This window comes from Salvelinus fontinalis, chromosome 4, assembly GCF_029448725.1.
Source record: "Salvelinus fontinalis isolate EN_2023a chromosome 4, ASM2944872v1, whole genome shotgun sequence".
Lineage (NCBI taxonomy): Eukaryota > Metazoa > Chordata > Actinopteri > Salmoniformes > Salmonidae > Salvelinus > Salvelinus fontinalis.
Window position 1 is genome coordinate 37,341,183 of NC_074668.1, and position 126,550 is coordinate 37,467,732.

Here is a 126,550-nt window from a genome sequence, read left to right on the forward strand (position 1 = left end):
GTTGTCTCTGATTGGGAGCCATATTTAGGCAGCCATAGTCATTAGGTAGTTTGTGGGTGATTGTCTATGTCTATGTTGCATGTTAGCACATTGTTTGTATAGCTTCACGTTCGTCGTTTTGTTAATTTGTAAAAGTGTTCGTTAAAAAGGAAGATGTATTGTTATTACGCTGCGCCTTGGTCCTCCTCTCTTTCTCCTAACGACGATCGTGACAACGTTACAAGTGTTGAACTTCTATTTGCTATTTATGGCCTGTAGGCCTCATTGACCTGAGCTCATACAATTCGCATAATATATGGATTATTTTGACTGTAACAAATACTCAGATGAAACAAATTGAGCTATTTATCACAGACTACTTTGTGTCAAAGTTTAACAAGGACATTTGTTTTGAAACCATTTCAAATGTTTAAAGAGTTGCACAAAATAATGTGTTATGTTCTCGGTCGGTATGTTTTTATTAGTAAAGAAAGGACATAGGCCCAAAACTACACATGAAAACTTTACCATATTACAAAATGAATGTCTGAACACATTAAAGAACAACAGTAACAATAACAGTATTACTAACAATAACAAAAACATTAAAATGTTCACAATCTGGCAATCAATGGTGGTTACATTTTGTGTGTTCTCATGCACATGTTGGACAATACGTGGTGGTTGTTGCATGTGCCTTGCAAATATATGGACTGCATTTATGGCACATAATGCTCATTCTGACATCTCCTGGTGCACACAGATTGCACCTCTTCCTTTTGTCTCTTCTGTCTCTGGCGGCCGTAGATCTTGCTTCTGGCCCTTGTATATCTCTCACCAATCCAGCAGAGGATGGTGTTGCAGGAAGGTGTAGGCGCCTTTGAATGAGGGGTGCCACCATGGCTTTCCCCATTCTTCTAGGAATAGTCTCTTCTTGAAGAATTTCCCATTCTTTTTTAAATTAATGTTTTTATTTCACCTTTATTTAACCAGGTAGGCTAGATGAGAACAAGTTCTCATTTGCAACTGCGACCTGGCCAAGATAAAGCAAAGCAGTTTGACACATACAACAACACAGAGTTACACATGGAATAAACAAACATACAATCAATAATACAGTAGAAAAGTCTATATACAGCATGTGCAAATGAGGTAGGATAAGGGAGGTAAGGCAATAAATAGGCCATGGTGGCGAAGTAATTACAATATAGCAATTAAACACTGGAATGGTAGAATGTGCAGAAGATGAATGTGCAAGAAGATACTGGAGATACTGGGGTGCAAAGGAGCAAGATAAATAAATACAGTATGGGGATGAGGTAGATTGGATGGGCTATTTACAGATGGGCTATGTACAGGTGCAGTGATCTGTGAGCTGCTCTGACAGCTGTTGCTTATAGCTAGTGAGGGAGGTAAGAGTCTCCAGCTTTAGTGGTTTATGCAGTTTGTGGCGGCCAAAGGAAGAATTGGCTTTGGGGATGACCAGTGAGATATACCTGCTGGAGTGCGTACTACGGGTGGGTGCTGCTATGGTGACCAGTGAGCTGAGGTAAGGCGGGGCTTTACCTAGCAGAGACTTGTAGATGACCTGGAGCCAGTGGGTTTGGCGACGAGTATGAAGCGAGGGCCAGCCAACGAGAGCTTACAGGTCGCAGTGGTGGAAGTATATGGGGCTTTGGTGACAAAACGGATGGCACTGTGATAGACTGCATCCAATTTGTTGAGTAGAGTGTTTCCAGCCTGGATTCACCTCCATCCACACCACAAACGTGTTGTAGGTCGACACATCTAGGATGTTGAAGAACACCACCATGGGCCAACGTGCCATCATCCTCTTACAAGAGTATGTGCCAGTAACCTGCAAAAGTGCAACAATCAGTAAATTAAATAATGAGTATATACAAGTGATACTTCATGTCTTGCATAGTAATGTGAAAAATTGCATCAAAGCGTATATTTACATGTTAAAATGAATAGAATTGACTCCATATTGTTCACAAATTCAATGAGCATTTCACCAAATAACAACGTCTTATTTTTATGGTGCAGATAAAACAATCTGGTAATAGAAAAAAAGTACATGAGACTTGAAAGATAAAAAGTAATATACCTTATCAAGGTTGTCAACTCCCCCTTTGTTCCTGTTGTAATGCAGGACAGCGTTGGACTTCCTGTCCTCCCTGGTACTCCCTCTTCGTTCCTGTTGTAATCCAGGACAGCGTTGGGCTTCCTGTCCTCCCTGGTACTCACAGCGGCATCCCTGTGCAGAGTTGTCATCAGGAGCACATTCTTCTTTTTCTTCTGGAAGTAGGACACAAGAGTGTGTGTATCGGTGAAGACAAATTTAAAGGGAAAATGATCTCTGTCCTTGGTAGTGAGTAAAGCAGGAGGAAACTCAGGCTTGTTCCTTCTGACCGTCCCCACCGTGGTCATTTCTTTTAGAGCAGCTCCTGACCAAGAGCATATGAGGTGAAGAAATTGTCACATGTTATGTTGTGCCCCTGGAGACCTGCAGTCATTTCCAGGACCACCCGCTTCCCCTGGTTCCTTTCGGGAACACCGTCAGCAGTTTCCGGTGTAAACCTGCATGTTCCAGGCATAACTTGTCCTGGCATCACATGCTGCCCATATCTTTATTCCATATTTAGACGGTTTGCTTGGCATGTACTGTTCGAATGGGCAGCGTCCCCTAAAAGCGACCAGACGCTCATCCACTGTGATGTTTGGACTTGGGTTATACATGAGTGGCAGGCGTTCCACCCACTTGTGCCGAACCTCTTTGATCGCTGCCAGCTTGTCTTGTTGACGGCGGCCTGGTCTTGTATCACGGTTGTCAAAGCGAATCACTCGTGACAACACGTGAAATGTCTGGAGTGACATAGTGGCACGAAAAATTGCCCGACCAGACTCTGCATCCCACCAGCCAAAATCAATAGACCCACATTTGCTTGGACTTCAGTCCGGTCTACCTCCTTCCAGTTGTCTTTGTAAACGCGACTCCCCTCCAAATTGGTCATGTTTATCACTATAGTTTCGATTGACTCTGTCAGGAACAGTTCGAAGCAGGATTTTATGTCATCAACCCGGGATATGGCATATCTCGTTGGCCCTGGTGTCATCCTGATAACATTTTCAGCCGACAGCTGACCTCTCCTCTCAGGTGGGGATGAAGACCAGGACAAATTCCCATTCTTTGACTGGAATGTAACAACAACCTCAGCAGGTCCCTCTTCCTCATCACTTGATTGTTCCACATCGATTGTCTCTTGGTCTGGATCATAATCTGTGTTGTCTTCAACTTCAGACACTTCCTCCTCTAATGCATCTTCACTGTCAGTTTCCTGGCCTCTCTCCTCCTCACCAGTGTCAGGATCAAAGAGATGATCAAGAGCCTCACATACAGTATTTCGTTTGGTCATTGTGCTGCCACAGAATGAATAGTGAGCAAGGCCTCAAAAAAGCTTTAAATACCAGAGCTGCGAGAAAAGTTCTACATATTATTGAAACAATGTTGTGAATGTTTGTGAGAATGCCAACAGGTGTGGTTCCCATAGGGGAAAGATTCTATTGGCGAAAGGTTCCTGTGTGGGTTGCCGTGGAAGCAAATAAGGGGAGTGAGGTGTGTGTGTGTGTGTGTGTGTGTGTGTGTGTGTGTGTGTGTGTGTGTGTGTGTGTGTGTGTGTGTGTGCGTGTGTGTGTGTGTGTGCTCAAACACACATGCATGTGGGGGTCTGGAATAGGAAGTGTGTCCATCTGATAAGTGGGCATGTGCCTGAACTCAATTTTAAACACTAATTGTTGTCTCACCCATTCATTTCTAATGAGCGGTCATTTTTGACCGGGAACACCACAGGTGTACAAAAGATAACTAAAACACCCAACATTTAATGAAAATCATCAAAATGTATTTTGTGTGTCCAGATGCCCTGTGTGGACAAAGTCATGGAACCTTATGACAATCAGATTAAATTAACTACATTTTTCAGAGAGAAAACTTGTAAATCGGTCCAATTCAACCGGACCACAACAGGAGGGTTAACGAATCAAATATATTTTATATTTGAGATTCTTCAAAGCAGCCATCCTTTGCCTTGATGACAGCTTTGCACACTATTGGCATTCTCTCAACCAGATTCATGAGGTAGTCACCTGGAATGCATTTCAATTAACAAGTGTGCCTTCTTAAAAGTTCATTTGTTTGATGCGTTTGAGCTAATCACTTGTGATGTGACAAGGTAGGGGTGGTATGCAGAAGATAGCCCTATTTGATAAAAGACCAAGTCCATATTATGGCAAGAACAGCTCAAATAAGCAAAGAGAAACGACAGTCCATCATTACTTTAAGACATGAAGGTCAGTCAATGCGGAAAATTTCAAGAACTTTAAAAAAGAATTCAAGTGCAGTCGCAAAAACCATCAAGCGCTATGATGAAACTGTCTCTCATGAGGACCGCCAGAGGAAAGGAAGACCCAGAGTTACCTCTGCTGCAGAGGATAAGTTCATTACATTTACCAGCCTCAGAAAATGCAGCCCAAATAAATCACAGAGTTCAAGTAACAGACACATCTCAACATCAACTGTTCAGAGGAGACTGCGTGAATCAAGCCTTCATGATCGAATAGCTGTAAAGAAACCACTATTAAAGGACATCAATAAGAAGAAGAGACTTGCTTGGGCCAAGAAACACGAGCAATGGACATCAGACTGGTGGAAATTTGTCCTTTGGTCTGATGAGTCCAAATGTGAGATTTTTGGTTCCAACCGCCGTGTGTTTGTGAGACGCAGAGTAAGTGAACGGATAATCTCTGTATGTGTGGTTCCCACCATGAAGCATGGAGGAGGGGTGATGGTGTGGGGGTGATTTAAAGGTGACACTGTGATTTATTTAGATTTCAAGGCACACTTAACGAATATGGCTAACGCAGCGATACGCCATCCCATCTGGTTTGCGTTTAGTGGGACTATCATTTGCTTTTCTACAGGACAATGATCCAACACACCGCCAGGCTGTGTAAGGGCTATTTGACCAAGAAAGAGAGTGATGGAGTGCTGCATCAGATGACCTGGCCTCCACAATCACCTGACCTCAACCCAATTGAAATGGTTTGGGATGAGTTGGACCGCAGAGTGATTGAAAAGCAGCCAACAAGTGCTCAGCATATGTGGGAACTCATTCAAGACCGTTGGAAAAGTATTCCAGCTGAAGCTGGTTGAGAGTATACCAAGAGTGTGCAAAGCTGTCGTCAAGGAAAAGGGTGGCTACTTTGAAGAATGACTGGGAATACAGATATGTATCTGTTGGTCACAGATACCCTAAAAAAAGAAGGTAGGGGAGTGGATCAGAAAATCAGTCAGTATCTGGTGTGGCCACCATTTGCCTCATGCAGCGTGACATATCTCCTTCGCATAGAGTTGATCGGGCTGTTGATTGTGGAAGGTTGTCCCACTCCTCTTCATTGGCTGTGCGAAGTTGCTGGATATTGGCGGGAACTGGAACACGCTGTCGTACACGTCGACCCAGAGCATCCTAAACATGCTCAATGGGTGTCATGTCTGGTGAGTTTGCAGGCCATGGAAGAACAAGACATGTTCAGCTTCGAGGAATTGTGTACAGATGAATGCGACATGGGGCCGTGCATTATCATGCTGAAACTTGAGGTGATGGAGGAGGATGAATGACACGACAATGGGCCTCAGAATGTTGTCACAGTATATCTGTGCATTCAAATTGCCAATCGATAAAATGCAATTGTGTTTGTTGTCCAAAGCGTGTGCCTGCCCATTCCATAACCCACCCGCCACCATGGGGCACTCTGTTCACAATGTTAATATCAGCAAAACGCTCACCCACACAACGCCAAACACGCGGTCTGCAGTTGTGAGGCTGGTTAGACGTACTGCCAAATTATCTAAAACGACGTACAGAAATTAACATTCAATTGGTGGACATTCCTGCAGTCACCATGCCAATTGTACGCGCCCTCAAAACTTGAGACATCGGTGGTATTGTGTTATGTGAGAAAACTGCACATTTGAGTGGCCTTTTATTGTCTCCAGCACAAGGTGCACCTGTGTAATGATCATGCTGTTTAATCAGCTTCTTGATATGGCACACCTGTCAGGTGAATGGATTATCTTGGCAGAGAGGGAAATGCTCACTAACAGGGAAGTAAACACAGTTGTGCACATTATTTGATAGAAATAAGCTTTTTGTGCATACGGAACATTTTTGTTATCTTTTATTTCAGCTCATGAAACATGGGACCAATACTCTACATTTTGCATCTAGTACAGTATTTAGAACAGGGTTCCCGAATTTGACTATAAGAACACCAGCAAATCAGCAACAACTGATTAACATTTTTGAGATCGTTTCCAATGTATTTCCACACGTAAGAGATATACTGTATGTGATCATATACAAATGTAAGCAAGGTTTGAAATTATTATGTTTTAGTCAAACTCAATTTACAGTCTACAAATGATTTGTAATTATGTTCCGGCCCCCTGACCATCCGCTCAAGAAAAAATCAGCCTTCAACTGAATCTAGTTGCTGTTCCCTGATTTAGACCATAGTAGACTTTTTCCATGTGGTTGGGCGTGGATAGACCAATGCGTTAATTCATTAACGTGGAAGTGGCATTCCACCATTTCTTGTCATCATGAAACATGTTCTGTTTTAATCATATTCTGTCAAGCTAACCTCTGGTCACCCTCCTAGGCCTCCTGAGCGGCACAGTGGTCTAAGCCACTGCATCGCAGTGCTAGCTGTGCCACTAGAGATTCTGGGTTCGAGTCCAGGCTCTGTCGCAGCTGGCTGCGACCGGGAGACCCATGGGGCGGTGTACAATTGGCCTATCGTTGTCCAGGTTAGGGGAGGGTTTGGCCGGCAGGGATGTCCTTGTTCCATCGCGCACTAGCAACTCTTGTGGCCGACCGGGCGCAGTGCAAACTGACACGGCTGCCAGGTGTACAGTGTTTCCTCTGACACATTAGTCCAGGTTAAGTGGGCATTGTGTCAAGAAGCAGTGCAACTTGGTTGGGTTATGTTTCGGAGGATGCACGACACTCGACCTTTGCCTCTCCCGAGTCCATATGGGAGTTGCAGCGTTGAGAAAAGACTGTAACTACCAATTGGATACCACAATATTTTTATAAGCACACACAGCTCAAAGCTATTTGGGCTTTGGCAATTATTGTTTGTCTAGTAGAAACTAATACAATTTAGCTTGATATCTGGCCAGACAATTACACAGCAAACATAATTATCAGTGGCACGTATCAGTGTTTACAGCTAATGCTAATTCCTTCAACACACGTCCAATAGCCTCCATCTGCCTGAGGGATCAATAGAGAGAAACAACAGGATTACTACTTTCCCTGGCTAGGACGGAGCAGAGCAGCTAGATGGGCAGTACGCTCGGGGAAGGGGGCATTCCAGAGAAACACAGCTAGCTGTGAGTGTGGCTAAAAACAGACTAGTGGTGCATTTTTCACTGAAGTTCCTAGTGAAAGAAGGGTTTAAATACAAGGCTTCGCGTTGAGGTGTGCTTCACAACACATGTGGAGGGAACTCCGGAGGCGGGGGACCAGAGATCTCTCTATCATGACTCACCGGGGCTTTCAAGGTGTGGGACAACCCACACACACACTGCACCTCCCCTTGAGGTATGTTGGGCTCTGCTCTGCTCACAGTCAATGTCCAGAGTAACTCCACAATAACTTCAGACAACTTTTGAAAACAAGCATAATGTACCATTCAGTGTTCAGTAAATCCACTCTAGCTGTCCTCCAGTGTATTGATGTTGGATGTCAGTGTGACTCAAATGCCATGGTAACAGTTCATGTTTCGATGTATAATAGTTATGATGACAGAGTCTGTTTCATGCTCTAGATATGTCCATAGTACATTCACTCTGCAGATTTTGCAACAGCTAACAAGATGATATATCTGTCAATTTTAGCTGCAATGATGATGTTTACAAATATGACTGCAAGGCAACAAATCTCTTTTCACTGTGTGTACAAGGTTTGGGTACATGAAATAATGTGGTGATATTGTTACATTAGATGATAAATGGCCCAGTCTCCATCAATTTCTATTTCTCTCTTTCTCCCCCTCCCTCTCCCTCTCCCTCAGTCACTCCCTCCCTCCCCTTGGAGCTTCAGACATATTATCTACAATGCCACAAGTCGCTAACACATCCCTGTGGTTTTCATCAAGCCATAAAAATCATGTCAACACTCACCTTCCCTACACTAAATAACAGAACATGAGCCGTGGGCAAGTCTATGCCAGTGTAGTTACAATGTGACTTATAGTTAGAATTAGAGACCAGAGTTTTTCCTGAACAGAGTTTTTCCTAGGTTTTTCCTGGTCAAGTTACATGGTCATGAGAAATTCCTGGGCCAACTCAAAGCAGCCAGATGGTTCTACATAATTAAACAATCCAAAAGCAAGGCATATCAAACAAACTGATAGTTAAGTGAAATGTCTCTGGCACAACCAATGTCCCCTAGTATTTCTGCAGACCCGTGGTACAGCCCTAGTAAAGGGAAATGCCATGTGAAATGTTATCAGTGTTTCTCCCTCCAGGGTCGACACAGACGCACGGCCAGAGCTCTGCCCCACATGGTGACGTCTATCTGGGGAGAGAGAGGTCCCCTCAGGCTTTCTCCAAAACCCTGGTGAGGACTGACAGACATGATATTTCAGAGCTAGACACACAGACAGGCACACGCACACACAGAAGCAGAGAAGCCTTTAGAACAGGAAGGACATTCAACAAGAGAAGTTCAATTCTCAACAAGGGCAATCAAGAATCCCAGGAAACGGAAATAAAATAAAAATAGAGCATAGATGGAGTTATCCATTCATTCACTTCTCTGAATTGTTTTATTGGGATAGGCTACTCTAGCATGTAGTCCTCTCCTGTAGACTGGTTTTGGGGTAAAGAAGATATTTGAAGAGGAAACACAGCTTTACTGGGATACTCAAGAACTGTCATCTAACCATCCTTTCTTTAAAAATACTGTGCGGCCTGCTGATGTCATTGCTATACAAAAATACACAACTTTTACATAACCCTAATTATAACACATTGCTCTGAATGGATCGCCTCTAGACCGGGCGGTCAGTTACAATGCTGAGTTTCTCCTCCTAGAACTTCATGACATCCATTGTGCATTTGGCCACTCTCAGTGCTGGACTGAAAAGCTTTGGTTGCTCCCTGTGTGGAGTGGACTGACATAAGGCTAGAGCAGAGAGCAGTGGAAATGAGTGAGACATGTGAAGGGTAGCCGGGAGGGAAATGGGGTTAGAACTGTCAAGGGCACTGCCTTTGAGTCACTCTGACAACTCAGTTGATGCAAATCAATCAATAAATAGTTTCCGATAATAGACCGGCTGACTCCACTTAGCCTGCAATTGAGCTGAGAGGAGGAAGCACAGCTGTTTCCATGGCAACTCTCCCACCCAGCCCCAGCAAAGCACAAGTATACATCCGGAGGTTCTGTTAGTCACTCTACTTTACTGGCTCATCAAACATGGCCAAATCAATTGATGAACACAGATAGATTATTCCCCTTTCCTTTCAGTATGTGTTTACCAGAACAGGCTGAATTGAAATAGGATTGACACCTGCTATTGACAAATCTACACACATATTTCTCTTGCCAAATATGATCCACCCTGAATAAGAAGAGGACTGGACCTTTACTGTTGACCATGTGAGCAGACAATGCTTGGTTTAAATGTTTGTCTGTGTTAAACGTTTAGGCCAAGCTACACATGGATATCCGCTGTTTGACTATCCAGGCGGAGGACATGGGAACAATGCTCCCAAAGAAGGTTTAGGCACAAGGGGGTGGGGGGTACTATCCAGAGGGACAGGAAGAGTTAGTTGGTGATTGGTCAACAGTACTGCTATTAATAGGAGTGGGAATTATTAACAGGATTCTTCAATGAAGTGTTTGTTGTCGTTCAACGAGAGATAACTAGTTATCATGCAGATTTTTCCACTTGAGAAATACCGCACCAAACATCTTAGTTAGATGTCAAATTGCGCAACTACGACCACGTTGGCAAAAACATCAAAAGGAATGACAGATTTCTTGATTAACTTTAAATTAATTCAGACTATTTTGAGGAAGTATACTGGCTATATTTTTACGCCATCTAAAGAGAGACAAGCATTACTATTGCTGTTTTTAAGGGAGTATACGAGGCACAGATGTTCACTTCGCCTAGCCGAGTTCTGCCGGGAGTATACCAAACCTAGTATGCAGGCGCCTTTATAAAGACTTTTCTCCTCTTGGATGAGTCTACCTTGTTGTTGTCACACACTGACGTTCTCACTGCTCACCTGCGTAAATATTTGGCTGTTACTCCCCAGTCTGAACCTCTAATCCATGCTGACAGATTGATGCTCAGAGGAAGGTAACTCTGAGACAAACAGGGTTACTCAACAGACAGCGGTTTGTCAGGATGACTCCCTATCTGTATGCGTGTCTGTGTATAGAATGACCTTGTTGTTTAACTCACGGTTTGGATAGATCAGTGCCGTCACGTGTGTGAGTAGTTATTTGCGTGTGAGTGCATGTGTTCAGCATGTGCATTCATCTCTGGATTAGATATATGCCTGTGAACACTGTAATGACGAGATATACAGTGCCTTTAGAAAGTATTCACACCCCTTGATTTATCCCACATTTTGTTGTGTTACAGCCGGAATTAAAAATGGATTAAATCGATTTTTTTTCTCACCCACCTACACACAATACCCATAATTATGAAGTGAAAACCTGTTTTTAGAACTTTTGCTAATTTATTAAAAATGAATACAGAAAAATTATTTGACTTCGTCTTGGGCCTAACAACAACCGTGCCAATATATCCTCCAAACACCGGTTTCTTGGGCCTTATCACCTAATTATACAATGGGTGGGTCTAATCTTGGATGCTGATTGGTTAAAACCTAAGTCTATGACGTTAAAATGCCTATTTACTCTGTTCCATCTGACTGTGCAATCCACTGTCTCATCAGCCCAGCCTGGCAAGTGATAATCTTGATCTCCACTATAAAAAGCATTTAGACATATATTTTAGACTAACATTACCTTTTCAACAGCGGAGATTTGTTTAAACCTTGTTGTCTGTCTCCCCCGACATTTGCAACATTATTTAAATGATCAAATTCGATCTCCTGCTGTCCCATAGTAATGAACGTGTCGAGAGTCGAGACTGACAGCGTTTCTCAGCCAGTCGAAATCATGAATCAGCTGGCATCATTTTATGGATATATACAACAACAAAAAAACATGAAATCAACGTAAAACGAAACGCAGCTAATTTGCAGTCTTTCCAGCTCCAGTTTGAAGTGATTGTGCTACTGTAGCTGTGTTGTTGGCTAGAACAAGTGTCCTGACGAGGGAGGACATTTTCTATGCCAGGCGAAATCGCTCCTCATTGGCTCATGTTATGGATGTATCCAAATAAATCTCACTAGAAAACAGTTTAAGCAAATGGAAATGCAGCAACTTTGCTGTTATTCTGGCTGACTGTAAGTTAGCCGTAGTTGGCTAGCTAGCAAGAGATAAGAACGTTGCCTGCCAGTATGGCAATGGAACATTTAGAACAAACGACTGGGTCACATCCATAGATACAGAACAAAATGAATGAACAATATAGTATGAATTAATTACTCAAAATAACTTTTTTAATGAAAATATGTCAATCATTATTTGAATATGTTGGTAACTCGTCCGGGCCTAACAACACCCATACCAATATATCCTCCAAACACCGGCTTCTCGGGCATTATCACTTAATTAGAGTAACCTTTGGCAGCAATGCTGGAGTCTGCTGTGAGTCTGCACACCTGGATTGTAAGATATTTGCACATTATTCTTAAAAAAAATCTTAAAGCGCTGTCAAGTTGGTTGTTGATCATTGCTAGAAAACATAGATTTTCAAGCCAATCTAAGTCAAAACTGTAACTAGGCCACTCAGGAACACTTAAAGTCATCTTGGTAAGCAACTCCAGTGTATATTTGGCCTTGTGTTTTAGGTTATTGTCCTGTTGAAAGGTGAAATTGTCTCCCAATGTCTGTTGGAAAGCAGACTGAACCAGGTTTTCCTCTGGGATTTTTCCTGTGCTTAACTCTATACCATTTCTTTTTATCCTAAAAAACTCCCTAGTCCTTGCCGATGACAAGCATACCCATAACATGATGCAACCACCACCACATTTGAAAATTCTTCTTTTCACTCTGTCAATTAGGATAGTATTGTGGAGTAACTGCACCGTTGTTGATCTATTCTCAAGTTTTCTCCATTAAACTGTAACCGTTTTAAAAGTTATCATTGGCCTCAAGGTGAAATCCATCTTCGGCAACTGAGTTAGGAAGGGCAACTGTATCTTTGTAATGACTGGGTGTATTTGTGCAACATCCATAGTGTAATTAATAACTTCACGATGCTCGAAGGGATATTCAATGTCTATATTTGTATTTTTACCCACATACCAATAGGTGCCCTTGTTTGCGAACCCTTGGAAAACCTCCCTGGCTTTCGTGGTTGAATTTCTGCTTGAAATTCAAATCAAATCAACTTTTCTTTGTCGCATATTTAGCAGATGTTATTGCGGGTGTATCGAAATGCTTGTGTTCCTAGCTCCAAACGTGCAGTAATATCTAACAATACACACAAATCTAAAAGTAAAATAATGGAATTAAGAAATATAAATATTACGACGAGCAATGTCGGATATAATGTGTGTATATAGTGTATATAATATGCATATTGTAAATATATACTGTATGTGATAGACATTATGGACATTATGTGGATAGAATATGTAGTATATCTGAAGAATACATGGATAGAATAGTATATGTACAGTAAAAGTTTAATAAGATGGCCTTGACTAGAATACAGTGTATACATATGAAATGGTAAAAAACGTTATACAAACATTATTAAAGTGACCAGTGTTCCATGTTTATGTACGTAGGGCAGCAGGGATGAGTAACCGGGTGGTAGCCTGCTAGTGACAGTGACTAAGTTCAGGGCAGGGTAGGGTACTGGGTGGAGGCTGTCTAGTGAAGGCTATTTAACAGTCTGATGGCCTTGAAATAGAAGCTGTTTTTCAGTTTCTTGGTCCCAGCTTTGATGCACCTGAAGTGGCCTCGCCTTCTGGATGATAGCGGGGTGAACAGACTGTGGCTTGGGTGTCAGAGGTCCTTGATGATCTTCTTGGCCTTCCTGTGACACCGGGTGCTGTAGATGTCTTGAAGGGCGGGCAGTGTGCTCCTGGTGATGCGTTGGGCTGACCGCACCACACTCTGGAGAGTCCTGTGGTTGTAGACTGTGCAGTTGTCGTACCAGGCGGTGATACAGCCGGACAGGATGTTCTCAATGGTGCATCTGTAAAAGTTTGTGAGTGTCTTAGGGGCCAAGCCAAATTTCTTCAGCCTCCTGAGGTTGAAGAGGTGCTGTTGCGCTGCAAACTCGATGATTAAGTTGGAGGCGTGTGTGGCCACGCAGTTATGGGTAAACATGGAGTACAGGAGGGGGCTAGGCACGCACCCTTGTGGGGCCCCTGTGTTAAGGAGCAGCTTAGTGGAGGTGTTGTTGCCTATCTTCACCACCTGGGGACGACCTGTCCGGAAGTCCAGGACCCAGTTGCACAGTGTGGGGTTCAGACGCAGGGCCCCAAGCTTAATGATGAGCTTGGAGGGTACTATGGTGTTGAAGGCTGAGCTGTAGTCAATGAACAGCATTCTAATATACACGACATGACCAAAAGTATGTGAACACCTGCTCGTCGAACATCTCATTCCAAAACCATTGGCATTAATATGGAGTTGGTCCCCCCTTTGAGGCTATAACGGCCTCCACTCTTCTGGGAAGGCTTTCCACTAGATGCGGGGACTTGTTTCCATTAAGTATGAGTGAGGTCAGGCACTGATGTTGCGCGATTAGGCATGGATCACAGTCAGCGTCCCAATTCATCCCAAAGGTGTTTGATGGGGTTGAGGTTAGGGCTCTGTGCAGGCCAGTTAAGTTCTTCCCCGCCGATCTCGACAAACCATTTCTGTATGGACCTCACTTTGTGCACAGGACATTGTCATGCTGAAACAGGAAAGGGCCTTCCCAAAACCGTTGCCACAAAGTTGGAAGCACAGAATTGTCTAGAATGTCATTGTATTGTATGCTGTAGCATTAAGATTTCCCTTCACTGGAACTAAGGGGCCTAGCCCGAACCATGAGAAACAGCCCCAGACCATTATTCCTTCTCCACTAAACTTTTCAGTGGGCACTATGTATTCGGGCAGGTAGCGTTCTCCTGGCACCCGCCAAACCCAAATTCGTCTGTTGGACTGCCGATGGGGAAGGGTGAGTCATCACTCCAGAGAACGCGTTTCCACTGCTCCAGAGTCAAATGCCGGCGAGCTTTACACCACTCCAGCCGACACTTGGCATTGCACATGGTGATCTTAGGCTTGTGAGCGGCTGCTCGGCCATGTAAACCCATTTCATGTAGCACCTGACAAACAGTTTTTGTGCTGCATTGCTTCCAGAGGCAGTTTGAAACTAGGTAGTGAGTGTTGAAACCGAAGGTAGACGATTTTTATGCGCTTTAGCACACATCAATCCGTTCTTGTGTGGCCTACCACTTCGCGGCTGAGCCATTGTTGCTCCTAAACATTTCCACTTCACAATAACAGCCCTTACAGATGATCCGGGCATGTGTAGCAGGGAAGAAATTTGACGAACTGACTTGTTGGAAAGCTGGAATACTATGACGGCGCCACATTGAAAGTCACTAAGCTCTTCAGTAAGGCCATTCTACTGCCAATGCTGGTCTATGGTGATTGCATGGCTGTGTGCTCGATTTTATAGACCTGTCAGCAGCAGGTGTGGCTGAATCCACTAATTTGAAGGGGTGTCCATATACTTTTGTATATAAACTCTAGCTATTCCTCCTGTCCAGGTGGGATAGGGCAGCGCACAGTGTGATTGCTACATCTGTGGATCTATTGGTTTGGTATGTGAATTGTAGTTGGTCTAAGGTTTTGGGTAAGGTGAAGGTGATATGATCCTTAACTAGCCTCTCAAAGCATGATGATGACAGAAGTTAGTGCTATGGAACGATAGTCATTTAGTTCAGTTACCTTTATTTTCTTGGGTACAGGAACAATGGTGGACATCTAGAAGCAAGTGGGGACAGCAGACTGCTCGACTGACATTATGGTGTATTGTGTGTAGAACAGTGACACAATCTTAATTTAATCAATTTTAAATTCAGGCTGTAACACAACAAAATGTAGAACAATTCAAGGTGTGTGAATACTTTCTGAATGCACTATATAGCGTTTTGGAAATTATCTTGTCATACAGTGCATTCGAAAAGTATTCAGTATTCAGTTTTCTTCCTTCATCAATCTGTCACAATACTCCATAATAACAAAGCAAAAACAGGTTTTTAGACATTTTTGCAAATATATAAACATTTAAAACTGAAATATTGCATTTACATAAGTATTTAGACCCTTACTCAGTACTTTATTGAACACCTTTGGCAGAGATTACAGCCTCGAGTCTTCTTGGGTATGACGCTACAAGCTTAGCACATCTGTATTTGGGGAGTTTCTCCCATTCTTCTCTGCAGATCCTCTCAAGTTCTGTTAGGTTGGATTTTCAGGTCTCTCCAGAGATGCTCGATCAGGTTCAAGTCCGGGTTCTGGCTCGGCCACTTGCCCCGAAGCCACTCCTGCGTTGTCTTGTGCTTAGGGTTGTTGTCCTGTTGGAAGGTGAACCTTCGCCCCCGTCTGAGGTCCTGCTCAGTTTGGCCGAGCGGCCAGCTCTAGAAAGAGTCTTGGTTGTTCCAAACTTATTCCATTTAATAATGATGGAGGCCACTGTGTTTTTGGGGACCTTCAATGCTGCAGAATTTTTTTTGTACCCTTCCCCAGATCTGTGCCTCAACACAATCTTGTCTCGGACCTCTATGGACAATTCCTTCAACCTCATGGGCTTGGTTTTTGCTCCCAACTGTGGGACCTTATATAGACATTTCGAAATCATGTCCAATCAATTGAATTTACCACATATGGACTCCAATCAAGTTGTAGAAACATCTCAAGGATGATCAACGGAAACAGGATGCACCTGAGCTCAATGTACAGTCTCATAGCAAAAAGTCTAAATACTTAAGTAAATCAAATATTTCATTTTTGTATTTATTTTTTTATCTATTTGCAAAAATGTCTAAAAACCTGTTTTCTCTTTGTCATTTTGGGGTATTGTGTATAGATTGATGGCGATTTAAAAAAAATCCATTTTAGAATAAAGGTGTAATGTAACAAAATATGGAAAAAGGGAAGGGGTCTGAATACTTTCCGAATGCACTGTATGTTGTCATGCCGCCATATTCCCAATCAACCAGAGTCCAACATCATCCACTCCTTACAAACTGATAGAGTGGATCTTACTCTACAGTGAAAGACACAAAGCCAAAGAGAGAACATGACTTGGGAATTCAACATTCAGCCCCTGGCCTTGAACATGTTTAGACATGAATCGCTTCAACACCCTGAATCTCACATACTGTACACCACCATTCCCTATCATGATATGCAAGTGCCGCACATTCTTGACGATGTGCTCACCACTCACATTGATGATGCAAATAAAATAAATAAATAAAATAAATAAGATTTGTTCATTGTCTTTTGTGCATAAGAGTGTGTACATCCATTGTCCAACGGAGGACAACAACTTAGAGATAGAGCTCTCTCTCTGTCTGAAGTTGGAGGGTGGTGGGCGCCATGTACTGTATCTTGTCCTAGAGATAGAGGATAAGATGTCTATCAGCTTAATGTAGCCTACCTGTCTCAAGGTATAGTTATCTCTAGAAGGAACACGTGCAAACAGACACACACTTTAGGAAAGCTTTTTTTGGAAGTCCATGAAGGTATTTTTAGAGGCTCCAGAAGGTATTTTTGTACTTTTAACCGCAGTCAATTCAGGCAGTCAGCATTCAGTGATGTTATCTCTTATTCAAAGCCCAGGCATTGAAGGCTGTCACAGTGCTGACTTGTGTTCTGTTCCACTAAAGGATTCTTTTAGCGCTATCATGTTTTTTTATCATCCTTGCCTGGTTTATGAATTTCCCTCTTGCAGACATTTTCGGGAAGTTGGATTGTGAGATAAAGGTGACAGACATAATGATGTCTCTCTCTCTCTCTCCTGCCAGGCAAAGACATGAGGTCATTGTTGAATCTGTATGCAATCACCACAACTGGAACCCGAGCTCAGAAAACTCCGGGGCTACAGATGTTGGAGCATTAATCTAACATTGTCTTACAAAAAAAGGCATTACAGCCAAAACATTAAAAATAAAGTCTCCAATCTATATCCTTGCATTAGCTTTTCTATAACTGTACAAACACACCAAGCTCCAGGAGTGTGTTTAATAGAACGATGTTGTAGGAGCTGTGTGTTAAAGGAAGTACTATTTTATACTTTTTTTGTACGATTTTATGCAATTTTCCTCAGAAAATAGACAAAGACAATATACAACTCAACAATTCACAGACATGGATCGACTAAACTCGACATGACATTGGCTGGGAATTAACGCCCGACCTTCAACATAAAATAAAGGAAGTAATCTTAATATTCTCTCCTAAAGCTCTTATTTCATTTCTCCCCACATCACCCGGAGGCAGATAGTGGGAGTCAGAAGAAGACCACAGTGACACCAACACACATCCCAGAAGAGACTGAAAGGCCAACCATTGGTCTGGGAGATGATGTGTGTGTCATGCCCGCTGTCAGACACACTTACTGCCACAGGCCCAGAGGCAGGTGTCTTTAGAAAGGCATTACCCACATACCCCTCTATATCGGTTTATGTAATAGCTAGTCGTGCTCTGCATGTTCGTCCTACTGTATATGCCTATGCCTCACAGGCAGTAATACTATGCCATTTTTGGACTGCTCTGCCAGAAACAAGTAGTTACATCACCATGGAGTAATTACAATAGCCAACATGATTGATTATGTGACAGTCTCCTTTCATAGACCACTTAATAAACCTGAGCATGAGTTCTACACAGACAGAAGCCCAATCTTTTTTGCAAAGGAATAGTGTCTAAAAACTCAGAGTAGGTATTTCTTGTATTGCTAACATCCCACCTACAACATTGACCCAGGCCAACAATGTTAAGGCACTGCAGGTTTCAGAGCTAGACAAAATGATATACTGTACTACATACCAGAGCCATGCCATATACAATATTTCTAATTCTAAATACATGGCTCAGCTGTATACGTTCTTTAGCTGCCCACTAGCTGGCAATGTGTGAACCCACAGCAGTAGAGAACTACATTATATTTTGTATTCACTGCATTGTTCAATTAGCTGCTGTTGCTAGCTGAGTCTGGAGAATGAGTCACCTCTTAATGTGTGAAGGTCGTGTGTGTGTGTGTGGGGGGGGGGGGGGGGGGGGGGGGGGGGTTAGAGGCAGAGGAGGCAGGGCTATTGCTGTTTCTGTCCACTGTAGGTGGATGGGGGGGGGGGGTAAGCATGTGTGTGGGGCAGGGAATGGGGCAGGAAATCAGAGTCCGTGATGACGCAGGGACCTTGCTGAGAGAGCTTCCGATACTTATGGGCTATCAGCACTCAATAGCTCAAACACTGTGGCACACGGTAGAATAATAGAAGGGAGCTATAGAACACAAACACAGCAGTGTGTCACAGGAGGTTGGTGGCACCTTAATTGGGCAGGACAGGCTCGTGGTAATGGCTGGAGCGGAATGTGTGGAATCGTATCAAATACATCAAACACATGGTTTCTATTCCATAAGCTCCTTTCCAGACATTATTATGAGCCATCCTCTCCTCAGCAGTGTGTGTGTGTGTGTGTCTGACCCACTGGAATTGTGATACAGTGAATTATAAGTTAATAAATCTGTCTATAAACAATTGTTGGGAAAATGACTTGTGTCATGCACACAGTAGATGTCCTAACTGACTTTCCAAAACTATAGTTTATTAACAAGACATTTGTGGAGTGGTTGAAAAACGAGTTTTAATGACTCCAACCTAAGTGTATGTAAACTTCTGACTTCAATTTATGTGTCAATTAATCCCATAAGGGATGGGTTGCCACTTGGAGATTTGACACGAAAATACAATTCCATTCATTCAATTTTTTTTAACTCATTCATTCATCTCCGGCCCTCTGTGTGTCCTTAACACATTTAAAATAATCTGATTTAAAAATATAAAAAACTGAATGATTAAGTTCTGAAACATTAAAATGAGGGTTTCAGCATGAAATATATTTATATATTCTTTTACACACTTGACTATTGTCAATATAGCTTTTTTGCAAATGTTTTAGTGCCAAACAAGTGGCATTTCTGAAAAAAGTCAATAGTTGGAAGAGTTGCAGTCTTTGTTACTGCTTATTTTAATGTAGGATGACCAACTATGGTTATCTACAGTGTCACTGACCTCAGAGAGAGTTGAGTGTCATCACCCCCTTGACCCAGTCTGGATGGCCATGAGCATCAAAAGCAGTGACATCACAAAGACACTAATGCTGCATTCAAATGCCATTCGGGACTAGTAAGCATTGAAATTTCAGACTTGCTAACTGGTTGCAGTGAATAATAATACTAAAATGTAATATTTAATATTAACAGTAACAAGCACTACAAATAACATGATTAAGGTTTAGTGAACCTACCGGTTCCAAATGGAATAAGCATCTACTTTATTTTTCCCTGCACTGTAATTTACAACATGATAAGAGCTATTGATAAGAGCTAGGTAGACAGTAGCAGTGCGTAGGTAAAATCACTGGGGAAGCCAAGTCAGGAAAAAATAGCCATTTTACAACCTACAGTGCCTTTAGAAAGTATTCATACCCCGTGACTTATTCCACATTTTGTTATGTTAGAGCCTGAATTAAAAATGGATTAAGTAGATTTTTTTCCCCCATCTGCACACAATACCCCATAATCACAATCACATGTTTTTAGACATTTTTGCACATTCATTGAAAATAAAATACAGAAATATCTAATTTACATAAGTATTCACATCCCTAGGTCAATACTTTGTAGAATCACCTTTGGCATCAATTACATCTGAGTCTTACCTGGATTGTAAGTCTCTTAGAGCTTTACACATTTGGATTGTGCAACATTTGCTCATTATTATGCTATAAGTTCTTCAAGCTCTGTCAAATTGGTTGTTGATCATTGCTAGACAACAATGTTTAGGTCTTCAGAGTTTAATGGCTGGGATAGGAGAAAACTAAAGATGGATCAGCAACATTGTAGTTACTCCACAATACTAACCTAGAGTAGAGTAAAAAATAAGGAATCCTGTACATAAAAAAAATATTACAAAACCTGCATCCTGTTTGCAACAAGGAACTAAAGTAATACTGCAAAAAATGTGGCCAAAGCAATTCACTTTTTGTCCTGAATGCAAAGTGTTACGTTTGGGGCGAATCCAATACAACACATTACTGAGTACCACTCTCCATATTTTCAAGCATAGTGGTGGCTGCATCATGTTGTGGGTATGCTTGTAATTGTTAAGGACTGGGGAGTTTTTCAGAATAGAAAACGAATGGAGCATAACACAAGTAAAATCCTAGAGGAAAACCTGGTTCAGTCTGCTTTCCACCAGACACTGGGAGATGAATGTACCATTCAGCAAGACAATCACCTTAAACACAAGGCCAAATCTACACTGGAGTTGCTTACCAAGAAGACAATGAATGTTCCTGAGTGGCCAAGTTACAGTTTTGACTTTAATCTGCCTGAAAATCTATGGCAAGACCTGAAAATGGTTGTCAAGCAATGATCAACAACCAATTTATTTGAAAAGAATAATGTGCAAATGTTGAACAATCCAGGTGTGGAAAGCTCTTAGAGACTTACCCAGAAAGGCTCACAGCTGTAATTGCTGCCAAATGTGATTTATAACAGGTATTGGCTCAGGGGTGTGAATACTATCTAATCAAGATATACAGTCGTGGCCAACATTTTTGAGAATGACACAAATATTAATTTCCACAAAGTTTGCTGCATATAAACGAGTTTTAATGACTCCAACCTAAGTGTATGTAAACTTCTGACTTCAATTTATGTGTCAATTAATCCCATAAGGGATGGGTTGCCACTTGGAGATTTGACACGAAAATACAATTCCATTCATTCAATTTTTTTAAACTCATCATTAATCTCCGGCCCTCTGTGTGTCCTTAACACATTTAAAATAAGCTGATTTTAATAATGTCAGATGTTGCTATGGAATACTGAAGTATAATTACAAGCATTTCATAAGTGTCAAAGGCTTTTATTGACAATTACATGAAGTTGATGCAAAGAGTCAATATTTGCAGTGTTGACCCTTCTTTTTCAAGACCTCTGCAATTCTCCCTGGCATGCTGTCAATTAACTTCTGGGCCAAGTCCTGACTGATGTCAGCCCATTCTTTCATAATCAATGCTTGGAGTTTGTCAGAATTTGTGGGTTTTTGTTTGTCCACCCGCCTCTTGAGGATTGACCACAAGTTCTCAATGGGATTAAGGTCTGAGGAGTTTCCTGGCCAAGGACCCAAAATATCGATGTTTTGTTCCCCGAGCCACTTAGTTATCACTTTTGCCTTATGGCAAGGTGCTCCATCATGCTGGAAAATACATTGTTCAATTGTGAGTGAGCCCACTCTCTTGGCTGAGAAGCAACCCCACACATGAATGGTCTCAGGATGCTTTACTGTTGGCATGACACAGGACTGATGGTAGCGCTCACCTTGTCTTCTCCGGACAAGCTTTTTTCCGGATGCCCCAAACAATCGGAAAGTAGATTCATCAGAGAAAATTACTTTACCCAGTCCTCGGCAGTCCAAACCCTGTACCTTTTTGCAGAATATCAGTCTGTCCCTGATGTTTTTTCTGGAGAGAAGTGGCTTCTTTGCTGCCCTTCTTGACACCGGGCCATCCTCCAAAAGTCTTCACCTCACTGTGCGTGCAGATGCACTCACACCTGCCTGCTGCCATTCCTGAGCAAGCTCTGTACTGGTGGTGCCCCGATCCCGCAGCTGAATCAACTTTAGGAGACGGTCCTGGCACTTAATGGACTTTCTTGGGCGCCCTGAAGCCTTCTTCACAACAATTGAACCGCTCTCCTTGAAGTTCTTGATGATCCAATAAATGGTTGATTTAGGTGCAATCTTACTGGCAGCAATATCCTTGCCTGTGAAGCCCTTTTTGTGCAAAGCAATGATGACGGCACGTGTTTCCTTGCAGGTAATCTTGGTTGACAGAGGAAGAACAATGATTCCAAGCACCACCCTCCTTTTGAAGCTTCCAGTCTGTTATTCAAACTCAATCAGCATGACAGAGTGATCTCCAGCCTTGTCCTCGTCAACACTCACACCTGTGTTAACGAGAGAATCACTGACATGATGTCAATTGGTCCTTTTGTGGCAGGGCTGAAATGCAGTGGAAATGTTTTTCGGGGATTCAGTTCTTTTGCATGGCAAAGAGGGACTTTGCAATTAATTGCCGTTCATCTGATCACTCTTCATAACATTCTGGAGTATATGCAAATTGCCATCATACAAACAGAGGCAGCAGGACTTTGAAAATGAATATTTGTGTCATTCTCAACTTTTGGCCACAACTGTATACTACGTGACCAAAAGTATGTGGACACCTGGTCGTCGAACATCTCATTCCAAAATCATGGACATTAATATGGAGTTGGTGTTTTATTTTTATATGGTGATTTCCCTATGGTTATTTTGCATTCAACCTTCCCACAACTCTCTGGGAATGACGCATGATAGTTGCTTGGCTTTGGAACATTATCAGCATATTTAAGGAACTAGACAAAATAACGTTATTTTCTTGGTATTTCATTACTTCAACAGAACGTTTCCTAAAAGTTCCAACATGGTTACAGTTAATAACATTTTTGGTAGTGTTCAAGGAACATTCTCCAACTGGTTTGACATTGGGAATTTTCTCAAATAGTTCAGAGAACGTTCAGAAACAACATTCTTGTGTGGGAATTTCAGTGCTTCAGCATAACATTTTCAGCAGGTTTCCTCATGGTTCCATTTAAAGAAATGTTCTCAGAACATTCAGAGAATGTTAAAAAACAACGTTCTTCTTTGGGAATTTCAGTACTTCAGCATAACGTTTTCTGAATGTTTCCTCATTGTTCTATTTAAAGTCAACATTCACATTCGAAGAATGTTCTAAGAATGTTTTTTAAAACGTATACATTTCGTTCTCAGCATCAACAAAACTCTCTCTATACTCTATCTAGTTACGTGTGTGTTCAGACCACTAATTGGCCACACCTGATCCTAATGTGCTTGTTTCCTGAAATGGGGTCTGTTTTAAAATCCTAAAATGATTAGCTTTCTATAAATAAATAAAACACGTCATGCTAGCCCCTTCCTGGTGGCGCAGTGGACTAAATCCATGTATGAAGGTCAGAAGATCATAGCTTAAAATCTCACTGGTGCTGTGCCACAATAAAAAAGACATAACCTATAATTTAATAAAACGTTCAGGGAACCATAGTATGTTCTTAGAACAGGCTACATTTTCACTCCGTTCTCAAAACGTTTAAAAATGTTCCGTTTTCCCGGTCAGGAAACATATGGCTTCGTTCCTAGAACCAATGGGAAACCACAAGCGTACGTTCCCACAACTTCCAAGGAACCACATTTTATGTGCTTGCTGGGTAGAGAGGTCTGGTCATGTCTGGGACCACACACAAGAACGTGTGCACACACACATAGTGTCTTTACTGTTTGTCCCATCAAACCCTGATTCGTAGCTCAAGGCTAGATATCAGATATTTACAGGACTGCACCTTTTTACACTCAGTACCTCTGTGATCTCAGCATAGCTCTGCAGTTAGTTACACTACACACTATACTCACTCCTCAGATACCAGGTCTCAGTTGTAGCCTTCAGACTCAAACTCAATGTTCACAAATACTGCAACAAATGGCCTTGAAAACAATCCATTGTCACATCTTACATTTTGTCTCCAGCCTAATTTCCATGTTGTAGTTATGCAAGACAGGTTTCGTCTATTCAGTACACCAGGGAGACTCAGACAATAATTATGTGCGGTCTTCTTTCCCTCTGTTTCATCACTGCCATTGATCTCCTGCATTCTCTCAAACACACACTGTATGCATAACGATTGCTGTGTGAAATGGGCAGAACAACACACAAAACAAGCGCATGCACACACTTACTGTGCCTGTTTACAGTAATGGACAGAACAAGTGCCACACTGGGAAGTACAGTATGAACGGGATTGAAAGAATCAGTGTGTGTGTTTGTATGTGATTATGCTGTGATGAAATAATCTGTTTGAACAAATGCATTCCTGTAAGCCACACTGTGGCATTCAAAACATGTAGCTTTCTCTCAAGCCCTCTCTGTATTGTTCTCCCTCCTTCTGTTTGCTCTGTTTGCTATCGCCTCCTGACCTTCCTGTGTGTGTGTGTGTGTGTGTGTGTGTGTGTGTGTGTGTGTGTGTGTGTGTGTGTGTGTGTGTGTGTGTGTGTGTGTGTGTGTGTGTGTGTGTGTGTGTGTGTGAGTTGAAAAGGGAGAGAAATAGTCATCTGTATGTGTGTGATAGCACAGGAGAGAAGACAGCAGGAGAGAGAGGCAACTGAGAGACTGCATTAGCGCTTTATGGTTAGTTTTACAAGTAATACACTGTGGAGAGGCTGGGAGAGTGAAGCACCATGTCTGTCTGTCCGTCCACTCGATGTATCAGTGCATCTGTCTGTCTGTAAACAGCCCAGCCATCTGGGAGAACAGACTTTTAGCGCTATTCCCACAATGGGGCCATGGTCTGTTTCTGAGACAAGTGGTTGTCTATGTGCTGCTTCTGGCTATAAACTAACCAGAAACAACTACATTAGAAAACGCAGTTTCTAAGAGGGCACATCAACCCATACCTCATATCTCTCTGATCGATCAATGACCTATATTCTCTCTCTCTGTCTCCCCCTCCATAAGATCAGTTTCTGGATCTTCTTCTCTTTCCCCCATATTCTCTCTCTCTCTGTCTCCCCCTCCATAAGATCTGTGTCTGGATCGTCTTCTCTTTCCCCCATATTCTCTCTCTCTCTGTCTCCCCCTCCATAAGATCTGTGTCTGGATTTTCTCTTTCCCCCATATTCTCTCTCTCTCTGTCTCCCCCTCCATAAGATCTGTGTCTGGATCTTCTTCTCTTTCCCCCATATTCTCTCTCTCTCTGTCTCCCCCTCCATAAGATCTGTGTCTGGATCTTCTCTTTCCCCCATATTCTCTCTGTTTCAGGGAAACTGCTACATAGTGTAGTCTTTTGAGGAGCCCTATCAACATGGTATAATTTCCATGTCCTACAACACACATCTCATTTCAAATCAAATCAAATCAAATGTTATTTGTTACATGCCCTGAATACAACAGGTGTAGACCTTATAGTGAAATGCTTACTTACAAGCCCTTAACCAACAATGAAGTTTTAAGAAAATCCACCCCTCCAAAAAAAGAGATAAGAATAACAAATAATTAAAGAGCAGCAGTAAATAACAATAGTGGGGCTATATACAGTGTGGACCAGTACAGAGTTAATGTGCGGGGGCACCGGTGTCGAGGTAATTGAGGTAATACGTACATGTAGGTAAAGTGACTATGCATAGATAATAACAGAGAGTAGCAGTAGCGTAGAAGAGGGGGGGGGGGGGGCAATGCAAATAGTCTGGGCAGCCATTTGATTAGCTGTTCAGGAGTCTTATGGCTTGGGGGTAGAAGCTGTTTAGAAGCTTCTTGGACCTAGACTTGGCACTCCGGTACAGCTTGCCATGCGGTACCAGACGGTACCCCAGTCATTAAAAATGTTCTGGTGAATGTGTGGAGCTGCGGGCTGGGGTTGTATGTTGTAGTAGGGCATTTCCATGTACTGTAAAAGGGCCGATGAGCACCAAAGTAAAGTTCATAGGAACATGTCAAATTGGGTGTCAAATGAAGGCTAAGAGACATTATAAACTGTGTGGTTCGAGCTCTGAATGCTTATTGGCTGAAAGCCGTGGTGTAGCAGACCGATTACCATGGGTATGACAAAACAGTTATTTTCCCTACTCTAATTATGTTGTTAACCAGTTTATAATAGCAATAAGGCACCTCGGGGGTGCAACAATTTCAACGATTTTACTGAGCTACAGTTCATATAAAGAAATCAGTCAATTTAAATTCACTAGGCCTTAATCTATGGATTTCACGTGACTGGACAGGGGCGCAGTCATGTGGGCCCGGCTCCCAAGTGGGTGTAAGAGTGCTACCCATTTGGGAGCCAGGCCCACCCACTGGGGAGCCAGGCCCAGCCAATCAGAATGAGTTTTTCACCACAAAAGAGCTTTACTTCAGACTGAAATATTCCTCAGTTTCATCAGCTGTCCTGGTGGCTGGTATCAGACGATCCCACAGGTGAAGAAGCCAGATGTGGAGGTCCTGGACTGGCGTGGTTACACATGGTCTGTGGTTATGAGGCAGGTTTTATGTACTGCCAAATTCTCTAAAACGACATTGGAGGTGGCTTATGGTAGAGAAATTAACATTCAATTCTCTGGCAACAGCTCTGGTGGACATTCCTGCAGTGAGCATGCCAATTGCACACTCCCTCAAAACTTGAGACATCTGTGGCATTGTGTTGTGTGACAAAACTGCACATTTTAGAGTGGCTTTATATTGTCTCCAGCACAAGGTGCACCTGTGTAATAATCAGGTTCTTGATATTCCACACTAGTCAGGTGGGTGGATTATCTTGGCAAAGGAGAAACGCTTACTAACAGGGATGTAAACAAATTTGTGCACAAAATTTGAGAGAAATAAGCTTTTTGTGCATATGGAAAATTTCTGGTGTCTTTTATTTCAGCTCATGAAATATGGAAGCAAACACTTTACATGTTGTGTTTATATTTTTATTCGCAATAATATCAACACTTGTTTTTAGTTTTGGATAAATTATTTGCCATCTGCTTTGTAATTCCGTTACCAAAAACCCACATAACTTTTCAAGATATTTTCTAATTTCTCAACCTCATGAGGGAGAATAATGAAAGTTCACAGAAATAACAAGTAAAGGTAGACCTACCAATTAGCTATAGTGTTTTTACTCATATTATTTTGTGTATTAAGTTAATCGGTAACAGAATTACCCAAAAATCTGGACTGGCCACAATGGGAATTCATAGTAGTGACAAACCACAATTGCTACTGCTGCTGTCCTCCCTTCCACTGGCATACTATTATGTTCAGCTCATAACACTTTAATTTCTCTTTCTGTAGTCTGTTGGTCCAAGCAAGTGTGAAACCAGTCTGAACAACTCTCCCTCTGTCTCTCCTTGTCTCTCTTCTCTCTCTCTCTCTCTCTCTCTCTCTCTCTCTCTCTCTCTCTCTCTCTCTCTCTCTCTCTCTCCAGTTAATGTCACCTCTCCCAGCTCTTACTGACACATACCCATGAGGCCCCTCTCTTTCCATTTACTGTAACCAGCATCCTCACCCACTGAGCACCGACAACACCCTCATTCCAAAAGCTTTCAAGGAACCAAATGTGCTAGTTGGGATCTTTTTTAGATACATTTTTATAGCTTGTTAAAAAGTAAATAATTATCGGAGCAATTAAAACATTTTTTTTGCATAGAATATATTTCAGTATTTATATTTACTTTAAAAGGTAAATGACCTTTTAATGGCGTCAGACCGAGGCTCTGCATCTGTCCTCGTGCTACTAGACCTTAGTGCTGCCTTTGACACCATCGATCACCACATTCTTTTGGAGAGACTGGAAACCCAAATTGGTCTACACGGACAAGTTCTGGCCTGGTTTAGATCTTACCTGTCGGAAAGATATCAGTTTGTCTCTGTGAATGGTCTGTCCTCTGACAAATCAACTGTACATTTCGGTGTTCCTCAAGGTTCCGTTTTAGGACCACTATTGTTTTCACTATATATTTTACCTCTTGGGTATGTTATTCGAAAACATAATGTTAACTTTCACTGCTATGCGGATGACACACAGCTGTACATTTCAATGAAACATGGTGAAGCCCCAAAATTGCCCTCGCTAGAAGCCTGTGTTTCAGACATAAGGAAGTGGATGGCTGAAAACGTTCTACTTTTAAACTCGGACAAAACAGAGATGCTTGTTCTAGGTCCCAAGAAACAAAGAGATCTTCTGTTAAATCTGACAATTAATCTTGATGGTTGTAAAGTCGTCTCAAATAAAACTGTGAAGGACCTCGGCGTTACTCTTGACCCTGATCTCTCTTTTGACGAACATATCAAGACTGTTTCAAGGACAGCTTTTTTCCATCTACGTAACATTGCAAAAATCTGAAATTTTCTGTCCAAAAATTATGCAGAAAAATTAATCCATGCATTTGTTACTTCTAGGTTAGACTACTGCAATGCTCTACTTTCCGGCTACCCGGATAAAGCACTAAATAAACTTCAGTTAGTGCTAAATACGGCTGCTAGAATCCTGACTAGAACCAAGAAATTTGATCATATTACTCCAGTGCTAGCTTCCCTACACTGGCTTCCTGTTAAGGCAAGGGCTGATTTCAAGGTTTTACTGTTAACCTATAAAGCGTTACATGGGCTTGCTCCTACCTATCTTTCCGAGTTGGTCCTGCCGTACATACCAATACGTACGCTACGGTCACAAGACGCAGGCCTCCTAATTGTCCCTAGAATTTCTAAGCAAACAGCGGGAGGCAGGGCTTTCTCCTATAGATCTCCATTTTTATGGAACAGTCTGCCTACCCATGTGAGAGACGCAGACTCGGTCTCAACCTTTAAGTCTTTACTGAAGACTTATCTCTTCAGTAGGTCATATGATTGAGTGTAGTCTGGCCCAGGAGTGTGAAGGTGAACGGAAAGGCTCTGGAGCAACGAACCGCCCTTGCTGTCTCTGCCGGGCCGGTTCCCCTCTCTCCACTGGGATTCTCTGCCTCTAACCCTGTTACTGGGGCTGAGTCACTGGCTTGCTGGTGCTCTTTCATGCCGTCCCTAGGAGGGGTGCGTCACTTGAGTGGGTTGAGTTACTGACGTGATCTTCCTGTCTGGGTTGGCGCCCCCCCTTGGTTTGTGCTGTGGTGGAGACCTTTGTGGGCTATACTCGGCCTTGTCTCAGGATTGTAAGTTGGTGGTTGAGGATATCCCTCTAGTGGTGTGGGGGCTGTGCTTTGGTAGAGTGGGTGGGGTTATATCCTTCCTGTTTGGCCCTGTCCGGGGGTTTCTTCGGATGGGGCCATAGTGTCTCCTGACCGCTCCTGTCTCAGCCTCCAGTATTTATGCTGCAGTAGTTTATGTGTCGGGGGGCTAGGGTCAGTTGGTTATACCTGGAGTACTTCTCCTGTCTTATCCAGTGTCCTGTGTGAATTTAAGTATGCTCTCTCTAATTCTCTCGTTCTCTCTTTCTCTCTGAGAACCTGAGCCCTAGGACCATACGTCAGGACTACCGGGCATGCTGACACCTTGCTGGCCCCAGTCCGCCCGGCCTTGCTGCTATTCCAGTTTCAATTGTTCTGCCTGCGGTTATGGAACCCCTACCTGTTCCAGACCTGCTGTTTTCAACTCTTAATGATCGGCTATGAAAAGCCAACTGAGATTTATTCCTGATTATTATTTGACCATGCTTGTCATTTATGAACATTTTGAAAATCTTGGCTCTCTCTAATTTTCTCCTTCTCTCTTTCTTTCTCTCGGAGGACCTGGGCCCTAGGACCATGCGTCGGGACTGCCGCCCGTGGTGACTCCTTGCTGTCCCCAGTCCGCCTGGCCTTGCTGCTATTCCAGTTTCAGCTGTTCTGCCTGCGGTTATGGAACCGCCACCTGTCCCAGACCTGTTGTTTTTCAACTCTTAATGATCAGCTATGAAAAGCCAACTGAAAATTATTCATGATTATTATTTGACCATGCTTGTCACTTATGAACATTTTTGAACATCTTGGCATAGTTCTGTTATAATCTCCACCCGGCACAGCCAGAACAGGACTGGCCACCCCTCATAGCCTGGTTCCTCTCTAGGTTTCTTCCTAGGTTTTGGCCTTTCTAGGGAGTTTTTCCTAGCCACCGTGCTTCTACACCTGCATTACTAGCTGTTTGGGGTTTTAGGCTGGGTTTCTGTACAGCACTTCGAGATATTAGCTGATGTACGAAGGGCTATATAAAATAAAATTGATTGATTGATTGATTGATATTATTTATTTTATACAGTCTTTTTTCTGAAGGGCTCTCTGCAAGTCTGACTCAAACATGCATTCATTATGGTTCCTAATGACTGGGACATGATATTAGGTTGCACACATAATTACCGGTCTCAGGTAGGCCACTGTACAGCACCAATTACATTTGCTTGAGTATAAGGTATTTGCAATGTACTCGGATGACTATGAGTATGACAGTGTCCAACACTAAGGCCACACACATTAAAAACCTCATGATAACCTTTAGATAGAGTAGACTGTGTCGGAATGTGTTCCTACCCATGCTCTACATGAAATAAATGCCTGACGATGTTGTGGAGGAGTCAATGGAACAATGAACTCACGCAACACAACTATCACATTTCTACAGAGGAAAGAACACGGACAGAGGACTGTACAGCAATTAGAGGGAACTATCATGTTACAGACAAACAAACAACACCCAACGTGCTTCTGAACAACATTGGAAATGAATACAGTGCCTTCAGAAAGTATTCACACACCTCAACTTTTTCAACATTTTGTTGTGTTATAGCCTGTATTTAAAAAGGATTACATTGAGATGTTGTGTCACTGTCCTACACACAATACCCCATAATGTCAGTGTTATTATGTCTTTACAGATTTTTACAAATTAACAAAAAATGAAAAGCTGAAATGTCTTGAGTCAATAAGTATTCAACCCCTTTGTTATGACAAGTCTAAATACGTTCTGGAGTAATAACATAATAAGTTGCATGGACTCACTCTGTGAGCACTAATAGTGTTTATTAACATGATTTTTAAATGAGTACCTCATCTCTGTACCCCACACATACAATTATGTGTAAGGTTCCTCAGTTGAGCAGTGAATTTCAAACGCAGATTCAACCACAAAGAGCAGGGAGGTTTCACCTACTAAAAAAAAAAGAGTTGACATTGAATATCCCTTTGAGCATGGTATTACCAAGGTGGCTTAGCAGTTCAGACGTATTTTTCCGTGTTGTCGTGTCGTGTCCTGTATATATATATATATTTACACCTTTTCTTCACATATCTTTTATTTATTTTATTATCCAAGAACTCAACTACAAAAGCTTTCCTGCAAAAGCTTTCCTGCAACCCGCTTCACCAATTACAATAAGTATTATTTACCTCAATCTGAAAATCCATCGTGGAAGATAGCCAGGGGCTAATTCAGAAGCTAGCCTGAAAGCTAACCAGAAGCTACTCCGATAGCTAGCCAGAAGCTAATCTGTAGCTGCCCCGAAATTAGCCGGTTTGCTGGCTAGCGTTGGTGTTTCAGCTGCCCACGTTTTGCGGTCATCAGCTATTCCTTTAGCTCGATAATCTACCGGCACTTTTGTGCAACGCGACTCGGACCGGAGCATTCCGGGACTTTTTTTCTCTCAGTTTCCCCGGATTCCAACCGCAGCCTCTGGACACTTGCACCTTGATTTCGCAGCTAGCTAGCTGCATACCGTGTGACTATTGGCTTGCGTCGACCCCGGAGCTAACTCAAATCATGCTGGAGCTAGCCAGCTGAGGAGTTCCATCACCATCCGGACCCGTTTCTTTGTTGCTGCTGCAGATACGGAACCCCACCGGGCCTTCACGACTGACTGCCGACGTTATCTGCCCGAGGGATTTATCCAACCGGCACCTCCGTCCCGGCGTTACCTGAACGCTCATCTGAGGCCCGCTAATTGTTAGCTGTCTTATCGGCTGCTATCTGAACAAAACCCCACTACACGGAACCTACCGACGGAAAAGCACGAGGTATCTACAAACAGACCTCCATCCTATGCTGCTACCGATAGCCATATACCCGGCCAGCTGTCTGGATCGCCACGACCCCAACCAACCTCTACTCACTGGACCCTTATTTATCACTCGATTAAGCTTGCCTCTCCTTAATGTAAATATGCCTTGTCCATTGCTGTTCTGGTTAGTGTTTATTGGCTTATTTCACTGTAGAGATTCTAGCCCTGCTCTCTATACCATATCCAACCCTGCAGTTCCACCACCCACATATGCGATGACATCACCTGGTTTCAATGATGTTTCTAGAGACAAGATCTCTCTCATCATCACTCAATACCTAGGTTTACCTCCACTGTATTCACATCCTACCATACCTTTGTCTGTACATTATTCCTTTAAACTATTTTATCGCCCCCAGAAACTTCCTTTTACTCTCTGCTCTAGTAGCTCTAGGCGACCAATTCTCATAGCTTTTAGCCGTACCATTATCCTACTTCTCCTCTGTTCCTCTGGTGATGTAGAGGTGAATCCAGGCCCTGCAGTACCTGGCTCCACTCCTATTCCCCAGGCGCTCTCTTTTGATGACTTCTGTAACCGTAATAGCCTTGGCTTCATGCATGTTAACATTAGGAGCCTCCTCCCTAAGTTTGTTTTGTTCACTGCTTTAGCACACTCTACCAACCCGGATGTTTTAGCCGTGTCTGAATCCTGGCTTAGAAAGACCACCAAAAATTCAGACATTTTTATCCCCAATTACAATATTTTCAGACAAGATAGAACGGCCAAAGGGGGCGGTGTTGCAATCTACTGCAAAGACTGCCTGCAGAGTTCTGTTATACTATCCAGGTCTGTTCCCAAACAATTTGAACTTCTACTTTTAAAAATCCACCTCTCTAAAAACAAGTCTCTCACCGTTGCCGCCTGCTATAGACCACCCTCTGCCCCCAGCTGTGCTCTGGACACTATATGTGAACTGATTGCCCCCCATCTATCTTCAGAGCTCGTGCTGCTAGGCGACCTAAATTTGAACATGCTCAACACCCCAGCCACCCTACAATCTAAGCTTGATGCCCTCAATCTCACACAAATTATCAATGAACCTACCAGGTACCACCCCAATTTTGTAAACACGAGTACCCTCATAGATATCATCCTAACAAACTTGCCCTCCAAATACACCTCTGCTGTTTTCAACCAAGATCTCAGCGATCACTGCCTCATTGCCTGTATCCGTAATGGGTCAGCGGTCAAACGACCTCCACTCATCACTGTCAAACGCTCCCTGAAACACTTCAGCGAGCAGGCCTTCCTAATTGACCTGGCCGGGGTATCCTGGAAGGATATTGATCTCATCCCGTCAGTAGAGGATGCCTGGTCATTTTTTAAAAATGCCTTCCTCACCATCTTGAATAAGCATGCCCCATTCAAGAAATTTAGAACCAGGAACAGATATAGCCCTTGGTTCTCTCCTGACCTGACTGCCCTTAACCAACAGAAAAACATCCTATGGCGTTCTGCATTAGCATCGAACAGCCCCCGTGATATGCAACTTTTCAGGGAAGCCAGAAACCAATATACACAGGCAGTTAGAACAGCCAAGGCTAGCTTTTTCAAGCAGAAATTTGCTTCCTGCAACACAAATTCAAAAAAGTTCTGGGACACCGTAAAGTCCATGGAGAATAAGAACACCTCCTCCCAGCTTCCAACCGCCCTGAAGATAGGAAACACTGTCACCACGGACAAATCCACTATAATTGAGAATTTCAATAAGCATTTTTCTACGGCTGGCCATGCTTTCCACCTGGCTACCCCTACCCCGGACAACAGCACTGCCCTCCCCTCTGCTACTCGCCCAAGCCTTCCCCATTTCTCTTTCTCCCAAATACAGTCAGCTGATGTTCTTAATGAGCTGCAAAATCTGGACCCTTACAAATCAGCCGAGCTAGATAATCTGGACCCTTTCTTTCTAAAACTATCTGCTGAAATTGTTGCCACCCCTATTACTAGCCTCTTCAACCTCTCTTTCGTGTCGTCTGAGATCCCCAAAGATTGGAAAGCAGCTGCGGTTATCCCCCTCTTCAAAGGGGGGGACACCCTTGACCCTAACTGCTACAGACCTATATCTATCCTACCCTGCCTTTCTAAGGTCTTCGAAAGCCAAGTCAACAAACAGATTACCGACCATTTCGAATCACACCACACCTTCTCCGCTATGCAATCTGGTTTCAGAGCTGGTCATGGGTGCACCTCAGCCACGCTCAAGGTCATAAACGATATCGTAACCGCCATCGATAGGAAACAATACTGTGCAGCCGTATTCATTGACCTGGCCAAGGCTTTTGACTCTGTCAATCACCACATCCTCATTGGCAGACTCGACAGCCTTGGTTTCTCTAATGATTGCCTCGCCTGGTTCACCAACTATTTCTCTGATAGAGTTCAGTGTGTCAAATCGGAGGGTCTGTTGTCCGGGCCTCTGGCAGTCTCTATGGGGGTGCCACAGGGTTCAATTCTTGGACCGACTCTCTTCTCTGTTTACATCAATGATGTCGCTCTTGCTGCTGGTGATTCTCTGATCCACATCTACGCAGACGACACTATTCTGTATACTTCTGGCCCTTCTTTTGACACTGTGTTAACAACCCTCCAGGCGAGCTTCAATGCCATACAACTCTCCTTCCGTGGCCTCCAACTGCTCTTAAATACAAGTAAAACCAAATGCATGCTCTTCAACCGATCGCTGCCTGCTCCTGCCCGCCTGTCCAACATCACTACTTTGGACGGCTCTGACTTAGAATATGTGGACAACTACAAATACCTAGGTGTCTGGTTAGACTGTAAACTCTCCTTCCAGACCCACATCAAACATCTCCAATCCAAAGTCAAATCTAGAATTGGCTTCCTATTCCGCAACAAAGCATCCTTTACTCATGCTGCCAAACATACCCTTGTAAAACTGACCATCCTACCAATCCTCGACTTCGGTGATGTCATTTACAAAATAGCCTCCAAAACCCTACTCAATAAATTGGATGCAGTCTATCACAGTGCCATCCGTTTTGTCACCAAAGCCCCATATACTACCCACCACTGCGACCTGTACACTCTCGTTGGCTGGCCCTCGCTTCATACTCGTCGCCAAACCCACTGGTTCCAGGTCATCTACAAGACCCTGCTAGGTAAAGTCCCCCCTTATCTCAGCTCGCTGGTCACCATAGCAGCACCTACCCGTAGCACGCGCTCCAGCAGGTATATCTCTCTAGTCACCCCCAAAACCAATTCTTCCTTTGGACGCCTCTCCTTCCAGTTCTCTGCTGCCAATGACTGGAACGAACTACAAAAATCTCTGAAACTGGAAACACCTATCTCCCTCACTAGCTTTAAGCACCAGCTGTCAGAGCAGCTCATAGATTACTGCACCTGTACATAACCCATCTACAATTTAGCCCAAACAACTACCTCTTTACCTACTGTATTTATTTATTAATTTATTTTGCTCCTTTGCACCCCATTATTTCTGTCTCTACTTTGCACTTTCTTCCAATGCAAACCAACCATTCCAGTGTTTTTTTTAGTTTTTATTTTACTTGCTGTGTTGTACTCACTTCGCCTCCATGGCCTTTTTATATTTTTATTTATTTATACATATATCTGTTTGCCTTCACCTCCCTTATCTCACCTCACTTGCTCACATTGTATATAGACTTATTTTTTATTTTTTATTTTTTCACTGTATTATTGACTATATGTTTGTTTTTACTCCATGTGTAACTATGTGTTGTTGTATGTGTCGAACTGCTTTGCTTTATCTTGGCCAGGTCGCAATTGTAAATGAGAACGTGTTCTCAATTTGCCTACCTGGTTAAATAAAGGTTAAATAAAAAAAAATAAAAAAAAATGGTAAAGTTATTAATTACACTGGATGGTGTATCAATACACCCAGTCACTACAAAGATACAGGCATCCTTTCTAACTCAGTTGCCGGAGAGGCTGTGATAGGAGAAAACTGAGGATGGATCAACAACATTGTAGTTACTCCACAATACTAACCTAAATGACACAGTGAAAAGAAGGAAGCCTGTACAGAATAAAAATATTCCAAAACATGCATCTTGTTTGCCATAAGGCACTAAAGTAAAACTACCAAAAACTTTGGCAACAAGTCACTGAGTACCACTGTTCATATTTTCAAGCATGGTGGTGGCTGCATCATGTTATGGGTACATTTTTGCCATCGGCAAGGACTAGGGAAATTTTTAGGATAAAAAGAAACGGAATAGAGCTAAGCGCAGGCAAAATCCTAGAGGAAAACCTAGTTCAGTCTGCTTTCCACAAGACACTGAGAGACAAATTCACCTTTCAGCAGGACATTAACCTAAAACACCATGGCCAAATAGACTAAATTGAATGTTCCTGAGTGGCCTACAGTAGTTACACTTTTGACTTAAATCAGCTTGAAAATCTATCGCAAGACTTGGAAATTGCTATGTTGCAATGATCAACAACCAACTTGATAGAGGTTGAAGAATTTTTAAAATAATAATGTGCAAATATAGAACAATACAGATGTGCAAAGCTCTTAGAGTCTTACCCAGAAAGACTCAGCTATAATCGCTGCCAAAGTATTGACTCAGGGGTGTGAAATGTTATATTTAAAGTTTTTATTTTCAATCAATTTTGCAAAAAATGTCAACATGTTTTCACTTTGTCATTATGGGGTCTAGTGTGTAGATGGGTGAGATTTTGTTTAATTTAATCATTTTTAAATTCAGGCTGTAACACAACAAAATGTGGCATGAGTCAAGGTATTTCTGAAGGTACCTTCCCTGTGTTCTGTGAGCTCACTCAAACAACCTGGAAAGTAGCTTCTGATGTGCCATTGTTGACCTTATATACAGTCACGAAGCCTGGGCTTTGGTTACCTTTTTCTTATTTCAGATCAAGTTTGTGTACTTCCCCTTCCACTCTTTTCTCCATTATCCTCTGAATTCAAAACAGATTATTAATGCCACCTGTATTCACAGCCTTCACAAATATCATTTCCACCTTCTGCTGGATTAGTCACACATGGAGTTACCTTCATTAACATCACCAGACTGAGACACAGCAGTAGCTGCTGCTGCACTCACTCACTCACTCACTCACTCACTCACTCACTCACTCACTCACTCACTCACTCACTCACTCACTCACTCACTCACTCACTCACTCACTCACTCACTCACTCACTCACTCTCTCACTCTCTCACTCACTCACTCACTCACTCACTCACTCACTCACTCACTCACTCACTCACTCAGTCACTCACTCACTCACTCACTCACTCACTCACTCACTCTCTCACTCTCTCACTCTCTCACTCTCTCACTCTCTCACTCAGTTTAATCTCAACACAGATAATATACATTACACACACACTGTTGTTGTTATTCAGTAAGAGGTGCACCTGTCAAGGAAAGCAGACTGTTTTGACCAGGAGAGGAGTAAAGTTCACTCCACCCATTGGTAAACATTGCCCTGGAGTGAGTGAGTGGACACGTGGGCAGCCTCATCACGGCTAACAGCATAGAAATAGGGAAAATAGAGGAGGTATTACTGAGTTGGGCAATGTTTGGTTGTGTGAAACCCAAAGGGTACACTACAGAGGGCCAATATTGTATTGAACGGCCAATTGCTACATATTGCAGTGCTTTATGTTATTTCTCTAACAGGGGTGGCAGGTAGCCTAGTGGTTAGAGTGTTAGGCCAAAAACCGAAAGGTTGATGGATCGAATCCCCGAGCTGACAAGGTAAAAATCTGTTGTTCTGCGCCTGAACAAGGCAGTTAACCCACTGTTCCTAGGTCGTCATTGTAAATAAGAATGTGTTAACTGACTTGCCTAGTTAAACAAACAAATAAAGAATAAATTAAAATTAGGTATACAACAGACTGAGAAAGCACAGATGGTACAGCACTTTGCAGTGTAAACAACATGAGAGAGCTGGAGAGGGAGAAATACTATTGGTGCTCTATGGTTCAGTATTGAGGCAGGAAAAGGGGCTGTGTTAATTTAGCCCACAGGAAGCCCAGTGCTTAGACAGGCATCCCTTTACTGTAGGAAGGAAAGGTGTGATCTCCTGCCCACTCTCACAGCATGGCAGCTGTACATCCCTGTGTGCACCACCACTACAGTCAGGGCTGGTAATGACTTCAAATAAAAAATATGCTTCTGGACAATGAAGCCACTTAACAGAAACGTTATTCGAATTTATAGCACTATTGTCATGGTGAGCTGTATCAGAAAATCACAATAACCCTGTCCTACAGAAGGCTAATGTTAACATTACAGTAGGCCAACCTTACCGTGTCTGATATAAATAGCAATGACCAGGTATTTGTAGGATACCTGGGATAGGCCTACCTGGAATATACCATTAACAACCAATCAAATCATTTTGACATTGAATAAATACATGAAATAATCAATAACCACATTCAAGTAGACTTTAACCATATTCATGAAGTAGTCACCTGGCATGAATTTCAATTAACAAGTGTGCCTTCTTAAAAGTAAATTTGTGTAATTTCTTTCCTTCTTAATGCATTTGAGCCAATCAGTGACAATATAGGGGGGGGGGGGGGGTATACAGAAGACAGCCCTATTTGGTAAAAGACCAAGTCCATATCATGGCTATAACAGCTCAAATAAGCAAAGAGAAACAACAGTCCATCATTACTTTAAGACATGAAAGTAAGTCAGTATGGAATATTTCAAGAACTTTTAAAGTTTCTTCAAGTGCAGTCACAAAAACCATCAAGCACTATGATGAAACGGGCTCTCATGAGGACCGGCACAGGAATGGAAGACCCAGAGTTACCTCTGCTACAGAGGATAAGTTCATTAGAGTTACCAGCCTCAGAAATTACAGCCCAAATAAATGCTTCACTGAGTTCAAGTAACATACATATCTCAACATCAACTGTTCAGAGGAGACTGTGTGAATCAGGCCTTCATGGTCAAATCTGCAAAGAAACCACTACTAAAGGACACAAATAAGAAGAGGAGACTTGCTTGGGCCAAGAAACATGAGCAATGGACATCAGACAGGTGGAAATGTGTCCTTTGGTCTGGAGTCCAAATTGGTTATTTTTGGTTCCAACCACTGTATCTTTGTGAGACGCGGTGTGGGTGAACAGATGATCTCCGCATGTGTATTTCCCACTGTAAAGCACGGAGGAGGAGGTGTGATGGTGTGGGTGTGATTTGCTGGTGATACTGTTAATGATTTATTTAGAAATCATGGCACACTTAACCAGCATGGCTACCACAGCATTTTGCAGCGATAAGCCATCCCATCTGGATTGGGTTTAGTGGGACTATCTACTATTTGTTTTTCAACAGGACAATGACCCAGCACACCTCCAAGCTGTGTAAGTGCTATTTTACCAAGAAGGAGAGTGATGGAGTGCTGCATCCTTCAACACTGTTGGAAAAACATTCCAATTCAAATCAAAGTTTATTTGTCACGGGCGCCAAATACAGTGAAAAACTTACTTACAGGCTCTAACCAATAGTGCAAAAAAGGTATTAGGTGAACAATAGGTAGGTAAAGAAATAAAACAACAGTAAAAAGACAGGCTAAAAACAGTAGCGAGGCTATAAAAGTAGCGAGGCTACATACAGACATCGGTTAGTCAGGCTGATTGAGGTAGTATGTACATGTGCTGTAGATATGGTTAAAGTGACTATGCATATGATGAACAGAGAGTAGCAGTAGCGTAAAAGAGGGGTTGGTAGGTGGGACACAATGCAGATTCCAGGTGAAGCTGGTTGAGAGAATGCCAACAGTGTGCAAAGATGTCATCAAGGCAAAGGTGGCTATTTGAAGAATCTCAAATCTCAAATATATTTTGATTTGTTTAACACTTTTCTGATTACTACATGATTCCATATGTTTTATTTGATAGTTTTGATGTCTTCCCTATTATTCTACAATATAGAAAATAGTATAAATTAAGAAAAAAAACTTGAATAAGTAGGTGTTCTAAAACTTTTGACCAGTAGTGTACCTATTCAAGATATTACACATTTATTTTCCATTAATAAAAAAAGAAAAAAATGTTCTTCCACTTTGACATTACATACTATTTTATGTAGATCGTTGACATTTTGTTTTTTAATTAAATCCATTTTAATCCCACTTTGTAACACAAAATGTTTTGGAAAAAGTCAAGAGGTATGAAAACTTTCTGAAGGCACTGTACTGTATATGTTTTTATGCCTAAATATGGTTATAGCCTACTTGAATATGGTTATTGGTTATTTCATGTATTTATTCATGTCAATAATATTTGATAGTGTAAGTAAGTACCTCCTGAGTCAATAAATGTTAGAATCACCTTTGGAAGAGATTACAGTTGTGAGTCTTTCTGGGTAAGTCTCTAAGAGCTTTGCACATCTGGATTGTACAATATTTGCACATAATTCTTAGAAAAATTATTCAAACTCTGTCAAGTTGGCTGTTGATCATTGCTAGACAGCCATTTCCAAGTCTTGCCATATATTTTCAAGATGATTTAAGTCAAAACTGTAACTAGGCCACTCATGAACAATTAATGTTGTCTTGGTAAGCAACTCCAGTGTATATTTCTTTGGCACAATTTTTTCTGTGTTACTTAGTGTCTTATTGCAAACAGGGTGCATGTTTTGGAATATTTTTATTCTGTACAAGCTTCCTTCTTTTCACTCTGTTATTTATGTTAGCATTGTGGGGTTACTACACTGTTGTTGATCCATCCTCAGTTTTCTCATATCACAACCATTAAACTCTGTAACTGTTTTAAAGTCACAATTGGCCTCATGGTGAAATCCCTGGTTTCCTTCCTCTCCGGCAACTGAGTTAGGAAGGGCACCTGTATCTTTGTAGTGACTGGGTGTATTGATACACCATCCCAAGTGTAATTAATAATTGCACCATGCTTAAAGGGATATTCAATGTCAGCTTCTTTTTTTACCCATATACTAACATGTGCTCTTCTTTGAGAACCACTGGAAAACCTCCCTGCTCTTTGTGGTTGAATCTGTACTTGAAATTCACTGCTTGACTCAGGGACCTTACAGATAATTGTATGTGTGGGGTACAGAGATGGGGTAGTCATTTATAAATCATGTTAAACACTATTATTGAACACAGAGTGAGTCCGTGCAACGTGTTATTTTAAATGTTAAGCACATTCTTTTTCTCCTGAAAATATTTAGGCTTGCCATGACAAAATACTTATTGACTGAAGACATTTCAGCTTTTTAGTTGTAAACATTTAAAAAAAAAAAAGAATAATTCCACTTTGACATTATGGGGTATTGTGTGTAGATCAGTGACACAACATTTATATTTAATAGGCCACGTTTTAAATTCAGGATGTAACACAATAAAATTGGGAATAAGTCAAGGGGAGTGAATACTTTCTGAGGGCACGGATAGATCTGTCCATACTTGTGTTGAACACTGCTGTTGGCAGAAATCAACCGGAGTACCCATTTCTCCTCACCTTTAGAAACATTACATTAGGCCTTCCCAACACCACAGGATAATTAGCACTCCCGAATGCAACTGTACTTGGCAACTCAACCACCTGTTCGAGCAGAACAACCAAACGATTCACCTCTTCAATTACGAGGATATGGGTAAGTTTGCAACATTTTTAGCAATCTATTTACCAAAACACCTGCTATTTGTAATGGTAGACTAACTGGAGTCAATATCAAGCATGATAAGAAAGAGATAAACCATCCAGGCAACAAATAAATGTTTTGAGCACTAAAACCGTTGAATGTCATGTCATATGCTGCGTTTGTAACCAAGTGGGAATTTACCAGATGTGCAGTTGTAAATACCTGTTGGATGCATTCCTATGCTTTGAACTCATTGAGAAACGCAGATTGGCTAATGGACAACAAGCTGTGTAAACAATAAACCAAAAGTGCAGCTATAAACCTTATAATAAATAAATCATGTTTTTTTTGTTGCATTTAACTGCCCAAAATACCATTATCAAGGTAATTGTCTTAGTAGGTGATGTCAGAAGTCATCATGTGGGAGATATTTCTAGTCGTATGTGGTAAATTCCCACTTCCCACTTGGTTACGAACACAGCATAAAGTGCTGTAATAATTGCAAGGGGAGGGTGCACAAACTAGGTTATTGAAAACAGGGGTGCCAATAATTTGGTGTTAATTTGGTATAAAAAAATGGTATTAGTCTTTTTTTTTGCTCATCTTTATCATGGGTGCCAATTATTTTGGAGGTGACTGTATATAGTGCACGATGGGCCCTGGTCAAAACTAGTGCACTACATAGGGAATAGGGTGCCATTTCAGACGTAACCAGTGTGTTCTAGAAGGCTCCATCTCCTCCTAATGAGTTCCAGTCCCAACACTGACGGGCTCCACAACACTAAAGACTGCAGTACTCCAAGCATTTCATTTGACAAGGTTGTATTTATGTAAAGTACCATAATGAGAGTCAGACCTCGATGGTTTGGTGTATAGGCAAAATGTTATGACATTTGCATAATTTCAATTTCTTGGTCAAATGAAATGTGGGCGGACTACGTAAACATAAACGGTACCGTAGATCTGTCTTTATACTAAAAGGTAGGTTAGTTATGATCTTAGGTCAGTTAGGATCACCACTTTGTTTTAAGATTGTGAAATGTCAGAATAGTTGAGAGAATGATTTATTTCAGCTTTTATTTCTTTCATCACATTCCCAGTGGGTCAGAAGTTCACTTACACTCAATTAGTATTTGGTAGCATTGCCTTTAAATTGTTGAACTTGGGTCAAACGTTTCGGGTAGCCTTCCACAAGCTTCCCACAATAAGTTGGGTGAATTTTGGCCCAATCCTCCTGACAGAGCTGGTGTAACTGAGTCAGGTTTGTAGGCCTCCTTGCTCGCACACGCTTTTTCAGTTCTGCCCACACATTTTCTATAGGGTTGAGGTCAGTGATTTGTGATGGCCACTCCAATACCTTGACTTTGTTGTCCTTAAGCCATTTTGCCACAACTTTGGAAGAATGCTTGGTGTCATTGTCCATTTGGAAGACCCATTTGCGACCAAGCTTTAACTTCCTGACTGATGTCTTGAGATGTTGCTTCAATATATACATATAATTTTCCTTCCACATGATGCCATCTATTTTGTGAAGTGCACCATCCCTCCTGCAGCAAAGCACCCCCACAACATGATGCTGCCACCCCCGTGCTTCATGGATGGGATGGTGTTCTTCGGCTTGCAAGCTTCCCCCTTTTCCCTCCAAACATAAGGATGGTCATTATAGCCAAACAGTTCAATTTTTGTTTCATCAGACCAGAGGGCATTTATCCAAAAAGTACAATCTTTGTCCACATGTGCAGTTGCAAAACTGTAGTCTGGCTTTTTTATGGCAGTTTTGGAGCAGTGGCTTCTTCCTTGCTGAGCGGCCTTTCAGGTTCTGTCGATATAGGACTCATTTTACTCTGGATATAGATACTTTTGTACCTGTTTCCTCCAGCATCTTCACAAGGTCCTTTGCTGTTGTTCGGGGATTGATTTGCACTTTTTGCACCAAAGTACGTTAATCTCTAGGAGACAGAACGCGTCTCCTTCCTGAGCGGTATGACGGCTGCGTGGTCCCATGGTGTTTATACCTGAGTACTATTGTTTGTACAGATGGACGTTGAACCTTCAGGCATTTGGAAATTGCTCCCAAGGATGAACCAGACTTGTGAAGGTCTACAATTATTTTTCTTAGGTCTTGGCTGATTTCTTTTGATTTTCCCATGATGTCAATCAAAGAGGCACTGAGTTTGAAGCTAGGCCTTGAAATACATCCACAGGTACACCTCCAATTGACTCAAATTATGTCAATTAGCCTATCAGAATCTTCTAAAGCCATGACATCATTTTCTGGAATTTTCCAAGCTGTTTAAAGGCACAATCAACTTAGTGTATGTAAACTTCTGACCCACTGGAATTGTGATACAGTGAATTATAAGTGAAATAATCTGTCTGTAAACAATTGTTGGAAAAATTACTTGTGTCATGCAGAAAGTAGATGTCCTAACCGACTTGCCAAAACTATAGTTTGTTAACAAGAAATTTGAGGAGAAGGTGAAAACGAGTTTTAATGACTCCAACCTAAGTGTATGTAAACTTCCGACTTCAACTGTAAACAAACAATAGAATAATTCAATGTTAATTCTTCTTCTGGTTTTCTCTCCATTGCGCATCACATAAAGAGTTAAAAAATGTAAGGTACAAATTAATACCTAATAGTAAATAAGGTTATTGTAACGGTAGTTCTCCTCCTCTTCAACCGAAAAGGAGGAGCAGTGATGGAACCAAGGCGCAGCGGGTTGTGAACACATAATTTATTTAAAGACAAGACAAAAAAACACGAACTTCACTATAACTAACAAAACAACAAACGGAGGAGACAGACCTGGACGACGAACTTACATTAAACACGAAGAACGCACGAACAGGGAAAATAGACTACACAAAATGACGATGTACAAAAACAAACCGAAGAGTCCCGTATGGTGCGACAAACACTGACACAGGAGACAACCACCCACAACGAACACTGTGAAACAACCTACCTAAATATGACTCTCAATTAGAGGAACGCCAAACACCTGCCTCTAATTAAGAGCCATACCAGGCAACCCTTAAACCAACATAGAAACAGAAAACATAGAATGCCCACCCAAACTCACGTCCTGACCAACTAACACATACAACAAACTAACAGAAATAGGTCAGGAACGTGACATAACCCCCCCCATAAGGTGCGAACTCCGGGCGCACCAGCACAAAGTCTAGGGGAGGGTCTGGGTGGGCATCTGACCACGGTGGTGGCCCAGGCTCAGGGCGAGGTCCCCACCCCACCATAGTCAATCCCAGCTTACATCTCCGCCTACAAATGACCACCCTCATATTACACCCACTAAAACTTTTGGGTAACATCGACACAAGGGGCAGCACCGGGATAGAGGGATAGCTCAGGACAGAGGGATAGCTCAGGACAGAGGGATAGCTCAGGATAGAGAGGTAGCTCAGGATAGAGAGGTAGCTCAGGATAGAGAGGTAGCTCAGGATAGAGAGGTAGCTCAGGATAGAGGGGCAACTCCGGACTGAAAGGCAGCTCCGGACAGAGAGACAGCTCTGGACTGAGGGGCAGTTCTGGATAAATAGCCGCTCTGGGCTGAGGGACAGCTCATGACTGGCTGACGACTCTGGACGCTCATGGCTGGCTGACGGCTCTGGACGCTCCTGGCTGGCTGACGGCTCTGGACGCTCATGGCTGGCTGACGGCTCTGGACGCTCATGGCTGGCTGACGGCTCTGGACGCTCATGGCTGGCTGACGGCTCTGGACGCTCATGGCTGGCTGACGGCTCTGGACGCTCATGGCTCACTGACGGCTCTGGCAGATCCTGTCTGGTTGGCGGCTCTGGCAGATCCTGTCTGGTTGGCGGCTCTGGCAGATCCTGTCTGGTTGACGGCTCTGGCAGATCCTGACTGACGAATGGCTCTAGCGGCTCCTGACTGACTAACGGCTCTGACGGCTCGGGACAGACGGGCGGCTCTAATGGCTCGGGACAGACGGATGGCTCAGACGGCGCTGGGGAGACGGATGGCTCAGATGGCGCTGGGGAGACAGATGGCTCAGATGGCGCTGCGGAGACGGATGGCTCAGATGGCGCTGCGGAGACGGATGGCTCAGATGGCGCTGCGGAGACGGATGGCTCAGACTGATCCTGTCTGGCGGAAGGCTTTGGCTGCTCCTGTCTGGCGGAAGGCTCTGTAGGCTCATGGCAGACGGGCAGTTCATGCGGCGCTTGGCAGACGGACAGTTCAGACGCCGTTGGGCAGACGGCAGACTCTGGCCGGCTGAGACGCACTGTAGGCCTGGTGCGTGGTGCCGGAACTGGAGGCACCGGACTGGAGACACGCACTTCAAGCCTAGTGCGGGGAGCAGGGACAGGGCACACTGGACTCTCAAAGCGTACTATATGCCTGGTGCGTGATACCGGCACTGGTGGCACCGGGCTGAGTGCACGCACATCAGGACGAGTACGGGGAGAAGGAACAGTGTGTACAGGGCTCTGGAGACGCACAGGTGGCTTAGTGCGTGGTGCCGGAACTGGAGGCACTGGGCTGGAGACACACACCATAGAGAGAGTGCGTGGAGGAGGAACAGGGCTCTGGAAACGCACTGGAAGCCTGGTGCGTGGTGTAGGCACTGGTGGTACTGGGCTGGGGCGGGGAGGTAGCGCCGGAAATACCGGACCGTGCAGGCGTACTGGCTCCCTTGAGCACCGAGCCTGCCCAACCTTACCTGGTTGAATGCTCCCCGTCGCCCGACCAGTGCGGGGAGATGGAATAACCCGCACCGGGCTATGTAGGCGAACCGGGAACACCATGCGTAAGGCTGATGCCATGTAAGCCGGCCCAAGGAGACGTACTGGTGGCCAGATATGTAGAGCCGGCTTCATGGCACTTGGCTCAATGCTCAATCTAGCCCTACCAGTGCGGGGAGGTGGAATAACCCGCACCGGGCTATGCACACGTACAGGAGACACCGTGCGCTCTACTGCGTAACACGGCGTCTGCCCGTACTCCCGCTCTCCACGGTTAGCCTGGGAAGTGGGCGCAGGTCTCCTACCTGCCCTTGGCCCACTACCTCTTAGCCCCCCCCCCCCCCCCCCCAAGACATTTTTGGGTGGTACTCACGGGCTTTTCGGGCTTCCGTGCTAGACTCTTCCCCTCATAACACCGGTTCCCTTCTCCGGTTGGCTCTGCTCTCCTCAGTGCCTCCAGCTGTTCCCATGGGAGGCGATCCCTTCCAGCCAGGATCTCCTCCCATGTGTAGCAACCTTTTCCGTCCAAAACATCGTCCCAAGTTCATTCCTCCTTCTTGCTCTGTCCCTTCCTCCGATTACACCGCTGCTTGATTCTGGATTGGTGGGTGATTCTGTAACGGTAGTTCTCCTCCTCTTCAACCGAAAAGGAGGAGTAGTGATGGAACCAAGGCGCAGCGGGTTGTGAACACATAATTTATTTAAAGACAAGACGAAAAAACACGAACTTCACTATAACTAACAAAACAACAAACGGAGGAGACAGACCTGGACGACTAACTTACATTAAACACGAAGAACGCACGAACAGGGAAAATAGACTACACAAAATATGACTCTCAATTAGAGGAACGCCAAACACCTGCCTCTAATTAAGAGCCATACCAGGCAACCCTTAAACCAACATAGAAACAGAAAACATAGAATGCCCACCAAAACTCACGTCCTGACCAACTAACACATACAACAAACTAACAGAAATAGGTCAGGAACGTGACAGTTATCCAAACAATAATTATATCCCTAGAGCAGTAAAATAATATACATACAGTTGAAGTCAGAAATCAGGTTGGAGTCATTAACACTCTTTTTAATGTCTTACATTCTCCTGCAAAATGTCTTGATAAACTTGGGAATTCATTTTTCTGCCGATGATTGCAAGCTATCCAGACCCTGAGGCAGCAAAGATGCTCCCTCCACCATACTTTACTGTTGGGATGAGGTTTTGATGTTGGTGTGCTGTGTCTTTTTTTCTCCACACATAGTGTTGTGTGTTCCTTCCAAACAACACAACTTTAATTCAATCTGTCCACAGAATACTTTTCCAGTAGCGCTGTCGAACATTCATGTGCTCTTTTGCGAACTTCAGAGGTGCAGCAATGTTTTCTTTGGACAGCAGTGGCTTCTTCCGTGGTGTCCTCCCATGAACACCATTCTTGTTTAGTGTTTTACGTATTGTAGACTCGCCAACAGAGATGTTAGCATCTTCCAGAGATTTCTGTAAGTCTTTAGCTGACACTAGGATTCTTCTTAACCTCTCTGAGCATTCTGCGCTGTGCACTTGCAGTCATCTTTGCAGGACGGCCACTCCTAGAGAGAGTAGCAACAGTGCTGAACTTTCTCCATTTATAGACAATTTGTCTTGCCGTGGACTGACTTTTAGAGATACTTTTGTACCCCTTTCCAGCTTCATGCAGGGCAGCAATTCTTAATCTTAGGTCTCCTGAGATCTATTTTGTTCGAGGCATGGTTCACATCAGGCAGTGCTTCTTGTGAATAGCAAACTCAAATTTTGTCAGTGTTTTTTATGAGACAGGGCAGATATATCCAAAATATCTCATCTCATTGATTCTACTCCAGGTTAGCTGACCCCTGACTCCAATTAGCTTTTGGAGAAGTCATCAGACTAGTGCTTCACATACTTTTTCCAACCTACACTGTGAATGTTGAAATTATGTATTCAATATAGACAATAAGAATACAATAATTTGTGTGTTATTAGGTTAAGCACACTTTGTTTGTCTATTGTTGTGACTTAGATGAAGATCAGATCAAATTTTCTGTCAAATTTATGCAGAAATCCAGGTAATTGCGAAGGGTTCACTTCCTGCCACTGTAGGTGGATCAACAACTTTGGCTACCACACAAAAATATGACATCCTGTCTCCGCTTAGTCTCAAGCTCAATGAATACCAGCCATGCCTCTTTTAAGATGTAAATAGCCTTCTTCTACTACCTGGAAGTTCATAATATTTTCTTCAGTTATTCCAAACATTCAAACTGGCCAGGTAACTTGTGTCTTAAAGGAAGTTCAAGCAAATTCAGCTAATGACAGTGAGCATAATGTTTGCTATCTTACCCTGATTTAACAGCTTATTCCCCACTGTTGACCAGTACATTCAGATTTTAACGTACATAATTATGATATGGTCTGGTGTACAGGACATACCTGCCATGCTTTGCATCATCATGGCCTTTGTCTCTGTCTTACATAACTCCTTCATCCTGAATCAGTGACCAGGTTAAAATGCAATGCGTAACCCAAAGGCACATTGATGTTAAATATTAAGCTCTAATGCATTCATCTAGGGTCGTTTTGTCCTGGACCCTCCGAAGGGTCCCCCACAAGCTGCTTTGAAAGTCTGATTTATGTTAATGAGGCAATCCATTGAACAGCGAGGATTTCAAAAGCTTCAATGATTCATTTCCAAGAGGCGGCAGAGGATGGACGGATGGACAATCTTGTTTTTGTTAGTTGTATTTATATACTATAGCACAGCTGGCACATATTGGCCACGCAGAGGGAAAATGCTATTTTGAAGCTTGAGGAGGTTTAATCGACCTGTTTTGAAGACTAATGTATACAGTACCTCAAGTTCATCCAGGTTGTTGTTTCACTATGAACATCAATGTCCAAGCTCTACATCATGTTAGTATTCTCTATTGTTCTAGAATGCGATGAGTTTAGCTCTTTATCCAACCTTGATGGAGTTAGTATATATCAGATTGAGGGTTAAAATACATTCCGTGTGGTGGTCAAATATACACTTTAACACGCTGACTGAGCAGGTGAATTTTCCAATGTTGAGAGAAAACTATATTTTTCTGGACCTGTGTTCTTTCATGTTGGAAACAGTGCTGAAAACACACCAGGGAGCCACACAACACAACCTAGCCACTATCAGCAGGATAGAGGTTTCCAGAATAATAATAAGGCTGTCAATATGAGAGAAAAATAAAGCATTTAATGGGTTAATATCAGTCTATTTACAAAACCATAAAGGAAATGGAGCGTATCACAAATAAAACATTTTAAGTGAACAGGGACACAATAGCTAACAGACGTTTCATCATCCCAAGGTCTTTAGTATTCAGAATGCCTCGTTCGCTTGTCTCAGCTGCCTCTTCCAATTTACAGCCATATCATTAAAGTTACTGAAGTTTGAATCATATTAGCATCTATTTCTCCCCAAAAATATTTTCTCTAGACATAGAAGAAGAGTACCAAACGTGTTGCCATAACAACTTCCACTAGCTACGTAAGCCGCATCTCCACACATTAGTTTTAATTGATTGTACACCACTTGTTCTGGTTCCTCTGTGGTGTCCATGGTAACGTTGACGGACGTGTTTTTGGAGCAGTGATACTTTAACACGTCTCCCACATATCTCTCTCTATTTCTCTCTCTTTCAGAGCGAGAGCAGCGGCATTTCACTGAAGTTTCAGTAAAAGGAGTGGTGTCCTAAGTCCTATCACAGCTTACTGCACGGACATGAAACAAACTCAGGCCTATGGAACCTCGGCAGATGAGGCATGGGTTCATGTTTATGCCAGGAGCAATATGTTCTGAAAACTGTCTGAAAACTCTAACAGACAGTGCTTTGGTGACCCAGTGACTCCCCTGCTTTCCCCCCCAGGCAGCTGCCTGTCTGCCGCACAGTCGAAAGCTGCTTTTTAGAATCTAGTGAAATAAGATACTGTAGGGGGGTTGAATTGAAAACAGTGAATCTTTGGCTCAATCTAAAGTACTACAACCTTGTCAATCTACCAATTGTCAGCTGTCAGTCTCATGAGGAGGTGGATGAGTGATGTGTGTGATGTACAGTATGATGTGTGTGTGCATGATGTGTGTGACGATGATGACACAGCGCTGGAGCTGACACACACATACACTGTACAAATACACAACCCCATCCCCATGCCCTGGCTGATTCTTCTCTCCTCTACTCCAGGTGGAGTGGCATGTAATTACAGATAAGACTCCCAGAATCTTCTCTCCTGTCTGGCTCTCCTCTGAGGAGGGCATGGAAAGACTCCCCAAGCTCTGTGGAATGTTACTTTAAACTTTTCTCTCTCTCTCTCTCGTATAATTTAGTTATTTATGTATGACTGCAGTACAGTTCCTCAATAGTCATTCTCAGGACGAAGGACTTTTTGCATGGATGAACTTTCATCCCGTCAACAATTCCAATTGAAAACAAGTCAGAGGTTTGCTCACCAGCAGTAGGCTACACTGTGTTTTCAGCAGGGGAAACAGACAGAGCAGGCCCAGGGGACTGGAGACATAGAAGGACATAGGTACCCTGCCCATTGTGTGTGTATGTGTGTGTGTGCGAGTGTGTCGGTGTAAACAGTGACAAGGTTTCAAACAGCTCTACTGTTGGCCATAAGTACACACAAACACCCTTTTCAGTCAGGTAGACTAGAGGATTGGAGATGAGAGGTGGGTGTTTGTGTAGGTTGTATGTATGACACACCCCTTTTGGATGAACAAATTAATGGCCACCAGTTAAAAAACAAACAAATGTTCCAACTAAATCTCACCAGGACTAACAGCAATAGGCTGTATGACTCAGCGTAAGAGGCAGCAGGAAACCAGGCACTGACACATTGTGACAAAGTGAAAATAGCCACATTTCAATGCTGGGTGCCAAGAATAAAGTGCTCCTCTTTCTCTACTAGAACAGTTAATTGGCAACTTACAATTCAACTGTCCCAGATGACTCAATGCAAACAGACAATACTGTCTGTCACCTCTACCTGAATACAGAAGTGTCGTTAATGATCTGCCAAACTCTCTCTTTCTCGTTTCACACTTCTTTCGCACTGGGCACAGATGTGAACTCAACGTTTATTCCACGTTGGTTCAACGTAATTACATTGAAATTACATGGAAACAAAGTTGATTCAACCAGTGTGTGCCCAGTGGGTTGAGTTCCCAAGTGGAAGGTTACTCACAGCGAAGAGCAATAGGGACTGCCAGGCTTGATTCAACTAACCAACCAACCATTGTATTTAATCTAGACTACTATCACCTGAATAATGTGTTATTGCTGGGCTAGAACAAAAGCCTGCACCCACTACAGCCCTCCCAGGACCTGAGTTTCCAACCCCTGCAGTATTAGGTCCAAGTTTATTTTGTTTGTTTATTTTGCCTAAAACAGACCTATGAATGATGTCACTGCCCAGCTTTGGCGTGTTGTTTTGGTCGGAGCAGCTGTTGCTCAGTGGTGCAGTGTGATGTGGTGTGGCTGTGAGTAGGCTCAGTGTTGTGTACAGAAGTGTAACCAGGTAGGGGGGGGGGGTTCCTGTCCTCAGGGAGGGGTCCTGTTTAGGTTGTTTACAGGGGAAGGCCACTGATTGCTTCACATCATTGTTTGCTTTCCCAGCTGTCTAGAGTGAATAGGAAACAAGGCTAGATAGAGCGGTCCCTCTCCCCTCCCTCTTACCCTTTCTTCTTCAAAACATCCCTGGAAGAAAAGCAAGTTGGCCTGGTAAAATGACCTCACCTATTGTCCCCAGGCTAATAACTCTGACAGGCGGTCAAAAATTGGCACAGAGAATGACGGCTGCCTTCAACTTGCGCTTGTCAACAGCAAGGGAGCTGTGTTTGTTTTCGGTGAAGAACACATCTACAATGTCACAATATAACCCATACATTTTCCATGTTAACATGACACTTGCCAAAGGTGCTCTTTGGTTGACAAACATCATGGCAATCTCAGTAGTGTATATAGTATATTACTGATAATGTAGCCATCATGGGAGGGGTCAGTACAATGTGTATAACAGTGCAGATTGAGAATGACTGATTGCTAATCATTGTCATGTGATTTAATTGAGATGATTTTGGATGAGATTTTCTATAATAAAGTCACAGGCTTTTGCTTTTCATGCTTCTCCCACTCTTGGGGTCTTGTTTAAAAAATATATTTGACATACATCCCACTAGGCGCACCATGTCATTTCAACGCTGAGAATTGGGTCATATTTGGTTGAGACGATCAAGTAGACTACATCCTACACCTGTATATTCACACACTCACAAAAAAGACAGCCAAAAGTGTGTTGAATTCTCAATGTGTTATAACTATGCTTTCAACCATCTAAAAGTAGGGATGTTTTTTTGTTTATACAACAACTTTAATGTGTTATCACTGTGCTTCATCGAATAGCGGAACCAAATGACCTGAATTGCAGGTTATTATAGCAATTGTGAAGATCTCCACAGACCTGCGACCTTTTGCATGCTATTTTAAACATGCAGGCTTTCTATTACATAAGAAGACGTTTATAGTTACAGTAACACCAAAATGTGGCCATGGGTGTTTTACTAATTTTAACTTTGAATAAATACTGTTACTTTAGTTTATAAGATAGCCTTCACTTTAGGTTATTTCCTGTGTTACAAAAGTAATAGTGAATTGTGTTTGGTTGTCTACACAACCAAATATCAACATTAAAGGAGATGTCCTGCTTGGATAGCTCCATTCGTGCCACTGGCTTCGTCCCATCCTTAATTTTTGGTTGAGATGGAAACCTGAATCCAACATATCAATTATTAACTTGTTGATAAACTGGAATTACTGTAAATGTGAAATCAACCAAAGCTTAAAACCCTAGGCCTATATTTATTGTCTATTTTTTTATGAATCCGGGGTTAAATTGAAACAATAGTTGTTGATGACTTTTCGTAAAATGCTATATAGACGTAAATAGCATCACTGATGAAATATGATTGCATTGATAAAGTATTGTCTAATTTGCTTTGTTAAACCATCCCTTTGGAATTACATTTAAAAATAGGAACAGTGGGAAGTGGAAACTCTCCAACAATCATTCTCACGATAGCACATTGGTAATAGACAGTGACAAATATCAAAGCTAAGCAGGATGGGACTTGGTTAAAGACCTGAATAGGAGAAAGGGATAGTTGATCTGTCCAGTAGGAGGTCCGGCCGACCTCTTGCTTTTTCTGATAGTGGCTATAACGTTGAAGATCTGACATTCAACATATTTTATACAAGGTTTGTGTTGAAAATTGGTTGACATAATGGCATATTTCTGTGGTTGAAATTTCAACCTCAAAACAGTATTTTTTTAATGACTTATTGTAAATCCAATGCATTTTACACGTAGATTCCACATCACAATACAATGACAAATTACGTTGAAACAACGTTGATTCAAGCAGTTTGTGGCCAATGGGATATGACTAGATGCTAGATAATGTGAAAAAACACTAATCAAACAGCAGTTATACAACTGAACACAAGCTCATCCTGTTTCCTATAGTGAATATGTGACCTGACTTCAGAGAGAGAAGAGAAGCAGTACTTGGAGAGTCTGTGGGAAGAGGAAGCCTCAGAGTGTACACTTGTACTTTGGGCACTGGGCCAATACTCTGCCACGTTGGCTACAACTTCGTACACATCATTTTGTCAGCTATTTTAGATTTAGTTTTAAACTTAGTCTTTGTCGTAATCACATTTTAGTTATTTCATGCTTCTTAGTTTTAGTTATTAAATTGTACCTCTTAGTAACAGCTTGGGTCACCTGGCATTGCAACAACTACAACCTTTCACAGGAAGTAAAGGAGTTCAGAATAATCATTTAGTTAATCCTTGCAGGAAATCAGGAACAGTCCACACCCTCTGTAAGAGCAAGCTTTGCCACATTCCAGAACCATATGAAGGCCAGTGACACAATTCCATCTATTCCATTACACTGAGGTGACAGATGGATAATCTAGCACAAAGGTTGCTATTCCCTTCAACAACTTTTTATCCTCTTCACTAGGTTTGAGTTCAGTGACTTGGATGAGAAAAGGTGATGAGGGGTGACCTCAAACCTGTTACCTCACATGTAGTCACCATTTTCTCCTCACAGATGTCCACCAAAGACGACATCACCCTCCTCTTGGCTTCTGCTCTCTCACCTTAGGAAAAAGCCAGTGATGACACATCGGGTTTGGTGAACGTTGGTTGGGTTGCAGTTAGACACACACACACACGTGTGAGAACTCCAGAAAGGCAGATGGAGAAAAGAAGAGCAGAGAGTGTCTGAATGTTAAGTTCTACAAATGAAGACTTCATTTCCAAAACGCTATATCCACCAATTTTTCACATTTGTGTTTTTTTTTATCAGAAATGATTGCTTCTGATATTAGTGTCCTCAGATTTTTCATTCATAGATTTTAGATGTGTATGAAAATGAGGGTTTTTTTGCAAAATGCAGAACATCCATTGTTTAGCTGGAATGGAATGTTTGTATCCTGTATGTTTGACTGTGATATGCGGTTGTCTCACCTAGCTATCTTAAGATGAATGCACTTACTGTAAGTCGCTCTGGATAAGAGCAGTACTAAATGACTAAAATGTCAAATGTAAATGTTTTACATACAGATCTCAAATTACTGTATATAAATCAAATAAATATTGATGTGACAAATGTATAATTTGTACAGTTCTTTATAAAAAAAAATATTTGTTACATTTGTCTGTCTAAAACCTAGCAGTACTACTTATTTCTCTGAGAGTAAGGCGTATATATAGCATTTTGCTAAAATGCCGTCTCTCTGAAATGAAACCATCAAGTGATAGATTATAAACAAATACATGTCTGTCATTGAACAACCCCATGCCTCTTTTATAATTCCTTTAAGCAATTAAAGCTAATTTACCAACATTTTGGAAAATGTATATATAGCGTTTTGGAATTAAACTCTGTATTGATCAATATTGATCATATCATATTATGATGTCATGGTGGCTTTGTGCCATTTTCTTACAAACATGCAACCTGCATCCTGGAGATGAATTGGATGAAACATGATGAACATATTGTAATGACCTTATTCCAAAACCATAACAACCTCGTCAAGGAGTCTCTTAGCGTAATGGCTAAGGTGTGGGTCTACAGTCACTACTACAAAAGGGCACTTGTACGATCACTGTAAAAAAGAAATAATTGCTCATCCAGGGGCGTTAATTGGGTATGGCAGAGTATAGCAGTCGCCATACCCTACCTCAACACCCACAATTTAAAATAGGCTACTAAAATCATTCCGATCCCAATAAAAGGCAAATGCAATGTAGCGGTATTAGGGGCTGGCTTTAGGACCATGCGGATGGCTCAGAGAAGGGCGGGAAGGCTGTTTGCCCGCTGGCTGGGTTTTAGGACTGTATGGACAGTGCATCGATGCAGCTCTGCAGTGAAAAGTGCACATTTCTCTCAAAACAGTGCAGAGGTGGAAGATGGCTGTAGATGGCTAGGTAACTGCTGTTTAACTTGACATGAAACTAAACTTGAGTTTTTTTATCCCGGTGCTGAGCTAGTGCCTAGCAGCTAATTGCTGTATGACGTGTTTGTAGAACGTTAAGTCCCCATATTGACTGAGGTGAATGAAGTTACAGCAGCCAAGGTGATAACGGCTGGAATCCATTTTTTTTGTTTTTGCTGTTCTTAAAATTGATTTTGAGTTTTTCCATGATGCAGAAATGCAGTCAATGAGCTTCAACTTTAAAACAATCCCCCTCCAGTCACTTCGCCATACCCTAGGTTTAGCTGAATGACGCCCCTGTGCTCATCATCGAAAAATAATGATTTATCTCCCTTTGGAGGTATTGCCATGGTGTTGAATGAGAGTCGTAGGCTCCTAGCCCTGGTGGGAAGGCTTTCCTCAGGAGAAGCCAGAGGGGAGTTTCACCCACCTGGACAATCGCTGGGTTCTGATGATTCAACTGTTTAACAAGCTCTCCAGGAAACCGACCTCCGCCCCTCCACCCTTCCACCCAAGCCAACAGGCCTGCAGTCTATCTCACAATCCTCCTCCTCCAGCTTTTAGTCATAGCTGCCGCTTTTCACACTGAGTCAAAAGCGATCCCCTGATTTAGGCTAACTGGCCTGTGTGGGTTGAGTGCTCCCCCTGTGTTGAGGCACCAGTACTGCAGGTATGGGCTGGTGGAGGAAACTCCTACGAGCATGGAGCAAAATGTCTTCTCATGTGGTCTGCAGGAGTAGGGAATGTGGTCTCAGGGCAATTTGTATTATTCTGTAAGTAAATCTGTGACATGCCATTTAGTATGATATGTTACGTTATGTTATGTTATGAATGGTATAGTGTTGTACAATATCATACGAAATTAGAGGGTGCATATGTCTTACCCGGTCATACAATATCACTAAAATTGGTTGATGTAGCTTATCATACCTCTTGGAGGATGTATAGTATTATACGCATTTCTCTGAGACCAGGTTGCTTGTTGTGTTAACAACAACGGAGAATTTATGTTGGTGGTTAGATGAACTAACAACAAAGAATAGGATAATTAATGTGAAAGGTTAGGGTTTAATAAAACGACAAAGGTTAGGTGAATTTATGTATCAGGCTAGGTGAATTTGGTAAAAGGTTGAATAAGCTTTAGGGCAAGGGTTAGCTAAAATGCTACAGTTGTTCCCGACGCAACTTGAACACGCAATGTTTGGATTGCTAGACGGTCACGGATTATGCCTACCCATCCTCCCTGACCAACCTCCCTAGGAGAGAATTTTGGCCCATTCCCCCTGACAGAGCTGGTGTAACCGAGTCAGGTTTGTAGGCCTCCTTGCTCGCACACACTTTTTCAGTTCTGCCCACAAATGTTCTATAGTGTTAAGGTCAGGGCTTTGTGATGTTTACTCCAATACATTGACTTTGTTGTCCTTAAGCCATTTTGCCACAACTTTGGAAGTATACTTGGGGTCATTGTCCATTTGGAAGACCCATTTGCAACCAAGCTTTAACTTCCTGACTGATGTCTTGAGATGTTGCTTCAATATATCCACATAATGTTTTGGAGCAGTGGCTTCTTCCTTGCTGAGCGGCCTTTCAGGTTATGTCGATATAGGACTTGTTTTACTGTGGATATAGATACATTTGTACCTGTTTCCTCCAGTATCTTCACAAGGTCCTTTGCTGTTGTTCTGGGATTGATTTGCACTTTTCGCACCAAAGTACGGTCATCTCTAGGAGACAGAACACATCTCCTTCCTGAGCGGTATGATGTCTGCGTGGTCCCATGGAGTTTATACTTGAGTACTATTGTTTGTACAGATGAACGTGGTACCTTCAGGCATTTCAAAATTGCTCCCAAGGATGAACCAGACTTGTGGAGGTCTACAATTTTTTTTCTGAGGACTTGGCTGATTTCTTTTGATTTTCCCTTGATGTCAAGCAAAGAGGCATTGAGTTTGAAGGTAGGCCTTGAAATACATCCACAGGTACACCTCCAATTGACTCAAATGGTGTCAATTAGCCTATCAGAAGCTTCTAAAGCCATGACATAATTTTCTGGAATTTTTCAAGCTGTTTAAAGGCACAGTCAACTTAGTGTATGTTAACTTCTGACCCACTGGAATTGCGATACAGTGAATTATAAGTGAAATAATCTGTCTGTAAACAATTGTTGGAAAAATTACTTGTGTCATGCACAAAGTAGATGTCCTAACCGACTTGCCCAAACTATAGTTTGTTAACAAGAAATTTGTGGAGAAGTTGAAAAACGAGTTTTAATGACTCCAACCTAAGTGTATGTAAACTTCTGACCAATACAATTTGATTTGATTTGATTTGAAAAGAGAATGGTCTATTCTGTGCATTCCCCTCCTATAGTTCGGCAAACTTTGTGAACACCTTATTTGCGCCATAAGTTCTAAGACAATTGTCTTCTAATTGGAATGCATTTGAATGTTATTGTCATGAAATGTTTTAAGCTAACATCGAGAACAGTTGATCACCCTCTGTGACACTAGCTCCAACTGGGCTGTCGGGTTCCTATTCTGTGTACCACACACCTCCGGACATCCCTGTTGAACTTGAATGCGGGGGTGTTAGGGTTTGGGACGGGAGGAACCATCTGCAGGGAGGGGAGTGATGGCATCCTTCCCTTCAAGAGGCCAGGAAGCAGAGTGAAGGAGGGAAACAGGAAGTGAACTCCTCCGATGTTAAACTGAAGGGATCTGGCGAGGAAGTACTGGTGAGAGATTTAGAAGTGTCTTCTGGGTGAAGGAGTATGAGACAGAGGCTGTTTGGTCCGGTGTCAGTGTATGTAGGATGTCCCGTTATCTGGTCCTATATTTTGTGTTTGGTGTAAGAATGTGTCTATATATTGTGTTGTTGATGGGAGGCCAAACAAAGAAGACTATGAAATAAGTCTAAGCTCACAAACAGAGCAGTGTGTCTTAGTCATGACACCTCTCTTCTATTTTTATTTATTTTTAGCTTTATTATTGTTTTGATATTTAATCAGAAGTAATAAGTGGTTCACATAGCAACGTGATGTTTTTCCCTCCATGCTCTATTTTAACCTGGTGATTATGTTTGGACAGCTTTTGGAAAACGCAGTCTGGGCTATGGTGACACAGGAAGTGGGTGATAAGCAGAGCAGAGGCAATAACTGCATCCCAAATGGCACCCTATTTTCTTTACTCTGCACTACTTTAGACCAGGGCCCATATGGCTCTGTTCAAAAGTAGAGTACTACATAAGGAATAGGGTGCCATTTGGAACACAAGTTACCATCTCAGACCTCCACATCTACAATCTGCCCTGTAAAAGCTGCCTGTGTCCCATTAAATAATCACACTGCTATAAAAGGTACGGTATGGGTGAATAGTGGTAGGGGCTACCGGTTTTTACAGCAACTGTATGATTGAGTGTTGCATTCATCCATGAATTGTGGAATAGTTTCATTGCACAGCAAATGCATTTTGACCATGTGACCAATAATCGATTTTACCAATGGCGCTTGCAATGAATTGTACCTACAAAGCTCCATCCCACTGGAAACAGACGTCAGTTCAACGTCTAGTTTTGATTTACATTTGGTTGAATGTCACCATGTCATTGGATTTAGGTGAAAATGTTGGTGAAAAAAAGACTACATGAGTTTTCCCCGTTGATTCAATGTCATCACTTCAATTTTTGCGGTTGAAATGACGTGAAAACAACGTTCATTCAACCAGTTTTTGCCCAGTGGGAAGAAAAGCTTTGGCCCCAATCTATACTGCCCAGTTTCCAATTGTGGGATGAATAAACTTTTATTACATTGAATTGAACTAAAAACAACTGTCCTCCAGCACTGGCAAAGGTGCACGTGTTAGAATAGCTATCACCATGCTGCTGTGCTGTGCAATATGGGTCCTAGCGGTTGGCTCTACTGCAGCCAAGCAGAAAGATTATCACTTACTGCACTGAAACAATAAACAGTCAAGTCAGATACAGCAGGCCTACAACGCGTAGATTCATGTCTTATCTTCCACCTGATGACAGCATAGCGTCAGAATACACTTTAGCACTCTAGCATGTTTAAATCAGGCAGACATCTGGGCATCAGTTTCTCTGTCAGGACCCAGCCACTAAAAGCTTTCCCATGCATAGACGTAGCCAAAGATAAATAGGCGATAAACTCTAATATCTTTGACTGGCCAGCTAAGCATGAGCGTCCATCCTTTTTGCTGTATCAGCACTGGCTATTGTTATTGTATGTCCAGCCAGGAGTAGCATTTATATCAGACCACTGTTCTCCTCATTCCTTTATCACCCAGGTTTCTCCCACAGCAATGGAGAGGAAACCTCAGGTCAGTAACTGACACAGAGAGCATGGGAATAGAGACCACTGGTTGCTAACATGTGAACATGTAGATGAGAAAATTTGTGTGGTGTATAATACTGTGCATTTCCTATCAAATAAATGGCTGTTGATATTTGGGACACATATTCATTGACAGTGAACTTGATGCAGTGATCATATTGTGGCAGTTTTATTGGAATAACTATATTCGTCGTAGCACCACACTATAGTGCCTAGGCTGCAGTATGGTACCGTTTAGCCAGCGTCTTTGAGCAATAGATCATCACGTGTCCATCATCGTGTCTGTCATAAAGACTGTAAATCGTGGATACGGCCACGTGGAATTTGTGGAGAAGTTTTGCCTTTACGGTACTGTTGTTATATCGTGTTGATAAAAACATATACTTTTCTTTGTGTGTGTGTGTTCATTTTGTATTTGGATCAATTCCACCAACCTGGTCGAGACCATTTCGTATTATTCTGTACGTAAATGCCATGTTACATTTCGTATGGTATGTACTAATTTGTGGATGTCCATCACCCATTTCGTATGATATTTAACAAATTACAATTCATATTATATGTTACGAATTTACAAAACATACAATATGTAAAAAAATTGAAAAATGTATGATGTGTTACGAATTCTAGCTAGGTGGCTATGGTTAGCTAGCTGGCTAACGTTAGCTAGGCTAGGGGTTAGGGTTAAGGTTAAGTTTAGGAGTCAGGCTAAAGGGTTTTAAGGTTAGGGGAATGGTTAGCTAACATGCTAAGTAGTTGTAAAGTAGCTAAAAAGTAGTAAGTAGTTGAAAAGTTGCTAATTAGCTAAAGTTGTCCGTGATGAGATTCAAACTTTCAACCTTCGGGTTGCTAGACGTTCGTGTTTTATGTCCACCCACCCACCCTACTTTCGTTTTTTGCTTAAGTAACCATCTGTCTTATGTAACCATACCAAACGTAACATATCATACGAATTTGAGAGTCCCGGATTTAAGTTTACTATGTTACGTCTAGTCTATGAGACCAGGCTGATTCCACAGGCATTTTGGTACTCTAGTATATCCCTGTCATGGTGTTTTTCTTCTTCCAGGACTCTCCATGCAGACGGTGTCATGCTTTAGCAATCATGTTTCCTTATGGTATCAGGATGGTGTTTCTGCAGAGGTAAGCAGACGTGCTTCTGACTGCATCTCACCGCCCCTGTGGGTCAAAACTAGAACAGAGGGGGACATCCTGAGCTCAAGGAGAGTGTGTGTGTGTGTGTGTGTGTGTGTGTGTGTGTGTGTGTGTGTGTGTGTGTGTGTGTGTGTGTGTGTGTGTGTGTGTGTGTGTGTGTGTGTGTGTGTGTGTGTGTGTGTGTGTGTGTGTGTGTGTGGGAACAGCTGCGGCAGGACTTCCTGTCCTGAACAGGAAACAAGATGGCGGAGGACGGAACGTTCAGAACAATGCTGTGAAAGTCAGTTGCCACCCAGGTCACGGTGGGAGGGCCTTGTGAATCAGAGGGGAGAGACCTGGACTGAACACATCCCAGGCTCTCCATTAGAATGATATAGTGAAATATTGTTACCCCAAGGGCTTTAGAGTATGTCCATCATTATGACAGCACGGTGTGAACCAGTATACTGTGACATTTAATCCCAGTGGCATTTGGTCTGGTCTAGTCTGGTTTGATATAATTTCATTTGATTGTTTGAAAACCCATACCAAAAAAAAAGATCTTAAATCCATTATACAAATACATACATTGTTTTCACTATGGTCCTCCTACATTGCAGGCTTTTTGACAGTATGATGGAGGCTTCATCTACGTTTGTAAACTGATCTGGGTCTGGCTTTGATGTTTAAATCATAGTGGATTTTGTTAGTTTGATTCTTACCCTTTCCATGAGATATCTATTCTATAATTGATCTATTCTATAATTGACTTTAACCTTATTTTTAATTACAGTTCTAGAAGTAACAGACTTGTGACCTCCTCTGTCAAGGTTTCCATGTCATTCTGCCAAAAACTATTTTGTCATGAGCATTCTCACGTTTCAAAACCCCATTCATTGATTAGAATAGCGAGGAGGATGCAAACAGACACAACAACTTCCTTGTTTTAGGATGTCACACAGGCCCTATATTTAGCCTGACAGACCTATACAATAGGCTAGGAATGGCTGTATTCTCCTCGTGACATGCAAACTTGGGAAAGTGTCTTGCAGAATGACTACTGGGGTAAAGAGGAGACATGAGAGAGTGCCTTACACACGTACACTCAAGGTTTCACAAATACACACAGACACAGGTATACACAAACATACAGTTGAAGTCGGAAGTTTACAAACACTTAGTTTGGAGTCATTAAAAGTCGTTTTTCAACCACTCCATGCATTTCTTGTTAACAAACTATAGTTTTGACAAGTCGGTTAGGACATCTACTTAATGACCATCCTTATGTTTGGATGAAAAAAGGGGGAGGCTTGCAAGCCAAAGAACACCATCCCAACCATGAAGTGCAGAGGTGGCAGCATCATGTTGTTATTGTGCTTTGCTGCAGGAGGGACTGGTACACTTCACAAAATAGATGGCATCATGTGGAAGGAAAATTATATGTATATATTGAAGCAACATCTCAAGACATCAGTCAGGAAGTTAAAGCTTGGTCGCAAATGGGTCTTCCAAATGGACAATGACACCAAGCATTCTTCCAAAGTTGTGGCAAAATGGCTTAAGGACAACAAAGTCAAGGTATTGGAGTGGCCATCACAAAGCCCTGACCTCAATCTGACCTCAATCCCATAGAACATTTGTGGGCAGAACTGAAAAACGTTGTGCGAGCAAGGAGGCCTACAAACCTGACTCAGTTACACCAGCTCTGTCAGGAGGAATGGGCTAACATTCACCTAACTTATTGTGGGAAGCTTGTGGAAGGCTACCCGAAACGTTTGACCCAAGTTAAACAATTTAATAGCAATACTACAAAATACTAATTGAGTGTATGTAAACTTCTGACCCACTGGGAATGTGATGAAAGAAACAAAAGCTGAAATAAATAATTCTCTCTACTGTTATTCTGACATTTCACAATCTTAAAATAAAGTGGTGATCCTAACTGACCGAAGACAGGGAATTTTTTGTAGGAATAAGTGTCAGGAATTGTGAAAACTGAGTTTAAATGTATTTGGCTAAGGTGTATGTAAACTTCCGATTTCAACTGTATATATGAGGTCTGTTTTTCTTACCAAGACTTCATAATGAAAAAAAAATATTAAAACGATATAGATCTAGAAAACTGACATTGAAGTAGAACACTGATATAGAATTAGAACACTGATATAGAATTAGAACACTGATATAGAATTAGAACACTGATATAGAATTAGAACACCGATATAGAATTAGAACACTGATATAGAATTAGACCACCGATATAGAATTAGAACACTGATATAGAATTAGAACACCGATATAGAATTAGAACACTGATATAGAATTTCGAACACCGATATAGAATTAGAACACCGATATAGAATTAGAACACTGACCTCAGACACTGATACAGAATTCTGTGCAAGGCTTCCTGTGCCGTAGCAGAGGCTAAAGGAGGGATGAAGGCGGAAAGGAAACTCAGCCAAGGGAAATATGTACCATAACGTAAGCCTATTCCTCCGGGATATCCTTTTCCAATTCCAAACAAACCACTCACCCTCCTTAAAGAGGTCTGTAGTTGTGAGGTAAAGGGGCCACAATGGAAACACAATGGATGGGATTTATCAAATCTACTAAGAGCAGGGTTGCATGTACCAGGCAGCATTGGATTGGTTCCTCTCCATCACCACCTCAGGCTGGTTCCATCATCAAAAGCAAACAGGGGTGGAGTCTCCGGATATGTCCCAAATTGCAATATTTTTCCTATAAATTGAACATCTTTTGGCCAGAGAGTTCTGGTGGAAAGTAGTGCACTATATAAGGAATAGGGTTGATTTGTTGTGCTTTCCAAAAATAGAATTTCAGTACATTTGACATAAAATAGACACTGACAAACTAGATCAATCATCCATCCATCAAACAAAAAAATAACACTACTGAAAATGAATAATTGATTTTTGTTTTGTTTTTGATTTTCATGGCAAAATGGAGAAGGGCCAATCAAGACAGAAACAAAAACTGCCACGGCTCATCATTACTTTACATTTTAATAATTATCATTTACAGCAGGGATGGGCAACTTTGATGCGGGTGGGGGGCACAAAAAAATCAGAACTCATCATGAGGGGCCGCAGTTGCTCACGGGTCTTTATACCCACATCCATACATATTCTGCCGACGTCAATTCAGAAGCTGCTCACGTAACACACTCTCCTCTCACTCGGTTAGAATTTCATCTCCCCAAAGTGAGTTTGAAAGGAGCAGAGGAGTTAAAAAGTCATTAATCATTTTCATTTTTTTCTACATTTAAATCTGATACCTGCTCACAAAACGGAAGCCTCCCCAGCAGACAGCCGCTGTGTGTGATAATGGAAAGAGACAGACTAACAGTTGGAAATTCATTCATAACAGAGGCCCCAGGGATGGAAATCCCAGAATGAGAAGGACCCTTATCGTGTCTCACAGGTGTCTCTGAGTCTTACTGAACATACACCTGGCTGTGTGTTCCTGAGAGCTATGCTTACGTAACTGCCTTCTATCCAGCTCCTCTCCCAGCAAGACAGATGAGACCCATGCCCTGCAGAGAAACAGGCTGATTGGGTAAATCAAGTGTGATTTAGAGAATTACTGTGATGATAATGGCAATATAATCTCCTGGTCTTTAAAAACACCTGGTGGGGAAATTGCTTTTGCTTGTCAAGGGTGACTGCGATGAACAATCAGGTACCATGTAGTTAGTATGGCAATGGGGGTCCACACAGTTAAAAGGAGAGCTAATCTTTTGGTTGAATCTTCTGTAAATGCAATAGACCTACTCTATCTATACCTGAACTCAATGTATTTTCAGACCAACTGCTAAACTAATGTAGATACAGTATCTCCATTGGATTTAAGAGAAACTAAGTTTGTACTGCACATACTTTTATTATTACAGAACAAAATGTGCCAGTTAAATAGATGGTTTATTTAACTCTTATTTACAATGACGGCCTACCCCGGCCAAACACAGACGGCGCTGGGCCAATGGTGTGCCGCCCTATGGGACTCCCAGTCACGGCCGGTTGTGATACAGCCTAGAATCGAACCAGGGTCTTTAGTGACGCCTCTATCACTGAGATGCAGTGCCTTAGACCACTGCGCCACTCAGGATGTTTGTCCATATGTGTGATTTCAAATGTGTCTACTAAGACGTTATGATTAATGATAGCAGCAAAGGGGTCTTGTCTTTAAAGCAATATCTGATGGTCATCAAGATGCCGTATCACTGAGCTAAAATATAGCGTTCCTTCACTGCACGTCTACTCAGATGCTTTGTCATGCTTACAGGGTGCTAACGGCCCGTCATGCTTAATCCCACCTGTCCTGTGATAGATTGACACCCCGCCAACAGAGGTGCTCTGATGAAAATGAAAAATGATTTGCATCTGTCAGCAGACTGTTCCTGTTGAACAGGCTTATAATCGGTTAAATTAAAATTATTTCTTTCTCTTTCTTTCTCTCCCCCCTTCTCTCTTTCGCTTTCTCTCTCCATCCCTCTCTCTATCCCTCTCTCTCTCTCTCCCTCTCTCACCCTCTTTCTCCTCATTCCTTAATCTCTCTCCCCTCCCTCTTTCTGTCTGGCACAGAAGCTTAGTCTTCTTCATTAAAGACTGTCTGAGGTTCTGGGAGAGTGATGCAATACTAATGGGAAGACAGCGGTGTCCCCTCTCTCCCTGTGAAGGATCCCATCAGGAGGCAACCCAGCAAACATGCCCACATTGGCATAATGTGGGCCCAATACAGGTAAAAACATTAGACCCATGCAGGCTTCCCACATTGGGATGATGCGCCTTTGCTCAGTGGTGACACGTTGGCCCCAAGGTAGGTGGCCCCAAGGGCAGCCTTCACTTTGCTTGAAATAAGCCCACCCTTTTGGATCAGCTGTTGCTATGATATAGAAGGTATTCACACCCCTTTTCTATTTTTTTGTGTTACAGCCTGAATTTAAAACAGATTAAATTGAAATTTTCTGTCACAACGCCCCATAATGTCAAAGTGGAATTATGTTTTTCAACATTTTTACAGATGAATAAAAAATGAAAAGATGAAATGTCTTGAGTCAATACGTTTTCAACCCCTTTGTTATGGCATGCCTAAGTAAGTTCAGGTGTAAAAATGTGCTTAACAAGTCACATAATAAGTTGCATGGACTCACTCTGTGAGCAATAATAGTGTTTAACATGATTCTTGAATGACTACCTCATCTCTGTACCCCACACATACAATTATCTGTAAGGTCCCTGAGTCAAGTACTGAATTTCAAACACAAATTCAACTACAAAGACCAGGGAGGTTTTCCAATGCCTCGCAAAGAAGGGCACCTATTGGTAGATGGCAACAACAACAAAAATATCCCTTTGAGCATAGTGAAGTAATTAATTACATTTTGGATGGTGTATCAATACAGCCAGTCACTACAATGATACAGGAGTCCATCCTAACTCAGTTGCCAGAGAGGAAGGAAACCGCTCAGGGATTTCACTTTGAAGCCAATTGTGACTTAAAACAGTTACAGAGTTCAATGGCTGTGATGGGAGAAAACTGAGGATGGATCAACAACAGCAGTTACTCCACAAGAGTAACCTAGATTTTCAAGCATGGTGGTGGCTGCATCATGTTATGGGTACGCTTGTCATCAACAAGGACTAGAAAGTGTTTTAGGATAAAAATAAATGGAATAGAGCTAAGCAAAGGCAAAAGCCTAGAGGAAAACCTGGTGTTCAGTCTGCTTTCCAACAGACACTGGGAGACAAATTCACCTGTCAGCAGGACAATAACCTAAAACACAAGGCCAAATATACACCGTAGTTGCTTACCAAGACGACATTATTCGTTCCTGAGTGGCCTTGTTGCAGTTTTACCTAAAATAGGCTTAAACAAGACTTGAAAATGGCTGTCAAGTTGATCAAAAACTTGACAGCGCTTGAAGGATATTAACGTGCAAATATTATACAGTCCAGGTGTGCATATCTCTTAGGTACTTACCCAGTGAGACTCACAGCTGTAATCACTGCCAAATGTGATTCTACAATGTATTGACTCAGGGTGTGAATATTTCTGTGTTTAATTTTCAATACATTTGCTAACATTTCCAAAAACATGTTTTCACTTTGAAAAATATATATTTAATCCATTTTGAATTCAGGCTGTAACACAACACAATGTGGAATAAGTGAAGGAGTATGAATACTTTCTGAAGGCACTGTATTTACACTGACTATACAAAACATTATGAACACCTGCTCTATCCATGACATAGACTGACCAGGTGAACTATGATTCCTTATTGATGTCACTTGTTAAATCCACCTCAATCAGTGTATGAAGGGGAGGAAACAGGTTAAAGAAGGATTTTTAAGTCTCGAGACAATTGAGACATGGATTGTGTATGTGTGCCATTCAGAGGGTGAATGGGCAAGACAAAATATTTAAGTGCATTTGAACATGGTATAGTAGTAGATGCCAGGCTCACCTATTTGTGTCAAGAACTACAACGCTGCCGGGTTTTTCGTGCTCAACAGTTTCCCGTGTCTATCAAGAATGGTCCATCACCCGAAGAACATTCAGCCAACTTGACACAACTGTGGGAAGCATTTGAGTCTTTTTACAGACTTCATCATTGGCAGTGTAGAATTTACAAAAACATTTTATATTACACAACAGAACACTTAACTTTTGGTTGAGATGGAAACGTGAATCCAACATCTAAATTATGAATTCGTATCTAAATGAGTCAAATGTAAATGTTCTTGGCTGATAAAGCCAGTGTATTCATTCTCCTGAACTCTGGCTAATTATTGTTCAATGGCCGAGGGGGTGCCTTGTAACCTTATCCAGTTTGGATGTTTGGATAGAGAGCTTCGTATTTGTAGATAACTGAAGAAGTCTAACCTTGGTAAATTAAACTCAGAGTTCAATTTTTCAAATTATTTTAGAGTACCCTTTTCAAGTAATTGATCAACATATTGAAGTTTCAAGTGTGTCTAGTTTCTAAAATTTGTGTCTAATCGTAGTGTTTTAAAACCCTTAATTTTTCCCTCGGGGAATACAGATAGAGGGACCGAAGAACATTCAGACTTTTTTATTTCCAGCCATCTTCTACCTACAGCGTCAGACATCCGTACTATCATGGCCCTAAGTTGGGTTGCAAATCAGTAACTTCTAATACGAGTGGGACGGTGTGGCTTCGTGACAATGAGAAGTCGCTCTGATTTGACAGCTCTAACCCCGCCAGCTTTGCAGGTTTCGACTATCGCCGGTTAACACTTGATCTGATCTAGGCCTTTGTTGTGCTTTTAAATGGTTGAAAGGGCAGTGATAACACATATAGATGACAACTAAACCAAAAATCTGACAATGTGTTTTCATTGGAATTTGGTTGCCCTTTGAGATGGTTCCAGTGATAACGCATTGAGAATTCAACAAACTTCTGGCTGTCTTTTTGAGTGGGTGAAAAAAGGTTGAAATCTCATTGATCATCACCTCAACCAAATATTACCTACATTTCCACATTGAAATGACATGCCCACTGGGATGTCCTGTTTTATTATTTTAATTGGGGGGGGGGGGGGGGGGGGGGGTGAATCGAATGACATTCACTACATGGCTTTTACCAGGCAGCAGTCATTTGGCTCATGAAGAATTACTTTACCTTGGAGTTTCCGTGTCCCACCATTCCAAACATGGCCTACATAGGCAGCTTCCAGTGCAAGCCCTCCAAGCCGCTTCCCCAGGACATGGAGGACTTTGTCCAGAGCTCCGGGGACCATGGGGTCATCATCATGTCCCTGGAGACCTTGGTAGGACAGCTACCTGAGGAAATCGCCGCTGCCTTTGCCCAACTGCCTCAGAAGGTCATCTGGAGGCACACTGGGAAGAGACCCACATCCCTGGGCATCAGCACCTTACTGGCCTCCTGAGACACCCCAAGACCCGGGGCTTCATTGGCCACGGCAGCACCAACGGAGTCCAGGAGGCCATCTACCAAGCTGTCCCCATAGTTGGCCTCCCGTTTATCTTCGATCGGCCTGATAACCTCAACAGGAGGAGGGCTAAGGGAGTGGCTAAGATAGTGGACATCACCACCGTAAACAGAGATGTCTTCCTGGAGATAGTGAAGACTGTTCTCTATGAGCCGTCCTACAGGGAGAACATGCAAAGGCTGTCCAGGCTACACAAAGACCAGCCTAGGGGACCCTACTCTTTGCTTTGCAGTACTTTAGGTCTTGGGGAAGGTGACCTCACTGTGAGATACTAAGCTAGCGTCGATTAGCAGTCATCTGCTACACCTTCCCATTAGAGCTACAGGCCTAAGTGGCTGCTGTGCCAGCCTGTTGTTCAGTGCCAGTGAATGTCAGTCAACATGGTCAGGGCTCTCCACCAGCCCCCACACTCTCTAAGTGCATCGGTAGGACATCAGAGATTTCATCCTCAAAATGCCATTACTCAATGTTTACTGAATAGATCCTGAATCAAGCCCACACTAGGCTAACATTATGAACACAGAGAAAAGTATTGCATTACTCAATGCTTTTTCCAACATTGTTTTAAACACAGAGAATGTCTCAAGGACAAGGTCTTGAGGATTGCTGGGTGAATACAAATTGCCATCATTGGCAGGATGTTATGGAAAGGGAAAAGTTCAGAGTAGAATGGAAGAAGACAGATGTATCCTCATGTGAAGGCTGGCAGACTAGAGTTTACTCCATGCTTTATTCAAAGGTAGACTCAGCGATTTGATGTAGATGCAGAAAGTAAACAGCATAGTGGGTCAAAACTGGGTGATTGTATTGTTCGATTTAGCAGCATGGCAGAAATGTCATACATAATTCACATTGAGTACAACTGCCCCTGCCAATCAAATAATATACATGTCTGTGTTGTTGTTGATCTGTCTAGCTCATGGGGCCCCTTTAAAGATAATACAGTCAGAGAGGGCGTTCCAGACAAACACAGACATACACCACATTGCTCTTTCAGCATTTTTCATAATTTAATAATAAGGATGAAGCAATTTCTTTGTTTCCATTAAAACAATCACTTTCTTTTTTATTATGGTGATCATGATGAAGCAGCTTCCCAGTAAACATCACCCCATTGGCCCCATGTGGGTATTTGGTGGGCAGAGTTTGCAGGGCCTGGCCCACACCAAGCCCACACCACGCAAACACGGATTGGCCCAGCACAGGCTAGCCCACAGCAAGCCTACACCAGCCAAACACAGGCTATCCCACAACAAGCCCACATCAGCCCAACACGGGCTAGCCTACACCAGCCCAACACAGGCTATCCCACATAATGTAGGCAGGGGTATTAGAATATTTGGGGGAGTGGTTTGAAAATACTCCAATTCATGGTGTTAAGTTAAAAAGAATACAAGATATAAATAGCTGACACCATTCAAACCAACGAGGGTTCAGAACTTCAAAGCCAATTATTACTTCAAAGCCAATCTTTTTAATCTCATGAGGGGGAAGAGGCACTGTCGTGCCCGCTTCACGACTGTGCGGTGTGTGTGTGCACCATGTTAGGTCGTTAGTGATGCGGATGCCAAGGAACTTGAAGCCCTCGACCTGCTCCACAAAAGCCCTGTCGATATTCTCCTATAGTCCACGATCAGCTCCTTGGTCTTAATGATGTTGAGGGAGAGGTTGTTGTCATGGCACCACACTGCTCCGTCTCTGACCTCTTCTCTGTAGGCTGACTCATCACTTTCACTGATCAGGCCTCCCACCGTCGTGTGTTGGTGTTGGAGTCATGCGTGGCCATGTAGTCATGGGTGAACAAGGTTTACAGGAGGGGACTAAGCACACACCCCTGAGGGGTCCCCGTGTTGAGGGTCAGCGTGGTGGAGGTGTTGTTGCCTACCTGTGTTCAATTCCAGGGTCCCTAGCTTGGTGATGAGCTTGGAGGGGACTGTGTTGAATGCTGAGCTGTACATGAACAGCATTCTCACATAGTTATTTCCCCTCTTGTCCAGGTGGGAAGGGCCGTGTGAAGTGCAATTGAGTTTGCATCATCTGTGGATCTGTAGGGGCGGTATGCGAATTGGAGTGGGTCTAGTGTGTCTGGGATGATGGTGTGGATGTGTGTCATGACCAGCCTTTCAAAGCACTTCATAATTACAGATCTGAGTGCTGCAGGGCGATAGTCATTTAGGCAGTTACCTTGGAGCTCTTGGGAGCAGGGACAATGGTAGTCAGCTTGAAATATGTAGGGATTTGTCATGTGTGCTCCCACTCTGGCCTCTAGGTCAACAGACTGCTCGTTATGGCACACATCTGTCACCATCGTTACGCGCACCTCCGCATCATCAGACATCACTTCCTTGATTACCTTCCTTATATATGTCACTCCCTTTGGTTCCTTCCCCAGGCATCATTGTTTCTGTTTCAGTTTATTGTCTGTGTGCCATTAGTGTTTCTTGTTTTGTATTATGTTTATTTTATTTAAACACTCACTCCCTGAACGTGCTTCCCGACTTTAGAGCCGACAAGTCTTGTCCATCTCTTTGGATCTGCAGTAGTCTGGGCACAAACCAACTAAAGAACTCCTTGTCAAGTCCACCACCAGAGATAGGGATGGTGATGCTTGAATAGTGAGGGGACTTTTTCTTAATGTACCAGTTGGTGGGTGGACAAATCACTGTAATGCTTTGACCTCTTGAGTGCAGGTCTTTGATGAGGACCTTCATGTTCACCCAGTGGCTTCAATCCAATGGGACGACCCGCACCTTCCCCCCATGGACACTGGTCAGAGAGAAGAGCTGGTTGATGCATCTCTAAGGGGAGTCCTTTGATGGAACATACAACCCACTGAGCACAGACGTCAATTCAACATCTATTCCACTTGGGTTCAATGTAATTTCATTTAAATGGCGTGGAAACAATGTTGATTCAACCAGTGTGTGCCCAGTGGGAAGGGAAGAATGGTTATTTGCAGAGAAACTTCATCACTCATTTCCTCTGCAATAGCCACAGGATTTAGTCAGTTTTCCAACATAACTATATTGGACTTTGGAGTTAATCACCATATTAAAACAAAGAAAAAACTAAAAACTAAAATATAAACACAACATGCAACAATTTCAAAGATTTTACTGAGTTACAGTTCATATAAGGAAATAAATTCATTAGGCCCTAGTTTATGGATTTCACATGACTGGGAATACAGGTATGCATCTGTTGGTCACAGATGCCTTGAAAAAAAGGTAGGGGCATGGATCAGAAAACCAGTCAGTATCTGGTGTGACCGACCCCCAGTTGCCTCATGGAGCGCGACACATCTCCTTCACATAGTTGATCAGGCTTTTGATTGTGGCCTGTGAAATGCTGTCCCTCTCCTCTTCAATGGCTGTGCGAAGTTGCTGGATATTGGTGGGATCTGTAACACGCTGCCATACACGTCGATCCAAAGCATCCCAAACCTGCTCAATGGGTGACCTGTCTGGTGATTATGCAGGCCATAGAAGAACTGGGACATTTCCAGCTTCCAGTAATTGTGTACCGATCCTTGCGACATGGGGCAGTGCATTATCGTGCTGAAACATGAGGTGATGGCGGCAGATGAACGGCACAACAGGATCTCGTCACGGTATCTCTGTGCATTCAAATTGCCATAGATAAAATGCAATTGTGTTTGTTGTCCATACCAAAACCACATCGCCACCATGGGCACTCTGTTCACAACATTGACATCAGCAAACTGCTCTTACCACACGAGAGTGGCCTTAGAGTGGCCTTTTATTGTTCCCAGCCCAAGGTACACCTGTGTAATGATCAGTGGTGCAACTTTCACTGGGGACGGGAGGGGACATGACCCCCCTACATTCTGAAATTGCATATTTGTCCCCCCCCCAGTTTTATCATTGCACTGTGATACACAACGCTGCAACAGTGTGCTTTAGGACCATGCAGACGCCTCAGAGTGGGTAGTCTGTTTATGGTTTCAGCCAGCAGAATTTGGACCTGCACGAACACCACAGAGTGTGCAGACAGGCTGTGTGAAGGCAAAACTTCTGAAAGGCTGGCGTATAGGACCAGCACAGGAGAGATGAACAGATGTAGCTGCTGTCTGTGTTGCACTTTTTCTCCGAGTTGTAAAAGCAAGCAGAGCTGAAAATGGTTACTCTTTAGTTAACTGATCTAGTTGGCAAGGTTATTGCTGTTTGACAGAAAGAAAAAAATGTATTCCCAGTGCTGAGCTATTAGTGTAACTGACGTGTTACGTTAGCTAATGTTTCATCCCCTCTCAACTGAAGAATGAACTAGCTAGTAGCAGCTAGTTAGCTATCTAGCAGCTACCACAGCCAGTTCAGCTCTAGCTAGCCTCTAGCAGTATCTAACAGCTGTTGTGCAAATGGAAAAGTTTTGTAGCCTTTGTTTTTCTCCGTTTCAACAGAATTAAATGTGATATTGTACCATTAGTTAGAGCTAGAAAAAAAAAAGTTGGCTAATGTTAGCTAGCTAGATCACTAACTTTAGCTATTATTTTTGCCTCAACCACGCTAGATCTGAATCAAACTATGAAACCAGCTGCCAAACGATTGAATTTTTGTTCAACGCAATGTGTGTTTTTATTAGTCAGTATAGCAATGTACTGTCAGTTCTCCCAGTTTCCTTATTCCCTACTTAGCTGTATAGATTATGTATTTTGGATGTTTTCAGTGTATTTTGAACGCTTTCCCCCCAAAATTGGTGCACTCAAATTACAAAAACTTAACTGATAAACTCTTATACCCTGATGAAGACAGCTTGTTTGTCGAAACGTTGGTTATTCAATTATTGCATCTGAGCTCCTAGAGTGTGCGGCTCTCCTTACATTTTTCAACTGATTAACTCTGATACCCCCAGTAAATCACACATTACTGCTACTTCATGATGACATTGTCTTGCGTAATAGTGGAGATCTCAATCCAACCGGTTAATTATCTAGCAGCATTGTGTTTGCACAGTGGGGAGCAGCAACATGTCTATGCACACTGTTTCCCAGTTTCATGCTGTGCTTCATCCACATTTTCACATTAGAACTTCTCTTTGCACTTCAGAGACACTTACCGCTGCCACCCAGCTACGTGCATACAGTACTTAGAGCACTCTGCCAAAGGATTGTTCCAATCCAATAAACAATGACAGACAACATGGGGCACCTACTTCACCACTAGATAGAGTGAGTAACAGTAGAGAGTGGGCTGTCAGTGCAGTGGGGTTTGCTACTGTTGGCCAGATGGGAGACAAAAAGACAGGAGGCAGGAGGGAGGGTGGACACTGACAGGCAGTACACAGTCTGATGGGTGGAAGGCTGCAGTAGGTGGGTAGATTCTCATGTGAATAACATACAGGCAGAGAGATGGGAAAAGGAAACAGCCAGACACAGGGAGGATGATGGGCTGAAGCACAAATACTGGGGTGACTGATTTCCAGACTGTTTGTACCTGCAAGTGCAAAGTTTGCACCTGCTATTTTCAGAAGAGAATAAAATACATAAAACAAAGCTAGAAGCATGAAACTGTCTTCAACTTTGAGATTTTATACACTTTATTTAACCTTTTGTTCTACTACTCCTGTAGGTCTTACTACCTTTGGAAAAGAACAGGTGCTAGCACTGTACATGTGGAAGCTGTACACACACACACACAAATAAACAGTAAATCTGACCCTGGCCCTTGTATATAAACATAATAGGGGTTTGATTTAGCATGACTGGCAATCCGTGTCTGTGCAGGTGGGAGTGCTGTCTGCCTTTGCCCCCAGCTGGAAGCTCCTAGGTTGCTCATCCACATTGATATGCCACAGCAATCAGGCAAGGTTGGTAGACACTGTGCTTGTTCGACATTGCAGCAGACTTAGCAGGCGAGTCAAGACTGACTGATCTACAAAGCACTAGGCATAATAAATAAATTCTCGTTAATATTTTTAGATCAGTTAGTCACAATTTACCCACAGATTTGATCTGCTTGAACATGCCCATGGACTGTGCAGTAATGTAAGTGTATTCCTGAAGTAAATCAGTTTTTCAAGGGCTAAACTACAAGTAACAGTCTATTTTTCTCCCCAATTTCAATCTTGTCTCATCGCTGCAGGAGGCGAAGGTCAAGTCATACGTCCTCCCAAACATGACCCGCCAAACCGTGCTTCTTAACACCCGCCCGCTTAACCCGGAAGCCAGCCACACCAATGTGTCGGAGGAAACACCATTCACCCAACAACCGAAGTCAGCCTGCTGGCACCCAGCCCGCCACAAGGAGTCGCTAGAGCACGATGAGCCAAGTAAAGCCCACCCGGCCAAACCCTCCCCTAACCCGGACGACACTGGGCCAATTGTGCTCCGTGTTATGGGACTCCTGATCAAGGCCAGTTGTGATACAGCCTGGGAATGAACCAGGGTCTGTAGTGATGCCTCTAGCATTGCAATGCAGTGCCTTAGACAGCTGCGCCACTCGGGAACCCAGTATAGGCTATTTCTATCCTGTATTGGGGCTGCAATTCCATTGAGAGCAATTCTACCTTGATTAAATGTTTTGCCAGAGGTCAGCGCTCAGTACAGCAGAAAGTCTTTGAATAGTCGTTGTGGGCCAATAGTTAGCCAAAGAGGGTGTGATTCATTGCTATTGAAAGGAGGCAGAAAATGTTTTGCGCTCTGTCTGACTGTTTATTGGCTCGGGCTTAGATAATGGTGGAAACTGTGCAAAGAGATCTTTGGTTCAGGTCAATTGACAATCTTGTTCATCATGCAAGGGAGACCCAGGTGTTCCATCAGCAGCTGTTCCTTTAAATCAGAAATTAAGTGAATTAACAGATATGTGACAATGTCACAGGCTTTTACACTATATAACCACAAAGCTAGCCCACTCCACAAGTATCTGCCGCTGCACTTTCTCTCATAGTTGTCTTGTTTTTGCCAGCTAGTGTGTGAGCAAGTTTCTAAATGAGTTACTCCTGTGAACATTTGGCAATGCATTTTATAGTATGCGTGGGAGTATGAGATTCCCCCTTCCAAGGATCTCACCCTCCAGTGTACAGTAACGTATGTACTTGTGCAACTGTTCTGGTCATAGATGGTTTTCTATAGTAATAGCATCACCCACATGGTTTTTCACACACACAACATTCTCAGTCTATTCTATATTCCTCAATGGGGTTTTTTGTAAGATAATGCACTTCAACACAGGAGGGAAAAAGACACATTGTTAAATGACAGATGAACAAATGTTAAATAAAATGAAACCTACTGTAAATATACATATGGATTAGTCTTGACCACTCCGGAAGCATCATTCCATTACTCACACAGGGATGTTTTGCAGATGATCAACTACGAGGATTCTAAATTGAAAAAGCTAGGTCTGAATGTAACGGATGTGAAATGGCTAGCTAGTTAGCGGTGGTGCGCGCTAATAGTGTTTCAATCGGTTACGTCACTCGCTCTGAGACCTGAAGTAGTTGTTCCCCTTGCTCTGTAAGGGCCGCGGCTTTTGTGGAGCGATGGGTAGTGATGCTTCGTGGGTGACTGTTGTTGATGTGTGCAGAAGGTCCTTGGTTCGCGCCCGGGTCGGGTCGGGGCGAGGGGACGGACTAAAGTTAAACTGTTACATGAAGATAGGTCTAGCTTTAAATGGTCATTTCCGTTGTGGAAAAAGTAATTTAATATAGAAGTCTGCTGTGTGACGCAAAGTAGAGATACACACACACCTCCGCACCTAGTCCCAGGAGTGTAATACAGTGAGAGTAAAACAAATCAATTATTGTGCCCACTCATTGTACTTCTACTGCTCCAACTATTATTATGAGAGGACAGTGTGTGGGTTCCAATGTAAATGACATTTTTCCATTGCATAAGTAAAAGTCTTCAGCGTTTATTCCACTGGTAGAAGACACAGCCACAAATGCTTCTTGGGGAAGAGGAAATGAAGGTAGAATGTTCTCAAGAGATAACTACTTAACCTCCAGTTCAACCACTCACACACACACACACATGCACAGGTTTCCAGGCTTACATGAGATGATGACTTATAAGGTAATGCAGTGTTGGATTTTCAAACATGTGCCTCATTTAGGTGAGATAGGTGAGAGTGCTATGTTAAGGTCCTAGCCTGCTGTGCTGTTCTGCAGGGCACAATGTGCTAACATCCAGAGCCCTGATGATGGCATGGACACCAACCTACCAGCCACAGCTTCACAGTGGAGGCTGGTGACTTAAAAATTGAGAAGGATGGGAGACCTACAGTATAGGCGCGGAAAGCATGGAGACGACAAAAGTGTTTCAATTATCGTCAAATGAGTTATTTTAACCTAAAGCATTTAATAAAGAGATTTATAGTACAATATTATGTGGAATGGGAATGAGAGGGCTACTTACACAGTGTTGGAAAGGGATCACAACAGTGATTGAATGAGGGTATGAGGCATGAGATGAGGTGTTCAGAGGCTTGACCAGTGCAGAACAGGATTTGACTGGGAATACAAAAAAGAATAACACAACACATTACACAGTTAGACAAAAAAGCTAAGAATGAGTTGCTCCAAGCAAGGAGTAAAATCATTGATGTGTAATAATGTGAATGTTTTTGTGTATGTGATTGACATACAGTAATGAGAGAAAATTAATAGGGGTACTGACAATGCTTGGAAAGGAAACACTCAATGTGCCAGTGGATGAGCGGGGACATGAGACGTCGCTTCAGTTCATGTCATGTGAGAGTTGACAATGGTAGTGAAGTGGAGTGGTCATCACCTCTTAAATAGGGAGCAGGAGGGGGCTTAGCTGTAAATACAAATAGCAGGTACATTTCATACAATTTGATTTGATCAGATAAAGTTAAAGTAGTGGAATAAGGTGATGGGTTTTAATGAGTATAGGGTCAGTAATTATAATAAGTATATTATTTTTTTATTTTTCCCACTTCCCTTTTCCATTTTATATCATAAAGAGCAATTGATCTATACTATCGTTCAGTTGGGGGCGGTAATGCAACATATTGGATGCCAAACACTGTTAAACCTCACCGAAGAACGAAAAATCAGTGGGATCTTGCATTTTGCAACACACGATTTGAAAAAGCATGTGATCAAACGAAGCTTGATGAAGTACTTCTCCTCTGGTGGTGTGGTTCCTGAAAGGTGCGCGTTGCCTCAGACCAGGGCCTGGCTTTTTATAGTTGAATAAGCTATATAAACTTAAAAATTGGAATGGACTGTTATGCTTCCCTGGGGGCAGAAACATAAAATGCTACACTAAACTGAACAAGCTGGCTAAGCAGATAGCTAGCTACCTCTTACTAATGTTGAATAGCTAGCTATCTAGCTCTCAAATATGCCAGTAAATTAGAAAATGATAAGAAGCTAAAATAATTGGTAAGATTAAACTTAATAAACTAGAAATTTGAATGCACTCTTTAAATACTGCTCCAGGAGCAGTAATGTTAGTTTGGGTGAAGATAACCATAGGATATCATTTAGATAAGTTCATGGCTGCCCCTAGGGCAGTAAATACATTTTATGTATTGGCTTTGATCTTGAAGTCTGCTCTTCGGGGACCAAAGTGATCTTGTCCCAAGCTAACATTACTTATTTTTTTCCTTTTCCTTTATTTAACCAGACAAGTCAGTTAAGAACAAATTCTAATTTACAATGACGGCCTACCCCTGCCAAACCTGGACGACACTGGGCCAATTGTGCACCTCCCTATGGTACTCCCAATCATGGTTGGATGTGATGCAGCCTGGATTTGAACCAGGTACTGCAATGACACCTTGCACTGAGATGCAGTGTCTTAGACCACTGCACCACTCAGGAGCCTCTTTACTGCTCCTGGGGAGACATGTAATCAGTGCATTCAAATGGCTGCCCCGAGGGCAGTTAAAAAGGTATTATGTTTGCTTCAAGTCAGGAGTACAGTTGTATCTTAGAGATAGTAACATTTGTCTGACTACTGTAGAACAATAATGATTTCAAAGCGTTACAACTCAACATTTTATTTACAAGATTTTCAGTTCAAACCTCCGCCATGTTTTCAAAAGTTGTGCATCTGTTAAACTCCACCAATTGACTTTTAAGAAACTATTCGAATTTGTTCTGCCCTAATCCAATGAGATTCATTCTGCCCTTAGAGCAAAGTTGACTACACTTTATGTCAATATGCCAGTAGTGAGAGAGATGGAAGCAATGTAAAATGTTTGGACATTTACAAAGTATCTGAAGATGGAAGGGACGTGTGGGGAAATCACTAGAAAAGAGTGGCAAAGGAATAAAGTGTTGTAACTGTGGTGGAGAACATGAGGTGACATCCTTGGAATGCCCAAATAGGGTAAAAGAGATGGAGGTTGCCAAAATCAGGATAGTTCAGTCTTTCTCCTATGCGGAGGCAGTCAAAAGGGTAGAAAGATCAAAAGGTCTGATATTAGTGAATACCATACACATCAACATACACCGAAGCCTGCGTATCTTTAAGTGAAGAAAGTAGACTTTGTGTAATTTATAGCAATGGTGAAAAACAGAACTGCACAAGTGGAAAATAAGTCAAGAAAGATTGACATCATTGTTTCTGCAGCTGAACTCTTTCTGGGATAAAAATATTTTACATCTGTGGCGCTACGTGGAGTATGGTCTCATGTGTACCCACCATCTCAGGCCCCAGAACATGAGCAGGGTATTTCAGTTTTCATTTTGACTGAAGGAGTGGGAATGTATCTATTGTTGGAAAAATATGTTTTTGTGTGGATTAAAGATGCACTCTCAAACTTTTGTATCATTTCAGCCAGAGGTTTTGAAAGTGGTGCTCACGAGCCAATAGTGGTCCCCGTTTTTTGTGTACTACATCATCAAAATATGTACTATGTAATCCATTTCGTATGAAATGTTACGTCCTGCAAAAAAAAGACACATATTTTTGATTCGTATGATATGTTACGAATCCAATTTGTACTATATTTTATGTATTTCTAGTTCTTAAGATCCTGGAGTGCATCTTTTATGTACATTTTCACTTCCCATATGCAATGTACCTTTCCTTTGTATTTTTTTTCCATCCCTGTCCAGTTGGTGGCGACAAAACCAGTTTGCCATAACATTTTAAGAAGAAGGCTTCTTGGGCGCACACAGAGCCCAAAACACAAAACAGCAGACCTGGCATAACTATAATTTTAACTATGCTTTGTAGAAAGTACATTTTTTCCCCGGGGGAAATAAAGTTGACTACAACCATTTGAATACAGATCCCCAAAAATACAGCTCTCAGAAAGTGACTACTTTTTTAAACTATTTGAATACAGATTTGAGAAAACAACTAGACTGAACAACAATAAATACAACTTAAAACTACTTCAAAGATTTTACTGAGTTACACTTCATTGAGTTACACTTCATATAAGGAAATCAGTCAATTGAAATAAATGTATTAATTAGGCCCTAATCTATGGAATTCACATGACTGGAAATACAGATATGCATCTGTTGGTCACAGATACTGTATCTTTATAAAAAAGATTGGGGCCAGTCAGTATCTGGTGTGACCCCCATTTGCCTCATCTAGAGCAACACATCTCCAAACCATAGAGTTGATCAGGCTGTTGATTGTAGCCTGTGGAATGTTGTCCCACTCCTCTTCAATGGCTGTAGGAAGTTGCTGGATATTGGAACACGCTGTCGTACACGTCGGTCCAGATCATCCCAAACATGCTCAATGGGTGACATGTCTGGTGAGTATGCAGGCCATGGAAGAACTGGAACATGTTCAGCTTCGAGGAATTGTGTACAGATCCTTGTGACATGAGACCGTACATTATCGTGCTGAAACATGAGGTGATGGCGGCGGATGAATGGCACGACAATGGGCCTCAGGATCTCGTCACAGTATCACTGTGCATTTAAATTGCCATCAATAAAATGCAATTGTGTTCATTGTCCGTAGCTTATTCCTGCCCATACCATAACCCCACCACCATGGGACACTCTGTTCACAACGTTGACGTCAACAAACTTCTAGCCCACATGATGCCATACATGTGGTCTGCCATCTGCCCAGCACAATTGAAACCGGGATTCATCTGTGAAAAGCACACTTCTCCAGCGTGCCAGTGGCCATCGAAGGTGAGCATTTGCTCACTGAAGTCGGTTATGACGCTGAACTGCAGTCAGGTCAAGACCCTGGTGAGGATGACAAGCGCAAAGATAAGCTTCCCTGAGATGGTTTCTGACAGTTTGTGCAGAAATTCTTCATTTGTGCAAACGCACAGTTTCATCTGCTGTCCGGGTGGCTGGTCTCAGACGATCCCGCAGGTGAAGAAGCCGGATGTTTAGGTCCTGGGCTGGCGTGGTTACACGTGGTCTGCGGTTATGAGACTGGTTGGATGTACTGCCAAATTCTCTAAAATGACGTTGGAGGCGGCTTGGTAGAGAAATGAACATTCAATTCTCTGGCAACAGCTCTGGTGGACATTCCTGCAGTCAGCAAGCCAATTGCACACTCCCACAAAACTTGAGACATCTGTGTCTTTGTGTTGTGTGACAAACCGGCATATTTTAGTGGCTTTTTATTGTCCCCCGCACAAGGTGCACCTGTGTAATGATCATGCTGTTCAATCAGCTTCTTGATATGCCACACCTGTCAGGTGGATGGATTATCTTGGCAAAGGAGAAATGCTCACTAACAGGGATGTAAACAAATTTGTGCACAACATTTGAGAGAAATAAGGTTTTGTACGAATGGAACATTTCTCAGATCTTTTATTTCAGCCCATGAAACATGGGATCAACACTTTACATGTTGTGTTTATACTTTTGTTCAGTGGTACTTCAAAAAAATATTTGAATAAAGATCTCAGGAAGTGGCTACTATTGGATTAGCTATTGGATTGGCTGCCTTCAACTAATGGCAGGGCTGTATCAGGAACAACATGTTGAAGATAGAAATAGAATGAATAGAGCACACAATCTCCTACACTATTCCAATCTACCTGACAGTCATATTTCATCTACAAAATACATTTCTGTCTGAACATTTTGTAAATGTCCATTCTCCTGAAAGTCCATTGCCCCAGGTATACATAATCAAGTCAAACCAATTAACCAATTATATTTTGTACAGATAAGTATAAATAAGTAAATAACTACTGTATGACTCTTTCAACATGCCACTGAAAAGGTTGGAAGCTGCAATTCATTTTATGATACCTGAAAATACTAGTAATTCAAAGCCATTTGCAAACAACAAGTTGGACGCTTGGCAAAAACAACTTTGAACACCTTTGTCCATCTGAGGGTAAGTGTTCTTGTTTCAAATGTACACTGTACCAGGGCTCTCTAACCCTGTTCCTGGAGAGCTACCATCCTGGAGGTTTTCACTCCAACCCTAATCAGCGCACCTTGTTCTAATAATTAGCTGGTTGATAAACTGAATCCGGTTGTTACAACTGGGGATGAAGCGAGAACCTACAGGAGGGTAGCTGTCCAGTAACAGGGTTGGATAGCCTGCACTATATCATCTTTAAAGTGATAGTTTAATCAGATTACAAATTAAAATGATTTTCCACCTACCTTTACTGTAGTTTATTCAATTTTGGGTATTTAGTTTCCTTTCAACACTTAATAGCCCTTTTGTTACTGTTAGCATTCTCAGTAACACTTAACAGTAAGCTGTTATTTTGCCTGTGTAATAAAACTGAAAATACTTTTGGAGCAACCTTTTATCAGCATGTTGTTAATATAATACTTTGCTATGCAATTAAAATGTAATTACCAATGAGTGAGTTTGTAACTACTGTACAGGAGGAATAGTGACTGTTCCTTATTCCACTTATATAATAACTCCATTATTATTGATTTTATAAAGCAATTTCCAAAGCCCTATGTTACAATGTTGCTATTGTAATAATGAAAGTTACTACACATATAAGAACTTGGTGTCATGTATTACTGTATTATCTTATTGTTAAGGCTGTCGCTTTCCTCATCCTCAGATGAGGTGAGGAGAGAAGGATCTTCTGACCAAAATGCGGGTTCAGGGAAATATGCCATCTTTATTTATTAACAACGATGAAGATGGTAACACGAAACAAAACAAAACACTTTCAAAACGACGTAGAACGGAACCTGAACATAAACTCACATACATAAACGTAAACTCACGGACAGGAACGTTACATCGAAACACACGAACAGCCAAACAGTCCCGTAAGTGAAAAACACATCGACAACGACGAAAGACATCACAGGAGACAATCACCCACAAACAAACAGTGAGAATGCCCTACCTAAATATGACTCTTAATTAGAGGCAAACGCAAACCACCTGCCTCTAATCAAGAGCCATACCAGGCAAACCAAAACCAACATAGAAACAGATAACATAGACTGCCCACCCAAAACTAACGCCCTGACCAAAAACACATAAAAACAACATAAAACAGGTCAGGACTGTTACAGTACCCCCCCCTCAAGGTGCGAACGCCGGGCGCACCAGCACAAAGTCCAGGGGAGGGTCCAGGTGGGCAGTTGACCACGGTGGTGGTTCCGGCTCAGGACGCTGTCCCCATACCACCATAGTCACTCCCCTCTTCTGTCTACCCCTTCTAATGACCACCCAAACACTACCTTCCCCTAAATAAACAGCCAGCACCGGGACAAGGGGCAGCACCGGGACAAGGGGTAGCACCGGGACAAGGGGCAGCACCGGGACAAGGGGCAGCACCGGAACAAGGGGCAGCACCGGGACAAGGGGCAGCACCGGGACAAGGGGCAGCACCCGGACAAGGGGCAGCACCGGGACAAGGGGCAGCACCGGGACAAGGGGCAGCACCGGGACAAGGGGCAACACCGGGACAAGGGGCAGATCCCGGCTGAAAGACTCTGGCAGGTCCTGTTTGGACGGCTCTGGCAGGTCCTGGCTGGACGGCTCTGGCAGGTCCATGCAGGCCGACGGCTCTCGACGCTCATGGCAGGCCGACGGCTCTCTACGCTCATGGCAGGCCGACGGCTCTCGACGCTCATGGCAGGCCGACGGCTCTCGACGCTCATGGCAGGCCGACGGCTCTCGACGCTCATGGCAGGCTGACGGCTCTCGACGCTCATGGCAGGCTGACGGCTCTCGACGCTCATGGCTCTCTGACGGCTCTGGCTGCTCATGGCTCTCTGACGGCTCTGGCTGCTCATGGCTCGCTGGCGGCTCTGGCAGATCCTGTCTGGTTGGCGGCTCTGGCAGATCCTGTCTGGTTGGCGGCTCTGGCAGATCCTGTCTGGTTGGCGGCTCTGGCAGATCCTGTCTGGTTGGCGGCTCTGGCAGATCCTGTCTGGTTGGCGGCTCTGGCAGATCCTGTCTGGTTGGCGGCTCTGGCAGATCCTGTCTGGTTGGCGGCTCTGGCGGCTCCTGTCTGGCGGGCGGCTCTGGCGGCTCCTGTCTGGCTGACGGCTCTAGCGGCTCCTGTCTGGCGGATGGCTCTCTAGGCTCATGGCAGACGGGCGGCTTTGCAGGCTCATGGCAGACGGGCGGCTTTGCAGGCTCCTGGCAGACGGATGACTCAGATGGCGCTGGGGAGACGGATGGCTCAGATGGCGCTGGGAAGACGGATGGCTCAGATGGCGCTGGGGAGACGGATAGCTCTGTAGGGAGGAGAAGGAGAGACAGCCTGGTGCGTGGTCTAGGCACCGGCTGCGCTGGAGAGGAGGAAACAGCAGGAGAGAGAACCCGGAGAGACAGCCTGGTACGGGGGGCTGCCACCGGAGGACTGGTACATGGAGGTGGCACCGGGTATACCGGACCGTGAAGGAGGACACGTGCTCTTGAGCACCGAGCCTCCCCAACCCTACCAGGTTGAATGGACCCCGTAGCCCTGCCAGTGCGGCGAGGTGGAATAGCCCGCACTGGGCTATGCAGGCGAACCGGGGACACCACCTGTAAGGCTGGTGCCATGTACACCGGCCCGAGGAGACGTACTGGAGACCAGATACGTTGGGCCGGCTTCATGGCACTCGGCTCGATGCACAACCTAGCCCTCCCAGTGCGGCAAGGTGGAATAGCCCGCACTGGGCTAAGCACGCGTACTGGGGACACCGTGCACTCTACCGCATAACACAGTGTCTTACCAGTACGACGCCTTCTACCTCCACGGTAAGCAAGGGGAGTTGGCTCGGGTATCCTACCCGGCTTTGCCACACTCCTCGTGTGCCCCCCCCCAAAAAAATTTTTGGTCTGACTCACGGGCTCCCAACCGCGTCGTCGCGCTGCCTCCTCATACCAGCGCCTCTCAGCCTTCGCTGCTTCCAACTCCTCCTTAGGACGGCGATATTCCCCTGGTTGAGCCCAAGGTCCTCTACCGTCCAAGATCTCCTCCCAAGTCCAGAAGTTCTTGTTGCTCCGTCGAGCATTCCCATACCGCTTGGTCACTGTTTGTTGGTGGGTGATTCTGTTAAGGCTGTCGCTTTCCTCATCCTCAGATGAGGTGAGGAGAGAAGGATCTTCTGACCAAAATGCGGGTTCAGGGAAATATGCCATCTTTATTTATTAACAACGATGAAGATGGTGACACGAAACAAAACAAAACACTTTCAAAACTACAAAATAACAAAACGACGTAGAACGGAACCTGAACATAAACTCACATACATAAACGTAAACTCACGGACAGGAACGTTACATCGAAACACACGAACAGCCAAACAGTCCCGTAAGTGAAAAAGACAACGACGAAAGACATCACAGGAGACAATCACCCACAAACAAACAGTGAGAATGCCCTACCTAAATATGACTCTTAATTAGAGGCAAACGCAAACCACCTGCCTCTAATCAAGAGCCATACCAGGCAAACCAAAACCAACATAGAAACAGATAACATAGACTGCCCACCCAAAACTAACGCCCTGACCAAAAACACATAAAAACAACATAAAACAGGTCAGGACTGTTACACTTATGTCTCATCCATTATGAAAAATATATTTTGAAGCTGCAAAAGTGATCTACTCTAATATTGAGGTAATTCCAAATCCCTCATGTATTTAACTCTAGGCTATATTAAGAGCCTTTCAAACCATCAGCTTAATATCATATATTTAGACTAATTCAACTAACTGTTGTAGTTTTTGGTTGTTTATCAAATATTTGGCAGCCATCAAATAAAAATATATTTTTTGTTTGCAAATAACTTGCATATCTTCAAATACATATATATATACTTTTTCTGAGACCTGCATTTTAATATCAAAGAAAATAGTTGCTGTTATGTTTAAACTCACTATATTTAACTACATTGAGTGTTTATAACCAGCTGTTGTGGTTCATGAACATCTTTAGATGTCTAAACATAAGCCCTATCTAGTTCTGTAGACGTGTCTGCGGGTGTTCATAGCCAGCTATTATGGTCATGAACTCTTTTACATGACCCATCAGCCAAGTGTGTCTGGGTAAGCCTCAGCTTTTACTAAAAGAAAGTTGTCTGGAATTTGTCTTTCAGCAATAAGACCAGAGCGAACACTTTGTGAGAGATTGCTGGGGTGGTGAAGGACAGCACTGTGACAGGAGCCAACATCACACAGCTGGTTGGACTGGAGGATGGTACTGTGGTGGTGGAACTGTGGAAAGTTACAGTATGCCTGGCAACAACACCTGACTCCATACTTCAGGCCACTGCCACAGATCAAGCAGTGCCAGCACTTTAGGTAATTGTCATTACATGGTAGGAGCTTATTCTTATCAAATGATTTTATAGCTGGTATTCATGGTTTTGTCTTGTCTATTTTCCTGTTTTCCAGCTTTGATGTTCTGTAGCCTGGTGTTTTGCTGTAGCGTTCGGACTCAGTCAGGACCAGGTTTCAGCTGCTGCGCAACGCTGACGTCCTTCCCTCCCAGAGATGGTCTTACCTGTACAAACACCACCTGGACTAGACACAGCTCGATAAACATATTTTTGAGAAGATCAGGGAGTTTTGCAATGAAGAGGCCATGGTCATCACATGCCCTGCACCAAAGTCAAGGGCAGGACAGATACAGGCTCTCAGAATATTGATTCCATTGTTGATGCAGTCGACCGAGTCCATCACTACAGTAAGACTGCTGAATAGCTAATCAATGGCTGTCTACCTGCACCCTGTATCTGCACAGATTATGCACACTTACATGACTCTCTTTTAACAGTCTCTCACTCACACATACACACACCCCTACCATACATTGCTGCTACTATTTATTATAGATGTATCCTGCTGCTCAGCCACCTTACCCCTCCTTGCATGCATATAACTACCTCATCTATCACCAGTATCACTGCCATCATTATTGATATTGTTCTTCTCAATAGTGTAAATTCTTGTGTTCTTTCTCTACTGGTATTGACTCTCTATTTTCTGTAGATATTTTTATATTGACACTTTCTATTTTTGATATTGATACTGCACTGTTGAGGAAGAGCTTGCAAGTAAGCTGTAAGTAAGCATTGCACTGTACCGTTTAAACCTGCTGTATCCTGTGGATGAGATATATTTTTGTATGATTTGGTTTGATATATTGTGTGTTTACCAGAGACAATAATGTGATGACCAACATGACCTTGATCAAAGTCAGGTTAGGATATAGGCTAAGGACTAGATAGTGTATTTTTACCTGGAGTTGTTCCTTATTGTAGCCTACTACTTTCACCACTTTCACTTTGACTCAGTTTAGAACAAATCCATAGACAGACACATGTCGAATGTGAATCCTTAAAGAGATGGGTGGGGCTAAGGTTTAAGAGGGTGTGAACTATGCTGAAAACTTTCCTCAACAGGCTTTTCCTCAAAACTGGGTATACAAGATAATCATAATCATAAATAAGCATACCTTTCTCCAACTGTAGTGTATTATATACCATTACGAGGCTGTGAGTCTGTTCTTTTATCAAATAAAACATTTTTGCAAATCACTTGAATTTCACATAAGTCCCCAAAGAGAAATTCAGACATATGTTCAACTCATATCTAGTTTATCCAGTGACCACTGCATTTACAAAGATGGCTACTGACTGAAATGTAGCTAGACTCAGGAGCTCATGGGCACACAGGCTACATGTCCTTTGTCCTCGTCTTGTCCCGTGTATATATATTTTATATATTTTTCTTCGCATATCTTTTTATATATATATTCTTTTCTTCTTAAAAACTCAACTTCAAAACACTCTCCTGCAACCCACCTCACCAAATGTGGTGCGGATCTGTTTTTTTTCTTCCTCAAAAGTATTATTCACCTCGTATCCGAAATCTACAACAGAAGCTAACCAGAAGTTAGCCAGCTCACAAGCTAACGTTAGTAGTTCAGCTAACCACAGCTAGCGCTCATCAGCTATCCTTTAGCTCGGAAAACTATTGCCAGTTTTGTACAACGCGACTCAGACCAGAGCATACCATACCTATTTTCTCTCCATATCCCCGGATTTTTACCGCAAGCTCTGGACATTTACACCTGGATCTTGCAGCTAACTAGCTGCTATCCGAGTGACTATCGGCTAACATCAATTCCGGAGCAAACACCAATTATCCCGGAGCTAGCCAGCTGAAGAGTTCCATCAGCCACTCCTGGGCTACAATCACCTATCCGGACCCGTTTTACTGCCGATGCGGAGCCCCACCGGGCCTTCACGACTGGGATACCGACGTTATCTGCCCGAGGGAGTATTTAAACTGGCCCCTCCATCGCGACGTAACCTGAACGTCCATATACTAACTGCGGCCCGCTAATCGTTAGCTGTCTTGAGCATATCGGCTGCTATCTGAACAGGTCTATCGAACAATCTTCTTAGGCCACTATAACTATTTTGACAATTGGATTGGTCCCCTCTACCACACGGAACCCCACTAATCTACCGACGGAATTGCACGGCGTGGCTAAAAACAGACCTCCATCTTCTGCTAGCTTGCTACCCATGACTAGCTGTCTGAATCACGAAGCTAGCACCAGTTAGCAAACACAATTCTACAACTCACAACCTCTCTTTCGCCACCGCCATCCGGCTTGGATTCTCTGTCGACACGACCACGTCTGGTCTGCAGACAAATACCCCATCCGCTGTGCCCTCAACCGGCCTCCGTCTGAGCAGACCCCCTCCGTCTGAGCAGACCACCCCCCCGGGCTACTAACTTTAAACGCCGCGGGCTAGCTTAGTGGAGGCCTCACTGCTCCATCTACGGCTGCCCCCTGGACACTATGATCACTCGGCTACATAGCTGATGCCTGCTTGACTGTCCATTAATTCACGGTACTCCATTCCGTTTATTTGTGTTTTATCTGTCGGCTCTGTGCTTTAACTCAGGATCTGTGTGTAGTTAATCCGACCCTGTCTGCCTGGTCGTCGCCATTTTTACCTGCTGTTGCTGTTAGCTGACTAGCTGCTGTTATCTCACCTGTTGTTTTAACTAGCTCTCCCAATCAAGACCTGCAATCACTTTATGCCTTATTGTATGTCTCTCTCAAATATCAATATGCCTTGCATACTGTTGTTCAGGCTAGTTATCATTGTTTTGGTTTGCAATGGACCCCGTAGTTCCACTCTCCGTACCTCTGATACCTCCTTTGTCCCACCCCCCACACATGCGGTGACCTCACCCATTGAGACCAGCATGTCCAGAGAAACAACCTCTCTTATCATCACCCAGTGCCTGGGCTTACCTCCGCTGTACCCGTGCCCCACCATACCCTGGTCTGCACATTATGCCCAGAATCTATTCTACCACGCCCATAAATCTGCTCCTTTTATTCCTTGTCCCCAACGCTCTAGGCGACCAGTTTTGATAGCCTTTAGCCGCACCCTCATCCTACTACTCCTCTGTTCCTCGGGTGATGTGGAGGTAAACCCAGGCCCTGCATGTCCCCAGTCACCCTCATTTGTTGACTTCTGTGATCGAAAAAGCCTTGGCCTTATGCATGTCAACATCAGAAGCCTCCTCCCTAAGTTTGCCTTACTCACCGCTTTAGGACACTCTGCCAACCCTGATGTCCTTGCCGTTTCCGAATCCTGGCTTAGGAAGGCCACCAAAAATTCTGAGATTTCCATACCCAACTATAACACTTTCCGTCAAGATAGAACTGCCAAAGGGGGAGGAGTTGCAATCTACTGCAGAGATAGCCTGCAAAGTTCTGTCATACTTTCCAGGTCTATGCCCAAACAGTTCGAACTTCTAATTTTAAAAATTAATCTCTCCAGAAATAAGTCTCTCACTGTTGCCGCCTGCTACCGACCCCCCTCAGCTCCCAGCTGTGCCCTGGACACCATCTGTGAATTGATCGCTCCCCATCTAGCTTCAGAGTTTGTTCTGTTAGGTGACCTAAACTGGGATATGCTTAACACCCCGGCAGTCCTACAATCTAAGCTTGATGCCCTCAATCTCACTCAAATCATCAAGGAACCCACCAGGTACAACCCTAAATCCGTAAACATGGGCACCCTAATAGACATTATCCTGACCAACTTGCCCTTCAAATACACCTCTGCTGTCTTCAATCAAGATCTCAGCGATCACTGCCTCATTGCCTGTATCCGCCACGGGTCCGCGGCCAAACGACCACCCCTCATCACTGTCAAACGCTCCCTAAAACACTTCTGCGAGCAGGCCTTTCTAATCGACCTGGCCCGGGTACCCTGGAAGGATATTGACCTCATCCCGTCAGTTGAGGATGCCTGGTCATTCTTTAAAAGTTACTTCCTCACCATATTAGACAAGCATGCTCCGTTCAAAAAATGCAGAACCAAGAACAGATATAGCCCTTGGTTCACTCCAGACCTGACTGCCCTCGACCAGCACAAAAACATCCTGTGGCGAACTGCAATAGCATCGAAGAGCCCCCGCGATATGCAACTGTTCAGGGAAGTCAGGAACCAATACACGCAGTCAGTCAGGAAAGCAAAGGCCAGCTTTTTCAAGCAGAAATTTGCATCCTGTAGCTCTAACTCCAAAAAGTTCTGGGATACTGTAAAGTCCATGGAAAACAAGAGCACCTCCTCCCAGCTGCCCACTTCACTGAGGCTAGGTAACACGGTCACCACTGATAAGTCCGTGATAATCAAAAACTTCAACAAACATTTCTCAATGGCTGGCCATGCCTTCCTCCTGGCGACTCCAACCTTGGCCAACAGCCCCGCCCCCCCGCTGCTACTCGCCCAAGCCTCCCCAGCTTCTCCTTTACCCATATCCAGATAGCAGATGTTCTGAAAGAGCTGGAAAACCTGGACCCATACAAATCAGCTGGGCTTGACAATCTGGACCCCCTATTTCTGAAACTGTCCGCCGCCATTGTCGCACCCCCTATTACCAGCCTGTTCAACCTCTCCTTCGTATCATCTGAGATCCCCAAGGATTGGAAAGCTGCCGCGGTCATCCCCCTGTTCAAAGGGGGACACCCTGGACCCAAACTGTTACAGACCTATATCCATCCTGCCCTGCCTATCTAAGGTCTTCGAAAGCCAAGTCAACAAACAGATCACTGACCATCTCAAATCCCACCGTACCTTCTCCGCTGTGCAATCCGGTTTCCGAGCCGGTCACGGGTGCACCTCAGCCACGCTCAAGGTACTAAACGATGTCATAACCGCCATCGATAAAAGACATTACTGTGCAGCCATCTTCATCGACCTGGCCAAGGCTTTCGACTCTGTCAATCACCATATTCTTATCGGCAGACTCAGTAGCCTCGGTTTTTCTAATGACTGCCTTGCCTGGTTCACCAACTACTTTGCAGACAGAGTTCAGTGTGTCAAATCGGAGGGCATGTTGTCCGGTCCTCTGGCAGTCTCTTTGGGGGTACCACAGGGTTCAATTCTCGGGCCGACTCTTTTCTCTGTATACATCAATGATGTTGCTCTTGCTGCGGGCGATTCCCTGATCCACCTCTACGCAGACGACACCATTCTGTATACTTCCGGCCCTTCCTTGGACACTGTGCTATCTAACCTCCAAACAAGCTTCAATCCCATACAACACTCCTTCCGTGGCCTCCAACTGCCCTTAAAACGCTAGCAAAACCAAATGCATGCTTTTCAACCGTTCACTGCCTGCACCCACCCGCCCGCCCGACTAGCATCACCACCCTGGATGGTTCCGACCTAGAATATGTGGACATCTATAAATACCTAGGTGTCTGGCTAGACTGTAAATTCTCCTTCCAGACTCATATCAAACATCTCCAATCCAAAATCAAATCAAGAATCGGCTTTCTATTTCACAACAAATCCTCCTTCACTCACGCCGCCAAACTTACCCTAGTAAAACTGACTAAGGCAGAGGTTGTCGAGTGTAGGTATTTCGTAGCATGCAGTTGCATGGTTTGCTAACTATCTGTCTGATAAAACTCAGTGCACTCAATTTAAAGGGCTCATGTCTGTTAAATTGTCTGTGTGTATTGGTGTGACCCAGGGCTCTGTACTTGGTCCCCTCTTATTTACTATTTATATAAATAATTTAGACAAAAATGTGCAAAATGCGCAACTTCACTTTTATGCTGATGATACTGTTATTTATTGTTGTGCCTCGTCTCTCACAAAAGCTTTCCAGAACTTGCAAACGGGTTTTTATACTGTTCAACATGCCTTGTGTCAATTGAAGCTTATCCTCAATACTGGCAAAACTAAACTAATATTTTTTTCTAAAGCAAGAAATAGATCTCTAAACCTTTCACCTATTACTACCTGTCAGGGAAATGAGATTGAGACTGTAACCTCATAAATATCTTCGATTGATTACGGCCTCTTTTAAATTGCATATTCAACAATTTACAAAAGAATTGAAGCTGAAGTTGGGATTTTATTTAGGCCTGTTTTTCTTTTGAAGCCAGAAGGAGGCTAGTATCAGCTACATTTAATGCCTTTACTAGAATATGGGGATATTTTATATATGAATGTGTAACAGTATAACTTTACGTCGTCCCCTCGCCCCGACACGGGCGCGAACCAGGGACCCTCTGCACACATCAACAACGGTCACCCACGAAGCGTCGTTACCCATCGCTCCACAAAAGCCGCGGCTCTTGCAGAGCAAGGGGCAACACTACTTTTAGGTTTCAGAGCAAGTGACGTAAATGATTGAAACGCTACTAGCGCGTACCCGCTAACTAGCTAGCCATTTCACATCCGTTACACTCACCCCCCTTTCAACCTCCTCCTTTTCCGCAGCAACCAGTGATCCGGGTCAACAGCATCAATGTAACAGTATAACTTTAAACCGTCCCCTCGCCCCGACACGGGCGCGAACCAGGGACCCTCTGCACACATCAACAAAAGTCACCCACGAAGCGTTGTCACCCATCGCTCCACAAAAGCCGCGGCCCTTGCAGAGCAAGGGGCAACACTACTTCTAGGTTTCAGAGCAAGTGACGTAACTGATTGAAACGCTACTAGCGCATACCCGCTAACTAGCTAGCCATTTCACATCCGTTACAAATGCTTCCGCTCAGTGTTTGCGATCAATTGACACCCTTCACCATGTCGCATTGAGATTTATTTTAAACTGCAAACACTTACGCACCACTGCACTTTATATACCAGGGTTGGCGGGCCTTCTCTAGTCAATCGTAGGCTCAGTCACTGGTATACTTTTATTTACAAAGACATTATGGGTTTACTACCATTTTATTTGGGCATTTTTATTGTTCAGAAATGTGGTGGGTACTCTCTTCGTTCGCAGGACTTTATCCTGCTAGCTGTTCCAAATGTCCAAACTGAATTTGGTAAAAGGGATTTTATGTACTCTGCGCCATCGGCTTGGAATGCATTACAAAATACTTTTAAACTGGAAGAACTTGTCCCGATTGGTGTTTTTAAATCACTGATGAAGGATTTTGAGGCGGATTCCCTGACCGGTCAATGTTTTTAATTTGCTGTTTTATGATTTTGTTATACTCTTGTGAATTCTGTGGTTTTTACTACATTACGTGTAGTTTTTTATGTTGTCTGTCTGTAATTGTGATAATGACTTGGTGCTGCCTATCTTGGCCAGGACAATCTTGAAAAAGAGATTTCAAATCTCAATGCGCCCTTCCTGGTTAAATAAAGGTTAAAAAAAAGTTTTTTAAATGATATTGAGATAAAGGTCCAATCCAGCCATTTTTAATGTAGCTATTATCAAAGATTCCCCTCTCTACAAAGCACTTTAAACTACAGATACCTCTCACACTCAGAACATCTACTACAGTCCCCTTTAGGAAACATAAATATTCCAGGTCACAGCTATGATTGGTCAGGTTGAGGAGTTTGATGTGGAGACGTGAAGGACATTTGAAATTATATCTTAGTGTGATGGCTAACTATTAGTACACCCTTGTATGTCAAGGGCACTTTACATATTCAGTCGGAAGTGAAGCAGCACCCACACACGTTTCTGCTCTATGCTCAAACTTGTCTAGTATTCTGTGCTATATGCAAATGAAATGGAGCAGAGTCAACATGCAGCTGAGTCAAGGGTGATGGGTGCAGTGTGGGTGTTCAGAGGGGATGAAGATCTTTATTAAGACATAACCACAGGTGGCTGGTGGTACCTTAATTGGGGAGGACAGGCTCATAGTAATGGCTAGAACGGAATAAATGGAATGCTATTAAGCACATGAAACATGTGGTTTCCATGTGTTTCACACCACTCCATTCCAGCCATTATTATGAGCCGTCCTCCCACCAACAGCCTCCTATGGACACAACGTGATTGGCCTTCTTTTGCACTTTGTCTGTAGGATTCTATGTAAAAACGAAATATCTCGCTTTTCCTGCCATGCGTGCTGTCCAATCACGTCAGCTCATAGATAGTGTTGGATGTCGAGAGGTATGATGATGACTCAGTGATTTGACTCACAGATTTGGATGTAATTTGGTTAAATAATTATGCATACTCAAGTACAGTAAGTGATGCATCTGCGGAGCATAGAATATCCAAACACTTAATTTCAAATGGGCCAATGCTAACTAACAGGCCTAGTGCTATTCATGCATGCATGATGCCATGTTACTGGTCCCATAGCTGCTATTACTATATACTCAATGGCACAGCCCCATCAGAAGAACAACAATTCAGCCAAATTGGGGATTAAACAAAAGTAATTGTATTTTCGTTTTTGTTTTGACATTCCTTCTGTAGCTTCCAAACCAATACAGTTTCTACTGGTCTAAAACTTCCAAACCAATACAGTTTTTACTGGTCTATAACATCTCAGCTGCATGCATCCAGGCTTTCACAACAAAACAATTTCTTAGAACAGCTATGTTGGTAGAGAAGCGCCTGCACTGCAGCTGCTACTCGTCCTCGCTGTTAAGAAATGGTAGTTTACATAGATACTGTAGCCTTCATGTAAACAGACACTGGTCGGTTCTAGGCCCTCTCTATACCAAGTCACTCGGCTCCGTCATATCCTCACATGGTCTCTCCTATCATTGCTATGCGGATGACACTCAACTACTTTTCTCCTTCCCCCCCTCTGACACCCACGCATCTCTGAGTGTCTGGCAGATATCTCAGCTTGGATCTCAGCCCACCACCTCAAGCTCAACCTCGACAAGACGGAGCTGCTCTTCCTCCCAGGGAAGGCCTGCTTGCTCAAAGATCTCTCCATCACGGTTGACAACTCCGCATTATTGCCCTCCCAGAGTGCAAAGAACCTTGGCGTGACCCTGGACAACACCCCGTTGTTCTCTGCAAACATCAAAGTAGTGACTTGCTCCTGCAGGTTCATGCTCTACAACATCCGTAGAGTACGATCCTACCTCACACAGGAAGCGCCGCAGGTCCTAATCCAGGCACTTGTCCTCTCCCGTCTGGATTACTGCAACTCACTGTTGGCTGGGCTCCCCCTTGTGCCATCAAACCCCTGCAACGTACCCAGAACGCTGCAGCCCACTGGCTTCCAGTTGAAGCTCGCATCCACTACAAGACCATAGTGCTTACCTACAGAACAGCAAAAGGAACTGCCTATCCCTACCTTCAGGCTATACTCAAACCCTACACCTTGACCCGAGCACTCTGTTTTGCCACCTCTGGTCTCTTGGCCCTCCCTCCTCTGTCCTGACACCCCAATGGTGGAACCAGCTTCCCCCTGAAACTAGGACAGCAGAGTCCCTCCCTATCTTCCGAAAGCACCTGAAGCCCCACCTCTTCAAAGAGTATCCTAAATAATCCCCCTACTCACCTCGACCTTCCTTAACCAGCATAGTCCGTCCCCCCCCTCAGCTCTAACTTTGCTAATAACTACTTTGAGGAAAAGTGTACTTACTTTGCCTGTGATATGTGGTTGTCGCACCTTGCTATCTTAAGATGAATGCACTAACTGTAAGTCACTCTGGATAAGAGCATCTGCTAAATGACTCAAATGTAAGACTCACTGAAGACAAATTGTGAAACAGTTGAACATGATAGCCTGCCAGATACTAACGGACTTCTGCTTACATTTGAGACTTGTAGCGTAGGTGAGAGTTTGTAAACATGACGAATGATAAAAGTAGCCTCACAGTTAACAATAAATAATGAGCGGCAGTGAGTTTAGTTTTCCTATGTCTGATGTGTCTCAGTCATGTCTTGTTTATGTTACTCATGGCCGTTTCTTAGAAGTCCTGGGTGAGTTCCTGTGAAGCCACGTATAACTAAGCCCAGTAACATTCTGTATACAATGGAACAACTCTATGGATAGCTTATGCAAAATAAACTTCATCCCATTTCCTAGAATTTGTCCTATCAACTAGGATCCTGATTGGAAAACGGCATTAATGCATGGCCTATACTTCAAGTCCTAATGATGAAATCATTATTAACAAAAGGGGAAAAGTACATTTCTGGGACTGATCGCTACAAGGGAAAGGTATGCAGTCCAGCTGGGCATCTCAGAGACAAAGAAAACTAGTTTGTGTGGCATGTAGCCTTTTGCATCCACACTTCTTAATTCCATGTGCCAACGTCTGCCTTGTAATTTATTTATTTATTATATCTTAAAATACCCTCTCTCCATGGAATTATGATCATTTTTGTTGTGTTGGGTTGGCAGCAGGGCTCTTGTCTCAGGCATCTAATTTGTGGCATTGTGGTCGTCATCATGATCGTCATGGGTAACTGCTGAGTTCATTTTTATTCTAATTACTAGTTAGCAACCACCCCCTCACAAGGTGCTAACATGGCAACCCTTTTGAAAGTTGCCATCCTCATCAAGTGCGTGTACATTTTCTGACTTTAGAAAACGAATGTTAAAGCACAATGTATTTACAAGTATGTTTAATATTACACTGTACATGCATGGGTATTTCTAGTGTTATTACAATGGTATCAGGCATGTAATGTAAAATGGGACCTAGTTACATTTACATGTTCTTATAGTTTCACAGTTGTCCTCCAACTTGTGTGTTTTTGTGAGTACCCTACACACAGTTCTATAATGTCAGGGTAGAAGTTCAGTGGAGGCATCAAGCTCCAACCCTTTGCCTTTTGAATCATCTATAATGTTTATCCAGAACACATAATCAAAACTTGCATGTTCACTCCAATGCTTTTGAAGATGTTGCAGTGTTGAAAATGTAATTGATGGTGTTTGTTTTGGTCTCTCCAGACGTCGCCACTGGAAAGACACATGGCATGAAATAGCCATTTTACTGTAATGTCCCCCCTGCTATTAGCAAGAGAATGCATTCTCGGGCTACCCCACTCATAGTAATTGTATCAGTAGTGTGGGCACAAGCTTTGCAGTGAATGGAAGAGTCTGAATCACAAGCCTGTAGGCCCAGAACAATGCATTCCCAGCCACCCCACTCTTTCTTCTCTATCCATAACACACAACATTATTAGACCCTATTGTTGATTGTTGACGTCATTGTTGATTGCTGTTGATTTTGGTCAAAACCCTGCTTCTTCCTACAAATGGTATTGTGGTAGTTGATTATGTATTAACAACCGCGGAACTGAACCATATTGGTGGTGGTGATGATGGTGGTGGTCATAGGGGGGGGGGGGGGGGGGGTGATGATGATGCATGTGCAGAGAGCGGGAAATCAATGAAAAAATCTGACGAGGGACAAGTTTTTCCAAATTTCACATTTTCATACCCTGATTTGAGGTTGTTGCTCACCTCTGTCCTTTGAGCACAAACTAACTCCCTCCACAATAAAGGCAATTAAACATGTCTTTGTGTCTTCCTGAGCCCAGTAAATAAGTCCGTAATGATCTGTTCTGTAATCTAAACCCACGGCCACGCCACCCACCTGCTCACCGATAGGGCCACGCTGCTTCCTTTTGGGGCCATCTGCTTTCAAAACACTGCAGTGTTTAGTCACTTTGACAAACCCCTTGGACCTCTGTCCTTATAAATGGGTCCTAATGGTAAACAGTTGTGGGCTGTGATTACTCCGTATCTGGAGAGTGTCTCCTAAACGACCTTTCACAAACTAAAATCAAAGAGAAAAGGACAATTTTGGCATTCAGTGTGCATGGAGGCCAACATCACTTGACACAGTTTATATAAGTGACACAGCTGTTATGATGTAAAAAGCCCACCTGCTCCAAACTGATGATACATGTGGAATAACAAGTGGAGTCAGAGTGTTTCCTCCGATAGGCTACTTACACACACACAAACACTATCTCTCTGGATGCAAAATATTAGGTGAGAGGGTGGTTTAAGGTCACTGATTTGCTTAGAAAGACAGAAATATGCAAAGAAGAAAAGGAAATGGGTGAGATAATTTTTCACTCCATTTATAGTTCAGTTGTGCCCTCTACTGGTAATGCAATTTGGGTCTGCAAGGGGTATGTAGGGGCTATATAAATGGCCTATTGACTGATTTAAATTGTCTGTTTTAGTAAATTGTCTGATTTTCCTTTATTCAAGGAAAATTAAATTCATCATGATTCATCATGACATCATAAGTGTTTCAACACTATCTGCTTGGATAGTGGTAAGTAAGGCTACTCTTAGGTCTCAAATGACACGCCTATAAATACAAACCGATTTAACGTTTGCCAATCAATAAATGTTTTATCAAAGTCAATTTATACAGTAACATTCCTAGATTTTGACAGGTAGCCTACCAGTATTTAGTTAGAAAGACGTCACTACTACTGTTACCTGGATCTCTGATTGGCTCAGAGAGTCGATCCGGGTACTCGGCTGGAAGGCTGGAAGGAGCCTATAGGTACCAATATGGCGGAGGTAAGAGGGAAAATAGGGGAGAAGCATCAGATTTTAAATCGATGTTTTTTACATTTTTGTCGTTAACTTTCTTTTTAAATGTTATCGATTTCATAGATTAATGTTTTTTTGTTCTATATGTGTGGTTTTGTGGAATGATTGCCGAAATTGCCTCTAAAATATGTTTAAATGTATATACCGATCTTTCACGACAAGGCCTGTGCGCGTTCTCAGCTGCTTTGCTAACATCGACTGGGTAGATTGAGACGCCAATTTGGTGGAGGAAGAAAATACGACATTATTTTCAAGTAATTGCGATGCTGATGATTTTTCGGTTCTTGTGTACACAAAATAATGTAAAAAATCTTTAATGACCGGGGAATTGTTCCCAGTTTTAGAAATACCGTGTAGCTAAACAAAACGATTTTTTTCCTCTAGCCTAGGTTTGCCTGTGTAACGTTAGTTAATAAGATTACCTTTCTCGGATCATTTCCGAACACCGACAGTTTGTGGGAAAACTGTCTATTGTTGTTATTTTGCGTCCCACATCCAAATGTTATCCTATTGCTAACATATATATTTACTAATCATACGATAACATTACATCAAACCGCTTATCTATACGGTCGGTAACTAGCTGAGGAACGCTCAACTCCGTTCTCTTATATCGAGGCGGAGTTGAGTTTTGATAACTGGTCGCGGGATTTGTTAGCAACAACCTTGAGTCATCATCAGTCGATTCTTGTCAAAATGTAAATTCTGAAAACGCTTACCTGTACCAATGTTTGTCCTGTACAACTGCGGTCCTTTCGCAGGGTGCTGAAATTAATGCTTTTAATAACTTTTAGCAAATACAACCACCGATTTATCTAATTTGTGTTGTTCGGTTGCAAACTGGTCTCAGAGCATTTCATATTATTCTGTACGTAAATCCGAGACACTCCATTTAGTATGATATGTTACGTTTGGTATGGTTTCATAAGACAGATGGTTACTTAAGGCAAAAACGAAAGGATGGGTGCGAGTTCGAATCTAATCACGGAGAGCTTTATCATTTTAGATCCTTAGCAACTTTTCCACTGCTTTGAGCTAACCCTTTACCTAACCTTAACCCTTTTAGCTAAACCTGACCTTAACCCTTTTAGCTAAACCCAACCTTAACCCAACCCCGAACCAAAAATGTAATCTTCAATGCGGTAGGGACGTCCCAAGGGTCACGGATAGCACGGAGCCAATTGAATCTCATCTTAAGTAGCTAGTATGTACGAGGAAAAGTTGGTTGTAATTTACATTTTTACAAGAATCGACTGATGTTTTAGACAGTGTAACAGAGCAGCCTTCACATCAGCCTGGGAAGCTGCTAGTGGGGTTTATGGATGTCTATTATGGGCTTGATGTGAATGAAGAATGTTTTATGTACGAACCGGTCGCTGGGGGACTCGAGTGCATTACCGGTTGTACACTAAGACTAATGGTGGAGATCCATAAACCCCACTAGCGACAGCCCAGGCTACATTCACGTATAGTATTTCGTCTTTTCAATGTTGCTTCATTTGTGCTCTTATATTTTTGTTCTTCTAAACAGGCTTCCTTCGGGAGTTCGAGCCCAGGTAATGTAGGAATTCTATTTATTTTTTTAAACACAATCCTTAATTAAAAAAATAACTAAGCGTCACTCCGCCTGTGTTTTGATAAAAAATCTGAGGGATGGGCCTGGATAAATGTGTAACCACTCTCAAATTCATAGACAGGGGTATGGATTCAAGGACTGACCATCCATTATATAAAAATTATAGTTCTAATCATGTTTTGAAGCAATAGTGTTTGTTTACATTTATGTTGTTTACAAATATTGGAGTTAAACAAGCATACATGCATACAAGCATACATACATGCATACAAGCATGCATACATGCATACATGCATACATGCATACATACATGCATGCATACATACATACATACATACATACATACATACAGTACCAGTCAAAAGTTTGGACACACCTACTAATTCCAGGGTTTTTCTTTATTTTTACTATTTTCTACATTGTAGAATAATAGTGAAAACATCAACTATGAAATTACAAATATGGAATCGGGTAGTAACCAAAAAATTGTTAAATAAATATATTTTATATTTGAGATTCTTCAAAGTAGCCAACCTTTGCTTAGTCACACTCTTGGCATTATCTCAACCAGCTTCATGAGGTAGTCACCTGGAATGCAGTTCAATTAACAGCTGTGTCTCCTCACAGCTGCCCATGTCCCTTAATATTGATGATGTGGTTGTTACTGACAAGAAGCACATGGCTGAGCTCTTTAACCACCACTGCATTAAGTCAGGATTCCTATTTGAATCTAACATGCCTCCTTGTCCTTCCAACATTTCCTCATCTCCCATCCCTTCTAATGCAGCTATCCCCGATGCTTCTCCCTCTTTTTCCCTTGCGCCGCTACAACGTTTCTCCATGCTGGCTGTCACTGAGTCCGAATTGCTAAAGGAGCTCCTTAAACTTGACCCCAAAAAAACATCTGGGTTAGATGGTTTCGAACCTTTCTTCTTTATGGTTGCTGGCCCTATCATCACAAAGCCTATCCAACCTTTTTAACCTGTCTTTCCTTTCTGTGGAGGTTCCCATTGCTTGGAAGGCAGCCACAGTTTGTCCTTTATTTATTTAGACTTTTGCCCTGTTTATCAAAAGTGTTGGAAAAACTTGTCAATAATCAATTGACTGGCTTTCTTGATGTCTATAGTGTTCTCTCGGGTATGTAATCTGGATTCCGCTCAGGTTATGGGTGTGTCACTGCAACCTTAAAGGTCCTCAATGATGTCACCATTGCCCTTGATTCTAAGCAATATTGTGCTGCTATTTTTATTGACTTGGTCAAAGCTTTTGATACGGTAGACCATTCCATTCTTGTGCGCCGGTTAAGGAGTATTGGTGTCTCTGAGGGGTCTTTGGCCTGGTTTGCTAACTACCTCTCTAAGAGTGCAGTGTATAAAGTCAGAAATCTGTTGCCACTGCCTGTCAGCAAGGGAGTACCCCAAGGCTCAATCCTAGGCCCCACGCTCTTCTCAATTTGCATCAACAACATTGCTCAGGCAGTAGGAAGCTCTCTCATCCAGTTATATGCAGATGATAGTCTTATACTCAGCTGGCCGCTCCCCGGATTTTGTCTTAAATGCTCTACAACAAAGCTTTCTTAGTGTCAACAAGCTTTCTCTACCCTTAACCTTGTTCTGAACACCTCCAAAAAGGGTCATGTGGTTTGATAAGAATAATGTCCCTCTCCCCACAGGTGTGATTACTACCTCTGAGGGTTTAGAGCTTGAGGTAGTCACCTCATACAAGGAGAATGGCTACTGTCCTTCTCCTACTGTACACTGTCCTTCTCTCAGCACATATTAAAGCTGCAGGCTAAAGTTAAATCTAGATTTGGTTTCCTCTATCGTAATCGCTCCTCTTTCACCCCAGCTGCCAAACTAACCCTAATTCAGATGACCATCCTACCCATGCTAGATTAGAGACATAATTTATAGATCGCCAAGTAAGGGTGCTCTCGAGCGGCTAGATGTTCTTTACCATTCGGCCATCAGATTTGCCACCAATGCTCCTTATAGGACACATCACTGCACTCTATACTCTGTAAACTGGTTATCTGAGGAACCTGTCGCAAGACCCACTGGTTGATGCTTATTTATAAAACCCTCTTAGGCCTCACTCCCCCTATCTGAGATATTTCCTGCAGCCCTCATTCTCCACATACAACACCCGTTCTGCCAGTCACATTCTGTTAAAGGTCCCCAAAGCACACACATCCCTGGGTCGCTCCTCTTTTCAGTTTGCTGCAGCTAGCGACTAGAACGAGCTGCAACAAACCAAGCACTCAAACTGGACAGTTTTATCTCAATCTCTTCATTCAAAGACTCAATCATGGACACTTACTGACAATTGTGGCTGCTTTGTATGATGTATTGTTGTCTCTACCTTCTTGATCTTTGTGCTGTTGACTTTGCCCAATAATGTTTGTACTGTGTTTTTGTGCTGCTACCATGTTGTCTTGCTACCATGCTGTGTTGTCATGTTTTTCTGCCTTGTTATGTTGTTGTCTTAGGTCTCTCTTTATGTAGTGTTGTGTCTCGTTGTGATGTGTGTTTTGTCCTATATTTATATTGTATTCATTTTTTAAATCCCAGGCCCCTGTCCCCGCAGGAGGCATTTTGCCTTTTGGTAGACCGTCATTGTAAATAAGAATTTGTTCTTAACTGACTTGCCTAGTTAAATAAAGGTTATACAAATAATTTGTGGAATTTCTTTCCTTAATACGTTTGAGCCAATCAGTTATGTTGTGACAAGGTAGGGGTGGTATACAGAAGATAGCCCTATTTGGTAAAAGACCAAGTCCATATTATAGCAAGAACAGCTCAAATAAGCAAAGAGAAACAACAGTGCATCATTACTTTAAGACATGAAGGTCAGTCAATACGATAAATGTCAAGAACTTTGAAAGTTGCAAAAGCCATCAAGCGCCATGATGGAATTGGCTCTCATGAGGACCGCCAAAGGAAAAAAAGACCCAGAGTTACCTCTGCTGCAGAGGATAAGTTGATTAGAGTTACCAGCCTCAGAAATTCCAGCCCAAATAAATGCTTCACAGAGTTCAAGTAACAGACACATCTCAACATCAACTGTTCAGAGGAGACTGTGAATCAAGCCATCATGGTCGAATTGCTGTAAAGAAACCACTACTAAAGGACACAAATAAGAAGAGACTTGCTTGGGCCAAGAAACACGAGCAATGGGCGTTAGACCGGTGGAAATCTGTCATTTGGCCTGATGAGTACAAATTTGAGATTTTTGGTTCCAACCGCTGTGTCTTTGTGAGACACGGAGTAGGTGAAACGATGACCTCCACATGTGTGGTTCCCATCATGAAGCATGGAGGAGGTGTGGGGGTGCTTTGCTGGTGACACTGTCAGCGATATATTTAGAATTCAAGGCACACTTAACCAGCATGGCTACTACAGCATTCTGCAGCAATGCGCCATCACGTCTGATTTGCGCTTAGTGGGACTATAATTTGTTTTTCGAGAGGACAATGACCCAACACACCTCAAAGCTGTGTAAGGGCTATTTGACCAAGAAGGAGAGTGATGGAGTGCTGCATCAGATGATGAGTTGGACCACAGAGGGAAGGAAAAGCAGCCAAGTGCTCAGCATATATGGGAACTCCTTCAAGACTGTTGGAAAAGCATTCTTCATGAAGCTGGTTGAGAGAATGCCAAAAGTGTGCAAAGGCTGTCATCAAGGCAAAGGGTGGCTACTTTGATGAATCTAAAATATGTATTGTTTAACATTTCTGGTTACTACATTCCATATGTTATTTCATTGTTTTGATGTCTTCACTATTATTATACAATGTAGAAAATAGTAAAAAAAACAAAAAAAAAAAAAACTCTTGAACGAGTAGGTGTGTCCAAACTTTTGACTGGTACTGTATATTGATATCGCAACTAAGGATTCCAGTTTTAATGGAATTTGAAAGTAAAATACTGACGTTATGAATATGACCTGTCCATTTTCTATTCAGGTGATGTTTATTATGATACCATGAAGCTAAATCTGTTCATTAAGAAATATTGAGAAAATATTCCATGTAAATGATGCTTTGTGTGCGACAATGGCATTGACAAGCAGTGGCATTGACAAGCAGTGGCATTGGCAGTGCCAGTTTTGCAGAGTGTATCTAATTTATTTGCCATTTGTCCTTAATGGTGCCATTCAACTGCGATCTAAAATAGTTTCCCCGCTCCATAGTTGGCTCTTTATCGTCTGAAGATCATGACTTCGATCCGACAGCAGAGATGCTAGTCCACGAATATGACGACGAGAGGACTTTGGAGGAGGAAGAGTCATTGGAGGGCGAGAGAAACTTTAACTCAGAGATAGCCGATCTGGAGAAGGTTGGTTGGCTAATAACAGGAAATAATTCCCAGTTTCCTTTCTTTTGGACAGGAAATTTAGTTGTTGCTTTTATCGGAAGGTTTTTCATTCTGTCAATGTTTGAATGACCACTTCCTTCCCTACTATAATTAATCAAACGTTATAGGCTCGGGGGGGAGATATTGTATCATATGGAACTTTTTGTCAAACCAGTCTTCACATAGCAGACATGTATTATCATAATTTGGATTGTAGAGACGTGATCTAAAGGGATTTCTGTTTGTTGTAACAGGAGGGGAACATGCCGTTGGAGGAACTGCTGGCCATCTACCGCTACGAGGCGTCTGTCAGTACGGCTGCAGGCTCCAGTATGGACAGCTTTTCTGGGGAGCTGACGGATGAGCTGCCAGACATGACTTTGGACAAGGTGAACAAAATTCATTCCAATATTTTCCGATTTGGTAAAGGGAACATTGTCACGGTGTATTGTAGAGCCAATTTGTAGATATTCAAAGATGTTTTCAGTCAAGTTCCCTTATGTATCTGTGATATAATCAGTAGGCATCTATCCCAACTATGATTACATTTATAAGCGTCTGTTTTACTTCGGCATTACCTACAAAGTGTGTTTACGACAGATATGGAACAAAACAACTTGTAGCTTTTAGGATCAATTGATCCTTGGCGGGCTCCCAGTGCTAACTAACAGTTACTGATGTAACTAACGGTTACTAACATAATTGGTTTCTTCCACAGGAGGAGATAGCTAAAGACCTGCTATCAGGGGACTATGAGGAGGAGACCCAGTCCTCCGCTGATGACCTCACCCCCTCAGTCACCTCCCATGAGGCCACCGACTTCTTCCCCAGAACACTCAGATGTAAGGCAATTCAAACTTTATTAGGACATCTCAGGGATAAATGATAAGACATTGTCAGAGCTCAAGAGCACAATTATAAAACACAAATACAATTGGTCAGATTCATATAATGCTTTATAGTGTGAATATTATGAGCCACTGCAATGTTTTATTTGTTATTGTTTCCCAAGTTTAGCCTGCAGTATAACATAATTGAAAACTCATAATAATGGGAAAAATACTGTCAAGTGCAGGTGTCATTATAAACAAAAGTACTTTAAGTTATTTATCTTGTTAGCTTTGACAGCATTTATCCCCTCCTAAACATTCATACCATATTTTAATGACCTTGTCACGTGATGAGTTGATAAGCACAGGGTCCCATTCGTATAACAAGCATTCTAATGGGGCGTGCCCGTTCTGTCTTTGCATTGTCAGCTAATACTATCTACGACGGTGATAAGGAGTCCGAGTGTGAGGAGGATGGGCCAAGCCTAGAGGACTCCAGAAAGGTAAAACTTGTCCTCCTTTTAAAAGTGACTTAATGGAAGAAGATACAGGATTAAGTTTCCCATAAGCACAGATTGGAGGTCAGTTCTTTTACTTTTCAATGGTTACGGTTGTTTAGTAACGTTATTCGGTTAAATGATCCTAGACCTGCATTTACTGATGGTAGAAACATGGTGCTGCATGTTCTGGGAGTGAATCTGTTTTGTATTTGCATTTCACAGGAAATAATGGTGGGGTCGCAGCACCAAGCAGAGGTCCCCACCCACCTCTGTCACTATGGCGACGATAAGGGTGAGTGCAGGCTTTCTCAAGAGGTTAACCCATAAACCTGTTGCACTCGACAGTCAGACATTTAGCAGTGTTTCCAAGTGTAACATTGCAAAGAGTGTCTAACATTGTGATTCTCATCTGCCATTTTCATGAAGTATACGAAGATGATGACCAGTTGCTATGGAGCCCGGACGTGTTGTCAGAAAGCAAGGTCAGAGACTTCCTGTGTGAGGCGTCGTCACGGGCGACCGATGAGAGGACAGGAAGTGACATGGCAGGGGCTCATGTGAGCGACAATGAGCAGGTCAGTCAACGCTACCCGTGATGGTCAATCCTCATCTAGCTGTCTGTCTTACTGGCATTGTGGAAGACCTCTTTAAGACTCGCTGGATGTCATAACATTAGACATTCTCCAGCTGCCATCTCAAAGTTATTGTCCGTCTGTCAAAGTTACATGATTGTCATGGTTGTTGTCAATGTAAGTCGTTGACCTATTCCTCTGTCGTTTCCCTGTAGGCTCTGTATGAGCTTGTGAAATGTAACTACAATACCCCTGAAGCACTGGAGAGGTATTGCAGTAATGTGAACTCATCAAAGGGTAAGTCACCATTTTGAATAATTAGTGGGCTCTTTCAAAAATGTCGCTCTGTTGGGAGAGGGAAAATGACCCCTTGTGATTATTACAGAAGAATCCCCACCGTGGTCTGAAGATGAATGCAGAAACTTTGAACATGCACTACAGCTATACGATAAGAACTTTCACCTCATACAGAAGCACAAGGTGGGACTCTCTCTCTGTTACTGATTTTAGAAGGTGGTGAAGTGATTGTAATATCATGTTGATAGCTTCTGTAAGGATATGAACATGCATACTTTATTTACCCTTTCTTTAAAAAGCCTGTGGCACTAACTTCCTGTGTTGGAGAACACTTTTTTTCATCATGTATTTCTGCCCTTCATCAGGTTAAGACACGGACGGTAGCTGAATGTGTTGCCTTTTACTACATGTGGAAGAAGTCGGAGCGCTTTGATTTCTTTGTCCAGCAGAATCGCTTTGGCAAGAAGAAGTATAGCAGCTATCCCGGTGTAACGTAAGTGATCATTCAGTATGCTCAACAACCGTAGTAACTGAGGTCTGAATTCATTTCCAAATGTACACTACCGTTCAAAAGTTTGGGGTCACTTAGAAATGTCATTGTTTTCCATGAAAACATAAACTCAGCAAAAAAAGAAACGTCCCTTTTTCAGGACCTTTTATTTCAAAGCTAATTCGTCAAATCCAAATAACTTCACAGATCTTCATTGTAAAGGGTTTAAACACTGTTTCCCATGCTTGTTCAATGAACCATAAACAATTAATGAACATGCACCTGTGGAACGGTCATTATGACACTAACAGCTTACAGACGGTAGGCAATTAAGGTCACAGTTATGAAACCTTAGGACACTAAAGAGGCCTTTCTACTGACTCTGAATAACAACAAAAGAAAGATGCCCAGGGTCCCTGTTCATCTGTGTGAATGTGCCTTAGGCATGCTGCAAGGACGCATAAGGACTGCAGATGTGGACAGGGCAATAAATTGCAATGTTCGTACTGTGACAGGACGGACAGCTGATCGTCCTCGCAGTGGCAGAGCACGTGTAACAACACCTGCACAGGATCGGTACATCCGAGCATCACACCTGCGGGACAGGTGCAGGATGGCAACAACACCTGCCCGAGTTACACCAGGAATGTGCAATCCCTCCATCAGTGCTCAGACTGTCCACAATAGGCTGAGAGAGGCTGGACTGAGGACTTGTAGGCCTGTTGTAAGGCAGGTCCTCACCAGACATCACCGGCAACAACATCGCCAATAGGCACAAACCCACCGTCCCTGGACCAGACAGGACTGCCAAAAAGTGCTCTTCACTGACAAGTCGCGGTTTTGTCTCACCAGGGGTGATGGTTGGATTTACGTTTATCGTTGAAGGAATGAGCGTTACACCGAGGCTTGTACTCTGGAGCGAAATTGATTTGGAGTTGGAGGGTCTGTCATGGTCTGGGGCGGTGTGTCACAGCATCATCGGACTGAGCTTGCTGTCATTGCAGGCAATCTCAACGCTGTGCGTTACAGGGAAGACATCCTTCCCCCACATGTGGTACCCTTCCTGCAGGCTCATCCTGACATGACCCTCCAGCATGACAATGCCACCAGCCATATTGCTCGTTCTGTGCGTGATTTCCTGCAAGACAGGAATGTCAGTGTTCTGCCATGGCCAGCGACGAGCCCGGATCTCAATCCCATTGAGCATATCTGGGACCTGTTGGATCGAAGAGTGCGGGCTAGGGCCATTCCCATACAGAAATGGCCGGGAACTTGCAGGTGCCTTGGTGGAAGAGTGGGGTAACATCTCACAGCAAGAACTGGCAAATCTGGTGCAGTCCATGAGGAGGAGATACATTGCAGTACTTAATGCAGCTGGTGGCCACACCAGATACTGACTGTTATTTTTGATTTTGACCCCCCCCCCCCCCCCCCATTTGTTCAGGGACACATTATTCAATTTCTGGTAGTCACGTGTCTGTGGAACATGTTTATGTCTCAGTTGTTGAATTTTGTTATGTTCATACAAATATTTACACATGTTAAGTTTGCTGAAAATAAATGCAGTTGACAGAGAGGACGTTTCTTTTTTTGCTGAGTTTACATGAAATTAGTTGCAAAATGAATAAAAAATATAGTCAAGACAATGTTGACAAGGTTAGAAATAATGATTTTTAATTGAAATAATAATTGTGTCCTTCAAACTTTTTGCTTTTGTCAAAGAATACTCCATTTGCAGCAATTACAGCCTTTCAGACCTTTGCCATTCTAGTTGTCAATTTGTTGAGGTAATCTGAAGAGGTTTCACCCCATGCTTCCTGAAACACCGCCGACAAGTTGCATTGGCTTGATGGGCACTTCTTACGTACCATACGGTCAAGCTGCTCCCACAACAGCTCAATAGGGTTGAGATCCGGTGACTGCTGGCCACTCCATTATAGACAGAATACCAGCTGACTGCTTCTTACCTAAATAGTTATTGTGTAGTTTGGAGCTGTGCTTTGGGTCGTTGTCCTGTTGTCGGAGGAAATTGGCTCCAATTAAGCGCTGTCAACAGGGTATGGCATGGCGTTGCAAAATGGAGTGATAGCCTTCCTTCTTCAAGATCCCTTTTACCCTTTACAAATCTCCCACTTTACTACCAGCAAAGCACACCCAGACCATCACATTGCCTCCACCATGCATGACAGGTGGCATTAAGCACTCCTCCAGCATATTTAAAAAATTTTGCTTTTCACTAATGTTCTTCTTTGTGATCCAAACACCTGAAACTTAGATTCGTCTGTCCATAACACTTTTTCCAATCTTCCTTTGTCCAGTGTCTGTGTTATTTTGCCCATCTTAATCTTTTATTTTTTTTGGCTTTTATGGCTTTTTCTTTGCAACTCTGCCTAGAAGGCCAGCATCCCGTAGTTGCCTCTTCACTGTTGAGGATGAGACTGGTGTTTTGCGGGTACTATTTAATGAAGCTGCCAGTTGAGGACTTGTGAGGCGTCTGTTTCTCAAACTAGACACTGTAATGTACTTGTCCTCTTGCTCAGTTGTGCACCGGGGCCTCCCACTCTTTCTATTCTGGTTAGAGCCAGTTTGCGCTGTTCTGTGAAGGGAGTAGTACACAGCGTTTTACGAGATCTTCAGTTCCTTGGCAATTTCTCGCATGGAATATCCTTTATTTCACAGAATAAGAATAGACTGATGCGTTTCAGAAGAAAGTGCTTTGTTTCTGACCATTTTGAGCCTGTAATCGAACCCACAAATACTGATGCTCCAGATACTCAACTAGTCTAAAGAAGGCCAGTTTTATTGCTTCTTTAATCGGCACAATAGTTTTCAGCTGTGCTAACATAATTGCAAAAGGGTTTTCTAATGATCAATTAGCCTTTTAAAATGATAAACTTGGATTAGCTAACACACCGTGCCATTGAAACACAGGAGTGATGGTTGCTGATAATGGGCCTCTGTACACCTATGTAGATTTTCCATTAAAAAATCATACGTTTCCAGCTACAATAGTCATTAACAATGTCTACACTCTATGTCGACGGAGTTCCCTCTGAATATGATGATGGCCTGTGAATGCAAATTTTATTTTAATGTACTTGCAACTACACAAAAGGGGTGGAGATTGCTAATGGTTATTATAGGAGAATGTGTCTGTGTGTGTTAACGTCTTGTGTGTTCCCCCTGTCTGCAGGGACCTGATGGACCGGCTGGTGGACGAGGCGGAGGGCCTGGCAGTAGACAGCTCCTCCTCTGTGTGCTCAGGCGGAGGAGGAGGGGTGAGGATGGAGCCCACCACAGAGCAGCAGCTCAGCCTGCTCAACTCCATCACTGCCAGCGACCTCACAGGTTAGTCAACAGGGTCTCAGACTCTCAACACGGTATGTAGCACGAACTTACCCTCTCCTTCCTTAAAGATAAACTTCTCCTTAATGCAACTGCTGTGTCAGATTTCAAAAAAGCTTTACTGCGAAAGCACACCATGGAATAATCTGAGTACAGAGCTCAGCCACCAAAACCATCCATACAGAGACCCACCATGTTGTGGAATCAACAGAAGTCAGAAATAGCATTATAAATATTCACTTACCTTTGATGATCTTCATCGGAATGCACTCCCAGGAATCCCAGTTCCACAATAAATGTTTGTTTTGTTCTATAAAGTCCATAATTTATGTCCAAATACCTCCTTTTTGTTTGCGCGTTTAGTTCACAAATTCACAAGGCGCAGGCACTTAGTCCAGACAAAGTCAAAACAGTTCCATTACAGTTCGTAGAAACATGTCAAACGATGTTTAGAATCAATCTTTAGGATGTTTTTATCATAAATCTTCAATAATTTTCCAACCGGACAATTCCTTTGTCTTTAGAAATGAAAGGGAACGCAGCTCGCTCTCACGGCCACGCGCGTGACTTAGCTCATGGCATTCTGCCAGACCCCTTAGTCAAACAGCTCTTATTCGCTCCCCCTTCACAGTAGAAGCCTGAAACAAGGTTCTAAAGACTGTTGACATCTAGTGGAAGCCTTGGGAAGTGCAATCGGACCAAATTTACACTATCTTGGATAGGCATATACTTGAAAATCTACAAACCTCAGATTTCCCACTTCCTGGTTGGATTTTTTCTCGGGTTTTTGCCTGCCATATGAGTTCTGTTATACTCACAGATATCATTTCAAACAGTTTTAGAAACTTCAGAGTGTTTTCTATCCAAATCTACTAACAATATGCATATCTTAGCTTCTGGGCCTGAGTAGCAGGCAGTTTACTCTGGGCACGCTTTTTATCCGAATGTGAAAATAGCGCCCCCAGCCATAAGAAGTTAATAGGCTAGTGAAAAATAGTTACTCTAACTTCAGATATGGCATTCAGTGTTACATTACACAACAATACAACTTTATACATTCAACATAAGTCCTAAAAACAATACATAAGAAATCCACAGATAACCAAGAAGTTTATTTATGTTTCCCCATCTCTCAGCCCTGAGTAACAGCGTGGCCACAGTGTGCAGCCCAGCGGAGGTGAGCTGCCTGGACTCGTACGGCTTCCCCCCTCTGGAGAGCCTCCACCGGGGGTCCCTGGCACAGGAAGAGCCCCTGGGCTTCCCCTCCAACGGAGGAGATCCCGACTGTCTCAACATGCTGGACGCTGGCTTCTACCACTCAGACCTGGGCCAGCGGGGAGGGGTGTACGGGGGCAAGGACTGCGAGCGGCCTTCTAAGAGGCTCAAGTTGGCGCTGCCCGACTCTTTCATCAACGACGTTTCCGTGGGTAACCTCGGAGTGGACTTTGAGGGGCGGCGGAACACGGCACACCACCGCATCACCGGCACCAAGATGGCGGTGTCTGTCACGGACTTTGGAGGCTTGGCGGGCAGTGGGGAGCCCAATGGGTTTATGGGAGCACATGCACGACGTCACAGCACGGCGCTGCAGTCAGAGTGACCACCCCCGCCCCCAGAATCCCACTTTTAAATCCACCATCCCATGTGTACATAAGACTCACTCACTGGAGATTTTTGTTTAATAATTATATATACACATTTATTTCGTTTTTGATTTTATTTGTGAAATATGACATCAGTGATGTCTTTATCGTATAGAACAAAAAATCTTGATTTCTCAAGAGTTTATATAGCCATTTATTTTCCGCGGCCCTGAGATGTCAGTGTCCATGTAGAGTGGGGCCCAGCCCAGCCTGTCCCGGAGGCTGCGGATAGACAGTTGTGTTTTGTTCCTCATCCCTCACACACACATCTACAGACGATTTCTTCAAAGCTACGTAATCCTGCCACTCATATACAGTTGCCAAACCAGCTTTGTTCTGGTTTACTAAGTTTGTTCATTATTAAAGTGGTATTTTTGATTACCAATCCGTGTTTCCAGGTACTTGCAGAAACCAGGCTTGGTCAAATGTGTTTTGTCCGAGAGGAGCCTGGGTTTTGTACTTAATGCAACAGCACTCGTTGGTGTTGAGGCGGTGTAGGTTATAACTAGGAGCATATCAGTTGCTAGGATGTTTTTCTCTCCCTCCTTTGTTTTTGTTCCTGTGGAAGCTTCTTTTGTACTCTGCTTGCTTTTTTCAGACTTTAACAGTCTGAAGTGGCCAAACCAGAGGAGAATGTTCTAGAATTTGAACAATATATTATATGATGATTTTCCTGTGTTCAGCTGTGACAGCTTGCTAAAACATTTTAAACCTTTTTGAAATCTGCAATTTTATTAGCGGAGTCAAGTGATCAATGTAAAGACTAAAAGGCTGAGTCTGACACCCGATTAATCTGGGAAGTTTTATCTGTCCATCAGATTATCTGAAACATGCCCTTATAAATCAGTCTCTTATTGCCCTAGACATTAGCCAATATCATGACAATATTTTACATTATGACAGAACAGTTTTTGGATTGGCATTATAGCGTTGCACTGAGATGTCATGTGTTCAGCTCCAGTAATGTATATAGTTTCTGCCCTATACTCTTAGCACAACATGTATTTCTTCATAAATCTATTTGGCCCCAGCTGAGTGCTAATTGTGCTGTTTGCATGTTCATCATGGAGCTTGATCAATCTGCAAAAGTTAGGGTTTATTTCTTCCCTCTACTGTATTGCTCTTTATTGAAACTACTTAAAAGGCCTGCATAAGCTTGTTAGCAGTATTATTTCTTTATTTAAAGCCGCTTTTTTTCCTTTTCTGCAACTTCCACTGTACTGACTGGAGGATGCCTTGTATTATCCGGTCCATACTTTAATGTCCAGTTGCAGTCTGACAGATTCAACTTCTATTTCTCTTGACTGAACTAATTGTGAAGTGTTGAGTGTCGGGGGGGGGGGGGGTCATCATTGTCTTTTTAATGTATGCAGTAGTGATTGCTTAATTTACCTATGCATTGTGAGTTTGATAATTAGTTGGTTTCAGGGGTGTATATATACTGAACAAAAATATAAACGTAACAATTTCAACGATTTTACAGAGTTACAGTTTACAGAAGGAAATCAGTCAATTGAAATACATAGATTAGGGCCTAATTTATTTATTTCACATGACTGGGCAAGGGCTCACCCACTGGGTGCCAGGCCAATCAGAATTAGTTTTTCCTCACAAAAGGTCTTCATTACAGACAGAAATACTCCTCTCTCACCCCCCCCCCCCCCCCCCCCCAGACTATTCCACAGGTCTGCGGTTGTGAGACCGGTTGGACGTACTGCCAAATACTCTAAAACGACATTGGAGGTGGCTTATGGTAGCGAAATGAACATTAAATTCTCTGGCAACAGCTCTGGTGGACATTCCTGCAGTCAGCATGCCAATTGCGTGCTCCCTCAACTTGAGACATCTGTGGTGTTATGTGTCGAAACTGCACATTTTAGAGGGGCCATTTATTGTCCCCAGTACAAGGTGCACCTGTGTATTGACCATGCTGTTTAATCAGCTTCTTGATATGCCACACCTGTAAGGTGGATGGTTTATCTTGGCAAAGGAGAAATGCGCACTAACAGGGATGTAAACAAATTTGTGCACAACATTTTAGAGAAATAAGCTTTTTGTGCATATGGAACATTTCTGGGATATTTAATTTCAGCTCATGAAACATGGGACCAACACTTTATATGTTGCATTTATAGTTTTGTTCAGTATAATTCTGAATGTCACCCACAAGTCCATAGATTTTTCACATAAACATTTACCATACAATAATTCACTATCCTGAGTATGTACAGACGGGGTTTTTGCATTGGTTTTACCTAGCTAGGCGTTATCTAGTCATTCTGTTTCTATGGCAGACATTGGAGTCAGCTGTTTGTTCACCTTGCATTGTTTCCCCAAATGTGGACAGTTTCATGTAAATAATTAACTAATAGCCTTAAATGTCTTCATTGACCTCTTTAAACTTGTGAATCTGTGTTGATACAAATACTTAAAATTAGATTCCTTGTCAAAAGGCAATAATGTGTCTATGTACTGACATTATTACATGTTTTTACATTTTACTGATTGGCTTTTGGTGTTTGGATATTTTGGGGGGGATTTTTCCCCTTGGCAGTGGGAGACAGCAAAACAATGCATGCTAGCTGTGTGACAGTTCTCGAAAATGTACCACTTAAAAAGGCTTTACCTAAGACGTATTAATATATTATTCAATGTTGCATTTTGAAGTTGCAATCATAATATGTACAAATCCCATTTTGTTTCTCTTCATTTATTTCCTTTACACATTTCTGTCTTTGTCTTGGTGAAAGGGATGGCTTCTGTAGTCAGTATGTTGAAAGATGGGTCTGGTTCAGAATCAAGCCCTCGTCCCTTAGGTACTTGCATAGATCTGGGCCCGTATCCACAAAGTGTCTTATTCATTGTGATCTAAATGGTCAAACTGATCCTAGATCAGCACTCCTACTCTGAGACGCTTTGTGGATACGGCCCCTGGTATGGTTGGATAGATGGAACCAAAATGGCAGATGAACTACTACCATATTGCTTATACCTATCCAATGCTTTCAGATACATCAAGTGCCTAGGGGAATGTACCAGACCATTGTTACTCACCATCATCAAAAGTGCAGATGTAGTGGGTGTCTCCAGGCTCTCACTAGCTTTAGCAGTGCAGTGATATTTATTTCACCCTATGGTTTGGTATAAAGACTCAGAAATACTGTCTGAATGTAAAGGCCATTGACTAGTAGATTAATATTTTGATTTTACAACCCTGTCCTGAAATCTCATAATGTGATATTTTTTGGGAAATCTCTGGAGAGACTTGTGTGTAAGAAAGCACTAATTTCTTTTTATATTTTGTATTGTGTTTTGAAGTTTAATAGTACAAAAAGATATAGCAGTTGTGGTTGTTAAAAAAAATAATAATAACATCTAGTTCTTTGAAGTAAAGAAAACATCTTTTGTGAATAAAACATAAATGTATATCCAGAAATATAGACAATCAACATATTTACTATCGAATGTTCAAGAGAAACTCGCTTTTGTTTAAGAATTGTACATAGACACTGAATAGTTTTTTTTCTTTGGGTTTTGTTAAACATTTTGTATTTTCTGTTCTTTAATACCTGATGTACAGATCCAGAAATAAAGCTCTGGAAAAGGTCTCAAGATTTCTGCTTTACTCAGTTTTATGTGTATTAACTTGTGTGACAGAACAAGTGAATTTGTGCTTTTAGTGGTGGATCTCTCCCCAAAATTGGTCGCCGTCCCCACCTCTAATAGCCTAATCCCTACACTTAACACAACATTTGCCATTTGGGCCTTAATATCTTTACATGCAAAAAAGTTACATAGGTCTAAACCATTAATGGTGACACTGTTACAACGTAATAAATGTTGGACACATTACATTTGTCAAACACGTTAAAGTGCTGCCATTTCATGGGTTTGTCATTAGGCCTACAGAAATGGCGTGGTTAAATCTGGTTTATTCTGTTGCTTGTGAGATGTCAACTGTCATTGACATGTTCAAATGGTGGTTAAACGTATTACATTACATTGCAATAGGCTTTCGCACATTTGCAAAGACGTGGCTAGCAGACAGACATTTTTGAAAGGGTGAGAGATTGGCTATATCGAACATTCAGAATTGCCAGCGCGCGCGTCTTCGGCTTCAAGAGATGTCGGAATTTGAGGCTCTTAAAGAATCTGCTCAATGCAAAAGATTTCTTCCTTTTCGGTTGCAATGGTGTGATATGTCACGGAGAAAAGCCAATAACCGGTGCGTTCCTTGATCAAACACGGCAAAAAAAATGCAATAACCGGTGAGTTCTTTAATCAAACAGCACTAGGCCACGGGAGAATTACGTGAACAAATTCTACCGCCTGGGCTTTGATGTAATGCAAGAGCAGATATTCAGCTTCTCTTATTGTTCAGAGCTTTACCTGAGAGATGTCTCTAAGGTGCAAGGTGTTTGTCATAGGCTGAGGGGGTGCGTAATGAACTGAGAGGCTGGCATTCATTTTGTTGATGAAGATGACAGCACTATATTTAACTGCACATTGGCCTCAAATGTCAAAGCGGTCCTTGTTGGAATTGACAAGTTGACCTTCCTTAAATTGGCCAAAGCCTCCTGCTATCTGCGGGATTCAGAGTCCGGATGGAAGGATCAGGGGCACCGCCAGGGATTTTGGGCCCCATGAAAATATATCACATTGGACGCCACCACCACAGGCCACACCAACCCTGTGCAATTTCTGTAACCACACACCCTCCAGAACCCAATCGACCCATTCAAAGCTTTAAATAACTACCTTTGCAGGCTTGAAACTCTCTTGTAGTCCAATATTTACTGTATGATATTTACTGACAGTGAGCTGTGAAGATTTAACACTGTGCAGACATGCGTGCAACATTCTGCATACAGTGGAATTCACTGATACCCTCTATAATAATTTATTTTATTTCACCTTTATTTAACCAGGTAGGCCAGTTGAGAACAAGTTCTCATTTACAACTCCGACTTGGCCAAGATAAAGCAAAGCAGTGCGACAAAAAAAACAACACAGAGTTACACATGGAATAAACAATCGTACAGTCAATAACACAATAGAAAAATCTACACAGTGTGTGCAAATGAAGTAAGGAGGTAAAGCAATAAATAGGCCAATAGTGGTGAAGTAATTACAACTTAGCAATTTACACTGGAGTGATACGTGTGCAGATGAGGATGTGCAAGTAGAAATACTGGTGTGCAAAAGAGCAGAAAAACTAAATATGGGGATGAGGTCCGTAGTTGGTTGGATGGGCTATTTACAGATGGGATGTGTACAGCTGCAGCGATCGGTAAGTTGTTCTGACAGCTGACGCTTAAAGTTAGTGAGGGAGATATGTCTCCAACTTCAGTGATTTTTGCAATTCGTTCCAGTCATTGGCAGCAGAGAACTGGAAGGAAAGACGGCCAAAGGAGGTGTTGGCTTTGGGGATGATCAGTGAAATATACCTGCTGGAGCGCATGCTATAGGTGGGTGTTGCTATGGTGACCAGTGAGCTGAGATAAGGCGGAGCTTTACCTAGCAAAGACTTATAGATGACCTGGAGCCAGTGGGTTTAGCCCCGAATATGTAGCGAGAACCAGCCAACGAGAGCATACAGGTCGCAGTGGTGGGTAGTATATGGGGCTTTGGTGACAAAACGGATGGCACTGTGATAGACTGCATCCAATTTTCTGAGTAGTGTTGGAGGCTATTTTGTAAATGACATCGCTGAAGTCAAGGATCGGTAGGATAGTCAGTTTTACAAGGGTATGTTTGGCAGCATGAGTGAAAGAGGCTTTGTTGTGAAATAGGAAGCCAATTCTAGATTTAACTTTGGATTGGAGATGCTTAATGTCAGTCTGGAAGGAGAGTTTACAGTCTAGCCAGACACCTAGGTATTTATTGTTGTCCACATATTCTAAGTCAGAACCGTCCAGAGTAGTGATGCTAGTCGGGTGGGCGGGTGCGGGCAGCGATCGGTTTACTAGCATTTAAGAGCAGCTGGAGGCCATGGAAGGAGTGTTGTATGGCGTTGAAGCTCGTTTGGAGGTTTGTTAACACAATTTCCAAAGAAGGGCCAGATGTATACAGAATGGTGTCGTAGAGGTGGATCAAAGAATCACCCGCAGACAAGAGCGACATCATTGATATATACAGAGAAAAGAGTCGGCCCGAGAATTGAACCCTGTGGCACCCCCATAGAGACTGCCAGAGGTCCGGACAACAGGCCCTCCGATTTGACACACTGAACTCTATCTGAGAAGTAGTTAGTGAACCAGGCGAGGCAGTCATTGGAGAAACCAAGGCTGTTGAGTCTGCCGATAAGAATACGGTGATTGACTGAGTCGAAAGCTTGGCCAGGTCGATGAAGATGATTGCACAGTACTGTCTTTTATCGATGGCGGTTATGATATTGTTTAGGACCTTGAGTGTGGCTAAGGTGCACCTGTGACCAGCTCGGAAACCAGATTGCATAGCGGAGAAGGTACGGTGGGATTCGAAATGGTCGGTGATCTGCTTGTTCCCTTGGCTTTCGAAGACTTTAGAAAGGCAGGGCAGGATGGATATAGGTCTGTAACAATTTGGGTCTAGAGTGTCTCCCCCTTTGAAGAGGGGGATGACCGCGGCCGCTTTCCAATCTTTAGGTTGAACAGACTAGTAATAGGGGATGCAACAATGGCGGCGGATAATTTTAGGAAGAGAGGGTCCAGATTGTCTAGCCCAGCTGATTTGTAGGGATCCAGATTTTGCAGCTCTTTCAGAACATCAGCTGTCTGGATTTGGGTGAAGGAGAAGCGGGAGGGGGTGGCTTGGGCCAGTTGCTGCAGGGGGTGCAGAGCTGTTGGCCGGGGTTGGGGCAGCCAGATGGAAAGCATGGCCAGCCGTAGAGAAATGCTTATTGAAATTCTCGATTATCATGGATTTATCAGTGGTGACAGTGTTTCCTAGCCACAGTGCAGTGGGCAGCAGGGAGGAGGTACTCTTATTCTCCATGGACTTTACAGTGTCCCAAAACTTTTTGAAATTAGTACTACAGGATGCAAATTTCTGTTTGAAAAAGCTAGCCTTTGCTTTCCTAACTGACTGTGTGTATTGGTTCCTGACTTCCCTGAAAAGTTACATATCGTGGGGACTATTTCGAAGCTAGTGCAGTACGCCACAGGGTGTTTTTGTGCTGGTCAAGGGCAGTCAAGTCTGGAGTGAAAAGAGAACTATATCTGTTCTTAGTTCTACATTTTTTGAAAGGGGCATGCTTATTTAAGATGGTGAGGAAAGCACTTTTAAAGAACAACCAGGCAAATGTGCTAAAGATCATCTTTTACAGTCTAAATGTAATTTTAATGGTAAAATTCTTGAATGGAAAATTCTCTTAACATTAATGAATAACTTAAATATACATTAACCTCTTCAATTAAAATAAATTAACATGATCATCTATTGAATGATATAACAAAAAATAATAAAATCAGCAGCAGATTTTTGAACTAAGTATACATACCAACTAGAAAATAAGCAGCTGGAAAAGTGGAAATGGAAAATAAAATGCAAAAGAGTGAATGGAAGGAGAATAAACTTGTAGTTCTGTTCAGGACTACACGACAAGTCACCGGATACCGGACGACTGTAGAGGAGAACAACAGATGTTTATGTATGTTTATCCTGTGTTACCGTTTTACTTAGCTAGTAAATCAATAATTAAACCAATTTGTGTAGTACTGAATCATAAGTAAAGCCCAGGTTTTTGCAGATGCAAGGCTGTTACGACTGTTCAGAATGATGCGAGGTTATGATTAATAAGTTGACTGTTTATAGATGTGATAGGCAGACACCTTTTGGAGTTTAATTTGGAATTTAATTTTTTAAAGAACCGCTCTTGTGGTACCCCAAATCCTAATGAGTTAATTGTTACATGATTAATTTGACCAGGTAACAATTAAACATAGTTAATTAGATCAATAACAGTCTTCAGATTTAATGTTAAAGTCACGACAGCTGCTTTTCCTTCTCTGCGGTCCAACTCACTTTGCAGTCCAATCATCCAAAACTATCTCAATTGGGTTGAGGTCGGGTGATTGTGGAGGCCAAGTCATCTAATACAGCACTCCATCACTCTCCTTCTTGGTCAAATAGCCCTTACACAGCCTGGAGGTGTGTTTGGTCATTGTCTTGTTGAAAAACAAATGATAGTCCCACTAAGCACAAACCAGATGGGATGGTGTATCGCAGTAGAACACTGTGGTAGCCATGCAGGTTAAGTGTGCCTTGAATTCTAAATAAATTACAGACAGTGTCACCAGCAAAGCACCCCCACACCTCCTCCATGGTGCGAACCACACATGCGGAGATCATCCGTCCACCTACTCTGCGTCTCAAAGACACGGCGGTTGGAACCAGAAATCTTACATTTGGACTCATCAGACCAGAAGACAAATTTCCACCAGTCTAATGTCCATTGCTTGTGTTTCTTGGCCCAGGCAAGTCTCTGCTTCTTACTGGTGTCCTTTAGTAGTGGTTTCTTTGCAGCAATTCAACCATGTAGGCCTGATTCTCCTCTGAACAGTTGATGTTGAGATGTGTCTGTTAATTGAACTCAGTGAACCATTTATTCGGGCTGCAATTTCTGAGGCTGGTAACTCTAATGAACTTATCCTCTGCAGCAGAGATAACTCTGGGTCTTCCTTTCCTGTGCCGGTCCTCATGAGAGCCAGTTTCATCATAGTGCTTGATGGTTTTTGTGACTGCCTTGAAGAAACTTTCTTGAAATCTTCCAAGATAGACTGACCTTCATGTCTTAAAGTAATGATGGACTGTCGTTTCTCTTTGCTTATTTGCACTGTTCTTGCCATAATATGGACTTGGTCTTTTACCAAATAGGAATATCTTCTGTATAACACCCCTACCTTCGGTAAGCTGTCAGAGCAGATCGGTAAGCTGTCAGAGCAGCTTCATTTGCACACACTGTATACAGATTTTTTCTATTGTGTTATTGACTGTATGTTTGTGTAACTCTGTGTTGTTTTTGTCACACTGCTTTGCTTTATCTTGGCCAGGTCGCAGTTGTAAATGAGATCTTGTTCTCAACTGGCCTACCTGGTTAAATAAAGGTGAAATAAAAAAATATATGAAAAATACCTTGTCACAACACAACTGATTGGCTAAAACGCATTAAGGAAAGAAATTCCACAAATTAACAATGCACACCTGTTAAATTAAATGCATTCCAGTTGATTACCTCATGAAGCTGGTTGAGAGAATGCCAAGAGAGTGCAAAGCTGTCAAGGCAAAGGGTTTCTACTTTGAAGAATCTCAATATAAACTATATTTTGATTAGTTTAACACTTTTTTGGTTACTACATGATTCCATATGTCATTTCATAGTTTTATGTCTTCTATTATTCTACAATGTAGAAAATAGTAAAAATAAATAAAACCCTGTGTAGGTGTCCAAACCTTTGACTGGTACTGTATTAATATGTAGAATTGCAGGAAATGAGCTTTAAAACAATCACATTTTCCATCCAGGGGTTGTGCGAGGGGGCAATTAAATTTACATAGCAAATCTCACTCCAAGCTTTCTTCAAAAGTTGGCAGCCCTGCTATCTGAGTGCCAGTTATGATTATTTGTACACTCCCGTGCAAAAGTTTGGGGTCACTTAGAAATGTAAATTTTTTTTAAAGAAAAGCAATTTTTTTGTCCATGAAAATAACATAAAATTTATCAACAATACAGTGTAGACATTGTTAATGTTGTAATTGATTATTGTAGCTGGAAACGGATGATTTTTTAAAATGGAATATCTACATAGGTGTACAGAGGCCCATTATCAGCAAACCATCACCCGTGTTCCAATGGCACGTTAGCTAATCCAAGTTTATCCTTTTAAAAGGCTAATTGATCATCAGAAAAGACTTTTGCAATTATGTTAGCACACACAGCTGAAAACTGTTGTTCTGATTAAAGAAGCAATAAAACTGGCCTTCAGACTAGTTGAGTATCTGTAGCATCAGCATTTGTGGGTTTGACTACAGGCTCAAAATGGCCAGAAACGAATGACTTTCTTCTGAAACACGTCAGTCTATTCTTGTTCGGAGAAATGAAGGCTATTCCATGCGAGAAATTGCCAAGAAACTGAAGAGCTCATGCAACGCTGTGTACTACTCCCTTCATAGAACAGCGCAAACTGGCTCTAACCAGAATAGAAAGAGGAGTGGGGGGCCCCAGAGCACAACCGAGCAAGAGGACAAGTACATTACCCACTAGTTTGAGAAACAGACGCCTCACAAGTCCTCAACTGGCAGCTTCATTAAATAGTACTCACATAACACCAGTCTCAACGTCAACAGTGAAGAGGTGACTCCAGGATGCTGGCCTTCTAGGCAGAGTTGCAAAGAAAAAGTCACATCTCAGACTGGCCAATAAAAATAAAAGATTAAGATGGGCAAAATAACACAGACACTGGACAAAGGAAGATTGGAAAAAAGTGTTATGGGCAGACTAATCTAAGTTTGAGGTGTTCGGATCACAAAGAAGAACATTAGTGAAACGCCCCAAAAAATTAAAAGATGCTGAAGTAGTGGAGGAGGCAATGTGATGGTCTGGGGGTGCTTTGGTGATGGTATATTTCAGCCATATCTCAGGCTGGCCAATAAAAATAAAAGATTGAGATGGGCAAAAGAACACAGGCACTGGACAGAGGAACTCTGTAAGTAAGTATAAGTGACCCCAAACTTTTGAACGGTAGTGTATATGCGCATTTTTGTGGAACAGTTTAATTTCAGTTTTTGTTTCTCAAAATCAATGTCACGTGGTTAATCATAAAATCTGAATTAAAATTATAAATCTAAAAGTTTAAATTCAACTAATGCGAGAGCACCAGCCTTTAACTTCCATCATCAACTAAGTAAAATACATAGGCCTAAAGCCAACTAATAAAAATGTATGTTCTTTCAATCACAATCTCTCTACTTCACCTGTCTGCCTCCCTTTCTATCTGTCTTGACTTGAGCTGTCGCTAGTGAGGTGCGACATTGTATCAACTAGCTTATTCCGGGCCCTAAATTTCCTGTGCCAGTGAGCTCGGGACAGACAGCAGTTTTTTTTATGACGTTTCCACTGGATATATGGAATCATCAGATCATGATAAACAGACTTCGTTGACTTACTGTGTGAGGTGAAGAAAAAATTACTGAGAAGCTCAGCTTATTAGTGGTGGACGTGGTGAGTTAAATCAATCAGAATCTCCAAATGGGCACTTTCCTACATTTGTGTGCAGCAGGCTAACTTCATCAGGACAAAGAACCCAGACACAAGCACATTGCTCACATGGAGCACTCCAAACAAAAGACAATGAAACAAATTACAAAACTTGTAAATGATGGTTATGAAATAAACCAAAAGTTGTTTCTCACAAGTGTAGTAGGTTGTGAACTCTGCAAACAGTCATTTAGCAGACACTCTTATCCAGAGCGAATTATAGTTAGTGCATTCATCTTAAGATCACTAGGTGGGAAAACCACATATCACAGGCATAGAAAGTACATTTTTCCTCAATGTAGCTGTCAGAGCTAGAAGGTGGGAAGATGGGCAGGGACTCTGCTGTCCTAGCTTCAGAGGGAAGCTGGTTACACAATTGGGGTGCCAGGACAGATAAAAGCTTGGACTGGGCTGAGTCGGAGCTGCCCTTCCGTTGGGGTGGGAGGGCCAAGAGACCTGAGGTGGCAGAACGGAGTGCTCGGGTCAGGGTGTAGGGTTTGAGCATTACATGAAGGTAGGGAGGGGCTGTTCCGTAGGTAACCACCATGGTCTTGTAGTGGATGTGAGCTTCAACTGGAAGCCAGTGGAGTGTGCAAAGGAGCAGGGTGACATGAGAGAACTTGGGAAGGTTGAAAACCAGGCGGGTTGCAGCGTTCTGGATAAGTTGCAGGGGTTTGATGGCACAATGGGGAGCCCAGCCAACAGTGAGTTGCAGTAGTCCAGACGGGAGAAGACAAGTGCCTGGATTAGGACCTGCGTCTCTTCCTGTGTGAGGTAGGATCGTACTCTACGGATGTTGTAGAGCATGAACCTGCAGGAGCGAGTCACTGCTTTGATATTTGCAGAGAACAACAGGGTGTTGTCCAGGGTCACGTCAAGGTTCTTTGCACTCTGGGAGGGCAATAATGCGGAGTTGTCAACCGTGATGGAGGTCTTTGAGCGGGCTGGCCTTCCCTGGGAGGAAGATCAGCTCCATCTTGTCGAGGTTGAGCTTGAGGTGATGGGCCGACATCCAAGCTGACATATCTGCCAGACACACAGAGATGCGTTTCGCCACCTGGGTGTCAGAAGGGGGAAGGAGAAATGTAGTTCTGTGTCATCCGTATAGCAATGATAGGAGAGACAATGTGAGAATATGACGGAGCCATGTGACTTGTGTATAGAGAGAAGAATAGAGGGCCTAGAACCGAGCACTAGGGGAACCAGTAGTGAGAGTACGTGGTGCAGACAGATCCTCTACACGTCACCTGGTAGGAGCGGCCTGCCAGGTAGGATGCAATCCAAGAGTGTGCAGAGCTTGAGACACACAGCCCTGAGAGGGTGGAGAGGAGTATCTGGTGGTTCACGGTGTCAAAGGCAGCAGATAGATTTAGGAGGATGAGAACAGAGGGGAGATAGTCAGCTTTGGCAGTGCGGAGAGCCGCCGCGACACAGAGAAGAGCGGTCTCGGTTGAGTGACCCGTCTTGAAACTTGACTGGTTAGGGTCAAGAAATTCGTTCTGATAACGAGAAAGTTGATCAGAGACGGCAGTGTTTTGGAAAGAAAATAAACTGTATGTAATGGGGAATTTATCAAAATAATGACATCTTTACACATATTGACGCTTTTCACTGACAGCCGGAACTCAGCTAGTTCTATAGCCGCACGCGCTGCCCAAATTGCATAGGCATTTTTTATTTATTTAAGAAGCTAATGATCCTCTGTGGCTAAGTCATGCTCCCTGGTGAAGTATTTTGAATGTTTTATTTAACAGTAATTACATAATTTTGGCAAAACATCCATTTACTTTAGAGGAAGCCAGCATCTGAACAGTGCACTGTGCACCTGCCAACTTTCCTTTCCAATTCACAAGTAGCTGAAACCAGAGATCAGTATATATTGACAAGATACTCATGTCTCCACCCTAACAATGTGAGTCTTTGTCCCAAAGTCGGGAATGGAAGCAACAAACTTATCTGCATATTATCCCGATTGAAACGCACTGGGCTTATTCTGGACAGATTTTGGCGTGTAAGTCCTTCCGCTTCACCACCCCTGCTGAAACTAGCGA

General features: G+C 42.8%; 1 protein-coding gene and 1 pseudogene across 2 annotated transcripts; both read left to right on the plus strand.

The window, feature by feature from the left end:
• The first annotated feature begins 1,772 nt into the window (after positions 1-1,772).
• LOC129852869 (UDP-glucuronosyltransferase 2B1-like) lies at positions 1,773-69,761 on the plus strand (annotated as a pseudogene).
• Positions 69,762-99,552: 29,791 nt separating this feature from the next.
• LOC129853690 (mesoderm induction early response protein 3-like) lies at positions 99,553-116,877 on the plus strand. Of its 2 annotated transcripts, none has more exons than XM_055920013.1 (13): positions 99,553-99,622; positions 101,187-101,211; positions 105,423-105,568; positions 105,841-105,975; positions 106,305-106,428; positions 106,846-106,919; positions 107,139-107,208; positions 107,343-107,491; positions 107,704-107,785; positions 107,874-107,968; positions 108,151-108,278; positions 111,469-111,623; positions 112,757-116,877. In XM_055920013.1, exons 1-13 carry the CDS (start codon positions 99,614-99,616, stop codon positions 113,218-113,220), a joined length of 1,656 nt encoding a protein of 551 aa, XP_055775988.1. In that variant the 5' UTR covers positions 99,553-99,613; the 3' UTR covers positions 113,221-116,877. The 2 variants fall into 2 exon arrangements, with proteins under 2 accessions (XP_055775988.1, XP_055775989.1); XM_055920014.1 differs by having other exon boundaries at positions 107,877-107,968.
• Positions 116,878-126,550: the final 9,673 nt, after the last annotated feature.

Bases quoted from the DNA above. Each gene is read 5' to 3' on its own strand.
- LOC129853690 (XM_055920013.1), top strand. The intron at 106,429-106,845 runs GTAAGGCAATTC...TTGCATTGTCAG, and splicing joins CTTCCCCAGAACACTCAGAT to CTAATACTATCTACGACGGT. The intron at 107,969-108,150 runs GTGGGACTCTCT...GCCCTTCATCAG, and splicing joins ACCTCATACAGAAGCACAAG to GTTAAGACACGGACGGTAGC.